Below are 144,179 nucleotides of genomic sequence, written 5' to 3'. Positions count from 1 at the left end.
TTGTTTTTTTTTAGAAAGGGTAGTACCCAAGCTTTTTTTTAGGTCGGATGGGACACAATTGCCTTTGAACGAGGCATTGATCAGATTGGTGATGAAAGGGCTGAGTTGGGTGCACATTCTTTGATGACTGAAGGTGGGCATGAGTCACCTTGGCATCTAGATGGTTTTAGGCTAAGGATGATTTTCAGAACTTCTGGGATGGAGACCTCTGTGAATTCAAATCGGGGCCGCTCATTAGGGAGACTGGCGTTGGCAGAGGGTGGTGGAGGTTTGTGAAGTTTGTCTAGGCTGTTTTTATGGCTTCAATTGTAGATTGGAGGTGACTGATTTTGTTTTGTAGAGCATTTTTAATGTTCTCACACCAGTTTGCAACTTTGTTGCAGCTTTCAGGGGGAGTGTAGGTCTTTCCAGCTATATGAGGATTAGGAATAGTTCCTTGGTGTTGGAGCTGGCTTTAGCAATTCTGTTGTTGTAGAGTTCCCCTTTGGTGAGAAGTACTTTTTGTTTAAAATCCCTGGAGGTTGTATCGAAGCATTTTTTTTCCACAGTGCTTCTGCTTTTCTTTTAGTTAATCTTAAATCTTTTAGCTCGGGGGTGAACCAGGTATTAAGGTGGGCTGGTTGATAGAGGCTGCTCTGAATCCGGCAGGGACTGATAACCGATGCTACGCCACTCACAACGCAGCAGTTTGGGATTCTGGACTTGTTATAGACCAATCAAGAGTTTTTGTACAATAAGGCACACTGTCCAAGACAGTGCGAGCTTTATTTTTCATCGGTACGCGATACCTCGCCTGTCAAGACACGGGTCAGAAGGTCGCGTTCTATCTAAGGGGTCTCTTTCCAACACGCTTGTGGAATTGGAACGAGCTGTTTAGCTGACGTTCTATATGAGTGAACGGTGCTCCTTTACCCTGGTTTGAGCCCTTTGGGAAGCCATATGCAGAGAGCCGGTGGATAACCTCCTAAAAGTTGCACCCTATATAACAATGGAAGGCGAATATCCCTGAGCTTATCAAGGAGCAGCCATCAGATACTCTGGAGAAGATATTGCTTGAAGTCCTCTACCTAGATTGTCCAGAATACAAAGATCGGAATATCTATGAAACAAAGTATTTAAACTTTAAAGTGAATAATTAAACACTGGGAGCATAAGACTCTGGTCACTGCTACCATGCAATTATTCCACTTTTTCCACCCCTGATGAATTTCTATGGAATCACCCGCTTAAGGAAGAAACATGTGGCTTGTTTTTTATGATTGTTTAAATGTATTGATTGTGTATGAATGAATAATGATTCATGAATCAGTGTGTATGGTACTTATGATGATGAGTGGGTAAGCAAGGAAATTAATTTGATCATGTATTATCACAGTGTATAAGCCACTTAACCATCTAGGCCCCTACTTTTTTGACATGTGTGGAATTTTGCTGCATCAGTAGTGCACTTTAATGCTCTGTGTTCAATCTCTCTTTGTGGATTAGGAATATGCGTGTGTTGTCCATGAGAGGATGTCTATGCCATTTTTTGTATTTAATATGCCTATTGTATTTATATGAAATAATAATTAAAATATGCAATTGTTTTAGATCTGTTGACATTATTGTCTTTCATCCGTGATGAGTTTGATGTTTAATGAGGACATGTGTTAACATTTTCTGACTCTCCAAGAAAGTGGTAGTTTTTGAGTCACAAGTTCTTTTGTTGTTGCCAAGGGTTCTACCCTTAATGTGAGGGTCTGCTTGTGATTCCAATCTCTCCCTCAACCTCCTGGTGTTTTCTTGTGGGGCTGGTTTTTTAGCCTTGCGTGCCATGAGTGGAGCTATTTTGTTTATAGCTGACAGGATGGTGTCGTTATAGATTCTGGTCATAATGGTGGGGTCAGTGGAGTCAGCCGAGGGAGAGGCCAGGACAGGTTGCAAAAGTGGGAGCAGGTTATAGGCTGTTTTGTTTTGTATTTCTAGAGAGAGCTTCTGGGCCTATGTTAGTGGGGAGATTGTGGCTGATCAAGTTATTGGTGTTGAAAGTGATATGGTGATGATCTGTTCAGAGGCGGGGGGAATTCGATGTGATGATGGTGGTGCATTTGATGTCTGCCAGCCAGTTGAGCATGCAACCTTTCGCGTGAGTAGGATCCTGGATCCTGTGAGTAAAACCGAGTGATGATAGAGTATTGGCCAGGGATAGAGCATTGGTGTCCAGAGGGTCATTCAGCCTTAGGTTGAAGTCCCCAAGTAGGATGGTTTGTGATTTTGGTGTAGAATTGGACAATAAGAATTGTGAGAACTCATTCTCAAATGCGTGAATTGGCCCAGGGGGACGGTAGATGAGATGGATGTTTAGAATCACTGTCGCTGAGAGTGACAATTTCACAGAAAGGAGTTTACATGAGGTGAGGGGAGTGGAAGACACCTCTCTCATGTTAAGGTAGGATCGGGCGATGATGACCACTCCTCCTCCTTTAGAGTTGGGTCTGTCCCTAATACTATATAACACTGGGCATACACTAAGGACCCTACGGGGCCCATTGCCCTGCCCGAGTGGTCAGTTTCAAGACTTTCATATTGATTTTGCAGACATGGGGGAACGGTCCAACACCTTTCGGTAGCTCATTGTTGTCATGTGCCCCTTCTCCGGTTGGATTGAGGCTGGTCTGTGTGCACAGCCTGATGCTAAATCAGCAGCTACATCTTTGGTAGGAGAGGTGTGTCCCCAAAGGGGAGTGTGCTAGACTCTTAAAAGTGATAACAGCACCCGCTTCTTTAATGAGCTGTTCAAGGAGATGGCGACTCTTTTAGGGATTAAACACAAGATGTGCACCATTTACCACCCTCAGGCCAATGACATTGTCAAAACGATGAACTGCCTTTTGAAGGTTAAGCTATAAAAATGATTTGTTGCTCTTAAAAAGAATTGGGTCCTTTGCTTGTCTTTGTCCCTTTTCGGTTTGCGGACTCAGCCCTGCAAGGACATCACCTTTCCCCTCATGAGATAGTGATGGGGAGGCGCATGTACATGCCACTGTCACCCGTACGGAGTGGTTCTGATGCTCAAATTGCTGTGTCAATTCTAGGAGATGAGTTCAAATTATACTTGACTGAATTAACAAAATATAAAAAAATGCCTTTCTTGACAGATAGTGCCATGATGAGAGGAAGACGAAAACAATGCTGCACCGGATTCTGTGAGCTTGCCACTGCTTCAGCTACAATTGTGTTTGTGTACAAAATGTTATCCGCAGTTGGAGTGAATCCCGCTATAACGGACCTTACATGGTAGTGTATGCCACTCCCATTTGCGGTCAAGGTGAAGGAACTGCGGTATTGGGTGCATCTCTCTGATGTCAGGAAGGCACCCCATACATCACCTCCTTCTATAAGTATATTGTCTCAATGTTTATTGTAAATTACTAGCAGGTGTACCTGTGCTTCGCACAGTAATTCTTACTTCAGTCCTAGTTTGTAAATTATTTAATGAACTAAAGCACTGCTTCTGTGTAGACAATATTGCTAGTGTTTCCTGTAGGAGCTAGTGTGAACAAATTGTCTTTGTTTCCAACTCTGGAGCAAGCCACATAAAGTTGACCATGAGAAAAGCATGAATCCCATAACTCGATTCCAGCTACTTTGAAGCATTGAGATTGCCCAGCAACATTATTTGTGTCCCGTTCTACAGCTAAGGCATTAGCAACTTCATCATAAGTGCCATATGTTTAGGGCTGAAGCGTCTACGCTTGAAGTGCCGTACCCATACATGTACGGCTGAAGCATGTAATCTACATACTGTTGAGATGGCATACATCCATCAACTTCTGTGGGAAATGAAGTTCCTGTAATTATCTTGAGAGATTTGCCACAATGTAGTGGACAACGCAATTGCAGACACGATTGAAGAGACATGCACCATTTCCTGTCACCCGCATTACTACAAAACCACAATTTTGTGTCACCCGCATGACTTCAGAAGTGAGTGCCGCTAATGTCAGCTAGAATGCTGACAGTGTGGTAAGTCCGGAATAATGAACTACAGCAGAACTATGGCTCTGAGAACCTTTTGGCAGGGGGCCCATTGCAGACTGCTTAAAAAATTAAAATTGGAAACATTTATATTTTATATGTTTTATATTGTCTACATCATGCAACCTACCCACATGCCAAATTGCAGGTTCGTAGCATGTTGGGAAGTATGCTCAGCATTTCAAACGGACACACACACATATCCAAGCATTGCAGACAACTTTAAAAAACGATTGGAAAAATGTATATATTATACATTGTCTACACCATGGAACCTACCAAATTGCAGGTTTGTAGCATGTTGGGAAGTATGCTGAACATTTCAAACAGACACACACACACACATCCAAGCATTGCAGACCTCTTATAAAATGCTTAAAAAGAAATTAGAAAAATTTAGATTTCTACTTTTTACATTGTCTATTCCATGATACCTACCCACATGCCAAATATCAGGTGTGTATCATGTTGGGAAGCATGCTGAACATTTCGAACAGACACACACATATCCACAAATATCCCCTTTATATATAGAGAGATTATATTATATGACAAAGTAAATAACATTTGTGGTCCATTGTTGATCGTTGCAGTAGGTTGGTCACACCTGCGTTATCAAGTTATTGATTCAATATATGCACATACCTGTCTGTTGTGATTTCGATTTGCTGCTATTTTTGTGTTATCATTTTCATCCTTACAAAAATGACTTTTCCCATTGATATTACACGGTTTATCCTTCCTTTTTCTAGCACAGTTAAAGTGCTCTATAAGTATTGCTGTACCGGGTTAATTTTTATATTTGCTGTGGGGTTTTCTTTGGTTTATTTTTGTATGTGTCAAGCGAATTTATATGGTTAGGACATATAAAGGGGGGAATAGTATAGGGGGATGTGGAAATAGAGTATTATTTTATGCCACAACACCTACTGATTATTTTATGATTACTGTAGTAAGTTTCAAGAGAACACTGTTCTGGCTTAAAAGATGATGAAAATGAATATTCTCAGTACAAAGGAGCTCGTTTTGATAAGATGTCTGATGTGCACCATCCAGGATTTAGTAATGTGTGGTACAGCCACATGCGTTCAGTGGGAAAATAGAGGTATAACGGGAGCTGTTATATCTGGCCCCTCATCCCCCTCATGTCAGGGACACCCAAAATGTTAGTAGCCCAGGAAATATTGTCCTTGGAAGCCCAGTGTTTGGTTCATCTGGCACTGTGGCTGGTTCGCAGTCTACTCCAGGGGCACAAGGCCCAAGTTGTACTAATGGACAAGGACGAAGAAAAATGTGCCAAAGAAAATAGTGCTCCTCAACGCAAGCCATGACCCATGTTGAAATTGGAGGGAGTGCTGTTTGTGTCAAACAGATGGGACAAGGCGGTGGTAAGCTGTGGGACATGGGGGTTGGCAGGATTCGGAGAACAAATAATATGGTATGTCAATAAGAACTGTTTCACAATAAGGGTCAAACATGTGCCAAAACTAACGTGGATTGAGACACGAGAAGTCCCAGTGAAAATTCAAACAGCTGAATATTACACATTTTGCTTACAAGGACATGGGACATTTCCCATTGGGAATAACATCAAATGCAATAAATCATTGTTCTTTCCAGACCTTGCTTAAAGCGCAGCGGCTCTTATAGATCTCTATTGGGTATGCAGTCATTGCACTAAGCCATTCTTGTGGTGCCCCAATCACACCTAACCATTGCCCCATGCCAGCCATAAGGCAACAGAACCAGGCACTGACCCAGCCCCCACAGGCGAAAAAGAAGAAGCGCGCACTTAAGATTTGGAAGAAGAGATTGAACTATTTGTCTGAAGATTCGTCCAAGTTGCTTAAAGCCATTCCAGACAAATACCATCTGTGTACCAAAAAAGAAGTGGGGTTTGCCCCTCTTCTGGTGCCAGGGGTTCTAGCTGCAGCAAATGCCAAGTGGTTGCAGATCATGAGGTGGTAGATGATCCAGCTGGCAAATGATATTGAACAAGGCCAGAATGCTATCAAGTGTGAATTGCGGATGATCCGGTTGATGACACTACAGACTCGATACTTTCTGGACCTTCTAACGGCGATGGAGGGGTGTGTGTGTGTACAAAAATAGAACTCTCTTGTTATACAAACGCCCACCCAAATGATTCAGAAAATGGTTCCCTGACACATATTATAGGGGCCCTCCACAAATTGAAGACTAACATGGAAAGTGAAGCAGGGGTACAGGCTGAAGATTGATTTGACATGTTGTTCTCCGGGGTGTAGACCTGGCTCGGAGCAGTGGTGAAGATATTGGTCCCCATTGTAGTGCTCCTCTTGTTGATGTTCTGCACGTGTCAGATGATCCTGAAATGTTGCGTCAAAACGGTGCCAAACAGTGCAATCATGATGGTTACAATTGGGGCAGAAATAGCTCTCTCGGATACGAAAAATAGGCACGTTCAAATGGAAGACCCAAATAAGCCACGTATGGTGTAGATTCAATGGCCTATAGATCCCCAGGGGACCCTGACCTTGAGTCTTGATTCCTGCCCCTCATGTCCCCTGTCCCCAGCCCTCCAAGATGTCAGGCTGGAGCCAGGCCACGATCACCTACATGGCCCTCAAGGGCCTCTCCATCCCTCCAAAGACCCACTTGGAGTCAGACTTGGCGCTTGTGGCACCAGACTCACTCACTCCCATAGGATAACATTGGGGATTAGACTTGTAGTGCATTGATGGGGACAAGATGGATGCCCCCACATATTTCGGTTCCCAGAACTGCATGTGCATTCTAGTCTTTTGGGTGTGGTTCAGCCCAGAGACACCTGGGATACCCAGAGGCTATTTAAGCCACGCCCAGGCTGAGAAACATGCTTTGTTTTTTCTGCACCTGCAGCGTGACACTCACTGTGTTCGGATCGGTCTCCAGTAGGTCTGCATCTTTCTTCTGTGCTCAGCTCCTGCAAGAACAAGAACACTGTTAGGAACAGCCTTACCTTGCGGCGCTTCTGCCCATCATTCATCGCTTCTTCTGTTCTGTGGGCATCTTCGGCGGTGTCATTCCCATCCCGGCACGCCGCTTCCTAAGGAAAAGGGAAAAGAACAGAAAAAAGGCATTGGTAAGCATTCAGCAAATCTTCGCTTATTTTTAAAGACTGTACGAGCTTCAAATGCTTACCTGAATCCCAGCCGCTCTAGGGGAACTCTGTTTCCGGAACTTCTCATCCATCTGCAAGAGGGAAAAGACACTCCAGGTTAGCGTGGAAACATCTAGAGGCGGCGCATACCGCGCTTACTCACCGCATTTCTTCTTCATAACGGCATCCACGCTGAAAACGTTGCACCACCTAAAAGACACAGAAAAAGAACTCAGTTCAATACAAATACGAATGGGTTGCATCGCGCATCGCGCTCTCACTCACATCCAGCGCTACTCATCTCAGCAGCACGCCGCCATCCCCGGACGCCGGTCATCATCTAAGGAAGGAAAGGAACGAAGTTAGAGAACTGTTCAAAAGACTCATTATACTTACCTGTCGGACTCTTGCCAGTGAAGTAACTAGGCAGCAAAGAGCCTGCATCAATCAACGCGCCCCTGCACTGAAAGCAGGACGGAGAGCATGCTTTCCAAGAAAACAAGGTGAGCTGTGGATCAAAGGGAAGGGTTGGACCCCAGGGAAGAAGGGGTTCAAGCACACAGAGACAATAGGGAGTTAAACTCTACCAATCCTGTGTTTCAGGCCCAGTCTCCAGTCGAGTAGACTCCAGGGAAGGGTTTGAGGCCGTAAGAGGTCAGAACAGGCTGAGTGACGTCCCCGTGGATACCAGGTGAGCGTTACACCTCGCCCCCCACCAGACCCAGAAAATTACACAGAGCATTGTGTTGATTTGGCGGGTGATGTGGGGTGTATTTATCTCACATGTACACCAGGGAAGTATGTTCAAGATGGGGAAAGCTTACGTCATGTGTGTAGGGTATGGGTCCCAAAGGATTAAGTGGACAGGAGGTGAGAGAAGGAAGGATTTGGTAATGAAGGATTAACTAAAGGGGGGAATGTTGGGATGCACGTTCATGTCCCAGGCCCTCCCAAATGATTGAGGCTGCAGAAAATATACTAATATGTGGGAAATGCACATGAACGGGTATAGGGGGAGTCCTGCAGGAATAGATGTTTCAATGATGAGAAAAAGGTAGGCCTGAATCCTTGCAGGCCGTGTTGAAAACACAGAACAATGATCCCACATGCCTGAATATCTCTCTCTCTCTCTCTCTCTCTCTCTCTCTCTCTCTCTCTCTCTCTCTCTCTCTCTCTCAGAGTTCTTGAGCTGCCAAAACACAAGTTGAGATTTGGGACACCAGCAACCCCCAGGATACTGGCCATCCCATTTGAACTACCAGATGCCCATGAGCAAAACTCCTAAATCCTTTAGAAATTAGACTGATTAGTCGGATCTGCAGGAAAACTTGGCCTGACCCTCAGGAGGAGCGGCTGATGAGGGGGGAACACAGGACAACGAGGTGATTGATTTGTACCAGGGAGAGCAAAGGGTGATGCCCACTCATGTAAGATTGTGACAGGGAGGTATGGGGACGCCTTTGTGTCTGGGATGAGAAAAGAGTTACTTTGTTCGCAAGGACCAGACTGACCTTGAAGTTATCCACTGAGCTCATGTTGACGGCCAGGTACACATCACATGGTTAGGCTTCAGGGCAGGGCAGTGTTTTTAGTAACCTAATTTATCATCCAATAGCATCCCAAGGTGAAGAACTCAAAGAGAAGTTGGTGGAGAAGAGGACGTGACCCATACACTTAATTATTAGCATGTATGTAGGCGGCAGCCAATGAGGGAGGGGGATGAACACTGTATACCGTGTGCATCACAGGTGATGATTTCTGTAGTTATAATGTGCTGTTTGCTTTGAGGAAGAGAGAGGGCTCTGTGGCAGTGGGCTTATAATATCCTGTCACCATTTCCTTTTTTTACACAAATAATGCTCTTGTTCTTCTCACAAAAGGTTGCACCAAGCCTTTTCCCCCAGAGGCTTATTTTTTCTTGGTCTGGTTGTTGCAGGTGTAACCTACACCAGAACAAACAACAGCTATTTGTGGTGTGGAAAGGGGGATTACAATTGAGCATTTCACAGCACACCTTCTGTTAATAATCTCTTCTACAGGATAACACATGAAAAAATACCATAGGTGTCAGGTCACTAGCAATACCGAGAAGCATTTACCAAAGACATCCACTCAATTAAGGGAACATACAAATAATTACCAGGGGCAGTTTAGATGAGTAAATATAAAGGTTGCACATGTATAGCATACATTATTCATATTTATAGGAATGTAGAGTTGCTGTGCTATCGCCCCAGGAATGTTGTCCATTCACTAGAGATCAGGCATTGAATCCTTACTCACCCATTTACTGGAAAGGGAGTTACCCAGATGAAAGCTGGACCAAAAGCGGGTTTTGGGAATACCATACTTTGAGAGCTATGGATGAAAAAATCCGATAAGCGACTTGATGTGGAAGCGCCGCATTTAAGAAATTGAGAGAAATAACACTCATCCTCAAGAAAAGAGGGACCACCCTCTGAGACCTAGGTATAGGAACCGGAATTGTAAAGGAATGAAAGAAAAGGAAAACCTACAGAATGCACAAGACAAATATCTGCCCCTGAAGAATGTCCAGTTATTTACAACAATAAGGACAGACACTTATATAAGTTGGGCTATGTTTACACAGTCGGAAGCAAGAGGAAATTAAGTTGCTACTGTGTTTTTGGTGTTTCAAACATTGATTAACTTGACTGTGTGTGGTGGAAAACTACTTTTTACATTGTATACTTTTATGTGGTGTATATGTGTTTTTTAATGTTTTTTGATACTTGTGCTATGAATTATTAACTGAATTAAAATTTGACTTTTTAGAAAATGTGTTGCATATGTTATTAATTAGGTCATACACAGCTCATATTTGTTAAGTGGCTGGTGGATTGTGGTTTTGAGTTCTGAGGGTAACATTGTATGTCTATTGAATATGTATATGTCCCTTCTTTTTGTTAAATAGATATATTATATCCTCACTAGGTAGGAGGGATTTTCACCAGTGTGTGGGGCAACCCCTCAATGAAATAATGTAGCATACATTATTGGCACTTGAATCATCAGCAGAGATGTCATTAATAAATTCAATCTCAATGAATTAACTACTGCCACCCTTGCACATTTTAGGCTTTCCAACCTAAACACTGTGGAGAGCCACGTACCCCAACCCACACACAAATACTTTTTTTTGTGGACATTGCCCTCCCTATGCAAGCACAACATGGGCAGCTAATGGTGGGGACTGAAGTCCGGGCACCCACTGGGGAATTTCAAATTTGGCATCCCTGAATGATATAATTTTAAGAATTCATTTTAATTTTCAATTGAATAAGAATGTCAGTGCCTGCATGTATAAAATAATAATATTAATGGTATTTATGAGTAAACACCTACTCTATGGAGACATGGTTCACAGACAGCTCTGTCACAAGCTTTGAAACTCTCCTCCCGGATGGCTACAAGATCCTCTCCGCTCCCAGATCCAACTGCTGAGGAAGGACTGTAGCCCTGATCTTCCATGAGTGGCTTCCTGCCTCTGTCATTCATACGCAGGCCTACTCCTCTTTCGAATGCCTCGTCTGCAGGCTCTATCTCTCTCCTGGTCATTCCCTTACTGCGGTTACCATCTGTCGTCCACCTGGTCAGATCTCCGCCTTCCTCTCTGAATGGGCAGACCTCTCCTCTTCCCTCCTGGTCTCAACCAGTCAACTCCTCCTTCTTGGAGACTTCAACATCCACCTGGATGCTTCCTGTCCTTCCACTGGACTCTTTCTTAACCTCTGCGACTCTCTCTCTCTCTCTCTCTATTCTCCCCTCTGGCCCCACTCACTTTTCAGGGCACACCCTGGATGCACTGATCTCCTCAGACCTCCCACTTTCTTTCCCCCTCACCACTCCTCTCTCCTGGAGTGATCACTCTCTCTTTCCCCCAATCTCACCCTCTCTACCCCTCAGGCTAAGCCACCTACCTTCTCGGTTATCCGGCTTTTGCCGCCACTTTCTCCCTCCCTCCACCTGACACAGCCCTTTCCATGCTCCACTCTGCTATATCTGACACTTTGGATGAACTAGCCCCTGCATGAGGATCTGCTTGAAGCCCAAAGCCAAGTGCAACTCGTGGTATGACTCAGACCTCGTCACCCTTAAACGCAAGTGCAGGGTGGCTGAGAGGTAATGGCATGCTTCCTGCACATCCTCTGACAAACTGGCCTGCCGCCTGCTCCAAAGGCAATACCGCCTCTCTGCCCGCACCAAGAAGAGAGCACACATCCAAGCTCATGGCTCCGCGGCATCTAACAACTCGGACACACTTTTTGAAATTTGCAAGGAGCTGGCCCATCCTGCTGCAGTCTCTACCTCTCCTGTCCCCTCCCAGGCCCTCTGCACGGCCCTGGCTTCTCATTTCATCTCTACAACTCAGGACATTCTGCCCTCTCTCTCTTCCTTTCCCCCCTCTACTCTCTGCTCTCCCTCTGGCCCTTCTGCAGCCACCTCTCCTCCCTCCTTCTCTGCCTTTCCCCTGTTCTCCCCTGACAAGGTTTCTAGACAAGTCGGATCTATGAAAGTCCCATCAAAACAGGTTCACCCCTGTTCCTCCAAAACCATCAAGTACCACATTGACACCCTGGCTCCTGCTCAGGCTGATTTCTGCAACCACTCCTTTGCCACTGGAGTCTTCCCCTCCCCCCTGAAGCACTCCCTTGTGCACCATGTTCTCAAGAAACCCTATGCCAACCCTTCCTGTCCGGCTAACTATCGTCCAATCTCCATCACTCCCTTCCTTGGGAAACTCCTGGAAAAGCTGGCCATCTCCCAGCTTAATCTACATGGTGAATCTGTTGGTTGTCTCCTTGACCATAAGTCTGGCTTCAAAGCTGCCAGAAACGCGGAAACTGCTCTTTTGAACATCCGTGAAGACCTGCTCTCCAACCTCGACTCCAACACCCCCTGTGTCCTTACCCTACGTGATCTCTCTTCTGCCTTTGACACAGTCAACCATGCCATCCTGCTCAACCGTCTCCATGATAACCTGGGTATCACCAAGCAGGCCCTAGTTTGGCTGATCTCCCTCCTACCTCACCGGTCCAACTTGGGTTCTTCCTCTCCTATATCTCTGTCTCTACCTGTGGTATTCCCCAGGGGCCTAACCTCTCTCCCTGGCTGTTCAACCAATACCTGGCACTTCTTGCCCACCGCACTGCCGCTCACTGCCCCAACTTTCAGTGCTATGCAGATGACACCCAACTCATTTTCAGGCTCCCTTCTGCCACCTCTTCTCCTTTTCTCATCTCTGACTGTCTGTCTGCTATCCAGGAGTGGTGTGCCACCAATGATCTCTGCCTTAATGCGAGTAAGACAGAGATTCTCCTCATCTGCACTCCTACTCCCTCCTTTCCTGTCACTCTCTGGCTAACCTCCCTTGGCCCTCTTCCCACTCCCACATGTGAGGCTAAAACCTCGGGATCATCTTCAACTCCACACTGTTCTTCTCTCCTCACATCTCTGACGTATCTAAGAAGTCACACTACCAGCTGCACCTCCTCAGAGGTATTCTTCCTTTCCTCACCTTCCCCAGAAGCTCACTGTCTCCAGACCTCTGTTTCTCTCTAGGCTGGACTACTGCAACAGCCTCTTACTCAATCTTCCTGCCTCTGCTCTCCGCCCTCTGCAACTCATCCAAAACAGGACTGTGAGACTTGTCCGTGGCCTCAAGCCCAGGGATCGTATCTCTCCAGGACTGAAATCTCTGCATTGGCTCCGAGTGGCAGCGAGAATTAACTTCAAAACCCTCTCCATTGTCCACAAGGCCTTCTGGGGTCTGGGACCTCAATACCTTCAACTTGCTCTTCCTAAATATCTTCCCTCTTGAGCTCTTCGCTCATCGACCTCCAACTACCTCAGGGTCAGGCGCTTCTCCAAGCGAGTTGGCAGTAGATCTCTTTCTTTGGCTGGGCCTCCCTCTGGAACAGCCTCCCGGCCCCTCTGAAGGCTGAGGAGAACCATCTCTGGAAGCACCACAAGACCTTCCTCTCTGCTTCTGCTTTCTCTCCTCCTCTCCCCTGCTGATCTCCTGACTGAATCTGAAACTGCACTTGTTACCTGGCTACCCTCTGATCTTGGGCCCAAGTCCCCTCCCCGCCAGTCGCACACCTGCACTGCCCCTCTGGAACCCCTTCCACTCGGGGACTGTACTGTATCCTACAGCCCGGACTAGCACTTGACACCTAGTGGCTGCACCTACCCTTGCCACCTGCCAGCCGCACTTACATTATTTATTTATTGTCTTTACTATTTATTGTCTTTATTTATTTGACTGTTATCCTATGTACTGCACTATCCCCTCTCCTTTCCCTCTGAACTTTTCCCCTTCCCTCTTCCCCTACACTTGTGCAAGCTCAGTGTCACCTGGTCTAGTAGGATCGTTGCCTTTGCCTCCCTCTGTTTCCCCTCCCATGCCTCGTTGCACCTTGAAACACTTGTATATAGGCGCGTTACAAATGCCATATCATATCATGGGTAAATAACTCAAAAATCAGTACAAAATATGACTGTCAGGATGGCTGGCGGCCTGGATAGATGGGTGATAGGATGGATAGGCTGAAGGAGAGACCGACAAACAGAAAGCCAGACAGATAGCTAGATAGAAATATTGATAGACCAACAGAAAGATAGTGGATAGGTATATTGATACATTCCTAGCTGCCAGCTATTAACATATGATAGCAGGAAATGCCATTAGAGGTCTCCCACATACTCTTTCACATGCATGCCTCATTGCATTGTGTAAACTGATGTTTCCCTCTCAGTAACCACTGGCCAAGCCATGTCTTGTTGATCAACCCTGTAGAATGCTGGAAAGCATACTACCAGCTACACAAGGATCACACACAATGCAGGGCTACATGAAAGCAAGAGAAAGCCTTCCAGGGCAATCACTTCATAAACCCTTTGTAATGGTTTGCTTGCTGGGTCTCAGCAGAAGTGGGTGTGGAAAGATAACTTCCATCCAGACATACTCCAGGTAGAGTATATTATATGCACACACCCAATCCCCTATTTACACATGGAGAAGAGCGGCACACTCACTTCTTTGGTTAATTGTCAATGCTACTGCCATGAGGATATTCTCGGGGGGCATAACAATACATTCTCCCCGACAGCATCACTGGAGATAACGCCCATTTGCAAGTAGTGGCTGCCCTTCTTCATGCATTAGGGTCCACCCTTTGGGTTTTAATTTCTTTGGCACTAAGGGATTGTATCTATGTTTTTCCTGCTCACATGTTCTGCCTTTGTCCTTTACAAAGCCAGTCACTCAAACAGCTTTTATTCTTTATTGACCTTCAAGCGTGAATGAAAATGCATAAAATAGCTAAAACCTTATATTACAAAGAACAAGAAATATAATACATTCATCAGGTAATAAAAAGCTTTTAAAAACAAACAGTTGAATAAAAGCAGTGAAAACAATGAGTTCACAGTCACACAATCAATAGCCACAGGGGTATTTGAGGATTGTTTTAGGGCACTATTGCGCAACACCCACACCCTATGAATGTAGCGGGCAGTGACATAAGTCATGTTGGGACGTAAACTGTACTTTAAATATACCATGGCAGGCACCACATAACCAATGCCAGCGTCATTTAAAGCAGGCCTCAAATACATGCGTCTCAAACGGGATGTTTTTACCACAGATTAACAAATCTGCAACCCAGTTTCATTTGAGGTCTTTCATAAAGGGTATATAGCGGAATCAGAATTCCTCCATGATGACGTAAAGGAGGCTACAGGCAGATTGCTAAGTCTAAACCACAAGTATAACGACTTCTCGAAAGGGGGAAACAGTGTGTCCAAATAATCTTTAAAACCTTGCTCCATGCTGACTACCAAATAGACAGTCCGTACCCAACTTTAGTTTAGCAGCATCAGTGACCAAAGTCTCATAAACTCTCATTTTTACAATAGGTTTGAGACACTTTTTCCCTTGGGTCCTAAGATCTTGTGGGTTGTCCCACAAATGAATCCTGTCCAGGTTAGCATGCGAGGACTTTACATGTGTGAATCGGCATAAACTCTTGCCTCCATCTCGGCTCATAATATGGGCAATGGCATCACAATGTTTTTCTAGTCTCTTAGTATTCTAGGCTTTTATCCAATAGGAGGCTGGTTTTACAGATAGCTGGATCTCTACTGGCACGCACTCAAGTTCGGGGTAAAGCAAAGCCTATGGGGTGCTAGCTGGAAGAAGTAACAGTTGTTTTAGAAATGTGTTCTCACATATATTCAACCTGCGAATATTAGAATATTAGCTCTAACCCCATAACTCAGAACCATAAAATGATACAGGCAGTGCTTGTTTGTGGAGCAAATCCAACACATGTGAGATGCCCCCACTACCATGCTGGCAATAAAAGGACAGAATATCACTGCTTAACTTCTCAAATGCGATAATAGATTTTGCCAGCTTTGCCCCCACCCTCCAGATTCCAGAAAACGCACCCCAAGATAATCGAAGTGAGTAACCTGCTCAATGATCAAGTCACACACATTTAACAACAGTGACTTACATTTTGCAAACAGAGGTTTAAATACCATTACTTTGGACTATGCGAATTCAAATTAAGGCCCAGATTATTACATTTGGTCTTTCTTAATCCCCCTGGGGCATCATCCGCAAAAAATAAAGTGGGATATTTATCTGAAGCCAGCCTCGGACAGTCCTGGCACGCCTCCGTTAGAGCTTCAATGATATCCTGGATGTAAATATTGAATAGGAGTGGTGCCAGAATGCAGCCTTGTCCAACACCAATATTCACAACGTCAAAGGCTTTGGTCAACTCGCCTCCAGGCCCAAAGCGAACTCTGGCTTTATTTGCAGTGTACAGAGAACATATTTTGAAGATGAATTCCGCAGGGGCATTGCGGGCCAATAGTATCCGCCACACAATTTCCCTAGAAAAAGAATCAAGGGCAATTTTCAAACCTAAAAGGACCACATATAAATGCATTTTCATTAAAACTGTGTACTTTTGGATAATCATATAGAGCATGAAACATTGATCCATAGTGCCCCTACTAAACCTAAAACTGCCCTGAAGGTGACTGGTGATATTGTCAGGGTCAACCCACTCCTGCAAGTGGGTGAGGATTAGTTTCCCAAACAATTTGCCAGCACTATCCAAAAGGGAGATAGGTCGATCATTAGCTGCAAGACCCTTACCTCCCTTTTTATAGACTGGTAGAATTGTGGCCATACGCCACGACTCGGGAATCTCACCGCTACACAGAATGGCATTGAAGATCTTACAAATCACTGGAGCCCAGATTTCCACCTCATCTTTAAAATGTCCGCTCGGGAATCTCACCGCTACACAGAATGGCATTGAAGATCTTACAAATCACTGGAGCCCAGATTTCCACCTCATCTTTAAAATGTCCGGTAGCTTTGCCATTTCTCAAGCAACTAAGAATATCTGTCACTTCAACAATTGAAAAAAACACATTTGTAGAAGAGGAGGACTATGGGCAACCAGGCTGGGCGTAGAACAAGGCCAACCATGATATAAGCTAGAAAAATGAGACCAGCAGACATTCCCACTAATTAAACAATGGATATCATTGTCCCTGTTCAGATTTTTGTCTGAGAACCAGTTGCTAAAATACACACACATCTCCCGTTTGCAGCACCCTATATAGTGAGAGCCATTTTTCCCTGACAAATTCTTTTTTCTTAAGGGTAATACGACCTTTATATTTAGATCTGAGAAGCTGAAGTGTGTTTTTATCTACACCTGAAGGACAGTTTACACAGAGTTCAATGCCCCTTTTCGCTTTAAGGCAGGCACCATCAAAGCTCTCAGCCTTAACCAGGGATTTATTTCTATCGTAACCCGTAGGGGCAGAGACAAATGGGATTACGTTACTGTTAAGATTCTTGTACTCCTCTACAATAGACTGGGTGCTGGAATTCTCATCAGTTATAACAGCAAGATTATCTAAGATGAAAGCATACATATCTGGTTTATCGTCACATTCTAACAGTTTAATCCATTTTACAGACTTGCGAGCATGCCCCACAAGCTCCACAGGCTGATAGGAGTGTGAACACTGCTTCTACCCGAAATAAGCAGGCAAGACAAAACCTCACTTGATAAGGGGAAATGGTCGTGTTCCATTCTTTCATGGATCAGAAAGTCTCTAACCTTCATCCAATCTTTCCCAGAAATCAACACATACTCGATCAATGAGCTAGCATTGTGACCATGAAAGGTTTTTTTGCGAGATGGTCATTTATAAATCGCCCATTACAGGCCCTTAAATTCAAGTTAAAAAGAATGCAAGCTAAGTCTACGCAGCACAATGCCTTCGTAAAGGGTTAACATAATGTATAGGTGGGGTATCCCAAACTTGATCCTGATCGTCCCACAATCCCAGCAATGTGTTGAGGAGTTCAAGCTGAAGTTTAAAATTGCCAACCACAAGATTATGATGGCCAAAGGGGGGTGAAGGAATATATGATTGATTAGGTTTTGTAAACAGACAAGTGTCCCTGATACATGTGAAGGTCTATTATATAAATTATAAAGGCACAACAAATCATCCTTGGTCAGCCAGATTAGAAGTGATTGCATGTCTGGAGAGTCTGTATTCACAACTTCTACCTTCCATCCCAAAGTGATGTACACCTACACCAAAAGGCCACCACTTGGCCTGCCCCGACATCCTTTTGTAGCTGCCACATGGAAGGACTAATAACCCTGAAGGGGGACAGACTCAGGATACCTGCAGGCCACTAAACCGATCCCACGTTATAAGCAAAAGTAACAGATTCCTGCCACTGGCTAATAGTCAAAGGAGCTCCAAAGTGGGAGAACAAACTCCTAGAAGAATGGAATCCCACCTTTGTCTCTAAGTAGGCAAGGAGAACCTCTCGTACATCGAGGTGTGCCATGACAGCAGCTTATGTTCAGATAATTCACCTGGGAAGGAAGGCATGATGGTCTTCTGAGACGGGTGAAATAAGGAAACCACCTTCGGTCTAAAGACGGGGGTTGCATCTTAAAATGATGGCACTAGGTGAAATGATCAAATAGGCTGCCAAGCCGAGAAGGGCTCCCGGTTTCCCCAATTTCTCTCGCCAAAGCGATGGCAACAAGGGAGGCCATTTTTTTAAAGTGCGGAATTTCAAATCTACATTAGTCAATAGCTTGAATGGGCGGCCCTACAACACCAGTAAGACAGTAAGGAGGTCCAAAGGCAGAGCTACAAATCTCATTCTGGCATGAATGAGAGCAAAACTCTTTAATAATAATGATGTATTTCTTATATAGTGCTACACACACATGGGTCTCAGAGTGCTTAAATAACAGAAGACATTATTATCACACACAGTGGTACTCAATTTGGAAGGGTGAAAGGCTGAGTTGACCCTGCCGGGATTCGACCTGCTACAGCAAGCTGCGCACAGATATCAGGGGTGCTGTGCTATCTGACCAGCTATATTAAGATTCCACCTCCTCAACCCCCCACGTGTTTATTTATTTATTTATTTGTAAAATGCGATAGCCCGCAGGCATCAGGGCACCGGAACATAAATACACAGACGATAAGCAGTACAGGATGGCAGGTGGAGTCATCAAGGAAACTTAATTGAAGAGAGTGGTCTTTGTTTTCCGACGAAACATATTGAATTCCTTGAAAAAGTTTGAGGTCTAAGGGAAGAGAGTTCCAGACTTTGGCAGCCATAACAAGGATCGATTTACCTTAGCTGTTACTAAGGTTGAATTTATGGATGTTAACCCACACTAAGGCCGAGGAGCGTCGTTTTTTCTTGGGGGGGTCATCAGGAGAAACACGCCCTTTGATGTATGATGGGAGCGTGCCATGTAAAGCCATGTGGACAAGGGAGGCCGCTTTAAATACGAGGCCGGCAGCAAGGGGAAGCCAGTGCAGATCTCTTTGGCTGTCTGAGGTGTAACTAACTACCTTGATCACAGCCCAGTGCGCTTAGAAAGAGGCTTGTGCTAGTCCTATGGCTAAACCATTTTGGAGGAACTGGGAAATCTCTGCCACCCTGCATTACCGGGGCAGCACCATTTGTCAAAATAGTTCCAATGATGGGCACAAGAATTAAGGGTTGTCGGCTTCTAAGAACCTTGCATGGAGACAGAAACTCCATCTTGAATGCAAGGACACCTTAACTGACAGAACCAACTGCTGATCAGCTGAAAGTCACCCCGAAGCAACTGCTGGTCAGCAGAAAGCCACCAAGAACCAGAAGCAGTGGGGGGATCTGGTGCAAATGTAACCGGGGACGGTCCACTACCTGAACCAGATTCGGAAACCAGGCCCTACTGGGTCAGAATGGTGCTACTAATATTACCTGTAATATCGGTAGAATCGGGGGAAAGACATGCATTAAAGTTTCTGCCCACGTAATGGACAGGGCAGCTGTCCTCCTGACTCCCACAATCTTGAACAAACTGTTCGGAGAAGGGCATTCCTGATTAAGGCAAACATTTCCACCCACCGGCAGGCCAAAGGTCTGAGTGAACCGTCTGAGCCCAGTTTTTCACAGACACCACTCAGAAGAACGGGAAAAATCCTGCACAAGGTGTTTTCCACTTTGTGTATATGGTCTTCCCTGAGAAACAGGAGACCAGATTTCGCCCACAACCATAAGCCCCTGTCGATCTTTTCCAGTGCCCTGGTTCTTGAGCCCCTGGTGATTGACATAAGTCAGGGCTAAGGTGTTGTCTTTCCTTATCACTACACGGCCCTCCTCAATCACTGGGTTGAAAACTGTAATGCCTGATGAATTGCCTCCCACTCCCTGCAAATCAATGGCATAGTATCCTCTCCTTGAGTGCAATGACTCTGAGTAGACTACTGCTCCATGAAGGCACCCCAACCCACGAAGCTGGCATCCGTTGTGATCAATACCGCAGGTGGGGAATTGAGGCGGAATGCGCTCAACAGGTTTGCCACCACTATAGCTGAGCTAAACAGTGCTCTGGCATGAGTATTGAAGCTTCGAAATTCTGAGAACTGGGGTGACACCATCTGTGTAGGTGTGATAACTGGGGTCGGAGATAAGGATGATCCCACGTGGTCACAAAGATGGTAGTAGCCATGAGCCGCTGTCACCAAAGCCAAGACCAGGCATGAGCCTGACCAAGTTTACTCACTGTTTCACCAATTGAGATGGCTGTGTTATGCGAGAGGTGCACCATGCCTATGTCTGTGCAGAAGACGGTGTCAATGAAGTTAGATCTCTGTATCTGAACCTATCCTGACTTCTTGTGGTTGATTGGAAAACAATGCTCTGATAACACTTAAACTGCCTAAACTCCTCCCACCTCCTCACGAGATGACCCATGCACAGACAATCATCCACTTAAGGATCGATTAAGATCCCCCTCCTGTGAAAACAACCCACCAAGGAAGCCAGGAACTTAGTAAAACTTCTTTGGGATGTGCGGAGGCTGCAGGGCAACACTGGAAACTGGAAGGGGTCTAACTCCACTGCAAACATCAGAAATTGGAAAGAAGAGGGCTGAACAGGGGCACCGAGATGGGCATCAAGGAGGTCCAGAAAAGCCAACCAGTCACCCTGGGGTACAAGTGGAATGATCCTCTAGAGGGTCTCATCTCGAACAAGATCATCCAGATAAACGCTTTGGGCACCAATAATAGGAAGGAGGAATAGCCCAGGCCCTCTTGGCACAGAGGAAACTTCATGATTGTGTCCTTAACCAAAAACGTCTGAACCTCTGCTAGAAAGGCCTTCTCCTTCAGTGCATTCCTTAATATAGGTGTATGATCAGGACGCTCATCTTCAGTGGAAGCTCAGCAAATTCTAGTGTGTATCCCAGCCAAATTATATCTGCATCCCATGTCTGAGATCTTGGATTTCCACCATTGGTCAGATAGTAGAAGCCTGGCTCCCACCTGATGGGTCTCAGCATAGTCAGGAGCACTGAGATTTCAAGATGGAAGGCTCCTGTCTAGTCTGGGGAGGCCCTCAACACTTCCCTTTAAGGATAGGTTAGCCCCCACCTGCGCTGGCTGTATACTGTCGGTGGACAAGCACCTACTGCTTGGCTTTCTGCAGACGGTGACCAGCGTTTCGCTGCAGAGTACATGTGAGCCTGTCCTGCTTATCCACGTGGTGCAACTTTTGAGCATTGTCTGTTTTCTAGTCTCGGACATCCAAAAGGTTGCTGTGGAGGTTCCTAGTTTTATGGCAGCTGTCCTGATTCCATTATAGTACAGGACAGATAGCACTTTAGCTTGTAGCTGCATGCCCTTGATTAGGCGAGATAAATCTGTCACATCACCATTTTGTCATACAGAGCTTGGAAGTCCTTCGCAGCAAAAACAGAGGCCCCAGAAAGATCTTGCACAGCTGCCACCTTTCCATGGTCTTCTAATAAGGCTGGGCTAGTGCGAGTTCACCTCCACTGAATTTGGCAGCTTGGCTTCCTCCCCCAATGTGTGCAATGTATTTATAAACTGAGGATCTCTGGATCTTTTCATTATTTCAAGACCTTCTTTTTTATCGCTGATATTAAGGGGAGACCTTTTCTTGAGTCCCCCACAAATGGTTGGACAGTGGTGTCTCTCTATTTCAACAGCGGTGAAGGGTTTTTGAACTTCATGTACTTAGCAACATGCCTCTTCACCTTCCCCACAGCCTTTTTTATTCGAGTAGCTTCCCCCTTGGCTTGCCTTCTTGCCCTGAAGACTGAGAAGAGTAAGACATTGTAGAGGCAGAAGTTGTCCTTTCTGCCTCTTGCAAGGCCTCTTTTATAGTTTAAAAATAATGTGTATTATTAGTTTTTATTGGCATTTCAAAATTAAATTACAAACTGAGCCCCCCACCTTTAACCCCAACACAATTCCCAACCCTTACCCCCTCTCCCACCTGCATACCGCAAAATTAAGACAGAACAACCGGTGATGCCACTTTACTACATTGTCCTAATCCAAAATATCAAGCAAGACCCAACAGGTGCAGTCCTTCAGGACAGTGTTGAATATTAAAGCCTTTATATACACATTTTAGCACAAGATCCCAGTCCACAGCGAACTTGGGGAGATCCCCCTGCAAAGAATATGCCATCCATTCTAATGATAGGAAGTACCATACTTTAGAAAAACATTCAGAGATTTGAGGTAGATCTTTTCGCTTCCAATTCTGAGCAATTACAAGGAGAGCGGCTAATTGCAGCATCACAAATGCTTTCTGAGTAGCTTTCGACCGTCGTCTAAAGTCATCATCTATCATGACTAGCAAATACAGGTACGTAGCGAGAGAGGGATGTGTATAGAAAAAATTCAGATAGCGATGCATTCACTTCTCCCCAATACTTGGCCAACTTTGAACAGCTCAACCAGGCATGTTCACAATTCCCCACATGATCACATTCCATCCAACATTTATCGGATATGGTTGGTTTCATTTGATCGAGGCGGGCTGGCGTGTAGTGCCATTGCCCATGAGTTTGAGCCAGAATTCTTTAATTTGAATTAATCTAGTGAGTCTGTGGATTGTTCTCCAAAGTGTCTCCTAGTCCTGATCGGTGACCTCTTCCCCCAATGTAGCCTACCAACGTTTTTTATAGCTAACCTCCATTTTCGATATTCCTTCCCCCCAATATTTTGTATATGTTAGAGATAAGGGCTGTATTCCCTGGGCTCAATATCATATATTGTTCAAAAGATGTTAGTTCCCTGGTAGCCACCTCCTTATTCAGGGAAGCGAGAATCCAGTGTCCTGCTTGGAAATATTGAAACCTCGATTTTTCATGTAGCCCCAGCTCCTGTCTGCATTGTGTAAAAGATTTTTCTGTTTCCCCCGAAAACATATTTCTCAGCTTCTTGCACCCAGCAGCCTTCCATTCCCTAAATGCATTTGGTTGTAGGCACGGAGGAAATTGGGGATTGAAAAATAGGGGAGTGAAAAGAGAGTGGAAGGTTGTTATACTGTGTTTTTTCACTGCATCATCCAGGTGTTTTCTACTGTGCGCATTATTTCACTCAGGTATATGTTGTTTGTGGGATCAGGTTTCAGTAACCATAGAGCGTCCTTTAGTCTAGTTCCCCCCACAGCTAATTCCATCTGTACCCAACTTTTCTCTTCTGAACCTGCTGACCATTCCTTTATCATACTCTTTGTGCCACTCGATAATATGTCAGGAAGTTCAGAAGACCCATCCCTCCCTGGTCTGGTGGTAGCATTAATGTAGTTAGGGCTATCCGCTGGGTCTTATTTTGCCAAACAAAAGTAGAGACCGCTCTGTGTATTTTACGGAAAAAGGAAAGCGGTACCTTAATAGGTAATGCTTGAAATAAATAGAGTGCTCCAGGGAGAGTGACCATCTTCACTGAGTTGATTCTACCCAGCCAAGAGATCGTGAGTGGATGCCATTTTTTAAGTTGCAATTCAATATCTTTAAGTAGGGGGGGATAGCTGGCTGCATATATTGCTTTAAGGGATGGGGTGATCCTTACTTACGTCTAATAATGTGATTCCCTCCTTAGCCCACCTGAAACATCGTGCAAGTCTACGGTTTCCGCTAAGGATATTTATAGGTTTAAGATTTCCAATTTATGCACGTGTATTTTCAAATCCTGTGCACCAAATCTTTCAAGTGTGTGTGTAGCTTCCTGTATCGTGTTTAACGGTTCTGTTGCCATAAGCAGCATATCATCAGCATAAGCCATTACTATATGCTGTACGCCGCTGAACTTTACACCTTTTATTTCCTTGGTTTGTATGATTGTGGCCAATAGATGTTCCAAGTGCAAAGCATATAACATTGGGGAGAGCGGGCATCCCTGCTTAGTACCGCGATGAAGGGAAATTAGGGAAGATAGTTGGCCATTTATTGATAGCCTAGCGGATGGATTCCGATAGTTTGCCCTAATCCATTTTGTATAGTTTGGTTCTGAATCCCATTTTCTCTAGTGTCCAGAAAAAGAAAAGGCCATTCTATGTGGTCAAATGACTTCTCAGCACCTTCAGAAACTAGCACTGCAGGGATCTGTTTTTTCTCAACCTTCTCCAACATATGACATACTCTCCATACATTGTAGTGTTTTTGTCTTGATTTGATAAAGCCGGTTTGGTCTGCAAGTATTAATGATGGTAAGAGAGAGAAGATTCAGTTGGCCAGCACCTTGGTGCAGATTTTGGTGCCTAAATTGATGAGTGCGATAGGACGGTAGGACCCACAAATTGTTGGGTCTTTACCAAGTTTTGGAACCTGAATTATTTTTCTCTTGTTCCATGGTGGTTGATATTTGTCCCGTGTGCAAGAAAGAATTGAACAGCTTAGTTAGAACGGGAGCAAAAATATGTGCATATGTTTTGTAAAAGCTAGCAGGAAAGCTGTCTGGACCAGGAAATTTGTTCAGCAGTAGTTCTCGGATGACCCGTAGTACCTCGTCCGTTGTGATAGATTATCTAGGGTTTGACCGTCGGCTGTCGTAAGTTTGGGAGTATAACCAAATATATTATTTGTGTGAGAGGATCCGGCATATAGGATTTATATAAATTAGAATAAAATGTGTGAGAATACTGGTAGTTTCAGTGGTCATCTCCCCAGAGGGTAATGTACTTGTTGTATAGTCTGGGAGGCCAGTTTAGCTGCCAGAAGGTGATCCATTTTGTTAACTTTTCTCGAGTACCTCTGTTTGAGTGATAACAGGGCTTTTTCTGCTTTCTTTGTCAGATGGAGGTTTAACCTACCATGCGCTGCCCAGGCCAGTGTCGGTTTCCATCTTTTTCATGATATGTGATAATTCGGCTTCTAATTTCGATTCGAGGGCCATAATGTTACGCTCACCTGGTATTCACGGGGATGCAACGCAGCCCTGGTTGGATGATTTGCACTCTCAAACCCTCTCCCGGTCCCTTGGTAAGGCCTCTGGTTAAAGATGGGTCTGCAATATAGGAGAGCTGGATTCAATACCAGATTGTCTTTGTTTTCCCACCTCCCTTGGCATCAACTCCTTCCTCCCCTCGGGCCTTCTCCTCACCTTAATATTGTAAAAGGTGGATTCTCTGTCCTGCTCCTCGTGGCAGGGGCGTGTGGATGTGGGGGGGGCGAGCAGCGACCAAGTTACTTCACTGGTCCAAGCCTCCCTGTGGGAATCCAGGCCTGCTGCGACTCCGTAGGTTTGCTGCTTTACAGTCTTTATATGCAGTTTGTCTGTTCCTCTTAGTTCGAATAATAATGTCTTGCTTCTTTCCTTTTAGGTATGGAAAGGTATTTTGGTGTTGTCATACAGTTTGAAGATGAGCATGGGCCGGTAGGCGAAAGCGCTGTGTGCGCGATGCTGTCCGGTGAGTAATGCGCGATGCGCTGCGCTGTTTCACCTTTTATATTGCTAACCTGTGTCTTTTCTCTCCTTGCAGGTTGCGATGTTCCTCGCCGAGCGCTGTAATTTTCCAGCAATGATACTGACCAGGAGATGACTACCCAGGTAAGAATTGTGTGGCTTTCTTCTTTCGGAGGGAAACGTGAGTAAACGCTTACTAATGCTGTCTTTCTTTCTCTTCTTTCCAGGTTATGGTATTCCAGGATGCATGCGGTGCCGGATGATGGAGTTCGTACCTTCAGGTGAGTAGAACTGAAGTCAGCGATGGATTGAAGACAGGATACTGTTCCAGGTAAGTTTCGTAGTGTTCTTTCTCACTCTGCAGGTCCTTGGTTTCAGGTAAGCTGGCATCAAAAAACTGGACTGGTGAGCGTTACGCTGCCCACAGCAGAATAAATCAAAGCATGTTTTGCTGTTTGGGTGTGGTTTAAATAGTCTCAGGTAAAGTAGTCCAGATAAAATAGTCCCAGGCCTGCCACACCCAAAGTAGTCCAGGTAAAGTAGTCCCAGGCCTGCCACACCCAAAAGACTAGACCGCATTTCTCAGTTCCTTGTAACTGAGCTATGTGTGTGCCTCCATGTGTGTGCCTCCATGTTGGCTGAAACCCCCCCCCCAAGTTAAACAGTCCCAAGTAAACAGTCCCATTCTAATGTTGGTCTTCATGATGTTTATGAGCCTGGCCAAAGGCGCCAGGACTGACTCCAAGAGAGTCTTGGATGACGTTTTAAGGCCTTTGACCTGGCCCTAACTGGAAGGCTGCTTTGCCAGTGAGGGCCAGGGGGCAACGGTCATTACAGCACTCCCCCCTAAGGCCCCTCTCACGGTGGTACTTCTCCCGGGTCCTGGTTTGGGTGGGTAATTCTTATGGAACTTTTTAATTAAGCGAGGTGAATGGATGTATTCACTAGGTTCCCATGATCTGTCTTGAGGGCCATATCCCTTCCAATCAACTAAGTAGTATAGTTTGGATCTGGTGTATTTTGAGTCTAGGATATCCTTTACTTCAAACTCTGGTTCTCTATCAACTAATACTGGTTTTGGTGGTGTTGTAACCCGAGTACCGGGTTGTACCGGTTTCAGGAGTGATACGTGAAACACAGGATGAATCTGCATAGTGGGTGGTAGGGCAAATGTAACTGCCACTGGATTTATTATGGATTCAATAGAATAAGGTCCCAGATATCGGGCACATATTTTGATGCTAACCAGACCTTGTCTCCAATTTGATAGTCGGGGGCTTTACTAAAATGTTGGTCAGCGAATTTCTTTTGTCTGTTCTTGGCTTGGAGAAAATGTTCTGCTGCTTCTTTGAAGGCCTGGGAAATAGTCTTATGTAGGGTTTTAACCGCTGGCATTTCCAAAGGGGTTGGGAGATCCAATTGTGAAGTACGTGGATTTCTACCATATATAGTGTAGAAAGGGGTTTGTCCAGTGCTGGTTGTAATGAATTATTATAGGCATATCCAGCTATCCATAACAAGTCCTTCCAATTTCTTTCCACTTGATGTAACATGCAACATAAGTATTGCTCTAGGGTTTGGTTAGTGAGGATGGTGACTTGTGGATAGTCGAATGTCAATATTGGCCATTGAACAGCATTTCCTCCAGAAGTTGGATACAAACTGACTACCTCGATCTGAGATCAAGACCGATGGAAAGCCATGTAGCTGTATGATTTCCTCCAGGAATACCTTTGCTAAATTGGATGCATTTAGAAGACCCTTAAAAGGAATAAAGTGTGCCATTTTAGAGAACAACTCTACATCTACTAAAATGGTGTTGAATCCTTGACTGGGAGGTAGATCTGTAATGAAATCAAGGGACAGTGTGTGCCATAGTGCGGGAAGAATTTCCAATGGTTGAAGAAGACCAGCTGGTTTCTGCTTTTGGGACTTATTTTGTGCACACACATCGCAGGATTGGATAAATTGGATGATGTCTTTATGCCATGTGGGCCACCAATAGTTTTGTTTTACTTTAGCTAGAGTTTTGGCAATTCAAGGATGACCTTCAATCAGGGAGTCGTGATAACCCGAAATAACCTGCTCTTGTAAATCTTTACCTGGCTGGTATAGACGGTTCCTAAAATATGGTAACTGGTCTTTAATGGTGTAATGTTCTCCTTGAGTACACCACTCTTGTGAGAAAGTGGGATCGATTAAGAGTTGGATCTTGTTTTGGAGTTCACCCTGTGTCAATGTTGTCGTGAGACCCAGGAGTTTGTCTTCTGGAATGATGGCTACTGGATCTGGAGTTATGTATACCTTTTCATCAACACCCATGCGGAACAAGGCGTCAGCCTTTCCGTTTCGGACTCCTGGCCGGTAGGTGATCACATAGTCATATTCAGCGAAGAAAAGAGCCCACCGCAGTTGACGGGATGATTGAGCCTTTGCTGTTTTTAGGTATTTCGGGTTTCGATGATCAGTTATGACCGTGACAGTATGTCTAGCACCAAGGAGATAGTGACGCCATGCCTTGAAAGCTAATTTTATAGCCAAGAGTTCTTTGTCTGTGATAGCATAGTTGAGTTCGGGAGGTGAGAATTTTCGTGACCAGAAGGTCACAGGGTGTAACTGGCCAATTCCTGGGTCACTTTGTGAGAGAACAGCTCCCATAGCCATTCTAGAGGCATCTGTTTCAACTATATAAGGGAGGTCAGGGCAAGAATGCCGTAGAACTGGAGCAGAAGTGAATTTTTTCTTAAGTTCTTGAAGGGCCTTCTCTGCTTCTTTGGTCCAATGGAACTTTTTATTGTTTTTTCTCAATCGTGATGTAATAGGATGCACTATTTGGGAAACATTATTGATGAATCGGCGGTAAAAGTTTGCAAAGCCCAACATACTCTGGATTCCTTTAAATGAAGTTGGTGACGGCCAGTTAAGAATGGCATCTACCTTGTGCCTATCCATTCTGATACCTTTTGGTGTGAAGATAAAACCAAGGAACTTCACTTCGGTGACATGAAAAGAGCATTTTTCGAGTTTAGCATACAGTTTATGTTGGCGGAGTTTAGTAAGGACGGGGCGGACATGCCTGACATGGTCTTCTTTTGTAGCAGGATACACTAAGATGTCATCAATGTAAACCAGGGCGCAAAAGTCGATTAACTCCTGCAAAACATCATTCATAAAGTACTGGAATGCAGCAGGAGCGTTGCAAAGTCCAAAAGGCATTACCTGGTATTCATACAAGCTGTATTTGATACGAAAGGCGGTTTTCCATTCATCTCCTTACTTCACTCGAACAAGATGGTACGCCCCCCTCGGGTCCAGTTTGGTATAGATTTGGGCATCTTTGACTTGATCCTATAATTCAGGAATAAGGGGCAGTGGATAACGTTTTTTACTGTGATATGGTTTAATGCGCAATAGTCGATGCAAGTCCTCAAATCTCCTTCCTTCTTTGGTACGATGAATAAGGGACTGGCTGCTAGTGATTTAGATGGGCGGATAAATCCATTTGCCAGGTACTGATCAAGATAAGATTTCTAATGGAGGTTTTCTGGTTCAGTAAGTGCATAGATTCGACCACAAGGAATTTGCGCAACAGGTATGAGGTCGATCTGACAATCGTAGGGCCTATGCGGTGGTAGAGTATTGGCTTGTTCTTTCTGGAACACGTCTTGAAAATCTTGGTATTCATGTGGTAGATTACTAGTCACACCTAGTACAATCGCCGCCGTACTGGAAGTAGCAGATGTAAATAAGTCTGTTTTGCCCTTTTCTTGGTAATAACAGGTGCAAGCACAATCATTGGAAAAGGCCAAGTTCTTGGCACACCAATCTTTTAGAGGGTTGTGAGCTACCAACCATGGCATCCCTAAGATTAGTCGAAACTGAGGAGCTTTGATGAGATCGAATGTAATAGATTCTCGGTGTCCATCCTGGCACAGTAGGGTTAGTGCTGCTGTACATTGGGTTACTCGTCCGGAAGCTATTTCTGTCCCATCAACAGTAGTAACTTTTTCAGTAATCGACTTAGAGCATAAGGGAATCCCCATCTCTGCTGCCAGATCTTGGTCTACATAATTCCCAACTGCTCCGCTGTATATGTATGCTTCGACAGCATGCATCCGAGACGGTTGTTGGTGATTGATCAAAATTACTGGTAATGCAAAGTGTGAGGTCTGTGGTTCATCCTTCTCGCTCGACAAGCGGACCTCTACGCTTGCCGGGCTTGGTAGTTTTCCGACTCCTTGTTATTATCTTCCTTCTCTGTGGCTCCAACAGTTCTCCTTAGTAGTTTCACTGGACATTCTTTGAGGAAGTGGCCTGATTTTCCGCAATATAAGCATAATTGCTGTTGCCTTCTCTTGTCTCTTTCAGTTTTAGTTAAAGGGGGCCGTACACCTCCGATTTGTATGGGTTCTACTGTGTTTTCCAATGTACGTGGAACATTATCCTTTGACCGGACATACACAGCTCGAGTGTGTAACCTTATCCGGTCCACTTTTCGGTCTTGTAATCTGTGATCTAATTGCACCACAAGGTTGATGAATTCTACACAGTCTTTAGGTGGATTAACCACTTGAGCAAGGACATCCTTTAGTTCCCCTTGTAGACCCCGATGAAATAGTGTGGTCCTTTTTTCCTCAGGCCACCCAGCTTCAACGACTATTCCGTTAAATGTTGCTATATATGTAAGCAAGTCTTGACTTCCTTGACGGAATGACAAAAGTTTGTTGTCTAATGCTTGGCCTTGGGTATGACGAGCAAAGAGTTTTTCCATTTCCATCTGGAAATCCCCAAAGTCATGTAACAACGGGTTATCCTGACTTACCAATGGTACCGACCAATCCGCAGCACTGCCACTCAGATATGACAAGACAAAGCAAACCGCACTTGGTTGACAGGAAAAGCTCCAGGTCTGCAAAGGAAATGAAGACGACACTGGTTCATGAACATTGCATACTTCTTGAGGTCCCCTGTAAATCATTCAGGTGGGGCTAAAGGAACTACCCCAGGAAGGGTTATTTGTACTGGATTGGTGGAAGAAGTTGGTACAGGTGCTGGCGGAATGTTACCAGGCAATGGAGTCTGCCCTGCCTGTGATTGGAGCAATTGTCTACTTATTTTGTCAGTACGATCCTTAGTAACAATCAAATCCCTCCTAAGAGCATTGGTTTCTTGCCTGGCTGAATGTACTTCAGTGCGTAATTGTCCCAACAACTGAACTAACTGGTCAGTCTCTGAAGTCTCCATGACGCCCAGATGGATAATATTATTGTTCTGTTACGCTCACCTGGTATCCACGGGGACGCCACCCAGCCCTGGTTGGATGATTTGCACTCTCGAACCCACTCCCGGTCCCTTGGTAAGGCCTCTGGTTAAAGATGGATCTGCAATATAGGAGAGCTGGATTCAATACCAGATTGTCTTTGTTTTCCCACCTCCCTTGACCTCAACTCCTTCCTCCCCCTTGGGCCTTCTCCTCACCTTAATATTGTAAAAGGTGGATTCTCCGTCCTGCTCCTCGTGGCAGGGGCATGTAGATGTGGAGGAGCGAGCAGCGACCAAGTTACTTCACTGGTGCAAGCCGCCCTGTGGGAATCCAGGCCTGCTGCGACTCCGTAGGTTTGCTGCTTTACAGTCTTTATATGCAGTTCTTATGTTCCTCTTAGTTCGAATAATAATGTCTTGCTTCTTTCCTTTTAGGTATGGAAAGGTATTTTGGTGTTGTCATACAGTTTGAAGATGAGCATGGGCCGGTAGGCGAAAGCGCTGTGTGCGCGATGCTGTCCGGTGAGTAATGCACGATGCGCTGCGCTGTTTCGCCTTTTATATTGCTAACCTGTGTCTTTTCTCTTCTTGCAGGTTGCGATGTTCCTTGCCGAGCGCCGTAATGTTCCAGCAATGTTACTGACCAGGAGATGACTACCCAGGTAAGAATTGTGTGGCTTTCTTCATTCGGGAGGAAACGTGAGTAAATGCTTACTAATGCTGTCTTTCTTTCTCCTCTTTCCAGGTTATGGTATTCCAGGATGCATGCGGTGCCGGATGATGGAGTTCGTACCTTCAGGTGAGTGGAACTGAAGTCAGCGAAGGATTGAAGACAGGATACTGTTCCAGGTAAGTTTCGTAGTGTTCTTTCTCTCTCTGCAGGTCCTTGGTTTCAGGTAAACTGGCTTCAAAGAACTGGACACGGTGAGCGTAACGCTGCCCACAGCAGAATAACGCAAAGCATGTTCTGCTGTTTGGGTGCAGTTTAAATAGTCTCAGGTAAAGTAGTCCAGATAAAATAGTCTCAGGCCTGCCACACCCAAAAGACTGGACCACATTTCTCAGTTCCTTGAAACTGAGCTATGTGTGTGCCTCCATGTTGGCTGAACCCCCTGCCCCTAAGTTAAATAGTCCCAAGTAAACAGTCCCATTCTAATGTTGGTCTTCATGATGGTTATGAGCCTGGCGCCAAAGGACTGACTGCAAGAGAGTCTTGGATGAGGTTTTAAGGCCTTTGACCTGGCCCTAACTGGAAGGCTGACTTGCCAGTGAGGGCCAGGGGCAAGGGTCATGACACATAAGCTGTTTGTGTCTTTTGGCATCTGCAGCTATGAGGACGCCACTCGTGGTAACTTTAAATGCATCCCAGATAATATTGAATGAGATCTCCCCTAGCAGATTTAGGTCAAAACATTTAGTGATCTGTATGGCAACTTCATTTCTAATGACATGGTCTTGAAGCAGGGCATGCAGGAATTACCAGGACCAAAGCTGTGGACTGGTGGTTGTGATATCTAATGTTAATGTAATTGGGGCATGATCTGAGAGGGTGATTGGATGTGTGATAATTTGTGATATAATACTCAACAGTGGGGTGGAGGACCAAGCCTAATCTATACGGGAGAATGGCCTATGAGCGTGTAAATAAAAGGAATAACCTTTCTCCTCCCCCCTTCAGGGCGAGCCAAATATCAACTAGGGATAGAGCTACGAATATACATTGCAGCCCGCTCGAGGGGGAGGGTGAGGCCCAGTGGGTCACCCTGCGCCTGTCTCGCACCGGGTCCCATGTCAGGTTGCAGTCCCCCAGTAACAATAAGTCTCCCTCCCTAAAAAGCTCCAACAAGTTCATCACTTGTTTCAAAAAACCATACTGGCCTGAGATAGGGGCATATATTGTCACCACTGTTAATTTGATGGAGAATATGCTGAGGACCCGAAAAACATATTCGTCCTCCCTGTGTGTTTTAGTGCAGATTATTTGAAGGCCGTGACTTTCTTTAACTGCAATCAATATCTCTGCGGTTTTACTCACGCCACATGCCTATGTTATTGTAGGGTAATAGCATAGGTGAAGTTGGTTTCTGTCTGTTTTACAGGTATGGGTTTCTTGCAGCACTACTAAATCCGGTTGGTGCCGCCTCAAGAAGAACTCCACATTCTTGATTTCTGAATGCTTATAAAGTATTGCAAAGGACTAGAGGATATTGGCACATTGCTAACATTATACAGTAATAAGCATGCTACATTTGCTCTGCAGTTGAGATTCCCCCCCAAAAAGATAGCTTCCTTTCCCCCCAACTTTAGAATTACCCACTACCCCAACTAACCCCAACCCACTTCCATGGACTACTTGAACCCACCCCCTGCCCTATAAACAAACAGCCCCCCCAAAGAGTTCCCCGGTGTGAATCGCTGTCCCTAAAGGTTCCGGGGAGCAACTCACCCGGCTGCGGTTCATCTCTTGACCCAGGGTAAAGTGGAGGAAGTCCTAGCTCCCCTATCTGTTCGAAAGGAACAGAAAGCTTCCTAGATGTCGCATTCCATTCCGTCTGCTTCCTGTTGAAGTTTGCTTACTGCTATAAATTCCATCCTGAGCTAAATTTTGATTTTACTTACCCCACTAGTTTTAAAGTGTTAAGGATTTCAATCAGCCGAAACACACCTTGGTCTCGGTCTAGTATGCAGCGCACGACTGAAATGCTTATCTTTTTATGTTATAGATTCAATATTGAGGTGGTACACCACTCATATCACACCCCCTTTTTCAAATATCCCGGGTCACAATAGACCATGAACCAGGCTGGTTGGTAAAATACAATATTTATTTATTTATTTTAAAAATCAAATGAAATCATACACTTTTTAGTATGGGGCAGCAATCACCAATGGGGTGATAATTACAATAAGAATGTGAGCAATGCACTGGGTTTAACCTTCTAGTGAAACATATACACAGCACAGCGAAATAGGAACACTTTTTGATTTAGGAAAGCTAGCACCCAAGTTAGGATTTCCCCCTGCAATGCTCCCTCAACCCACAAATAATCAAGAGTGGATAAAAAGAAGCAGCAGGTAATCAGAAATGAAAAATAGGAAACAGAATCCAAATCTGATCTTCCCTCCCCAATTAAGGAAGAAAAACGGATTTTAAACCCCTTGCAATGTTATGGAATGACACTCGGAAATGGACAAATAAATAATGAATGTGTGTTAAAAACCTTGAAGTAAACATAATTCCTCACTAAAGCAACAATCCAAAGACACTAATAATCACCAAGAATGGTTTTCCAAGAGCATACAGTTCGGAAATGAGTGGAAAGTTTAAAATAGATTGCAGCAAAATGACAAGTTGGAAACTTTGCACATTTTTCAATTCCCGCATGAAATTACCCAAACGGTTTTTAATAAAAACGTGTGAAATACATTGAATTGGAATGCGGTTGGGGATAGAGGTATATCATAGGAACGATATGGTTGTGAAATTAAGTCTCTAGCTGGTAAATTGGATGAGTTATGCAAGATATAAAAAGGTGCACTTTGAGTAAAATGGAGCTGTGAAATAGGAAAGGAAATCAGTTGTGACAAGAACAGTTTTACTTTACACTAGAGTATTTAGGCTAGCCCACCAAAGATGGACACAGTAAGAGCCAGGGTTGATTCATGACATCAACCCCGTTACCCTAGCGCCCAACCCTGGCGGAAACCAGTCTGATCACTCGAAATAGGACTAATGGTTTAGGATTACACAAGACAAAATTACTAAAGAGATGGGGCTAGCACTAGAAATCAAGGGTAAGGTTGCAAGAATGAGTCTGACAATTTCAACAAGTCATCAGGATAAGGATAGGATGACTTAGAGAGTGGGATAAGGACAAAGACAAGATAGGCTATGGTTTCTATGGGGTGGCGATTATACTCACAGTCCACTTTTTAGTTTTGAGATTTTTGGACCGACAATGATTCTGGTCACTACATGGCAGCGCGCCTGGCAAACAGCTGGGCAGTTCTGGTCACCAGATGGCACTTCTGGACTGGCAATTCTGGTCACTGGCTACTAAAGATCAGCTGGATGGTGGGATTGTCAGGATGGCATGCAGTTAGGGGGCAGCAAGCCAGGCTGGTTCAGGATGCAAAAAGGTACCACCGCTTTCCCCTTTTTAATGGGAGATTAGTGGATTTTCAGATTTGAGGCCTTGCTGGAAATAGGATCAGCACTGCTTGGGTTTTTCAGTGGGCCCTGGAGTATGGTCAGCAATGCTTTGTCCTTGTAGTTGGGATCTGGAATCCGGATGAATGGAACAGGCCGGCGGCGCTGGAAAATCAGGAAGAGTGTGTGTCTAGAGTCTTGTCAGGGACTCTTATTTATAATGCATAGCGATATCATAGATTATACTGCTGGGCCGGGCTTAGCTAAACCTGCCTCTAAACAACTGGATTGGACAATCAATGTTGGTTGCCTCCCCTGGGATGTGACTCAGTTCAGGAGGTTGCATTTTATGATGTAACAAGACTTCCCACAGACCTTTTTTGCCAAAAATCTGTCATACCAGAATTTACACATTTGTACAGTTGTGGCACCTTAATAAATGACATAATCAAGCTACATATTTTCTGTAGAGCACAGCCATCACATCCTGCAATATGTGAGACATTGTTTGTCCTTTTATACATTTCTTAGTCATTTTCAGTGTGAAATATTCGGCCTAAAATTCCATAACTTTATACATGGGTCTGGATCCTCATAAGGGATGTATGTGCACAAATTCGCATTTGCAACATGGATGCTTTTCTTGTAATTCACAATACTTTGCCATTTCTGTCCCCAAAGTGTCAGTGAATTCTATCATGTCTTCAATGAAAGCCCATAAAACTATATTTAAAACTGCAAACATTTTACATTTTTACTAATTCTTGCTGCAGAGATAAAAAGTCTTTAAAGTGAAGCAAATGGCAGTCCTTTGTCCTGCACTGGACCATTTTTTTCTTTTTCAGCTGCCACCAGCTGTCACTTAAGCCCTGTGTGGGGTGGGGGTTCCCAGTTTGATTGAAGGTTTTATGCCCCCCTCCACTTGACAGGTTAGTGTCCCAGGACTTCTATTGTCCCAGCCTGGAGCACAGACGAATGTCTGACGAGCGTGTGAACTTTCTTTGTCCTGACCCATTCAAAGTTTTTCAAGCTGGCAATTATCACTTTCGTGTCCTGGAAGTTTATGGTGTGGCTCACTTCCTAGGGGGAAGCTTTAACTCTGCCAACTGGAATAACCTGTTTTTGACTAAACTCACCAGTCCTCACTACCCTTTTGTTTGGACCCCGTTGCAACAGGAAGCATTCCTTGCTCTCAAAACAGCCTTTACCTCGGCTCCTATGCTTCAACACCCAAATCCTGAACTCCCCTATGTAATCGAGGCTGACGCCTCCTCCTATGCTTTAGGCATGGTCTTGTCCCAAATATGTACCAACACGGGTCTGTTGCATCCGGTGGCCTACCACTCCCGCAAATTCTCCTCTGGTGAAAGTCACTACACGGTGACTGAGAAGGAACTGTTGGCAGTAAAGGACGCCCTTCAGGTGTGGAGGCACCATCTCCTGGGTGCTAAATATCAAGTCACTGTGTATACACTGACCACCGCAACCTTCAAGACCTATCGTCTTTCCGATGGAACAACAGCCGCCAGGTATGCTGGCATCTATTTTTCTCTGCCTATGATTTCGTTATATGACATCGACCCCGTGTTACACATGGTAAGGCAGATGCCTTGTCTCGTATCCCTGGGGGGTCTTCCCTGCCGGTGTTCCCTGATACTCTACTTGACTTTAAGCATGTGATCTGCCCTTTGCACCCTGTCCACTGACTTATTGTCTTCAGTCCATCACTGGACTACCAGTCATCCAGAACAAACTAACGATTGGGATATAGTTATACACAATGGGCCTCATTACGAGTCCGGCAGTAACCAAGGTGGTAAAACCACCTGGTTACCGCCGGACTCGTATTACCATTCCGACTCCCTGAATTACCGGGGCATTACAACCCCGGTGTCCCGGGAATTCCGGAGGCGGAATGGTGTTAATCCCCATTCCCATTGAGTCCCATGGGACTCAATGGGGATGGGGATCATGGAAACACCGGCACCATCTCGTGATGGTGCCGGTGTTTCCTTGTCCGCCTGCAGGCGGGCGGTGTTAAACCCGCCAGGTCAGACCTGGCGGGTTTGACGCCTCCGCCTGCAGGAGTTGTGATCGCCCGGCATGGAAACAACAGTGGCGGCGGGTTTACCGCCACCGTTGTTTCCATACCTGGCGAGTTATAATGAGGCCCAATGGGTTGCCTTTCATGAATAACAAACTGTTTCTACCCACCCCTGACACCCGTGCCCAAGCGTTAGAATGGTCCCATGATGCTGTTATTAACGGATATCTGGGACAAAACATACCCTGTCTCTGCTCCAACGCTGGTGCTGGTGGCCCTGTATGCACAGGGACACCAATGCTTATGTTAGTTCTTGTTCAGTATGCGCACAATGCAAAAATCGAAAGGGACGTCCCCTTGGTTTGCTACAACCCTTGCCACTACCACCCAGACCATGGCAAACCGTAACTATTGATTTCGTCACAGACTTGCCCAGGGTGAAGGGTTTTGACACAGTATGGGTGGTAGTGGACTCATTCACCAAAATGGCCCATTTTGTACCCTGTACCAGCATTCCTATGGCAGCTGTCCTTGCTGGTTTGTTTTTCCGTCATGTATTCTGCCTTTTCGGTTTGCCCTCAGTCCTTGTATCAGACCGGTGTTCCCAGTTCACCTCATGTTTCTGGCGTTCCCTTACAAATCTACTGGGGATAGACACACGCTTTTCTTTAGCCTACCACCCAGAAACGGATTGGCAAACCGAACGGGTTAATCAAACGATTGAGCAGTACCTACGTTGTCTATCATTACAGCATCAACACTCCTGGTATCAAGTCCTACACATAGCGGAATTCGCATATAATAATGCCCCCCATTCCTCTACTGGTTTTCCCCATTCTTCTCCCTCTATGGTCAGCATCCCTGAGTCCTGTCCTTCCCTGAGATATCCCCATCTCCTGTTCAGACTCCTGCTGTCTTGTCTAAGGGAACTCAGGCTCGTCCATAGTCAGACACTGGGTCATCTTAGGGAAGCACCGGAGACGATGTGTCTGGCAGCAGACATGAAACGCGTATCGGCCCCTGCATATGATGTTGGCAACCGTGTTTGGCTTTCTACCAGACATTTGCCGATTCCTGGCTGTCGGAAGTTGCTTCCTCGCTTTGCTGGACCCTACCGCATCCTCAAAGTTATCAATCATGTGTCTTATCGCATTCATTGTGTTTTATGGCCTGGCGTATCCATCCCATGTTCCACACCTCCCTCTTGAAACCCTGTCCCCCTGCAACGCGCATTGGCATACCTTCTTCCCTTCTTATGCAAGGTTCTACTGATGAATACAAAGTCAACAGTATACTTGGCTCTCGTATCCGCAGGGGTCATCTTTATTACTTGGTGGACTGGGTAGATTTTGGTCCGGAGGAAAGATCCTGGGAACCCGCAAGTCAGGTGAAGGCCCCACTCCTGGTCTCCCGCTTTCATAGGGACAATCCTTCTTGCCCACGGGGTCGTGGGCCATTGGGTGGGGGCTCTGTCATGCGTCCCTCTTGTCCTGTGCCCAGTCAGGCCATACGCCCCTCATCACTTTCCAGCACTAGGGCACACTCACATGATGGGCCCATCCCGAGACTCCCACTGAAACCCCAACTGACCATAAAACCCCATATCCTTCGGAGGATGACGTCCTGGGTTCCGTGGTCCCGTGCTGGCGTCGCTGGCAATGCTGGCAATGGCAACTGCCATGGCGTTTACGGACGTTCCTGCAGCCGGCTCCCCGGGCTCCCTTTGCATGATCTACGCGGGCAGAGTGATCACGGGGCAGGGCTGAAGTTTTTCCCGATCACGTGGGCCTTCCTGCACGTCGATCACACGCACACGTGACAAACAACCGCCAGCATAAAACGACACCAAGCACGCTGCTTAAACACTTCTCAGCTGTTGTTCTTCCCCAGCGTTTGGAGTTTTGTTCTTGTTTCTTGTTACCTGGATTTCGGACCTGGCAACGTTTCTTGGATTTGCTACCTGGTCTTCCCATTTGGATTTGGCACCTATTTAAGGCAGTATACCACAAACTGTTCTGACCTTGGCTCTTGGATTTTTGAATTGCTCTAGATCTTGTCTTTGGAATTGACACTTTGAGCATTAACCCTTGTTTTGCCCTACCTCTGTAAAATCCATTCCCCCATCGGGATCCCTTCCATCCTCTGCACCGTACGGTGGCACCTCATTGCTGTCTTGGTAAAGCAACTATCCTGTTGTTTTAATAGTTGTCTCCACCACGTCTTCTCACAGGCACAAGGAAGGGATCAGTGTCATCTATTCTTCCACCATTCTCCATATTGGTAGGTGCCCTTATAGTTCCTACATTAGGACACATAACGAACCAAGATTGTTTGTTTAGGTGTAACTTGCCTGTTTTTTCCTTACAGTCACCTGGGACCCGGAGTTTACTGTTCCTGCCACCTGTGGCCTCAATAACCGGTCAGCGAGTCCATTTACTCTCTCTCTGACTGGTGGTTGGGGATGGAGGTATTCTAAATCTATGTGGACCTCAGTTCTTGACACCACCATCAACCAATATTAAAGGAGCCCTTATCAATGCTAGCTCTCTTGTTGCCCATGCCTCAGCGATTGCTGATCTCATGATCTCAAATAGCCTAGACTTCCTGGCTATTACAGAAACCTGGCTACACCAGGCAGCAGGCCCAGCACTCTCACTAGCCCTACCTGATGGTTACACCATTATCAGGGCTGATAGAAACTGTGGCAAAGGTGGAAGGCTGGCCATCATTGCCAAAACCCACCTAGCCCTCAGAGCCATAGTCCCTTCCAGCTTCCCCTCTTCATAGCTCGTATCAGTGAAACTAGCACTCTGACCTACCCAAACAATACTCCTGCATCTTGTCTACCGGCCCCCCGGTCCCTCTCCCTCCTTCGAGGATGACATCACGAACCTCCTATCCACCAACACCAAACTTGGATCCCAAACTATCCCCTTAGGGGACCTGAACCTTGGCCTCCAGGACCCTAACAACCCGCATGCTTTAGCTGTGGATATCGCTATCACAAACCTGGGGTTCATACGCAGAATCACAACACCAACCCATTCCAAAGGCCGAACGCTGGATTGGGTATCAGATCTCAACTGCTTCATCTGTCACGATCCACTCCTTGAAACCCCCCCGGCAGGTCCATGGGCCAGGAGGGGTCTCGGCTCGGGCCCCCAACAAGCTTAGGCATCCTTTGCCTAGGCCCTCTTGGGGCAAGTCCTCGCGCCTTTGGCGCCAAGCTCATACTTAATGAAGACTTGTGCTTGGGAACTACTTTATTTCAGTGCCAGTCAACATGGAGGCATCCACATAGCTTGGCTCCTTGGAACCAAGCTATGCGGTATAGTGTTTTGGGTGTGGTAGCCTAGAGACTATTTTACCTGGACTACTTTCTTGATGCTATTTAAACCACACCCGACTTGGATACCACGCTTCGCGTTACTTTGCAATCCTGCAACGTGACGCTCATCGTGTTCAGCTGCATCTGCGAACCTTGGAAGAACAGCATCTGAAAAACAAAGGACATTGTTAATAGCAGCAGTTTACCTGTTATTCCACCGCTAGCTGCCCTTCACTCCTGCAAACATCATCCAAGGAACAGCAAGCCCCCCGGACCGTTGGATCTGCAAAAAGGAGAGAAAAAGGACATTAGACATTTTACAATTGTGCCGACAGCTTACCTCACGAGTTGGCCATCGACCAGCATCGCCTTGGGACTTCTTGCTCCGAGTGAGCACTGCAACCTACGGGAACAAAAGACAACAGGTTAGCAAAGGCGAGGCATCATAGCGTTGCGCATAGCGCCTACTTACCGTATCAAGGCGCTCTCGAAGCACCATCACCTGCCGGCGAGTCCCAATTCAGCCAACGTTCCACGGTGAACTTCCGCACACCTAAGCAGAGAGAAAAGACATTATTGAAATCCAAGAAAGGCATACGGTATAACAGTAATAAGATCTACCTGAAAGACTCTAAAGGGCCTGCATCAGTGAAGTAACTAGATCGCACTTGCCCACAAAGGACAACGTGCCCCTGCCACGAAGGCAGGACGGAGAGCTCGCCAAAACCCATAACAAGGTGAGGAAAGGTCCGGGGAGGGGCTGCGGGCATACGGGGTGTTGGGAGGCTCTTACCCCAGTTGCACAGTCTTGAACATTGCCCACCTGTTTTCAAGGCAGAACTTCTCCGCTGATTATACCTGGGAGCGGCTGAGAAGGGTACCAGAGTCCCCACAGCTGGGTGGCGTCCCCGTGGACACCAGGTGAGCATAACATCATCTCCATTCTCCAAAATGGACCAGTAGCCTGGTCAGATCATCACCTCATCCTGTTTTCCATCCCTGGATCCTCCCCTTCCAAAGCCACATCAGCCCCCCCACTTCGTTACCTAGAAACTGTTGCAACATCACCATAGACAGCCTCCAGCCCCTCATTAGCAACATCCTCAATGAGACCAAATTCAGCAGCCTCGACCCTCTCAAATTGGTAGACCTTTACAACAACACTCTTAAATCAGCATTAGATATTGCGGCTCCTCCGAAACTCAGTAAAGCCAAACCCATCGCACACCTCAACAAATGTTTCACCCCCGAACTAAAAAGCCTCAGAAACACCAAAAGATCAGCGGAATCCACCTGGTGTAAATCACCCTCCATCACCAATAAAACTGCATTTATGTCAGCCTCCGCTACTTACAAAGCGGCTATCCTTTCTGCAAAAAAAGAAGCCCATAATTCCAGAATCCACAATGCCAAATCCAATACTAAGGAGCTCTTCAGCATCCTAAAAGAGCTTGAATCCCCTGCTCCGCCCTCACAAGATTGCATCAAAAATGCAGAATGGTGCACAAAAATCCAGCAAGTCCTTGCAGATGAAATCACTCTATTCCAAAATAAGATTGAAGCTAAAAAGGCAAGCCTCATTAACGGTTCCCAGTCTGCTCCTGTCCCAGAGAAAACTCCACAATCTTGCACACCCTTCACCTTCTCAAAAGTTACATCAAAGGAAGTTGAAGACATCATAAAAAGCCTAAAACCTTCCCACTGCCAAGGGGATATCAGTCCAGCCACCATAATTAAAGAGGGAGTGAAAAACCTAGCCCCCTTCATCACCACTTTGATATATTCTTCCTTCTCTTCCAACCAGGTACCCAAAAATCTCAAGGAAGCCTGGGTTATGCCTCTCTTAAAAGAAAAAACAACCTTGATCCAAATATCCCCACAAAATATAGGCCCATCACCACCGTCCCGTTCCTTTTAAAAATCCTGGATCGGGTGGCTTACCTGAAAATTCAGAAGCACCTAGAGGAGAATGAACTCCTAGGTCTTAGACAATCGGGCTTCAGACCCAGACATGGAACTGAGGCAGCCCTCCTAGACCTCAAGATCCAAATGCACAAGGCGAAGGACAAAGGTAAGCTAGCAATCCTCCTACTCCTTGACTTATCTGCAGGCTTCGACCTTGTCGACCACCAAATTCTCACCAGGCACCTTAACACAGCTGCAGCATTTTCCACTAACGCATCTGACTGGGTTAAATCCTTCCTCTCTAATCGGACCACCAGAGTCTTCTCCCCTTCAGCCTCAGGCAGACCCCACACCCATACTCTGTGGAGTCCCTCAGGGGTTATGTGTGTCACCCACACTATACAATATATTTATGAAGCTACTATTCGACTGGCGGCACAAATTGGGTGTCATCTACACTAACTATACAGATGACACTCAAGTCCTCATCCCCCTCACTGGCCGTTACGACCATGACTCCAAACTGCTGAACGATATTTATCTCGAAATCCAAGCATGGATGGCCACCAACAGTTTATGCCTCAATGATGATAAGACTGAGTTAATGATCGTGGGTTCTCAGGCACGATTGAATAAACTTGACACCAGGTACTCATCTTTCGTCATTGATGGTAACATAATCAATGGGGGTCATTACGAGGTTGGAGGTAAGGGATTACTGGCACCGGTAAGGCTGCTGATGCCGGTAATCCCTTACCTCCGTATTCGGAGTTCCCTTTGTGGGTCCTTCCTTACCTCCTGCTTTTAGCAGGAGTTAAGTACGGACCCGCAAAGGTACCTCAGAGGTAATTACGGTACTGTAATTTACGGTGCCGTAATTACCTCCTTCCCCATTCCCATTGAGCCCTATGGGGCAGAAATGGGAATGGGGAAGGGCAAAAGGTGAATGGGGAATTACTGGTCTCTCCAACCCTGGAATGGACCGGTAATTACTCCATTCACCATGCCGGATTTGGGACGGTTTCGGAGGCAACCATGGAGCTAATTACTCCATGGTTAGCTCCAAACCCAGAATGAGGTCCAATGTCTCTAAAGAGGTAAAAACATTGGGGGTCTACCTCTATTCAGCACTCCCTCTCAAAAAACAAGCCAGCAGTGTGGCGTCTTCCACGGCCTACACACATAAACTGATCTACAGCTGTAAATCGTGCTTATTTACAAGTAGTTGCCTAGCGTTAGCTAGAACACTTGCACTGTCTAAACTAAACTATTGCAACACACTATTCCTAGGCTCTTCTGAAGACAACCTAAATAGACTCCAGGTACTCCAGAACAACTCACTGAGAGCAGCACTTAGTCTTCCCAGATCTTGGTGTATATCCATTCACAGACATAATATCAACTGGTTGCTCATCCGTGACAGAATCACCCTACGCACCTTGGCCATTACGCACAAATGCCTCACAAATGTAGCCCCGAAATACCTGTCCGACAACATTTGTAAACACCAACCTGCACATACCACCAGATCGTCTCACTCCCAAAACCTGGGTGTACCAAGATTCAACCTAAAAACAGCCGGTGGAGCCAGCTTCACAGTCCAATCTGCCAAACGATGGAACTCTATTCCCATCCCTCTCAGGCAAGAAACCTCCTTCCTCACATTCAAAGCCAGAATAAAAAACTGGCTGAGCAATAAGCCTCTTCACTAAGATGTTACCATTATGTTTATCTGACTACTGCTTATTATGCGATTGTTCATTGCCTTCTGCTTATTTATGCTATTGTACATTATCTCCTGCTGTCGGACCCACCTGTAACTAGGGTCCCACTCGTTGTCTTCACACTTGACTGCAATGTACTTCTCTTCACCGTGTATGTAACCTCTAAGCTTTTGAAGCACCCAGTTATCTCAGGGTTTGGTGCGTGATATAAATAATAAACAAATACAGATACAGAGACTTCAGACTATGAATTATTCAATCGAACTGCTGGGAGACGATCACTGTTACTAAATGGTAAGTTCACGTAGAAGGGACAAGCCCTATGCGACCCGAACAAGAGCAGGCGTGAGATAATACTGCCCGCACACGGATAACAAATGCCCCAGTGCACAGACAAAACAATAGCACACTTGCAGGCACCCTGTGCACTGCACAAGAAGGGTCACGTTTCCATGGACACATAGAACAGCATTATACATGCGAGCGCCAGGTGTGCATCGCACAGCACTACACATGGAGGGCTAATACCTACGTGTAGTGACAGAGTAGGAAAGACATATGTCATGTTCCCTAAATTGATCGCTAGCACATGCACACTGACCCTGGCTTCTGTGTATTTTTCATTAGAAAAAGAATGAAACTGGCGAATAAAGGACAGCCAAGACACGGTCCATAGAACTACTGAAGAGTGACAGCTGCACACACTGGTAAGCTGTGAAGAAATGTTCTGCTGGAGTGGGGCGGTTTACACTTTTGTACTCTAACCTAGAGTCCCCGCCACGCAGGCCCGTGGAGAACTTCCTTGAGTCCTGAGCACATCCGAAATCAGTGGAAGCAAGACGGAGATGATCAGGTCTGACCCGGCATGTGCAGTAAGTTGACCTTACAAAGAGGAAAAGCATGTCCAGTATGTGGACATGTCCACATACAGAGAAACAGAGAATAGAACCGTGACTGTTGCCCTTTCTACGCCTTGTTGTCTATAGATGGACTCACCTATCTGATACAGACATCAGAAGAGAAATATTAATTTTGCGAGAACCCTTGGCCTGCTACCACAGTCACCACTGGAGGTAGGCCAAGGCTGTTTTTTGGAATTGAAAGCAATATGAATAGATTAATTCAAAATGGAATCGACAAGCGGGGACAGATTGTTTGGTAATATGAGTGTTTGTTTTATTTGTAGACAAGCAGCCAAAACACCAAGGCGTAGAAAGTGGAGCACTTGAAACACCCACCATTGTCCTGAAGAAGGCTGGAGTCATCTGAGAGCCACATCAAAAAGGTCCAGCCCAAACACGTGTAGATCAGGTAACTGTTGTTGAGCAAGAGCTACACCATTAGACTAACGGTGTGCACAAGAAGTAGCTTAAACATTTTGCTGCATGAAGCCTGCATTATTTTAAAAGGCTATTAGTGAATAGGTGCACCTCTGCAGGGGAGTGTGAATGTTGATGAATGAAGATACGCTTGCACAAATAGGTCGAATGGAGTTGGGGTTAACCGAACTACATATGGGGTTATGAAATGAAATATATTGACTTTAGGTTTGATATATATTTTTTTATTTTTTATTTTTATTTAAAATGATATAGTTTGTTGCAAACTTTTCACTTATAGATCAAGTCTTTAAATAAAACTTATTTTCAGTTTTGTTAAAATGATTAAGTTGTTGATTCAGAGGGTCCATTCGTCAGCTCCAATATGTTTTGTAAGAATTGCACTATTGTGAAGATGAGGTTCTTTTCTTGTCCATTCATTATTCGTTCCCATCTTGTTTCTGTGTCCATTTCGAATGATGAGATCTTAAAGAAGGCTCCGAACATCTGTCTCGTTTCATTTAGCTCAGGGCACCTCATTGTAAGGTGGTAAATTGTTTCCCCTTCATCAGTTTTGCAGAAGTGGCAGTTTGCCTACGATGGTGCAAGTTGTTTTGTTGCAGCCACGTAGTCTCTAGTCGGCAGAATGTTCAGTCTGATTCTCATGTATGTTTCTCATATTGTTGCATCTGGAAAAGTTGTAAGATACATCAGTGTTTTGTTAATTGCTCGTATGTCCCTCGGCATTTGATGTGTGTTAAGTATTTTGTGACGCTGCTGCAAGCCCTTATCCAATCCTTTGTTTCTTTGTGTGTTGTGGTCTTTTTATGAGCATTTCAGTTGAGATTTCTTCGGATTCCAATAGTTGAAATAGTTTTTCTTTCCATGTCTTTCGTATTGAGTTGTTCATTGACGATTTGTGTTCTCTTAAAATATCGATTGCAGCTATACTGTCATTTGATAATAGTTTACGTAGGATGTCAAGTTGTTTCCATTTCACAATGGAGGCCACAGATTGGGTGGCAATTTCATGGCGTATTCTGACCATGGGGTACGAGGGTGATAATTTCAAGATTTTTCACCAAAATGCTCCTTCTAATCTCAGCCAGGTGGTGTCTTGTATCTGCACCATTGACTTGCTTCCGTATGTAATTGCTGGTATAACCTTTTGTTTGTAACACGCCAGTATTGGTTTCAATGAGAAGTTTTGTATTACACGTCCCTGTCTTGCTAGTGATTGTATCTTTGCCTCCAGTTTAAGAATCCATTGTTTCTCAGTTGACGACTGATTTATGATTATACCTAGATATTTGTATGTTATTACTTCATCAAGTCTGGTTTTGTTGATTGTTAGTTTTAGAGGTTTGGCTGTCTGGAATGGTTGTTTTGTCAAGGACATCACTTTCGTCTTTTCGATGTTTATTATCAATTTGTTCTTTTCCATGTACACACTAATTAGATGTAAGCTTTCCTGTAGTCCAACTATAACTGTAGGTTTGATTTTACCAAGTGCTAACAATGAGATGTGTAGAATAATACATTTCTATTTTTTGTATGAAAGATGGTTACAAGTCAATGTAATCTTTTCTGTCCATCGCTCATGGTCCTGATCAATTCTATTACCCTATAGGCCGGTCCGAGCCTGGCATGCAGTCATTGTGGTTTGGGATTGTGCCAAATTGTATGAAAACTATGGCCATTATTTGTCCTATTTTCCCCCTTGCATCAATGCTTCCACCATGGAACTCAGCCACAGTGTCAATGAGCAAAGTTGTATGTGGCTGGCCATCTCTCAATGCAACTATGTGCAGTCAGAACTGGATGCTTCCGTGGAGGCTGTCAGCTTACAACGTACTGTAGATGTATGTATAGTGCCATTCAGGAGCCAGTGGCAATATGTGCCCATGATAACAGTACACGGATGCACTTCTGGTTGATTGTTCATTTAATGTATTTGTGTAGCACAGATTATAGCAACAGTGGAGCACTTTACAAATAACAGTCCACTATAACAAGAGATTCTTCAATACATCAACAGCTGTGTAGCTCATAATTAACAAAACAAGCATCATTTTAATGTATTGATGTGTGTTTGCTAACCGTGTCATGCTGCCTTTTGGCTGGCTGAGAGCATTATTGAGGATTTAAAAGGAAATATCAGAGTTGTCAAAATGTTACAACAATCAAATGCCATCCTGCCTCCCTGCCTTAAGAGGAGTGAAAGCGTGGATCAGGTCTGAGAGATTCAATCATGGAAAATGAATTTGTCAAGCTCAGATGAGAGATTAGATCTGCAGAGTAGGTTGTCCCCTCATTACACACCTCAAAAATGGAGCCGAAAGATATGCAGTGTCTCAGGTCAAGCTTCATTGGCAGGGATAGGACCAGTACTAGGCTTCTGATCAGCAGTTAGGACAGACAGAGAGTCTGTAGGCTACTTTTAAAGAGCAGGGTTGCATGCCTCAAAGGTATGCAATGTCACAGCCCATGTCTTGGTTGGCAGGGATGGAGTTAGTGTTCGGTTTGTGATTGGCAGGAAGGACAGACAAAAAGTCTGTAAACCACTTTTTAAGATTGGGGTTATGTGCTATAAAGTATGCATTGTCTTAGCCCATGTCTTGGTTGGCGGGGATTGGGCAAGTATTGGGCAAGTAACTCTGATTGGCAGGAAGGGCAGATGTAGAGCTTGCAGGCTACGTTTTAAGAGTGAGGTTATATGCCTCAAAAGTATGCCATGCCTTGACACATGTCTTGTTTGGCAGGGAAAGTGTCAGTGTTAGGACTCTGGTCAGGAGAAAGGGAAGATGGTGAGTCTGCATGCTACTCTTTAAGATTGGTGTGATATGCTTCAATGATGGTAAATACCTTGGAATGGGAAGATATGCAATGCCTCAGCCCATGTCTTCATGGGTAGAGATGGGGCAAGTGTTAGGACTCTGATCGGCAGTAAGGACGATGGACAGTCTGTTGGATTCTCTTAAAGAGGGAGGTTTGTGGTTCAATGATGGTAAAAGCTGGGGAATGGAAAGGTACACCCTGACTCGTCCCATGTCTTGGATGGGGAGGATGGGGTCTGTGTTAGGCTTCCGATCCTTAGGAAGGAAAGATAGAGAGGCTGTACTATTTAAGAGCAGGATTTTAGGCTGCATTGATGCTGAAGCCGTGCAGTGGAATGGCAGGGGTTTGCCATCCCATAGGGATATGACTAGATTATGGGGCGGATGGTCTACAGAGTAGTCTGATAATTGAAGTGGTCTTAAAATAGATGTCTCTTTTGTGCATTATGCAGGGGAAGGAGATCAGGAGTTTGATGAATGGCATCGAGTAGATATTTCTATATACTTGGGCTGAAGTAGAAGGCCTGCTTTAAAATGGCACTTAAAAAACATGAGAAAGGAGTTCAAAAGCAAAGAAAACAAAATGTAGCAGAGCAGCTATTTGAGAAAGTGCTATGTTGACATTGTTGCAGTGAATAAATAGCAGACATTAAAGGGATCTCAAGCGCAATATAATATTCACATGTTACAGCTGGTGCAACAGGAAACCAGTAAAGGTTGTGTCATCATCACTGTCCACATAAAGACCACTTGAGCTTTCAGTGTCTTCCAACCAAATGGTGTCATCCTTCTCTAGCTTCAACAGGGACGAACCAGATGCTTGGGTTGTACTAGACACAACTTGATATGTATACTGTATAACCACGTCATTTTTTTTAAGCCTTAGGTGTGCATTTTTAGAATACACAGTCAATTGGTATGTGAAAAAGTAAATTCCTTTGACCGGCGCCTTGAATTTCCCTGTGTCTGTGTTGTACACATTCTGATCATTATAGAACACTTTCTTAAACTGAATGGGCTTATTTGAGGGTGGATAGGGTGTTGTAAGTCCAACATGAAAGGCATAAAGTTCAGCACGGCTTCCCGCTGCAGGAGCAGGTGAACCAGGAGGTCCTTGGTCTCCTCGAGGTCCATGAGGCCCATGATGTCCTGGAAGTCCGGGAGGTCCCTGAGGCCCCAGAGGGCCCTGAGGACCTTGCAGTCCTGAGGGACCGGCTTTTCCCTGTGGGCCTACTCCACCATTCTCTCCAGTCAGACCTTGAACGGAGGAAGAAGAAATCAGCATATTAGCATCTTCAGAATGAAAACCTGGCATTGGAAGGTAACACCATCGTTAGATATGTTGACAGTGGATAAGCAGAGCTTGTCAGTTTGTACTTTTCCATAACTAGGCACAAAGAAGTGACATAGGAGAGCAGTTAGGGGTGCAGACAGAGTCACATTAAGCGCGAGGTCAGTACCCACATCTTACATCACATAAAATCACATCAGAAATGACTGATTGATAATGGAGAGAACACAACACATTGGGGGTAATTATGCATGATCCATAGATCGCACGAAGAGGACAGTGAGCTCTAACACATGTGTGTCTGTTGTCTCCTCGGCTCCATGTCACTTTCATTGTTTTAGTGATGGAGTGTAAATCAAGCACGGAAATCAGGTCAGTTCTGATTTTCTGTGCCTAAAACTGCTGTTAATGTTGATTCCATGTATGTGCATGCCAGTTTGCAATAACACGACTCCCTATGTATTCCACCTGTTATTCACAGAAATATCGACCAACAAGCAGTGAACCTTTTGCACCGATATTAGACACTTTACCTCAATGAGTAAACGCTGGTGAATTTACTATTTATTTACCATCACCAATAAGCATAAGGAGATTTTAAAAGTGCCACCCAAGGTCGGACTGGGACAAAGAAAAGTGGCCCACGCCTCGCCTCAAAAAAGTGGCTCACCCCTCGCATCACGACCCTTGACCTCTGATGACATCAACGGAAGTGATGTCATTTGACCCCACCCCAAAGTGACATCCCGGGAAGCGATGAAACACGACCTTCCACACCTTGACAAAACAGGAAGTGGCATCAAATAGCATTGTTCCTAAGGACACTACGAAAAATATGGAAAAATATGGTTTTGCAAAAAAAGAGGAAAAAAACGTTCACATGGGCAGAAACCGGCCCCCACTCCCTAGGGACGATTTTGGCCTGGCCACAGCCGAAAAACCGAGGGGCCAATCCAACCCTGGTACCACCCCATTCTCTCCACTGTATTGTCGTAGATGGACCCCACACTGCCCAAGCTCAAGATTATGGCTTGAGAGAAGAGGAGTGCATGATGCCATATGATGATGTGTTAAAGCTTAATCACCTGTGAAGTAGTTTGGATGCTTTTGAAAAGGACAAACTGTGGGAGATGGTTTCGAATTGAACCAACTCCATTGATTTTTTAACTTGCCCCCTTTTAAAAAAGTTATTTTATTTTATGTTGTTGCTTTTGCTTACCCTTTGTGAAATAGTACGACAATATAGACAGACAAGCCTCATTACGACCCAGGCGCTAATGGGTTAACGGCGCCGTAAAAGGCTGCGGCGCCGTTAACCTATTAGCGCCTAATTACGAGGTCCCTTTGCGGGACCCGACCTTAACGGCTGGTGTAGACCAGCCGTTAAAGTAGGGACCCGCAAAGGGACCTTGGTGCTAATTACGGTGCTGCAATTTGAGGCACCGCACTTAGCGCCTTTCCCATTCCCATTGAGCCCTATGGGTCAAAAATGGGAATGGGGAAGGGCCATGGAGGAAGGGGGAATTATCGCGCCGCCAACCTTGTAATGGGGTAGTAATGCCCCCTTTCTCCGTGGTGGAGTCGGTAACTTACCGGCATGGACCATGGTGCTAATAGCACCATGGTCTTCCGCCAGAGTTGTAATGAGGCCCAATATGTGGTTGAAGCTTATGCACACTTGTGCAGTAATTTGTCTCATGGCTCGATGACAGAGAGCATCTGCAGCAGCTTGTGCGTTGAACTGGACATGTTTAGATAATTAGTGCATGGATCAACGTGCACAGGTTCAGAACCCCTTGACAACCAATGCTGTTTTTGAGTTCCCTCTGCACAACCATTCTCTATTTTAATTGCTACAGAATTGAAAACTGTTTGGATTACAGTTTACAGCAGCTCCCTTACAACTTGCTTAGCATATTACAATGCCATTGTTACTTTGTGTGTTAAGGCTCGGTTTGTGTAAGAAGAACTCTGCATACTCTAACAAATGTACATCTTATGAAGTGACAGCTGGTGAATGGTTTCATTCGGGGAAGCGTGAATATTTACCTGTGTTTAGTGAGAGTGAGCAAAACATTGAATAATGTTTTGGAATGCGAGTGTCTCTAAGGATTGGGCTCAACTCCACCCAGTTGACATATAACACTATTGGGATTATCAAAATGCTTGAGTGGTGTGTAGCCGCAACAGTCCTTGGAAGTGACTAGAGCCCCCAGTCACCAAAACGAAAACAGAACAGTTTGGTGTCCTTGACCGTTTGAGCATACACCCAGTTTTATATTGTCCATTTGTTTAAACTGGACAATATAAAACTGGGTGTATGCGCAAATGGTCAAGGACACCGACCTGTAATGTTTTGGAATGGTGCATCTTCAGGACACCTTTTGGAAAACTGGATAAAACGCTACACATTTTACAATATGTTCTGTATTTTAGCACATGCCAAATAATCTAGTAGATGCCAAGGCAGACACAGTACACAGGAGCATGTTCATGATTCCAGTGCTCACAATATATGCTAGCATTTCCACTGCAAGAAAAACACACCATGCCCAATATGCCCAATAAGCCTAGTACTGATCGCCAATGTAAGAATGCACTTGTCTTTGCTTTGCTCAATTGCCAGTACTGCAGTACTGTACCTTTAATGTCGCTCCTCTTGGCTCTGCACAATAAGGCCAATACTGTCACCTACTGCAAGAACACACTTGATTTTGCCCAATAATTCCAGTATTCCAACTGTAAGAACACACCCATAAATGCTTTGCCCAATAAGACCAGTACTCTCAAACATAATACGAGCACATTTGCCTTGGCTTTGCCTATTGGTGCCAGTACTGTAACTCTAAGAACAAACCCACAATGGCTTTACCCAATGAGGCTTTTTCTGCTAGACTAGCAGTACCAGCCACTGTACACCTCACATCCTGCTGTACGACTCCCTGCTGTATGCACCTCTTGTCTCTGCACAAATGCTTGCTTGTCTTTCTTTACATGCCATGTTGTGTTAATATTACTCGCTCTCAGGCCCTACTGCATGGAAGTATCTATCCTCTCCCAGCTGTGCAAATGTCTCTTTTTTCTTCACTCCCAGCTGTATGGCTGTATCTTTTCTCTGTGTTTCCTGCATTATGACTGTCTCTTGTCTCTGTGCTATCATCCATATATCACTATATTCCACATCCCTGCTGTGTTAATGTCTCTCTCTCTCTCTCTCTCTCTCTCTCTCCACTCTCTCTCTCGCTCTCTCTCCCTGTCTCCCTCTCTCTCTCTCTCTCTGGTCTCAGCACTTCTTGTTGCACGTATCATGAACTCCCTGACAAATGATTGTGTTTTTTACTTTCCTGCTTCATTGATGTCTCTTGTCCCTGGACCCTCAGTCCTTGTGGAAGGTATGTTAATGTTTCCACTCTCCTATTTCTTGTCTCCGCACTCTCTTCTGTTTCAAAACCTCTGGTCTGTGCACTCTCTTCTTATTGGGGCTCTCTACAGTGGGCCATCCTTTGTCTCTGTACTGTCTGTCTTATGCGTGTAAGTGCAATACCTGCTGTACGACTGCCTGCAGACCCTTGTAGACGGGCAGCTGAATGCCTCTCCAGGAAGTCCCGCCCCCCTACTACCTGTATGTTGGAAGCCTGAAACTGCTCCATGTCTGACATCAGTAGTTGTGACCATGCCTTGATGAGTGTTCGAGAAAAGGTACCCATTAAGAAAGCCATACCAGATGTATGCCGATAGAGATGATCATTTCTTGGAAGAGGTCCCCGAAGGAATATGAAAATGAGAGAAAGAGAAGCTGGTGACGACACAAAAAGTGAGAGTGACGCACTAATAAGATAATAATAAGAACATTAATGAGCCTTCTAGAAATTATGACAAAATAAGGAATTGGGTGAACGTTTCTATGCATAAAAGAAGATTGCATGTGTGTGTGACGCACTGCAGAAAATGCACACAGTTCAATGAATGTGAAGATGCAGCAACACAAGTAGACTAAGTGATCATAGAAGCTGGCTGTATGCAGTGAATAGACTGCAGGCAAACCCGCCATTGTATAGTGTCTGGACATCAGTGTTACACATTTTAGTAAGTTCTAACCCACGGAGAAAGAAGGATCGAAAACTGTGTTGCAGCAAAGAATCAACTGGGACTGTGGATGAATTGAGAAGGACTGTCTGGCCTAATGTAAAGGCTGAAGGCAGCCAAGAACTGGTTATCTATTCTCAAAGGCAGAAACATTTGAGAAGCTGGAGCATCCCTTACTAAGGTGCAGAGAAAGAACATCATGAGTGCCAAGTTATTAATTCAAGATAATTAAATGTTATAAAATGGGCTGAATTGCGGTCTCATGTGACATAAGCCAAGGATGGGAATAGGAGTTGGGCATGCAGACTAGAACTATGATAAACGTGTGCCCGTACTCCCTTATATTCCCAGAAATGAGAATACATTGCAAGGCGAAGTTCAAAGGCAATCTTCATGGCTGAAGGCATGGACAATGAGAGATGTTGGGCTAATTGGGTGGGAAAGCAAAATCATTTCCACCTCCTGGCACCTGGGTCTGAGCTCACATACTGCTAAGTGAACCGAATGTTCCAGACATGGCACAAGTGTGCCAACCAATTATAGAGCGCCATATAACAAAGAGCCTTATAGTTTGAGAGCCAATAGTATTTTTCGTATTTATTAAATAAGTGTTGAGGATGACTTGCACTAGAGGCAGGCTTAAGTTGTCCACCTGACAGTAGACGTCCCATCACAATCCCTGTTCCTATAGAAAGTATACTTAGATGTTCCACTTGAGCCAACCACAATCCCCAGTAGATTTTTCTTATTTGCCACGTAGTATGACGTGATTTATGATGACTTTTTAGTATATAAGTTTGTTTTTATGCAAAATGTATTTGAGAGCTTGAGTGAACGTCCTTCGATGTCCGTTGTAACTCCCTGTTTTAGACAATAGATATTAAAACAGTCGAATGGGACTTTGCCAAATTCCTGAGTTGGGCTGATTATTTGCTGTTAGATTTACTCTGCATCCCATCCTTTGCATGACATGTTTCTGATTAAGGACCTTATGTTCACTCTGACCTACAACTGTCTCAATGCTCTTTGTTGTATGATTGTCTCAAGTGCCTGCCCACAAGGCTGTATATGCCAGTCTTTTTTTGGTATCGTATTTTCTTGTTCACACTCCTGGTAATATGCTGTCTCTTATCTCGTTCTACGTATAATGACCTTCTCATGTCTATGGTTTGCCTCCATCACTGCATTTCTTGTTGTATGCCTTCCTCCTGCTTCAGCACTCCATGTTTCATCTCCCAATTGATATTAAAACAGTAAATGGGACTTTGCCAACTTCCAGAGTCGGTCTGATTATTTGGTGTAAGAGTTACTCTGCATCCCATCCTTTGCATGACATTTTACTGATTAAGGACCATATGTTCACGTGGTAGAAGCGGATGGTTCTGACCCATCCACCTGTTAACTTCAGATTTTCAGATGATTGGGCAACCTCTGCCACTTAGCTGGAAGATCGCAGGGTTACCTGTGGCGAGCGGCCGAATAGAAATCTTGCAAGATATTAGAGACGGTGTGCAAGATCCCTCTTTGACGAAATTCCGACCAGGTTTCCACAGGTGCTTGGCAGATGCAAGGCAAAAGTAGTCAGTTGGTAGAGGAGACGATACAGAGGGTCTTGAGGCAAACGACTGAATGGTGAGTAGATTGAGGGGAATGGCAAATTAAGCGGATGGGATTGTGGAAATTTTAAAGTAACAGGAAATATTGTGTGCAGAGATAGAGGTAGCGCCTAACGAGTCCTGGCTCAATGGAGTTTCAGAAAAAGTCATCACACACTCCAGTCGGATTCCTTTAGGCTACATGTAAACAGGTTTATATAAGGAGACAATTTAAACTCTGTGACAGAGTAATTGATTAGAGGCAAAGAGAAAAAATGGTGATCACGGGATATTTTCGGTAAATGTGTAAAGTCGACTAGTTTGTCTTGTTTGTTGAAGTAGAAATATTGGGGAGGCAGTAGAAGCTGAAGAGTGAGGAGACCAGCGTGAAGGGAAGGGTAGTCATACTTCTTGGCGACAAGACATGTCAGACGAAGAAAGAGAATCTTTCCTTGGGGGGGAGGAAAGAAGCACATGCGCCCCCGAAGGCAGCATGCAGACAGACAAGGAAGTAAAATGGTCAGATCTGGAACAATCTAAGGATAGGACTCCAGATCCCATACCATATCCAGAATGTTCCTGAGGATGATCGTATAGTGAAAAGGAAGAATCGCTGCCATGTGTGAGCAGGTTAAGATCGTTCCCAGCGAAGAAACGGTCAGGAATGATCATCCCTGCCATGGATAGACAGAATATGGGAGCTGACTGCAAGTTAGGGTTTACACAATTTCCCTTATTGGAAAAAGGGGGAGCAAGACCACAGTATAGTCATGGCCGCAGATGGACAACGATAATTTAAGGTGTAAGCTCCCCAGCTTGACATCGGGTGCTCGGAAATGGATATATGAGTTGACAGGAGGAAACACATTGGCCATAGGGGACATTAAAGGTCTCTTTGCATTTACTATAGGAGAGAGAGCTGATGGCATATGGAGGAGAGCAGGATATGCAGATGTGACAGCACAAAATACACCCCACGACGGGGCACTCTTTAATAATTGCAGAGCAGAAGTGTGGAGAGCTATCAGGGTGCAGTATCCTGACATATCAGATATAGGTGCAATTATGACACGTAAGATGAAAGAAGATGAAGACCCTATTGTTTATATTCAGGATATTCAAGAGCGGTGGCAACTTGAAACGAAGGAGCCATGGGATAAAAACGGTGGCATTATTTTACCACATTTTATGTCAAGGGTTGCTCGAGCCAGTACAGAGACAAATGAAGAAACAAGTGGGAATGGAAGCCAAACCGTGGGCTGAGATACAGTTGACAATAGTGCATCACTGTGGGCTATTGCAGGAGAAAAGCAAAAAGAAAGATGAGGCTAGGAAAGCTGAGGAAGTCAAATTAGTTCAGAAGAAATTGTCAAAATATGCCATAGAAGGGGCGGTATTGACAAGCAGAGAAGGATTGGGTATGTAGCAAACAGTGGGTGCATCGCAGGCGTATAATCAGCACCCGATGGACCAAGGAGGGAATGGGTTCATGCCACGGAGCAGAGGTATGGGATATAGAGGAAGAGGTGGATTTCCAAACAATCCAAGTGGGTTTCAAAATGCACAGATTGAGAATCAGAATGTGCAAGGAGGATTCAACGATGGGGGACTAGTCAGGCGGTTTCCTCCTGTATGTTGGACTTGTGGGATGATAGGACACATTGCGGGCTTGTGTGGGAGCCAAGGGAATGTACAGAATGGAAATTCACAACAGGGGGGGGGCAGCTTATCCTCCACCATATAGCACACAAACTAGGGAAGGGTTTGCCCAAGATCAGACAGGGTATCAGACATGAGCGCAGCAAATACAACAGACACCACAACCAGAGCAAATACACATGAATCCACCACAAGGGCAATTGCAATATGCCCCCATGCAGACACAGCAATAGCAAACACGGGACAATTATTGACACCTAGAATGGCAGGTGCTACTGTGGTGGGAGGGAATCCCTTTACAGGTACGGGGGCATGTATGTACCCACAATAGGACAGCTCACAGGGTGACTTGATGTGTTCAGTACTATCAGTGACACAAGACCTCCAAGAGGAACCGAGGGTCAATGTGACGATAGGAGGCAAATCTTTTTCTTTTTTAGTAGACACTAGGGCTACTCATTTGTGTATATGAGAGGGAAAGGAAATGCTCAAAGATTCTCTGGAGCTACAAGTCGAGTTCCTTTTACTGATGAATTACCAGTCTCTATAGGAGAATGTGACATGTCTGTTTCATTGTTGTATTCACGACAGACACCAGTTAACATTCCGGGAATAGAGTTGATAACAAAACTTAATATGATGATTTAATTTACTGACAAAGGAATAGTGTGTTTCACTCCTGGAATACACTACATGAATGTGGGCATATTTATACAGGTGTTCACAGGACAAGTGGCTCTGCAAGGCGTTTCAGTAGAGCCAGATATTTCTTTTATGGGGTGAGCATTCTATTAAGATGGTTACCAGGCATAGTGGGGATACCTGACAAAGTTTTGTTCAGACCACAAACACCTCTGGACAAAGCAGGGGGACGGACTATCCCTATAGAGTCAGAAGTATCCATAGTACAAAGGGAAGTGGCAATGCTCGAGGGAATGGATGATGAGGGTAGACAATGGAGGGCAGAGATAGCTATCGAAGAAGGGGACAGGTTGACAGATATTACTGATGATGACATGTTTAGAGATGACCCAACGGATGACAAAGTAGTGTTCTTTATGATCATCACATACTGGATAAGGATAGAGAAAGGGGAAGTCCCACAGCAAATGGCAATAATGCGACAGCATCCAGCCTTTTTTGAAGAAGACCTGGACAAGGTGGCAAGCATCCTTTGGACCACAGGCCCCTATGACGTAGATCTGTTAAAAGGGATAGGGGATGTCAAAATAAAGTTGAAGCCAAGGGTTATTTTACCTCAAGCAAGACAGTACCCCATGTCTCGAAAGGCTGATGAGGGTATATTTAAAACCATTTCAGCACTAATGAAACAAGGAATTTTGGTACCATCAGAATCATCATGTAACACTGCGGTGTATCCGAATAAGAAACCAAAGGGAGGGTCATGAGATTCATACAAGACATGAGACCGATTAACCAGATTGTAGAGGCAGAGTTTCCTTTAGTTCCTAACCCGGTGACAATACTATGTAGTATCCAAGTAGAAGCTCGATATGTCACAGTGATTCATTTGAAAAATGCATTTTTCTCAATCCCGTTGCACAAGGACTCACAAGACTTGAGTTCATTTACGTTGCGCCAAACTCATTTGAAACAGACTTGTTTGCCCCATTGGTACTGTGAGTCTCCATCAATGTTTAATAGAGTCCTAAAAATGTACTTAGGCAATTTTGATTTGAAAAGTAGAGTGATGCAGTACGTAGATGACATTTTGATTTCTAGCACTACAAAGATGAGTGCAGACAAGACTTGATTCAGCTGATGACTATCCTAGCAGATAACAAGGAAAACATGCAGTATTGCCAAGAAGAGGTGTTATACATAGGATAGTTGATTTCACATGAGGGAAAGAAGGTGACTTCTGAATAGGGTGAGGCAATTATGAAAACTGCAAAACCGCACGAAGTAAAACAGATGCAACAGTTTTTGGGATTATGTAATTATGTTAGAGCCTTGGTGTTTGATTACAGTTCATACACACCACTCCTTTTGCAGGCTTTAAAGAACGCACAAGTGGACAAAGTTACAATAGACTGGACTGAGGAGATGGAGGAAGGATTTGAGGAATTGAAAAAAGCTATTTGTACAGCTCCTGTTTCGGAAATTCCCAAATGGTACAGTCATGACAGCAGTGCTTACACAGAGGACCACATTGGGGTATAAACCTTTAGCGTATTACAGTGGGATTTTAGACCCAGTTATACAAGGACACTTTCCATGTGAACAGTCATTGGTAGCCACCACATTCGCAATTGACAACTCTACAAGCATTGTGATGGGCTGTTCTATGACCCTATTCGTGGAGCATACTCTGTTTGCCATTTTAGAGAAAACTAAGGGCACATTGACATCTCAAAGAGCTTCTGCCTATGAAGTAATGATTTCAAACCCAACAATCAAAATTGTCAGGTGTAAAATAGTGAATCCTGCCACAATTATAGCTGAGCCAGTGACAGAGGGTGACCATGTGCATGATTGTGCAAATTACATTGAACTTTATGATGATATATCTTGTATAAAAGAAAATGCTTTGCTTGGAGGGGACATTCTCTTTATTAATGGTTCTTCAAAAATCGATCAAACTAGTGGAGAAAGGCATTCTGGTGCAGCTGTAGTGAGGCATATCGCAAATGGCAAAATTGAAGTTGTAGCAAGTACAAGACTACCTTCTCACTTTTTGGTGCTAAGAGCAGAATTGGGAGCGCTCATTGCCGCATTTGAGAAACACGAAGGGCAGGAAGGGACGTGTACAGGGACTCTGCCTATGTGATGTCAACCATACACGCAGGGTTAGCGCATTGGAAAAGGAGGGGCTACCTCTGTGCGGACAGCACTCAAGTGCAGCACGCATCTTTATTGGACGGGCTTATTAAAGCACTACAAGTCCCAGTAGCCATAGCAGTCGTTAAGTGCACAGCGCATACGAAGCAAACAGATTGTATTTCTTGTGGGAACGAAGCAGCAGATGTAGAAGCCAAGAGGGTTGCATATTCCCCAGATATTTCAAGTTTTGATACACCAAATGTCAAAGAGAAAGTAGTCACAGTTATGGTGATACAAGAAGGGTTTAATAAATTACCAATGACCCAACTAATGGAGATTCAAGGGAGTGCACCACAGGAAGAGCAGAACTATGGAAGAGAAGGGGGTGTTTCTTATCTCCCACAGAAGCACTTTGGTGACAGGACAGCACTGGAAAGCCAATGTTGCCAGTAGCATTATTAAAGGTCATGCTTGAACAGCTGCATTACCCCATGCATGTAACTAGGCAAAGTCTTGCTGCAATCATTGCACAAGACTGGTTTATTCCAAATCTGTTAGAACACGTTGCATTTTATGTAGTAAACTGCATCGTAAGTCAAATGTTTACTGCTGGGCATAGACTGAGAACGATTAGATGAGTGATTCCTCGACTGAATGGTCCTTTTCAGCATTTACATATTGAATATGTTATATGCTGCAGGTGTGTAGTGGATACAGGTATCTGATAGTGGTGGTGTGTCCCTTCTCTAGGTGTATCGAGGCAGGTCCATGTACACACCCTGATGCCATTTGCGCAGCAAAGTTTCTAGCGCGCAAAGTCTTTCCAAGATGGGGAGTGTGTGAAGTGCTAAAATCTGATAATGGGCCATATTTTGTCAATTAAGTATTTGAACAGATAGGGCTTTTATTGAACATTAAGCATATGTTTTCTTCTGCTTATCACCTGCAAGAGAACAAGATATTTGAGAGACTCAATGGCCTCCTTAAGGAAAGGATAGCCAAGATAAAACTGACACTGAAAAAGGGATGGCTATATTGCCTGCCCAAAGCTTTATATGCCCTACGGAATAAGACTGGTTCGGACCAAGCTAGTGACAGGGAGGCGAATGAGAATGCCTCTTACACATCCATCGCGGAGTAGAAGTGATGCCCAGAGCACAGCAAAAATGCTAGGAAATGAATTAAATTAATATTTGACATGTATGACGTTTAGCATCTCTCTCATTGCAGTTCAACTCAAGCACCAAGGGGGTCGGTCTCAGAAAACAGATGAAAACCATTCAGCAACCAGATAACCTGAACTAATATCGTCACCTAAACTATTTATTGGTGATACTGTGTTAATTAGAAATTTTACGCCTAAGTGGCACAAGCCACTTTTCCATGGCCCTTTTATTGTTGAAAATATAACTGCTTCAGCAGTAAAAGTTCAAGGCCGGCGAGCTTGGCTTCATTTAAGTGACACTAAACCATAAGAGGCGAGAGCTTACCTCCCACCATTGCCGATCCAGAAGCAAGACAAGAAGAAGAATCTCAGTGTGTGCAGACTTGATCGATGGCGAAGAAGGATGATAAATCAACTAGCTGATAAATGCATTTGGACTGTGACTCACCTTGGACACCCCTTATAGATATTATACCAGGCATGCAATTCTTTGTTCAGAGTCACAGGAATTCTGAAAATGAATGTTAAGGAAAATATTGATGTATCACAAATATGCCTGATCTTGATTTCGAGTTTCAAGATTGGAAACAAGAGCAATACCCGACTCATTTTTCATGCAGTATCTATTTGGTTAGCCCTATGGTTCTAACCAACGGGGATGTGCATCGGCTTGTGCTTGCTGTTTTTATATTTATCCTTCAAGCTTATCCTGCTCTTGTCAGAAGAGACATTGATGTTTGCATTTTTTTACAGGATCATAAAAATGGGTCAGTGATTAGAAGATTGCTAATAGCAATTATTGAAGAAGTATTACAAATGCATGAGTAAAAGTGTTTCTTTTTTCCTTAATTGATTACAGTAGAAATGAGAAATGATGAGGTAAACACGATTTTAGGGAATTAACAAGCCCAACCAATCTCAAAAGGTGGATATTGGTATTCTGGTGTGTGATATATGCATGTTCAATTTCTATCTTTGTCTTTCTGTTTCTCCTGGTTCACACTCTTTATTTCATTGGTCCAAATAAGGCAGATGTCCCTTTGATCCTCCCCATTCCAGGTACTATTGTTGATTTGTCCATTACAGATGAGCCAAAACCCCTTGTGTTGTCTCCTCATAGCAGAGCTGCTTTAGAGTTGTTTCCATGGGCTGCAACAATTATGTTGGGGAGACACAGGGGAAGCGTGCAGGAAGATAATGAGGGGATAAATACAAACTTGGATAATGCTGCACATTTGGGTCACAACATCTGGTATCAACACATGAGAAGTGTAGGTGAAAGAATGTCTAAAGAGAGTTGTTACGTTTGCGCTCTCATACCCTCTGCCATGAATACTGCCCAAACTTTCATTTCCAGAGAAGTTCCAGAACAGAATGCCAGATGTCTTATTCACCTCGCAGCATGCATGACTAGAGGACAGTTCCAAGGAAATTGGGCCACTCTGCGATGGAGATCGAAATGGTAATTTCCTTTCCAGGATGATTATATCAAGACTACACAGATAGAAAAGGAGCCTGCATGGAAGAGCAAGATGCTCACGTATCTTAGGGCAGGACAGAATGAACTGGTCATAGAAGAAATCAAGAGAATGGACTGTCCATATAGAGCAGAGATAGCTTTGACGCCTAGATGTTCAGAACAATCTCAGCTGTTAGTCTATGGATGAGTGAAGTCCAAGAAAGGATGGGAAGCAGGATTAATGTCCTGTACAGCTCACCTATTGAAGCCAGAATACGTGCGAGAAGTGCAAAGAGTAAATTATGTTTGCTTTAAGTCATGGGCCCAACATGCCAAGTTGCTGCCATGGGTAGAATATGAATCAGGTCCAATGGTTGTGATTCCACTGGCAAATGCGACACTGTGCTTTCGAAGAGAAGGAAAGAAGCATGTTGGCGATAACATAGGTTGCAAGACTACAGTTGGTGTCTCCAGGATGGGAGCAGGGACAGCCTCCTGATGGATCGATATTGGGCGTGTGGGTCCAGAGCCTACAGGAAGCTGCCCAAGGATTGGGGAGGAACGTGTTCCTTAGTGCTTGTCCATGTTCCAACATTAGTGATTCCTCAGAGTGACCTGACATTGGAGAATTTCCAAAAGCAGATGCCCATTTGAGAAGGAGAAGATCACTCAATTTTCTCAATTGAACCAAGAGAGAGAATTACTTATTAGCAAAATCAATAGATGCATATGAGGCTATCCCATATGAGCAAAGGCTGTTCACAAAACTGCTTCAAGCTTCCCAAATTTCTTTATGCCTGGGATCCAGACGATGGCGAATGCGAAGTGGTTACAAATCACTCGCTGGGAGCTTCTGCAGAAAATTAACACTACCATAAAAGGATTCAATGCTATCAAGGAAGAATTGAGGGCCATACGACTAATGACCCCCCAGACCAGATTTGATCACAGCGATGCAAGGTGGAGTTTGCGCCAAAATTGGACCATCATGTTGCACATTCACACCTTCTCCTGATTACGAGAATGGGACCTTGACCAAGGCCATAACATTGCTGATGAACCTGCATAACAAGATGGAAGATGAGACAGAAGATGTTGCAGACGACTGTGGTTTGGCTCTATCTTCTCATGGGTTCCACAGTGGATGGCAAATATCTTCAAGATTCTTGGAGCAATATTGGTGATGGTGATGTTTGGATTCTGTGTGATCAGGATAATAATTGCGCAGTGCAAGAAGACAGCCAAGAAAGCAGTGGGAATGAGGATCATGATTGACTTTGAATCAGGATTTGTACCCAAGGAATTGACTGATGAAAAAATCAGAGGATACATAAAGGCCATCATCCTAGCACCTGAGGGAACAAAGTTCCTGTATCCAAGAAATCACAAGAGGTACATGGGATGATGGGGCTATTGTAATCCAAATGGACAGTGCAGTTACATGACCTGGAGTGTGGATGAACATGTCAAATCAGCTGGTTCGCTGAAGGGAGTGATGACGATCTGGACTCCGAAGAAGCACTTCTTCAAGAGAATGTATCAAGATGCAGAGACCGGTGAAGGTGTGGTCGATGACTCGTCCAGAGGGGGAGTGTAGAGGAGCAGCCGAATACCTCTGCAGGAAGTCCCGCCCCCCCTACTACCTGTATTTTGAAAGCCTGAAACTGCACCATGCTTGACACCAGTAGTTGTGACCATACCGCGACGAGTGTTTGAGAAAGGGTACCCGTTAAGAAAGCCATATCAGATGTATGCCCGAAGAGATGATAATCTCTTGCAAAAGGTCCCCGAATGAATATGAAAATGAGAGAAAGCGAAGCTGATGACGTCACAAAAAGTGAGAGCGATGCACTAAGAAGATAATAATGAGAAAATGTATGGACCTTATAGAAACTGATGTCGAAATAAGGAATTGAGTAAACGTTCCTATGCAGAAAAGAAGATTACATGGTTTGTGACACACTGCAGAAAATACCAACCATTCAATGAATGTACAGATGGAGCAACACAAGAAGACTAAGTGATCATAGAAGCTGGCTATACGTAGTGAACAGACTGCAGGCAAAGATGCCATTGTATAGTGTCTGGCCATCAGTGTTACACACTTTTGTAAGTTCTAACCTATGGAGAAAGAAGGATCGGATGTCATGGCCACCAACTCTGGGCCAACACTTTCATCCTCCAAAAGGTCCAAATGGACCCTGTCCTGGCACCTTTGGCGCTAGGCTCATAAGAAAGTGTACTCTGCACACTTTGAATGCAAGGCACGTGCACCCATGCCGGGCGTGGCCATTAGAAGACATTGGAGGGCACATGCAGGGGTCTATGGGAGTGGTGAGGTGGGGCCACAAGGCGGGGCTAAAGGTGAGTGGCTGGAGCCAGGCTATTTAAACCAGCCCCACCCGCATGTAGAGGCTTCGTATTAACCTGCCCTGTGCAGCGTAACGCTCACCGCCGTCTGCAGCTCTTACCTGCTTCCAGCTCTGCACTCTGCGCCTGGACATCATCTTTAACGCATTATCTTATCTGATTCCAGCCATATCATCACTTACAGCACCGCATGCACCTTGCCTGAACCCAGCCATACCACCGCTCACAGCACCGCATGCATCTCATCTGAATCCAGCCATACCCTCTCTCTCAACGCAGTGTGCACCTTACCTGTATCTGCAAATCCATTGCCTGCAGCTCGTCTTGTCCTCACCGGTCTAATCGCGCCTACGCGGGAGTCTTCTTCTTGTCCTGAATCTTCATCTACCAGCTGCTGACAGGTTTTTGGACCGCCGCTCTCCACCATTCGATGCTGACTATCCCCACAAGAGAAAAGGAACGAACAAGGTTAGACACTGCATAAACACTTAACGCTTGGCAGCGCATTACCTAAGCCTTGCGTTTACCTAGAAACCCAATTTACCCGCCAGTGGGGCTGCTCCATCACCCTTCTGGCTCCGGGCAGGCTCGTTCCCAACACCGCGACTCTACGGGGCCATCCTCACATCTATTGAGAAAAGGAAAGAAAGACATTATTAAAATTATGAGCCAGAATCGTTGGAAAAGACATTGCAAAACCTACGAACAATAATCAATATTACGAACACTTACCTCAAAAGGAGATTGGTCGCAGCTGGTCTGGGCCATCACGCATACGGACCAGTGAAGCAACTAGGTCTATCGACAGCACCCCTGCTGAAGAGAAGCAGGACGGAGAGCTCATCTTTACTAAACAACAGGTGAGAGTTTATGGGGAAACGCATGCTTCTCTCATTCTGGCAAGAGGAGTTCGAGGGGGATCGCAATCCAACTGCCACATTTTCCCTGTCTCTCACCTTTTCCAAAGGACTTTGCCAACAACCAGAGCAGTCCACCCTACAGCAGCTGAGAGTAGAACCGGATCCAGGGTGGCCAACTCCAGGGAGGGACCCAACCGTGCCCCAACGCCCCTGCAGAGATCAGGTGAGCATAAGAGAACGCGAAGCCTCTCCGAACCTCTGCCTGGGCGTTATGGAAACCTCAGAGACTGACCAGTTGGCCCTTTTACTGGGGGAATTACGGGCTGAACTGCATGCCTCCAGACAAGAGACTAATGCCTTAAGGAGGGATCTTATTGTTGCTCGAGAACAAACTGACAATCTGGCACGTCAGGTGCTTCAAACTCACGCAGGGCAAGTTCCATTACCTGGAATCACACCAACACCCTTGCCACAGCCATCACCACCAGTTCAAGTGGTACTTCCGGTGGCAGTACCTTTCGCCCCACCTGAACGATTCACTGGTGATCCCAACAAATATGCAATATTTATGAACCAGTGTCGTCTTCACTTTTTGTGCCGCCCTAGGGCATTCGCTAATGATGTTTATATTGTGGCAAGGCACGACATTTTCTTCGGGATTGCTCAATAAAACCACCCAAGAGAGTAGTAGGTGCAACGGATAATAGCAATGATGAAAAAGATCAGACCTCGGAAAACTCCAGCACCCGGCAAGCGTAGGGGTCCACTTGTCGAGCGAAATGAAGAAAGTCGTTCAGTCCTCACACCTGGTCTTTCCGGTACTTGTAGTCCATCACCTGCAACCATCAAAGGTACATGCTTTGGAAGCATATATTGACAGTGGAGCTGTGGCTAACTACATCGATCAGAATCTGGCAGCACTAATAGGCCTTCCTCTTCAGGAGAAACTAATATCGGAAAACGTCACCGCAGTGGATGGCTCCCAGTTGTCATCCGGCCCAGAAACGCAACATACTGACAAAGTTCAGCTGATATGCCAGGACGGCCATCGAGAAGACATTTCTTTTGATCTTATCAGGACACCCCAGTTCCAGATGGTCCTAGGAATGCTGTGGCTAGAAACATATAATCCCCGGGATTGAGTGGTGAACACGAGTGCTGACCTTTCCTCCAGAGTGCACCAAAGCTGCTACCACAAGAGCATGAAGAATCCAAAAGTCAATACTAAACCCATCCTGGGACTCTATGGTGCCTTGCCCCCTGAGTACTTGGACTATCAGGACGTGTTCAAAAAAGAACAGGCAAATACTCTACCACCACACAGGCCTTACGACTGCCAGATCGACCTGGTCCCTGGAGCACAAATACCTTGCAGTCGAATCTACGCTTTAACTGAGCAAGAGAACCAACATCTACGGACATATCTAGATCAGTTCCTAGCTAACGGTTTCATCCACCCGTCTAAGTCTCCAGCCTCCTCAGCTCTCTTCTTCGTGCCCAAGAAGGAGGGCGACCCCAGAACGTGCATAGATTATAGGGCATTAAACCAAATCACCGTTAAGATACCCTCTGCCACTCATCCCCGAATTACTCGATCAGGTGAAGAATGCTCGCATCTACACGAAACTAGGCCTACGAGGAGCCTATCACCTCGTGAGAGTTAAGAAGGGGGACGAATGGAAGACAGCCTTCCGAACTAAGTATGGGCTTTTCGAATATCAGGTGATGCCCTTTAGACTATGCAACGCTAGAGCGGCGCTTCATGAACGACGTGCTTCACGACTGTTAGACGTCTGCGTCCTAGTTTACATCAACGATATCCTGATTTACTCAGCATCTAAGGAAGATCATGTAGGCCATGTAAGGGCAGTTCTGGAACAACTTCGTCAGCATCGGCTGTTTGCCAAATTAGAAAAATGCTTTTTCCATGTCACAGAAGTTGAGTTTTTGGGCTTCATGATTACTCCACGAGGAGTTCATATGGACACACGCAAAGTAGATGTAATTCTTCAGTGGCCTTCCCTGACCACTACCAAAGGAGTGCAAAGTGTGCTCGGGTTTGCTAACTTCTACCGACGGTTTATCTCCGACTTCTCACAAATCGTCCATCCTATCACTTCTCTCCTAAAAAAGAATCAAAAATTCTTCTGGTCCTCCGAAGCAGAGAACGGGTTCCAATAATTAAAACAGGCCTTCACTTCAGCACCTGTCATCAGACATCCTCGACCTGAGTTACCTTATGTGGTGGAGACTGACGCCTCCAGTATAGCCATAGGAGCAGTACTATCACAAAGGAATCCTGAGACGGGACAATTACATCCCATAGCATTTTGGTCCCGCAAATTTTCCGCACCAGAAAACAATTACGCAATAACTGACAAGGAATTGTTAGCAATTAAAGGAGCCCTCAAAACCTGGAGACACTACCTTCTAGGAGCCCGACACACGTCACGGTTATCACAGATCACCGTAATCTGCAATATTTGAAAACGGCTAAGGCTCAATCATCGCGTCAGCTTCGCTGGGCTCTTTTCTTCGCCGAATACGATTTCATCAAACCTTACAGACCTGGAGAGCGTAATGGTAAAGCAGGTGCCTTATCTCGCATGGGGGAAGACAAAGATGCCTTCAGTCCATCTGAACCAGTGGTAATTATTCCCGAAGAACGGATTCAACATCAGATTGCAGTAACAGCCGGTTGGGAAGACCTGAAGGCCGATCTACAATCCCAAATGGATCAATTAGCTCAACAAGATTGGTTGCGTAAGGGAGATCAGTATTCCATCAAAGACAACTTACCTTACTTTGATGGAAGACTATATATCCAAGACTAGGAAATACAAAACAAAATAAAATCCAATTACCATGAGTTGTTAGTGGAGGGACATCCTGGAATTGTCAAGACTCAAGCCAAAATCCAAAAGAACTATTTGTGGCCCACCTGGAGAAAGGATGTTACCCATTTTGTTACGACTTGCAGTGTTTGTGCCCAACCCAAATCAAAGAAGTCACTGCCTGCAGGGTTGTTGCACCCATTAACAGTGCCACCGGCACCATGGCACACACTGTCTATGGACTTCATAACCGATCTACCACCCTGCGAGAGGTTTAACACAATCTTAGTCGTAGTGGACCTATTTTCTAAAATGGGACATTTTATTCCACTAAAAGGACTTCCCACTGCTGCTACTCTAGCCACAGTATTCTTAGAGAAAATCGTCCAACTGCATGGTTTTCCATCTGTACTGGTTTCTGACCGCGGAACGCAATTCGTCTCAGCCTTCTGGAAAAGGTGTTGTAAGATAGCTCAAATCGACCTGCGGTTATTCATGAGTCATCACCCCCAAACCGATGGTCAAACGGAAAGAACCAACCAGACTCTCGAACAATACCTGAGATGTATGTTGCAGCAGACGGAAGGTTCCTGGAAAATCATTCTCTGGTTAACTGAATTTGCTTACAATAACTCTATCCATACCAGTATCGGACATACACCATTCTACACGATGAATGGCCGACATCCTAGAACATCCTCCTTCGTTACGCTTGACGAATTGGAAATGCCAGCAATCACCTCTTTGCATAAAACCATCACTCAGTCCCTTAAAGAAGCTACCAAAAACTTGAACCGAGCCAAGGAACAACAAAAGAGTTTTGCAGATAGACATAGAAAAGAGGCCCCACAGTATCAAGTCGGGGATAAAGTTTGGTTGGCGTCCAAAAACATTCCATCGATGGTTCCTTGGGCCTTCCGTCCAAGACGGAAGGCCCGAGGACCTTATCCCATCAAAGCCATCATTAACCCGGCTGCCATGAAATTGCAATTACCAGTCAACATGTGAATCCATCCGGTGTTCCATGTATCCCTTCTAAAACCAATGAAACCTGAAACTCGCATCTCAACCCCACCTGAGCCCGAAATCATAGAAGGTGAACCAGAATATGAAGTCAAGAACATTCTGGATTCCAAAATAGTGCAATCAAAGCTATACTACTTGATTGATTGGCAAGGTTATGGACCTCAGGATCGTACATGGGAACTCGTCGAGTTTGTCCATGCTCCACGACTAATCTCGCGATTCCATCGAGACAATCCCACTAAGCCAGGACCAGGAGGAGGAACACCCGTGAAAGGGGCCTTGAGGTGGAGTGCTGTCATGGCCACCAACCCTGGGCCAACACTTTCATCCTCTAAAAGGTCCAAATGGACCCTGCCCTGGTGCCTTTGGCGCCAGGCTCATAAGAAAGTGTGCTCTGCACACTTTGAATCCAAGGAACGTGCACCGAGGCCGGGTGTGGCCATTAGAAGACATTGGAGGGCACGTGCAGGAGTCTATGGGAGTAGTGAGGTGGGGCCACAAGGCAGGGCTAAAGGGGAGTGGCTGGAGCCAGGCTATTTAAGCCAGTCCCACCCGCATGTAGAGGCTTTGCGTTAATCTGCCCTGTGCAGTGTAACGCTCACCGCCGTCTGCAGCTCTTACCTGTTTCCAGCTCTGCACGCTGGGCCTGGACATCATCTTTAACGCGCTCATCCTACCTGAATCCAGCCATATTGTCACTCACAGTGCAGCGCGCACCATGCCTGAATCCAGCCATACCACCACTCACAGCACAGCATGCATCCATCAGAATCCAGCCATACCATCGCTCTCAACGCCGCGGGCACCTTACTTGAATCCAGCCATACCATCACTCACAGCACCAAACGCATCTCATCTGAATCCAGCCATACCATCGCTCTCAATGCAGTGCGCACCTTACCTGTATCTGCAAATCCATTGCATGCAGCTCGTCTCGTCCTCACCGGTCCGAGCGCGCTTAGGCGGGAGTCTTCTTCTCGTCCTGAATCTTCAGAGATCTTCCATCTACCAGCCGCTGACAGGTTTTCGGACTGCCGCTCTCCACCATTCGACGCCGACTATCCCTGCAAGAGAAAAGGAACAAACAAAGTTAGACACTGCATAAACACTTAACGCTTGGCCGCGCATTACCTAAGCCTTGCGTTTACCTAGAAACCCAACTTACCCGCCAGTGGGGCCACTCCATCACCCTTCTGGCTCCGGGGAGGCTCGTTCCCAACACTGTGACTCTCCAGGGCCATCCTCACATCTATTGGGAAAAGGAAAGACATTATTAAAATTACGAGCCAGAATCGTTGGAAAAGACATTGCAAAACCTACGAACAATAATCATTATTACGAACACTTACCTCAAAAGGAGATAGGTCGCAGCCAGTCTGGGCCATCACGCATATGGACCAGTGAAGTAACTAGGTCTATCAACAGCACCCCTGCTGAAGAGAAGCAGAACGGAGAGCTCATCTTTACTAAACAACAGGTGAGAGTTTATGGGGAAATGCATGCTTCTCTCATTGTGGCAAGAGGAGTTCGAGGGGGATCGCAATCCAACCACTGCATTTTCACTGCCTCTCACCTTTTCCCAAGGGCTTTGCCAACACCCAGAGTAGTCCACCCTGCAGCAGCTGAGAGTAGAACCGGATCCAGGGGAGCCAACTCCAGGGAGGGCCCCAACCGTGCCCCAACACCCCCTCAGAGATCAGGTGAGCGTAACATCGGAAACTGTGTTGCAGCAAAGAATCAGCTGGGAGCATGGAGGAATCGAGTAGGACTGTCTGGCCTGATGTCAAGGCCGAAGGAAGCCAAGTTAATCTATTCCTAAAGGCAGAAAAACGTGAGAAGCTGGATCATCCCTTATTAAAGTGCAGAGAAAGAACATTATGAGTGCCAAGTTTATAAATTGAAGACAATTAAGTGCTATAAAATGGCCCGAATTTCGGTCTCATGTCACATGAGCCAAGGATGGAAATAGGAGTTGGGCATGCAGACCAGAACTGTGATAAGCATGTGCCAGTACTCCTTTGTATTCCCAGAGACGAGAATACATTGCAAGGCCAAGTTGAAAGGCAATCTTCATGGCAGAAGGCATGGACAATGAGAGATGTTGGGCTAATTGGGTGGGAAAGCAAAATCATGTCCACCTTCCGGGACCTGGGTCTGAGCTCACATACTGCTAAGTGAACCGAATGTTCCAGACATGGCACAAGTGCGCCAACCAATTATAGAGGGCCATATAACAAAGAGCCTTATAGTTTGAAAGAGAATAGTATTTTTTTTTACTTAATAAATAAGTGTTGAGGATGACTTGCACTAGAGGCAGGCTTAAGTTGTCTACCTGTCAGTAGATGTCCCATCACAATCCCTGTCCCAATAGAAAGTATACTTAGATGTTCCACTTGAGCCAATCACAATTCCCCATAGGTTTTTCTTATTATTTGCCACGTAGTATGACGTGACATATGATGAATTTTTAGTGTATAGGTTGTTTTTATGCAAAATGTATTTGAGAGCTTGAGCGAACGTCCTTTGATGTCCATTGTAACTCCCTGTTTTAGACAATTGATATTAAAACAGTTGAATGGGACTTTGCCAACTTCCTGCGTTGGGCGGATTATTTGCTGTAAGATTTACTTTGCATCCCATCCTTTGTATGACATGTTACTGATTACGGACCTTATGTTCACCCTGCCCTAGAACTGTCTCAATGCTCTTTGTTGTATGACTGCCTCAAGTACCTGCCCACAAGGCTGTATGTGCCAGTCTTTTTTTGGTATCGTATTTTCTTGTTCACACTCCTGGTAATATGCTGTCTCGTATCTCGTTCTACATATAATGACCTTCTCATGTCTATGGTCTGCCTCTATTACTGCATTTCTTGTAGTATGCTTCCTCCTTCTTCAGCACTCCATGTTTCATCTGCGTTCCTGGCTGTCCTTTGATTCCATGTCGACGGCCTGATCACTTCAGAATATTCAAACCATTCAAACCTTTTACAATTTCAGAAGCCATGCTATCACTTGGATACTAAATAAAGCATAAAACAACAGCTCTTGATACCACTAACCTTTAGTTGATCGGCACATACTACTGCTATGACCCAATGTATAATATGTATAATGTTTAATATGTATATGTACCATTGTAACTTTACCTTGAATGTTCAAACTGTATTCATGCATATAACTGTCTATTCTATGCCTTGTAACCACTACTATCCTATAGCGCCCAATTACCCCCGGATCAGGTGCGCAATATAAATAAAATAAACAAAAAAAACAAACAAACAAACTTCCATTTTACTGTGTTTTCATTCCCTCTAAGGCCATCTTCTTTTTGCTCATCCTCCTGCATGATTTTCTCAGATGCAGACTCTGGTGTCAGTGGTGGATGGTGCATTTGGAACTAGAGTGGTGTAAATGTATGCAGCTAATATGCGGGAGTGACAGAGCATAGCGCGGAAGCACGAACGAACAAAGTGGGGTTCTAAGGGTGTTCTGCCCCTTGAGAACATTCTTTAAATAATTGGTTAAAATGGTGCATTTTACAGCACTTTCTGTGAAACATTGGATAACAAGCCACACAGTTTGCAATCAATTGTGTATGGTGGCACATGAGAAACCCCAAAATATGCAAGTTGCCAACAGTGCATAGGACCATTTTCCAATGCTTTTTAATTATGCCTTTGCCCACAACATATGCTAGGATATAAAACATGTTCATGCTGGCTGTGCCCATACATGTCCATGGATGCTGCACCAGTATATGCCAGTATTACCATATAAGTACTCCCAGACAGTAAAAATGCCATGCCACAGAAATAAAGTATATCCAGACTGGCTATGTCAAGATAGGCCAGTGTATAAAGTAATAACACTTATCATGTTTGCTTTACCCTTGATGCAGAGTCAATGTGCATCAAGGGTAAACAAAACATAATCCATGTTAATTTTACCTGGATAGACTGGTCTACATTGGATGTAGGTCACTAACAATGCACATTATGCTTGCTTTACCCTTGATGCAGAGTAACTGTGCAACATGGGAAAAGTAAAGAGAAGTGTTATTATGCGGCTATACTGGACAGGTTTCAATGTTGGACCCAGGTAATAACACTTGCCATGTTTGCTTTTCCCTTGAAGCACAGTAACTGTGCATTAAGTGTAAAGCAAAGACATATGTTATTACGTGGATAGACTCGCCTACAATAAATGTAGGTCAGTCTAGAAGAATCATGTTTGCTTTACCCTTGATGCACAATAAATGAGAATAATGTGTAAAGCAAAGATAAGTGTTATTACGTGGACAGACTGGTCTACATTCAATGTAATAGCACTTCACTTACAATTTTTTCTTTATCCTTGATGCACAGTTCTGTGTGCATCCAGGGTAAAGCAAAAACGAATGCTCTGCTCAAAGCAGACTCCACCCCTAAATGAGTGGGGTCCCTACATTTAGGGGTGAAGGCTGACACACACATGCAATGCACACAAACACTTTCACCAGCACATTCACATACCATTCACACGCAACAAACTCCAACATACAAATAGAGACCTCCTCTCCTGTCAGGCAGCGTGTCTATGCGGCTGGCATAATAATGAGAGCTGTTAGGCTCTCATTATTCACCACTACTTTTGTTGTGAAGCCTTTGGCTCTGCAAAAAAAATAGCATTGCCCGGGGACGTGCCCCTGCTGAGATGCAGACAGCACAGTCACCTGTGCAAATAGAGTACACAGGACTGTGCTGCCTGTTACTCAAGCGATGTGGCGCCCTCCCGTTTGGGTGAGGGAGTGGTGCCCCCGCCTACAGTGGACGACCACCACTGTCTGGTATCTGCATGCCTTGTTATGTGGTTGAGTTGAGCGGTTTTCTCGCATGTCTCTGCTATATGGCTATCTCTTGTCTCTGCAGACCCTGCTTTGTGATTGATCGTTGCCGGCAAGCAGGGGAGTTGCTGGGTCTGGAAAAGACCCGGGGCTAAGCTGATGTCGGAACTGTTGGGACTGGGGGCTATCTAGCTTTTTGGGTGTAGCTCCTGAGATTCTATCCGGGGCTACAACCAAATGATCAGGGGATATAACCCCCTTAGCCCCCCACTAGCAACGCCCCTGCCGGCAAGATTCATGCGCTGCCTCTCTTTTCTTTACATGAAGCCATAGCCGCGTTTCATGATTTCACTGTTTTTTCTAGGAGAAAAACTCTTCCCAAAAAGGTTGAAGCCAAATATGGACTTTACTTTCCTATGCACGGATCTACTTATAAAACATAATCTAGACCATTATTGCCTTAGCCTCTCCCAGTAATGCCAGTACTGTCATTGTAAGAACATACCAATGATGGATTTGCCCAAAAATGTCAGTGCTAGTGTCGCTCCAAAAACACACTTGTGTTGCCTGTCCCCAGTAATGCTAGCGTCTGCCACTGTAGAACACTTGTGCTTGTTATACCCACTACCCAGAAATCCCCTATAGAAGACATATCCATGGTACGCGGTGGGCTCTGTCTCTGCTGCCAAATATGGGGGATAGGGGACCTTGCATTGCACTGTGGATAGTACAAACACACACACACACACACACACACACACGCACACACTCAGGCACATTCACTCGTGCAGATGCACTTTCAAACAAACTCTAAAACACCCACATTCACACACACAAGCACACAGATAAGTATACACATTTCCGCTCCAACGCTTTTTACATTAAAAGCCATATTTTTGTCACCAACTTGCATTGTCATTACAACTCGATGATTATAATTCCTAGAGTCAACATTATGGGAATCTGAAATGTGGCAACGCTGCGCATTGTGCAGTAGATGAAGTTTGCACTGTAATGTAATATTGTCTATTGGGGAAAATAATTGTGGATAGCTGCATGTTTCGGGTAGCATGCAGTCATGATGGTTTGGGATTTTGCCAAATTGTATGAAAACTATAACCATTATTTGTCCTAGCCATCCCCCCGACCCCCTCCCATCAATGCTTCCACCATGGAACTCAGCCACAGTGTCAATGAGCAAAGTTACATGTGGCTGACCATCTCTTAATGCAACTATGTGCAGTCAGAACTGAATGCTTCCGTGGAGGCTGTCATCTTATAACTTACTGTAAATGTATGCATAGTGCCATTCAGGAGCCAGTGGCAATATGAGTCCAGGATAACAGTACACGGATGCACTTCTGGTTGATTGTTCATTTAATGTATTTGTGTATCACAGATCTCATTACAGCAACAGTGGAGCACTTTACAAATAACAGTGCACTATACCAAGAGATTCTTGAATACATCAACAGCTGTGTAGCTCATAATTAATAAAACAAGCATCATTTTAATGTGTTTATGTGTATGTTTGCTAACCATGTCATGCTGCCTTTTGGCTATTTGAGAGCATTTTTGAGGATTTAAAAGGAAATATCAGAGGTGCCAAAATGTTACAACAATCAAACGCCACCCTGCCTCCCTGCCTTAAGAGGAGTGAAAGCGTGGTCAGGTTTGAGAGATTCAATCATGGAATATTAATTTGTCAAGTACAGATGAGAGATTAGATTTGCTGAGTAGGGTGTTACCTCATTACACACCTCAAAAATGGAGGCGCAAGATATGCTGTGTCTCAGCCCCAGCTTGGTTGGCAGGGATGGGGACAGTACTAGGCTTCCTATCAGCAGTAAGGACAGATGGAGAGTCTGTAGGCTACTTTTAAAGAGCGGGGTTGCATGCCTCAAAGGTATGCAGTGTCACAGCCATGTCTTGGTTGGCAGGGATGGAGTCAGTGTTCTGTTTGTGATTGGCAGGGAGGATAGATAAAGAGTCTGTAAGCCACATTTCAAGATTGGGGTTATGTTCTTCAAAGTGTGCATTGTCTTAGTCCATGTCTGGTGGTGCAAGTATTATGACTCTGATTGGCAGGAATGGCAGATGTAGAGCTTGCAGGCTACGTTTAAAGAGGAATGTTATGTGCCTCAAAAGTATGCCATGTCTTGACCCATATCTTGTTTGACAGAGAGTGTGTCAGTGTTAGGACTCTGGTCAGGAGAAAGGGGAGATGGTGAGTCTGCATGCTACTCTTTAAGATTGGTGGATATGCTTCAATGATGGTAAATACCCTTGGAATGGAAAGGTATGCAGTGCCTCAGCCCATGTCTTCATGGGTAGAGATGGGGCACGTGTTAGGACTCTGATCGGCAGTAAGGACAGATGGACAGTCTGTTAGATACTCTTAAAGAGGGAGGTTTGTGCTTCAATGATGGTAAAAGCTGTGGAATGGAAAGGTACACCCTGACTCGTCCCATGTCTTGGATGGGGAGGATGGGGTCTGTGTTAAGCTTCTGATCCTTAGGAAGGAAAGATGGAGAGGCTGTACTATTTAAGAGCAGGATTTCAGGCTGCTTTGATGCTGAAGCCTTGAAGTGGAACGGCAATTGCCTTCCCGTAGGGATATGACTAGATTATGGGGTGCGTGGTTTACAGAGTATTCTGATAATTGAAGGGGCCTTAAAATAGATGTCTCTTTTGTTTATTATGCAAGGGAAAGAAGTTAGAAGTTTGATGAATGGCATTGAGTAGATATTTCTATATCTTTGTGGTGAAGTAGAAAGCTTGCTATAAAATGGGACTTAAAAAACATGAGAAAGGAGTTTAAATACAAAGAAAAGAAAATGTAGCAGAGCAGCTATTTCAGAAAGCGCTATGTTGACATGTAGGGTGGTCTAGAGTTTAGAGGAAGGGTAGAGCCCTGCACTATCACTTCATTTGGTTGAGTGATTGGTTGTTTCCTGCAGCCTGACACATGGTTTGCTTGGGTAAAAACTCTGATGTTCCCAACTGTAATTGTATGCTGGTGGGTAGACAAACCTTGTTAGTATTGTCACTGGATAATGGTGATGACCATGATTGCGATTGCTTGTTGAAGGACGTCAAAAACACCTTGTTTGTTTTAAACACAATCAGGTTTTATTTGTTGATTTTTGTAACCCTTATCCTGACACAGAGTGTGCTAGGTGCATTTGAGAAAAGACAACAAGGGCCCTCAATACGAGTTTGGAGGCAGCCATGGTGCTAATAGCACCATGGCTGCCTCCAAACCGGGCTCCATTACTGGGTTCCTGCAATGGGGACTTACCGAGTCATTCCGACAAATGAGGACCCGGTAAGTCCTCCTTGCAGGAACCATTCCCCATTCCCATTTGAGCCCCCATAGGGCTCAATGGGAATGGGGAGGGGGTAACAATGGGCACATTACAAGTGTCCCGTTGTTACCTCCCTCTTCCCTTCGCGGGACCCGGAAAAGACGTCTGGTTTTACCAGACGTCTAATCCGGGTCCCGCAAAGGGAAGCTCGTAATCGGCACTCACGGAATGAAGGGGGCCGGTCCCTTACCGGCCCCCTTCATTCCGTGAGCGGCAGGGTCGTAATGAGGCCCAAGGTGTTTTTGACGTCCATCATCAAGCAGTTGCAACCATGGTCATCACCATAATCCAGCGCCACTACTAACAAAGTTTGCCTACACACCAGGATGTTGACATGTGTTGCAGTGAAAAAATAGCAGACATTAAAGGGATCTCAAGCCGTAATATAATATTCACATGTTACAGCTGGTGCAACAGGAAACCAGTAAAGGTTGTGTCATCATCACTGTCCGCATAAAGACCACTTGAGCTTTCAGTGTCTTCCAACCAAATGGTGTCATCCTTCTCTAGCTTCAACAGGGACGAACCAGATGCTTGGCTTGTACTAGAAACAACTTGATATGTATACTGTATAACCACGTCATTTTTCATAAGCCTTAGGTGTGCATTTTTAGAAAACACAGTCAATTGGTACGTGAAAAAGTAAATTCCTTTGACCGGAGCCTTGAATTTCCCTGTGTCTGTGTTGTACACATTCTGATCATTATAAAACACTTTCTTAAACTGAATGGGTTTATTTGAGGGTGGATAGGATGTTGTAAGTCCAACATGAAAGGCATAAAGCTCAGCACGGCTTCCCGCTGCAGGAGCAGGTGAACCAGGAGGTCCTGGATCTCCTCGAGGTCCCTGAGGCCCATGATGTCCTGGAATTCCTGGAGGTCCGGGAGGTCCTAGAGGCCCCAGAGGGCCCTGAGGACCTTGCAGTCCTGAGGGACCGGCTTTTCCCTGTGGACCTACTCCGCCATTCTCTCCAGTCAGACCTTGAACGGAGGAAGAAGAAATCAGCATATTAGCATCTTCAGAATGAAAACCTGGTATTTGAAGGCAACACCATCTTTAGATGTTTTGATAGTGGATAAGAAGAGCTTGTCAGTTTGTACTTTTCCATAACTAGGCACAAAGAAGTGGAATAGGAGAGTAGTTGGAGATGCAGAGAGAGTTACATTAAACTCCAAGTCACATCTTACTTCACATAATATCACACCAGAAAGGTCTCATTGTAAATGCAGAGCACGCAGCACTTTTGGGGTAATTATGCATGATCCATAGAAGAGGACATTGAGCTCTAACACATGTGTGTCTGTTGTCTCCTCAGCTCCATGCTACTTTCATTGTTTTAGTGATGGGGTGTAAATCAAGTACGGACATCAGGGCAGTTCTGGTTTTCTGTGCCTTTTAACACCCTTTCACTAAAACAGATGTTAATGGAGACTGCATGCATGTGCATGCCATTTGGCAACGACTCCCTATGTATTCCTCCTGGTTTTCACAGAAATATCGTCCGACAAGCAGTGAACCTTTTACCCAGACATGAGACACTTTGCCTCAATGAGTAACCGCTGGTGAATGTACTATTTATTTACCATCAGGAATAAGCGTAAGGAGATATTAACAGTGCCACCCCATTCTCTCCACTCTATTCTCGTAGATGGACATCACACTGCCCACGCTCAAGGTTGTGGCTGAGAGGAGTGCATGATGCCATATGATGATGTGTTAAAGCTTAATCACCTGTGAAGTAGTTTGGATGCTTTTGAAAAGGACACACTGGGAGCTCGTTTCGAATTGAACCAACTCCAATGACTTTTTAACTTGCCCCCTTTTAAAAAAGTTATTTTCTTTTCTTTTCTTGCTTTTGCTTACCCTTTGTGAAGAGATACAACAATCTAGACAGACTATACGTGGTTGAAGTTCATACAAATTTGTGCAGTAATTTGTCTCACGGCTCGGTGACAGAGGCATCTGCTGCAGTTGTGCATTGACACTGGACACGTTTAGATAATTCGTCCATTGATCAACGTGCACAGGTTCAGGACCCCTGGACAACCAATGCTGTTTTTGAGTTCCCTCCGCACAACCGTTCTCTATTTTAATTGCTACAGAATTGAAAACCGTTTGGATTACATTTTACAGAAGCTCCCTTAGAACTTGCTTAGCATATTACAATGTCATTATTACTTTGGGCCTCATTACGAGTTTGGAGGTAGCCATGGAGCTATTAGCTCCATGCCTGCCTCCAAACCGGGTTCCATTACCGGGTTCCTGCAATGGGGACTTACCGGTCATTCCGACATAGGAGGACCCGGTAACAACTCCTTGCAGGAACCATTTCCCATTCCCATTTGAGCACCCATAGGGCTCAATGGGAATGGGGAGGGAGGTAACAATTGAGCACATTACAAGTGTCCCGTTGTTACCTCCCTCTTCCTCTCGCGGGACCCGGAAAAGTCGTCTGGTTTTACCAGACGTCTGATCTGGGTCCTTTAAAGGGAACCTCGTAATCAGCCCTGACGGAATGAAGAGGGCCGGTCCCATACCGGCCCCCTTCATTCCGTCAGCGCAAGGGTCGTAATGAGGCCCTTTGTGTGTCAAAGCTCGGTTTGAGTAAGAAGAGCTCTGCATACTCTAACAAATGTACCCCTTATGTATCTGGCAAATTTTTTCATTCGGGGAAGCGTGAATATTTACCTGTGTTTAGTGAGAGTGAGCGAAACATTGAATAATGTTTTGGAATGCAAGTGTGTCTAAGGATTGGGCTCAACCCCACCGAGTTGACACCTAACACTATTGAGATTCTCAAAATGCATGAGTGCCGTGTAGCCGCAACAGTCCTTGGAAGTGACTAGAGCCCCAGTCACCAAAACGAAAACAGACCAGGTCGGTGTCCTTGACCGTTTGCACATACACCCAGTTTTATATTGCCCATTTGTTTAAAGTGTCAACTGGACAATATAAAACTGGGTGTATGCGCAAACGGTCAAGGACACCGACCTGTAATGTTTTGGAATGGTGCATCTTCAGGACACCTTTTGGAAAACTGGGTAAAACGCTACACAATTTACAATAGGTTCTGTAGTTTAGCACATGCCAAATAATCCAGTAGATGCCAAGGCAGACACAGTACACAGGAGCATGTTCATGATTCCAGTGCTCACAATATATGCTAGCATTTCCACTGCAAGAAAAACACACCATGCCCAATATGCCCAATAAGCCTAGTACTGATCGCCAATGTAAGAATGCACTTGTCTTTGCTTTGCTCAATTGCCAGTACTGCAGTACTGTACCTTTAATGTCGCTCCTCTTGGCTCTGCACAATAAGGCCAATACTGTCACCCACTGCAAGAACACACTTGACTTTGCCCAATAATTCCAGTATTGCAACTGTAAGAACACACCCAAAATGTTTTGCCCAATAAGGCCAGTAATCCCAAACACAATAAGAGCACACTTGCCTTGGCTTTGCCTAATGGTGCCAGTACTGTAACTCTAAGAACAAACGCACAATGGCTTTGCCCAATGCGGACATTGCTGCTAGACTGGCACATCCTGCTGTATGACTCCCTGCTGTATGCACCTCTTGTCTCTGCACTAATGTTGGCATGCCTTTCTTAACACACCCTGTTGTGTTAATATCACTCGCTCTCATGCCCTACTGCATGGAAGTATTTATCCTCTCCCTGCTGCATGAATGTCTCTTTTTTTCTTCGCTCCCAGCTGTATGGCTGTCTCTTTTCTTTGTGGTTCCTGCATTATGACTGTCGCTTGTCTCTATGCTATCATCCATATGTCTCTATGTTCCCACTTCCAGATTGTGTTAATCTCTCTCTCTCTCTCTCTCTCTCTCTCTCTCTCTCTCTCTCTCTCTCTCTCTCTTTATCTCTATCTTTCTCTCTCTTTCTCTCTCTCTTTATCTCACTCTGGTCTCAGAACTTCTTGTTGCATGTATCATGCACTCCCTGATGAATGGCTGTCTTTTCTACTTTCCTGCTTCATAGATTTCTCTTGCCCCTGGACCCTCAGTCCTTGTGTAACATCGGTTAATGTTTCTATTCTCCTCTATTGATTGTCTCCGCACTCTCTTCTGTTTGGAAACCTCTCGCCTGTGCACTCTCTTCCTATTGGTGCTCTCTACAGTGGGCCATCCTTTGTCTCTGTACTTTATGCTTTATGCGTGTAAGTGCACTCCCTGCTGTACGACCATCTGCAGACCCTGACCTACAACTTCCTCAATGCTCTTCGTTGTATGGCTGTCACAAGCCCCTGCCCACAATGCTGTTTATGCCAGTCTTTTTATGGTATGGTATTTTCTTGTTCACACTCCTGGTAATATGCTGTCTCTTGTCTCGTTCTACCTATAATGGCCGTCTCATGTCTATGGTCTGGCTCTATCTCTGCATTTCTTGTTGTATGCCCCCCTCCTGCTTCAGCACTCCATGTTTCCTCTGTGACCTCTGGCGTGTGGCTGTCGTTTGATTCCATGTTGATGGCCTGCTCACTTCTGTTTTACTGCGTTTTCATTCCCATTAAGGCTGTCTCCTTTTTGCCCATCCTCCTGCATGATTGTCTCAGATGCAGGCCCTGGTGTCAGTGGTGGATGGTGAATTTTGTAACTATAGTTGGGTAAATGTATGCGCCTAATATGCGGGAGTTCCGAGCATAGCGAGGAAGCATGAACCAACAATGTGTGGTTCTAAGGGTGTGCTCCCCCTGAGATTTTTTTTAAAATCATTGGTTAAAATGATGCATTTTACAGCACTTTCTGTGAAACATTGGCTAACAAGCCACACAGTTTGCAATCAATTGTGTATGGTTGCACATGAAAAAACCCAAACGATGCGAGTTGCCAACAGTGCACAGGACCATTTTCCAATGCTTTTTAATTATGCCTTTGCCCACAACATATGCTAGGATATAAAACATGTTCATGCTGGCTGTGCCCATACATGTCCATGGATGCTGCACCAATATATGCTATTATTAACATAAAAGCACTCCCAGACAGTAAAAATGCCATGCCACCTACATAAAGTATATCCAGGCTGGCTATGTCAAGATAGACCAGTGTAACAAGTAATAACACTTATCATGTTTGCTTTCTCCTTGATGCACAGTGGATGTGCATCGAAGGTAAAGATACCATAACAAGTGTTAATATTACCTGGATAGACTGGCCTACATTGGATGTAGGCCAGTAACAACACACATAATGTTTGCTTTACACCTGATGCAGAGTAACTGTTCAACATGGAAAAGTAAAGAGAAGTGTTATTATGTGGCTAGACTGGCCTACTTTCAGTGTCGGCCAGTTAACCTAGTTGATAACACTTGTCATGTTTGCTTTTGCCTTGAAGCACAGTAACTGGCTGTGCATTAATTGTACAGCAAAGACAAGTGTTATTACGTGGATAGACTGGCCTACAATAAATGTAGGCAAGTGTAGCAAAATCATTATTTTTTTACCCTTGATGCACAATAACTGGGAATCATGTGTAAAGCAAAGATAAGTGTTATTACGTGGACAGACTGGTCTGCATTCACTGTAATAACACTTCACTTACCATTTTTCTTTATCCTTGATACACGGTTCCTTGTGCATGAATGGTAAAGCAAACAAGAATGCTGTGCTCAAAGCAGCCTCTACGTCTAAATGAGCGTGGCCTCTACATTTAGGAGTGGAGGCAGACACACACATGCAATGCACACAGACACTTTCACCAGCACATTCATATACCATTCACACTTAAGAAACACCAACAAACAAATATACATGCAGATGATCAATACATGCATGCATACAAACACATTAGACGAAAACAAAACACTTACCTTGGGTGAATGGATTCACACATATGCCTGCGCAGCTGACTGGCCCCTTTCCCATCTCTTTAGACGCAGAAGCCTCACCTGTCACGCTGACTGGCAGGAGAGGCCTCCTCTCCTGTCAGGTAGCGTCTCTACCCTGCTGGCATAATAATGAGAGCCCGTGGGTTCGCATTATTCACCACTATGTTTGTTGCAGAGACCCTTGTCTCTGCAAACAAAATAGCACAGCCGGGAACACGCCCCTACTGAGATGCAGATAGCACAGTCCCCTGTGCAAATAAAGTACACAGCGACTGTGCTGCCTGTCACTCAAGCGATGTGGCGCCCTCCCGTTTGGGTGAGGGAGTGGTGCCCCCGCCTACAGTGGACGACCACCACTGTCTGGTATCTGCATGCCTTGTTATGTGGTTGAGTTGAGCGGTTTTCTCGCATGTCTCTGCTATATGGCTGCCTCTTGTCTCTGCAGGCCCTGCTTTGTGGCTGATCGTTGCCGGCAAGACGCATGCGCTGCCTCTCTCTTCTTTACATGAAGCCATAGTTGAGTTTCATGATTCAGTGTTTTTTCAACTATTGGGTGGAAAAACTCTTTCCAAATGTACTGAAGCCAAATATGGACTTTCCTTTCCTATGCACGGATCTACTTATAACACAAAATCTAGACCATAGTTGCCTTAGCTTCTCCCAGTAACGCTAGTACTGTCCCTGTTACAACATAACAATGATGGCTTTGCCCAAAAATGTCAGTGCTAGTGTCACTGTATAAACACACGCGTGTTGCCTGTCCCCAGTAATGCTAGCGTTTGCCGCTGTAGAACACTTGTGCTGACTGTACTCACTATCCAGAAATCCCCTATAGACGACGTATCCATGGTGCGAGGTGGGCTCTGCCTCTGCTGGCAAATATGGGGAATAGGGGATCCTAACTTAAGCCAAGCAGGGAGAGGAAGGGAAGAGGTCTTTGTTCCCCTCCATGGGCCAGATGCGAATAAAGGTTGTGGTGTCAGGAAGGTTTCCTAATGCCCTTCATAGCAGCTGTGTATGAGTCAGGGCATGGGTGCAGATATCCTGCAGCATTGGCCCGTGCTTCCGTTCTGCGCTGGAGATATAAATTCAGCATCTTGTAACACTGTTAATTCAAATCCGTCTCCAATCACAGGTGATTATGAGAAACCTGAGGCATTTCTCCCAGGCTATTTCCAGGGATCCTTTGTTCAGGTGGCCAGGGGAGGGACATCATTCTTGGATCTCAAACCTGGGGGCGGACGAGCAAGGGAGGATCACCTGGACAAGGGGTGCTTGGGGACTATGGGAGACACGCCCTCATGTGAGACATGGTATTCCTCCCGTTCCAATAAACTCCTACCCGACATCCCCTCGGTTGTCATGGTATATTGTCAGCGGAGTCCCATCATACATTCAGCGAAAACAAAGACCACCCCTAAATTCCAACATGAGTTTTAGCCCTTTTTTCTCGAAAGCCTTTTTTCAACAATCCTACTTTCAAACCTCTTTTCCTGACAAAAATCTACAACATCTTTAGCCCTTTTTTGTAGAACACCACAATTCCCATAAGCCCATTCCCCTAATGAAATACCCAAGGACTGAGACAAAGAAGAGAGGGACTAAGAGTATAAGGATTAACAAGGGAAAATCCAAGGAAACAGAAAACAAACTATGACACCTTGACAGCAAGCACTGGGAGAAAGCAGTGGACCAGACCCAACACTGGTACAGTGAGGCTACATGGCTGAGACCAGCAGAGGATCCCTAAGTGTTGGCAGTCTGCGAGTCTGTAGAAGAAGGCGAGAAAAAAAGCAGAGCCACAGAGCAGAGAGCAGAAACACAGATCCCTTTTAGCCCAGGACTGACTGATGGAGGGATGGATGTCGAGCAGAGCAGGAGCTCCCGGCAAAGTCTGCTAGCAAGAAGAGGTGGAGGTGGAGAGTGAAGGCTTCCAAACCCTTCTCCCCTACATTGAACTGTGTGTGTTCTCCTGTCATGGGTGCCTGGAGGCTCCCCAGTTCCGTCCTGGGTGAACGACGAGTTGAGGAGGAGCAAGGCCGGCACCGGATGCCCTGACCTAATTCAAAGGCAGAGATTGATAAGAAGGAAGGCCATGACAACCAGTGAGTTCTCATGTACAATGGGAGAGAGCCCGGTTTGTGACATTTCAAATAATTATCGTAACAAGTGACTGTTGTATTGTGGAACCTGTAGTTCTAGAAAACAGCGACAGAGAAAGGGGAATTGTGATGGAAGGTGTCTAAAATGAACCTGTTGAAACTAAGACAGACTCGAGTCCGACTGAGGGAAGCCTGAGTAAAGTTGAACTGATGATGAGTGATTGAACATTTAAAGCAAGATACACTACCTGACAGAGTGGTCTGGCACCACGTGGATGCTCAGTTGAAAGTCTCTGTAAGGTATTCAGCTGAGAACTGGCAATGTAAAAGGGAGAAAGAGATTATATCAAGAAGACAGCGAGTAATTGTGAATCAACGTGGTCCTGTGACGGCAAAATCCTGCGCAAAATCCTTCGATTTTTGAAGTAAAGAAAGCTTGGAAAAGTAGATGAAGTTGGCCCGAGCCCAGCAGACGTAGATCAATTGAAAAGCTTTGTGTTAAAGTGGGTCTCAGGCCGGCAGACCCATATCCACAGTCTGATTGGTATCTGTGTCTTGATTCGGGAAAGATTGTTACATGTTTGTTCTGTTTTGATTGTTTGTTCGTTTGTTTATTGTTTTTACATGGCGCACCAAACCCGAGGGTAACTTGGCACAAGCAGTACAAGGAGACTTTAGGCTTGATGATGCATAGAGTTGCAGTCATAGAATTACAGTCATAGAATTGCCGGTCACAGGTTACCGGTGAGCAGTTAAGAATATATACAATACATTACAATATATACAGTTACATTACGGAAGGCAATATGAGGTGAAGTTTCAGTTGCCAACTGATATGGTGGCAGGTACTAGCTTTATCTGTTTGACACTAAATTGTTGGGTGAGCATCATTGGTTCTAATCCATTTCTGTATGCTTCGTCTGAAACTCGGGTAGGTTTGATCAGCCCGGAGTGAGTAGGGGAGTGAGTTCCATGTTTGGGCTGCCATAACTGGGAAGCTTCTGCTGCCAGATTTGGCTAGGTAGAAATGCAGTATACTAAGGTAGCAAGAGTTGGAGGATTTGGTCAGGCGATTAGTAGTTTTCTTGGCTATCCGGTCGGAGAGGTACTGTGGTGCGGCATTGTTGAGGCATTTGTGGGTCAGGGAAGTTGTTCTTAGCATAATTCTGTCTTTAATTGGTTGTTGTGTCGGTAGTTTTGGAGTGAGCATCATGTTTGGTGAGGGAGGATTTCTTGTTCACAATCTTTCCTTTAAGGATTGAGAATTTTTTTACACAATTCTGTGACATTGGTGTGTGAATACCCCCTTCCTCGAAATCTTTACATTATCGAATCACATTCTGTAATAAATTGCATTTCTTCACTGCAGTTTCTGCTGCTTTGTTAAATTCCCCTCCTAGTATATTTCTGATAGTGGTTGTAGTACGGAGTTGACTTCTGTGGGTTTTCTAAATGTAGTGTTGTTAATATAAATGTGCAGGTCCAAAAAATGAATACTGGTTGGATCACAGTGCCCAGTAAGACTAATGTCAAAGTTGTTGTTATTAAGGTAATCAGTATATTGTTCAAAGAGATCAGATGATACCTTGTGAGAGTTGTGAGTAATGTTAAACATGAACTAAGTAGGTAACAATTGAAAAATTCCCAGACACTTGTGTTAGTAGAATAAATACATATAAAAACCCACAAAGCATGCAAATTAGAGGCACATACAGGGAAACTAAAGTAAGGAAGAGAGAAAAACAGCACTAAACAAAGACAATGGGCCTCATTACAACCTTGGTGCTAAGTGCACCAACTTTACCACCATGGTGTAAACTCCGTTTACACCATGGTGGATGGCGGATTTACCGCCCCATTCCAAGGTGAGTGGGGCGGTAAATCCCCATTTCCCATTTTCCCTTCCCCATTCCCATTTTTGCCCCATAGGGCATAATGGGAGTGGGGAAGGCGCTAATTACGCCGCCGTAAATTTCGGCGGCGTAATTAGCACCATGGTAGGTTAGCGCCATGGATTTTAACGCCTGCTAAAAGCAGGCGTTAAAATCAGAATCAGGCGTTAAGGGTTAACGGTGGCGTTAACCCTTAACGCCTGAGTTGTAATGAGGCCCAATAACATTAGAGTTAATCATCATGTACACAAATTAATTGTGTGTTTGAGGCCTGCTTATTGCCCCGTGTATGTGCACAATGAGCTCAGATTAAACTCTAAAGAAAGTACTTTAAGAACATACAAAAAGGTTCATGTTTAGATATATAACACCTTTCAAAAGTAGCTCCGCTATATGATGTCATCAGTGATGTAATCAATCACATTTGTGATGTCATCTTTTATGTCCTTAGCAGTGCACAGTGGTGGTGTGAGTTATGGTTCCTCAACTTACCATAACTGGTGAATTTCTGGGGGTTTTCGGTTTTACTTGTGACCATAACATCCCTTCAACAAAGTTTTTTCATGGAATTTCATAGGTTTTTATTAGTGCAATTTAACCATAACGTCCCTTTCACAAAGTTTTTTCACTGAATTTCATAGGTTTTTATTATTGCAACCTAACCATAACATCCCTTTAACAAGGTTTTTTCAGTGAATTTCATGGGTTTTTACCAGTGCACCCTAATTTCCAACAATTTTCTAATATCATACTTAACCCAATATAGCAACATTTCTTTAACAATTTAGACATTTTCAACTTGAAACCCTGTCATTCCCCACATTCTAGCATCATTTCTAACACTTTTATACACTTTTTGCAATTTTTTTCACTGTTTGTGTTCATTGACATACATGAATATCTGACGTAATCACAGACTTTCCGGACAGTGTCACGTGAGCATGCACGCTCTCCTTATGAGGTCGTGTTCGCGAAAGCGTCCGCACTTTGCGAACTGGTCCGTGCTTCGCGAACAGTCCAGAACTGCATTTTTAAGCTCATCTAGGAACTTTGCAGATCAAAATGTACCCTTGCTCCTACACCTATTCAAACTGCTATTTATCTTAAAAATGTCATCAGCTATTGCCATCCCTCCTCCCCAAGAGCCACCAGCACCAGCACCAGCTGGAGGACCTACACAATGAAAGAAGTGCAATATTTCAAAAGACAATGAAGAGAACCAGGAAGATGAGGTAGAGGAAGTGCCACCCACCAGCACCCAGAGAGACTCATGGGTGTGGCAGTCCTTTACCACTGTTCCGATTGTACCAAAGGCTAAAGCTACTAAAGTTAAATGCACTGAGTACAAGTCGCAGACTACCTGGGCAGTACTCCTAAGGGACCACCTCCATGCGCCGCCGCACTAAATCCAACCACTGCAATGCTCTCAGAAAGGCTGTTCCTTTCTTAGGATGTAGTAGGCTGTGTTCCTCTAACTCATCTTCCTCAACCAATACTGTACCCACACAGCCCACTTCTGTGGGACACAAAATCCCACCAGCTACCTTGCAAGCGATAAAAGAGGCTGTTGATCTATATCTTTCGAATTCAACTGTACTCTGTATATACTGCAACACACCACTCTGTAGGGGGGAGCAATTCTAAAGTGCTTTTGAAGCTGTAATCAAGGAGCATGAGAAACAATGCCCCCTACCTTAGATGAACAAACATGCAACATATTCCCCTGCCCACCTGCCCCTGCATATTTGTGGTTGGTGTCCCTTCCCTCATTTCCATCCCCACCTTACTTTCTGGCCTCTCCTGCAAAACAATAATAATAAAAAACACATTGAAAAAGGTTCCTTTAGGAGGCACATTTCACAGTTAAAATAGAACTAAAAAAATAAGCTTATTGTCAATATCACTGTTGCTCTCAGCACTTAGCCCCCACTCCTCACCTGTTCTGGGGTCTTGCTGTAGGGAGCTCTTCTTTCTTCCTTTGGTCTTGAGAAGAGACTTCTTTTTATGAAGATATGGCTTGCCGTGGGGCAACACCACTCTGGTCGGTCAAAGAACCAGAAGACCAGTTGCCCCGGTTCCGCAGCAGCCAAGCAAGGGGAAAAAAACTGTGAATGGCAAAAAAAACCTGAGGTGGTCGTCGGAGGCTAAGATGTCTTTTCGCCGGTATGCTGACGGCGTGTGATTCTCTTGATGGGATGGCACTGGAATAAGGCTTCCAGGTGCTTATAGCATACAGTAAGTAAAGCACTGTGGGAATGGTTCCAAGGAAAGAGATCCGGAAGCAGGGACCCAAGTCCGTCAGGAGAGAAGACCACAGAAGAGGGAAGGACAATGAGGTGGAGCCAGCAGACCCATTAGGTAAGGGACCGCAGGAGAGAAAGGGAGGGAGAGGGAAGAAGAGCGAGGAAGCCGAGCCGGGAAGAGGCACCGCAGGCAGAGCCCAAAAAAGTGAGGCCGGAGGCTCGTGGGAGCAGAGGAAGAGAGGAGAGAGGGCAAGGGAAAGAGGAAACAGAAGGAAATAGACTGGGCCAGAACTAGAGGCACAAAGGGTCAGAAGGACCAAGGAAAGAGGGCTTACCAAAGCCAAGGAAAACACAAAAGCACAGCAACGAAGGAGAAATTCCAGGGCAGTTGCAACGCGAGCCGCGGCGAGTGAAAGCTGGTTTTGAAGCTGGCCTTCTCCATATTGAAAACAACTAGACCGCAGCTGACAGACAGGAGAGGAACGTGATGGCACTCCTTAATGGTGGACATGTCTCCACCTGTCCCATAGGCGATGATGGAGCCGGCGTATGACACTTATAGACTCCATCTACTTTACATTTTTCAGTTTAGTATTTACATTGAATAAGATTCTCCAACATTCCGATTAGCATTTTCTACTATGCTAATGAAAATAATGGACAATTGTATACTAGATAAAAAGAAAAAAGCACAGAAACAATTTTCTGTCCGAAATTATTCTCTCTAGTATTCAATAAACACCATAATCCATTGCCCATTATGACTATTCACAGTCTCTGCATTCCCTGTCTAGCCCATGCCTTATTAGATAACTCGGATTGCACAAGACAGTCCTTCTACTCTTTTTACTGTTAAGTTTGTAACACTACCTCATTGCTTACTTTAAACCATTCACACATATATCAACCAATCACTTACAACATTCTACATATAGCCTATCAATATATTAAACTTCCACCCACCAACTGCCACTTAACAATGTTCTACAAATCTTTTGCATCTATATTTCCCATACTTATACCAAAAAAGTGTACATAGTGTTCCTATAAATGCACATATGCATTGTGCAGTGAGAGAACTCCATAATTAAAAGGGGCAGTATGGATGACAAGTGTTCATGGGAGCCCAGGAGGAAAGTGCGAAGGGATGCCAAGATGGGAGGCCACTAGCTAACTGCTGGGGCAGAGCAGTCCCAAGGGTGGGGTACATCTTAACCATAAGGTCCCTTTAACAACGTTTTTTTCTGTCAATTAAATGGGTTTTTATAAGTGAAAATGTTTCATAACGTTACATCTCTATCTATGAGTTATTAATAATTGCTCTTTTTTGTCAGGCCTATTACGATAGTCGCTTGTTTTGTTCCTCCCCTCCCTTTCTGCACCCCTCTCCCTCACCTTTTGTTTTTCTCCGGCTCTACCAGAAATGTCGTCAGGCCTAGTACGGTAGTTGCCTGTCTGTTTCCATTTCCTTCCCACTCCCCCCCCCTTTCCTTATCTATGTTTTAGCTCTTGCACTATCTGAAATGTCGTCAGGTCGAGTACGATAGTTAATTTCATATCCTTACTGTTCAGGGCCTGTAAGAATGTTGTTGTATTTTCCCTTGTTCCCTCCCGTGCCTAGAAGCACTTTGAAACACATTGTGTATAGGCGCTATATAAATAAACAATCATATCATATCATATATTAAACAACCATAAACCTTCTTTAACAAGCATGTTTTTGCAACGCATACTTATGTGTGTCGTTATCGGAAGCGCATGCTGGGGATGCAAGTCATTGTATGATTAACTAAGGTATGAGGCTCGGCCATCACCCCAGCCCCACCAAACCACCCCCGATCTCCACTGCACCTACCCAGCATCCTAGTTCAGTGTCCACTATACCCTCATAATGTACCCAATGGCCACTGTTCATGGCTTGCATCGCCAGTCTCCACAATCCATGGGGCATGGTCTTCAGCCATGCCACACATCCTCATAGGCAACTCAGAGTAGATATTAGTCTTGCCGAGGGCTAGGCCCAATGCCAACAGCAGAAAAGTTATATCACTATTTTTGTAAATGCGTTTGGACACTTTCATAAAAGTAGAACACAGGACAGATTCAGGTCCATGCTGATGCTCCTCGGGCAAGTTTGCTGCAATATGGTCCAACACTCAGGGCTACAGCTGCAAGCAGAATTTTGTTTCCCATTTAAACCTAGAGCTTCCTTCATGCTGCATGCCCCAATAAGTAAATCAGAGTATGCATTCACCCTTGCCAAGGGCTAGGCTCATTGTCCACGCACCAAACTTATATCACTATTTTGTGTGCTTACATTTGGACACTTTAGAAAAATAAAACACAAAACAGATCTGCAAAAGCATGCTTTTAGGTCCTTACTGATGCTGCTCGTGCAGGTTTGTTGTAATTCAGTACAGCACTTCGGCCTGTAGCCGCAAGCAAAATATTTTTTCCCATTCAAACCTAGGGCTTTTACCATGCTGCATGCCCCGATAATCGAATCATAGTACACGATTATCAAGTAAATGCAGGGCGGTATAATGGGTTGGTCACTACGCTTCATCTAGTACTTTTAACGGATTACCCTGCTGCTAGTGATGGGGTTCTTTTGTGAAGGTGCACCTCTTTCAAGTGTTCGGTTTCGAATAGGAGAATAAGCCCTGTTCACCTTAGCATTGGGTTATTCAATAAGTAACTATTGTCGTAATAAAGTTGCCTTGAAAACCATTGTTATGCTATATTTATTGTTAGAAGTCAACCAACACGTGTTTCGACTCTCTATGGTCTTTCTCAATTAATGTGGATTAGGGGCTAGTCATTGCGGAGAGGTTGTGGAAATGAGTCCGGCACGCAATCCCAATATCCTGTGCCGGTATGTTTGCAAATAAAGGTCGTTAATTATTTGAAGGGGTGGCCTAGTGACCACATGTGCACCTGGTTCGGTGTCCTCTGTAATTATCTGCTGATTAGCATTGTCTCGGAGTGTATGCAGCGGTAGTCATGGCGGTCTGCTGATGCAATCCTGTGCAGCACTTTGAGATGTAGCCATGGGCAGAATTTTAGCCACAGGCAAAAAGTCTTTCCCATTCAAACCTATGCCGATTTTTAAAAGCTTTACCACATAGCCATTCCCTGGTGGCCATGTCCACTTTAACCCCATTGCTATTCTCTCATGGTCATGGCCAGTAGCCAGATGACTCAGACAATCTGGCCACTGCCCATGGCCACAGTCCATGACTCGTACAATCTGGCCACTGCACATGGCCCCAGGCTATACTTCAGTCATGAAAAGTATATCACTATTTTTGTGCCTACATTATGACACTTTTAAAAAAATAAAACACTGACACATTTGCAAAACCATGCTTTCAGGTCCTTGCCAATGCTCCTTGCATGACTTTGCTACAAATCCATCCATGTTTTATTTTTTGAAAAGTGTCAAATTGTACGTACATAAAATGGGCATATAATTTAGCTCCCACTTAACAAAATCCATTCAGACTTTGCACAAACATTCAAGGTTAGGTTTATAATTGTTCGAAAATCTTTTCTACACATTTGTCAAACATCAACAAAGTTATAAGCCATTTAAACATGTTCAATCCCCCTCTAATCTTGCCCCTCTTCACAAAATCCCACCAAACCCTGCAAAAATATTCAAATCTGGGTCTTGAATTTATTTGCAAACTGTTGTACAGATTAGTTAAACTGCACCAATGTATGCCTTTCAAATAGTTTGGGACCCTCCCTCTAATTTTGTTCCCTCTTGGCAAAACAGAACCAAACTTTGCAGAACCATTCAAGGTCAGATCTAGAATAATATCACGCAATTTCATTCAGGGGCGCCAAAGTTATAAGAGATCGAAAAACTGCTTCTCACCAACCCTGTAATGCAAAAATATGTATGGATGCCCCTGAGCATCTAAAATGTTCGTGAACATTACAGGGCTGTCCCGAACTGTTTGCGAACTTCGACAGTGGAAAACCACCCGTTTTGGGCTTTTTATGGCCATATCCCATCCCATTGTCAGCACCCCTCGCATCGCCAGAGATGGTTTCATTAGTTCGACAAGTGCAATGTTGTGTTTTTGAATATGTTTTTACCGCGATGTCCGCAGACAACGGCAGTTTTCTACAAATCCAACATTGTGACAGTTACAAAATATCTGACGGAGCTCATGTTTTTCATCATCCAATCAGTGGGCGTGTCCGATGCCCTGATTGGTCAATGATGGTGTCTGCGGACCGAATAGGGAAGTGAGTCCGCAGAACGAACCCAGATATCACACATTTTTTTTACTTACTTTTTGGCCGTTTTTTTTTAAACTACTGGACGGATTTACACCAAATTTACAAAAGTACGCTTTTGGGACCAAGTGGCCGCTCCTACCGCACATTTGGCAACAATCGGCCAGCAGTTTGGGCTATAGGCGTGAGCAACATTATTTTTCCATTGTGTCTATGAGAAAAACCACACATTTTGGGATACCCTATAACTTTGCCCCCCTGGACTCAACCTCACCAAGATTCATCAAGGGGAGCCAAAGTTATAAGCCACCCTAAAAGTTCTCTTCCTATGGGTTGAGTAACTTAGCCATAACTACACTGCTGCTAACACAGAGCAATATATATATATTATTTTGACAAGGTTACTTATTGGGACCTAGAGGGTCTAATTCCTTCGTTTTTTTTCTCAAATTATAGTATTTTTACATTTTCTCTAGCATGCTAATCCCTTTTATCTTACATTACTCTTCTTCAAGGGTTACTATTAACCGGTTTTCAAGGTTATATGTTTCTTTTCAGTTCTGGTGTCTTTGCAACTACCATCTGGGTTAGTATCCCAACAGGTTTACTCTCTTTCTCCTCCTCTTCAATATTTTGTTTGCCAGCTTCTCATTTATGGTTCCCAGCATGCTCCTTGGTCTACTTAAAACTACAAGCCTAACTCTTTCTCATTGGTGGTGTAACAAAGTCCCATGGTTTAGGTTAGAGTTATGAGTCTGGGGAAGCTCTTGGCGATAGGTATCATCACCTGCTACGTGAAGTTAACTCTGCAGGAGGCAAATGGGGGCTCCCCCACATTCCCCAGTCAATCCCTAAACTTTTATGTTTAACCAGACCCTCCACTCTAGATAACGTGTGTGGGTCTAACAGAAATTAGCATATTTTGCAAAGCTGTAATAATATCGTCTCTAACGTTTTAGAGTGGGAAGGGTTTGCTCCATGACCTCTGTCATTGGTAGCCACTGTAACCCAGGAGATACAGTCTAGCACAAAAAGGGACCTTGTAAGAGAATTTTGTTTTGACAGGACCAGTTCCTGGAGCACCACGTGCGGCCTCCCTTGAACTTGCAAAATCTGATATTCATGGTGCAATTGTCGGGTGCAGAGGCCATTCCCATACATGTCTGCAAGCCTGGAGCTTTGGCACTCGCTGACACCAGTGGCAACCATGTCAGCACAACCTCTACAATAGACCTTTATTATTTCTCGTGTTTTCCTGAAATGGGGGGTTCTTTGCGAAATAAGCATTGTATTCATTTTTGACAAAGGCCACTTTTAATAAACTAAAAATCTATGCAATGGACAACAGAATGTACCTTTTTGTTTAAAGGTGGATGCTGTTTTGGCTATTAATTACAGGATCATTTACTTAGCCACCTTGTGCAAGCCTATGCTGAAAAAAAGCATTGAATCATGCAAGACCAATCTTCCCATGTCAAGCCATGAGGAAAGGGACAGATCAGCACTAGGGGACCCATTTTGACCATTTCTAAGGCAATTGACAGACTTCTTATCGTGTCTCTACATAAAGGTGATATTAAACAACTTTAACTTTAAAAACGTTTAATACAATTTCGCAGTCAATAGACCTTGCTACTAATCGGTCAAACTACACTATATGGGGTTAAGAAAATGGCATTACTTATAGCTGATTCCTATTCCATCTCTTTTAACCCCTTAAGTGCCAAGGACGAGTATGCTCGTCCATGCTTAAAGACTAAAATGGACAAAAAGAGCAGGAGAATATACCCCTTTAAAGATGGCCGTCCATTTGGGCTAGTCATAGGACCATTTGACAGCCATGCTCTGCAGCAACAATGTGGAAAAACCTGGACACTGCTTAATGACGTGAAATGAAACCTGCCGCACAAAGTAGCGGGTCTGTTGGACAACGTGCTAGTAGCATGGGCGTAATTTTAGTGGGGGACAGGGGTGTTTGTCTCCCCCAACTTTCATGGCACACCATTCTGTCCCCATTCATTTGGCTGGGGCACCTTTTCTTCAGATGTCATGTCCCCGCCCAACATTTTCAGCAAAGTTACTCCACTAGCTAGTAGGGACAAACAACTCATACGGCACGAATTTCGATCATTTTGAAGGTAGCCCTGAGTTTTTTCCTGTTTTCACATAAATGTCACATTGATTCAATCAATTTCCGGCAGTTAATATATTCGTGCATGACTTACTGTGGTTATACCATCCATGGCAGAAACAATGAATTATGTCCACATTACACTTAATACACAGTGACATGCTTCTTGTAATACATACTGCCGTAATACACACAATTGCGTGTTCTTCAAATTATTATGATATAGCAGTTTTTTAACTAGTCCAGTAAAATAATTTCTTACACAGAAGGTACTGAAAAATTAGCATTATCAATACTAAAATTAGCAAAGAGATGCAGCCCCATGTATTTTGGAAAGAAATACAGCAAGTACTGATTCATCAGCAAGCATATGTTAAATGGTGAGGAATTTACTTTCTGTTGCTCACTGACTGTTTAACAGACATTAAGAGATGAGGCCGATGTTATACATTCTATTCATTATTGTGTACCATACCTTTATCTCCAGGTGACTGTCCTTTTACTCTGGAGAAATGGAAAAGATGCTGCACATTAAAGATCTACAGTGCAGAGTAACATGAGATGGTATTGCTGACCCTACTAATAATGATTATTAATCGTTCCCCAAATATTGTCGCTCTTTGCCCATTACTTTTTAAAATTATGGCATATTGTGGCTTATTGTAGTTCAGGCATGAATCTTGATCCTGCAGAAGACGTAGATCCACATTGTTAGGATTGTATGTTAACAGATCTTGCAAACATTTCTAGGCCTTTTGGTCTAAACTAGTTGATCCGAATGATTACACTGTTGGCTGACATGTTTAAAAATTGTTTTTATATTCTGCTTTTATTTTTTTCCTTCCCCTTCTTTATTGGATTTACTGTTGGTATTACTTCTGTTGATCTTATTTGTGATTTGATATGATGTCTTGTACACATTTCATAATTTGGTAATTATATGTATTTTTATACACAAGCTTCTTGAAGGTTTTCCACACTGTTATTATTATAAAACATATTATATATTTTTGCATAATTTGATTCCATGTATTTTCTTTCGGAAGAGGTGTCCATACAAAAAAAAAGGGTGCAATACATGTCTGCTCCAGGTGATAAAAGATCTTTACTCTGGAACTTCGATCCAAGTGAGGTTAGACAAAGAAGGAAATCTAACAAGACCGATACCGACCGAGAGGGGTGTCAAACAAGGATGCCCACTAGGAGCGACACTTTTCAATTTTTACATTGCTGATGTAGGACCTGCACTAGCATCAGTGGTGTCGTTTACACCATCAATAAATGGATTTGAGATAAATCACATTCTATACGCAGATGACATGGTAATTTTGGACCGCACCCCAATTGGTCTACAACGAAAACTAACGGCTCTTAGAACATTTATTGAAGATCTGGAGCTAGAGATCAATGCTGCAAAATCTGAAATTCTGGTGCTGGAAAACTTAAGAGGATGGAAATCCAAAAATCAGAAGTTATCATGGCATGTAGAACCAAAAAAGATATACAAGGTACCCGACACGAGATATCTAGGAACCATCGTTAATTCCAGCATAAACGACGAGCTGATGTTGAGAAAGCTATTAAATAGTTGCAAACAGCTTACAACGCAAGGTAACATCATACAGAAAAAATACGGGAAATTTACGTATGATCCCGCAAGAAGATTCTATCAAGGAAAAGTGACTCCAATCCTCACGTATGGAGCTGAAAATATGTTCGGGGTGGATCATAAGGTATGGTCACGATGTGAAGGAGTCTTTTGGAAGAAAATATTGCAAATTCCTCAAGGAACACCAACGGCCTGTGTGCTGTATGAAGTAGGGGTTTCATCACTGAATGCATGGATTGCCTTGAACAAGTTGGCCTGTTTAGAAAAACGAACGCAGAAGCAAATTTACCACCTGTTAAAATTTTAGGTCAAAAGAACAGTATAAGGCAATCTGCATTAGACAAATGGAAGAGCCAGTGCAAAGAGATTCTTGCACAGGTGGGGTCAGATGAACAAACATTATGGCAGAACCCTGACTTGGTGAAAAAGAAATTATTAGATCTAGACTGGATCCAAGTATGTGCGAAAAGAGCGGCACAAAAATGTATGAACAATGCACCATCAGAAGCCAAAAAACGCACCACACTTGCAAACTACTTAATGTTATCACCGTGTAAACGATTAAGAAAATTATACTTGAAGTTCAGATTAAATATCTTCGAAACAAAAGAAGTTTTAATTTGGAGAAGGTCAATTGAAACAAGTAACTCCAAGTGCAGGTTGTGTGGTAGAGAAGATGAAAACTTAAAGCATTTGATATTGTTTTGTGTTGAATTGAAATATCAACGCGAAAAATGTTTAAGGCTTGAGAGGAACCGAGTTCTGACATACAATGCAGAAGAATGGTGGAGGCATCTACACACTGGCGAGAGCAAAACCCTAAGGATCGCCACAATGAGATTCCTAGACCAAATCCAAATATGTTTAGAGACTAATTCAATAGAATCAGCTGATGTGGAGCCGCCATAAAGAGAGATGATGTCATCGATCGATAGAAGAAAGTGAAGGAATGCAAAAACACAAGAGCGAATAGAATATTAAATAAGTAGAGCCATGGACTATCTTGAATAGCTGAAAACGAATGTGTAGAACAAACATGCTGAGTTTCAGTAGTAGTCTAACTGTGGAATTGGAAATGTTGCTATTCTTTCTTTTTTATATAGTTTCCATGTCTTATTAAGATTTTACTTTTTTTGTATCCTAAGTTTTTTTTTTTCCTTTTTGTCTCTCACATGCAATGTGTTCTTATAGTTATAAATTTCGAAAAGTTTGTAAAAACTAAATGAAATAAAAAAAAAAAAAATAGGAAGACAGTGGGCCTCATTACGACCCTGGCGGTAATTTGCGGACATTACCGGCATGGCGCAATTAACATGTCCGTACTGGTCAGATACCGCTAAATGCAGCACATTATGACCTCTCGGGCACGAGCTTTGCGCCATGCCGGTAATGTAACAACCACCATGGCGCAAAAGTACCAAAAACGCCACTTACCGGTACCATATGCCGTGCAAATAGCGCGTCAGCCATCGATATTAACGATCACCGCCATTAGCGGTGGCCTGTGCGGGACGGTGCGTCAACGCACAGGAACGGGAAAGAGCACGGCGGCCATCTTCAAAAACACAATCCATTGCAATCTGCCTCAACCAGTGGACACCTGACCCCCACAACCTCTGCAAAGCTTCATCTACATTAATCCATCCTCACAATGCCAAAAGTTGTGAAAAAAACTGGAGACCGGCTGCGGCAGGAGCGCTTCTCTAAGGAGGAGCTTAACATGTTGACAGACACACTACAGGAACATGCCGACGTGGTGTTTTCGAACGAGATGACAAGACCGGCGACAGCCAGTAAGAAGGCCATATGGGCCCTGGTCGCACAGAGGGCCAGTGCAGTTGGCACTACACCCCGCAATGCACGACAGTGCAGGAAGAGGTGGGATGACCTACGGCTCCGCGTAAGGAGTATTCTTTCTGCCAACAGAAACCTGCCCATGGAAACTGGTGGAGGAGCAGAGTCACCAATAAAATTGCAGCCGTGTGAGGAGACATGTGCCGCACTCATTGGCACCGAAAGCATCGAGGGGGTCGGAGACATGGAGAGAGGAGCCCCGACTTCATGTGACGCAGGAGGTGCCTCTAATCCAGCCATGCCAAAGTCACTGAAGTCCAGATTGATGGGAATTGCAATGATGCCTGACAGGGTTAACACAACAAATCTGCATAATACTGCCTACAGGCAGTTCTGACCTCCACCTTATACACATGCAGTATGCACACCCTTTCCGTAGCCACCCACATGCCTCCATGCTTCTACCACCTAAAAGTATGTCACTGCCTCCAATGTGCAACATGTACCAATCAAAATGAATGCAGCCATCACAATGCCTGCTCAATGTCCACAGAGGCATCACTAACCCTTTCCCCCCTTTGCTCCACCATAGGCTCTCATTCGGACAGTGACGAGGAAGACACTGCCACCACACCTGCAAAGAAGGCCAGGCCCGATGTCCCCACACAACAACCCTCCACCTCTGCTGGAAAAACCAAAATCCCTCTGCAGCCAGAATCAACGACCACAACACAGGCCAGGGCACAGATGTGCACCAGGCCAAGCACCATGGTAGCACCAGCATCACACACCCAGGAAGTGTTGCCCACTGAAAGCACTGGGTCTGCCGGAAGCAGCACAATAGGCGAGGCTGCTGCCACCGCAGGTTGCTCGGACAATGATGCAGGGAATGCAGATGTAGTTGTAGGTTCCCCCATTGGCTACCTTCTTTCCCCCTACCTGTCCCCATGCAGCCAGCATGTTGAAGGCATACAGGGGCAATTCCCTGATAACTCTTGGCCAGCCACTCCATCCCCAGTTGAAAATGTGCAGGAGGGGAGCCGCACATTCAACACGCCACTGGCATCATCGTCAGCCCCGAAAAACCAGGAGTCAATGGAACAAATAATCCAGGGCCAACAACAACTGTCCTCACTAATGAACCAGCATGTGGCCTAATGTGGGAGTGCTAGGGCAGAAATGCAACAATGTGCAGAGACAGTGAAGGCAGCAATAGTATCCCCATCCAAGGACATATGTACAGAATTAGCTGCGGTGCGGCACGTGCTCGCAGACCTTGTTCAGGTTTTGAGGGACATGCGTCCTTGTGAGGGGCCAAGTACCTCCTCGGCTGCCAGTTCGGCCCCATCCAGCCCTGTCCGCAGATCGGCCAGGAACCTGCGGAGTACAGGCAGGGGTGCCCTGGGTGCAGGGAGAGGGGGGGCAATAGAGTCCGCCCAGTGGGACAATCCCACATGATGCACTACACCACAGGCATCCACACACTTTTGTGGGAAGTTGAGGGGGGAGGGGGATGGGGTGTGTTGGGAAGTTGAGGGGGGAGGGGGATGGGGTGTGTTGGGGAGTTGAGGGGGGTGGGGGGATGGGGTGTGTTGGGAAGTTGAGGGGGGAGGTGGGATGGGGTGTGTTGAGGAGTTGAGGGGGGAGTCGGGAGGGGGTGTGTTGGGGAGTTGAGGGGGGAGGGGGAATGGGGTGTGTTGGGAAGTTGAGGGGGGAGGTGGGATGGGGTGTGTTGGGGAGTTGAGGGGGAGGCAGGAGGGTGTGTGTTCAGTCAAATCACCTGATCAATACAGTTTATGGTTATGCACAAATCACATGTGTGGACATTGATCATTGTGTACGTGTGCTTTATTTGTGAACGGTCCACAGTGTGCATGTGCCAGACACACACAGTGCCCCAAGTGCCATCTCCACGTGACACCCACCGTCCATGTGTGCTAGAAGCATTGGTTAATTAGAGTCTGACGCATGGCACGTCCTTCCTGTGCATTGCTTTCGCCCCGAGGTGCTGCCCCATCCCCAACCTCCTCATCCTCATCGTCAGGTGGTTGCAGTACAGCGTCAGGGGGCAGGGGCACATTCCGTCTGATGCACATATTGTGTAGCATTACACATGCCATGACGATCTTTGCCACCTTCTCATGGCGGTACAGGAGTGCCCCACCAGACCTGCTGAGGCAGCAAAACCATGCCTTCAAGAGGCCAAATGTTTGCTCAATCACCACACGGGTACGGGTATGTGCACGATTAAATTCCTCCTCGTGCCGGTTCTGTGGGTTCCGGACTGGGGTAAGGCGCCACCTCTTCAAGGGATAGCCTGCATCACCTGTATGTGGGCAACAATGCGTGTCAATCATGACATCAGATTTCAAATCATGACGTAAGACCATGGCATGCATTCATCTCTTCCTTTGAACCCCATTTCGACGCACGAATGCAGTCACACGATGTGACCGCTATATGTGTATTCCTCTTATGGACAATTTTGCATGCCTTCAACCACTGTATGCAGGGGGGTCCAGTACCTTATGAGTGCTCATTCACTGTGTTAGTACATAGCGGTTGTTTTGGTGATCTGGCCGATGTCCATGTGTTATCAATGCTCTCATCATGGCACCATTGCTGTCAGCCTCATGATGACCTCACTGAGCACTAAAAATGTTGTCATGCAATTCATTTGGGCCTCTATGTCCATGTATTGGTGTTTTGATGTTCATGTCCGTCATGTGGCTCCTTTGTGCGCAGTTATGGTGGACTGGCCTTTCAGTTCATGGTGTTTGGTGCCGTGTATTGGCTGAAGTCATTGCATGTAGGTGCATTTCTTTGAGCTGGATGCGGTCTGATTTTGTACAGTGCACATGCTTTTGGTTGGGTCATGGTTGGGACACATCTTCATTCACATGGTAGGGCTGCATACATCTGGCATTATGTGGTCAGGTGTCAGTTAAAGTCTGCACTGCTTTAGGGTATGAGCTGGCTCCATTACCTCTGCTACTCGCAGTCAGATGAAGTATGCATCCTCCACCACCCCCCTGTCAGCCAGATGAAGTATGCATCCCCCCCCTGTCAGCCAGATGAAGTATGCATCCTTCCCCCCATCAGCCAGATGAAGTATGCATCCTCCCCCCACCCCCCTGTCAGCCAGATGAAGTATGCATCCTTCCCCCCCTGTCAGCCAGATGAAGTATGCATCCTCCCCCCTCTGTCAGCCAGATGAAGTATGCATCCTCCCCCCACCCCCCGTCAGCCAGATGAAGTATGCATCCTCCCCCCGACCCCCCCCCTGTCAGCCAGGTAAAGTGTGCATTGGTACGTCAATCACCTATCTACTTCACAATTCCATGGCCACGACATGAGACTCACCAAGTAGCCAGGATCTCGGCCCTGCATGTCGCTCCATGTAGCGTGGTATTGTGGAGTTCCGCAGGTCCATTGAATCATGGGTTGATCCGGGGTATCGGGCACAACAATGTGTGATGATCTTGTTTGAGTCACATACCATTTGTAAGTTGATTGAGTGGTATTGCTTACGGTTGCGGTACGCTACCTCCATGGCATGTGGCACCACCAATTCCACATGGGTGCAGTCGATGGCACCAATGCAACCAGGTATGCCGGCCAGTGCATGGAAACCCACTTTGGTGTTTGCGATCTCCTGGGCAGACCGTGGTAAGGAAATGTAGTCGTCTGTGTGCTTGAGGAGGGCATTGAGCACTTGGTTCAGCGTACGTGAGAAGAATGGTTGTGAAATGCCATGCAAGTGCCCCACTGTGTGCTGGTAGGTGCCTGTGGCCAGGAAGTGGAGCACGGACACTACCTTCAGTACGGGGGGGTGGCGGTGGGTGTTTCAATCATGCTGACGATGTCGTTGTGTATCATGTCCACGATGGTGGTGATGGTGTCCCGGTCCAAATGGTACAGGGTGTGGATCTGCTCAGCGGTGAGGTTGAATGGACTGGCTCTGATGCGTGGGATTGGGGGCTGCCTGCGTGGTAGCAGTGGCTGTGTTGGTGGGGCTTGCTGGCCCTGCCTTGCCCTCCTTCTCCTCCTGCGTCTCCTCTGTGCTGCCTGTTGTTGTAGTAGTTGTTGTTGCTGTAGCGCTTCCACTGCAATCAGGTCCTCCAGCCCCAACATTGCTAGTCGTATTGGAATCATTGTGGAGTGTGACTGGGTGTGGGAAGGGGTGGGGTGTGCACCTGTGACAGCTGGGAACACTGCACATGGCCATTTACGGTTGGTCTGCGATGGCGGTATTAGCACCATGGCGGTAAGGTACTTTACGGCCTTCGCAAGGGCGTTAAGAGCATGTCCGCTCGACTCGTCATGTTCCCCAATGTGCGCCATGCCGCTATTTCCGGCATGGGGGGGTCGCGTGCCCGCGCCCTTGGTGCTGTTAGCGGCACCGTTAACTACGGTGCCGCTAATTGCAGTTACTCGGATCATAATAGGACCTAGCGGTAAGCAATGCCGATAATCCTTTACCGGCATCGTTTTTCACTTACCGCCAGGGTCGTAATGAGGGCCAATGTATTTTCCTTTAAAATTAATGCAATAATTTGAGCTAGGCTTTTTGATTTTTCCCATTGGACACCGATTCTAATTTGGTGTTTGTAGACTTGATCCCAATTTCCATGGGTAAGGGGTTTCCTACATCAGACAAACAGCACAGAATGAAGAACCAGGATGGCAGATGGCCCTAATGAGGGTACCTTCTGTGGCTCCACTTGCAACCCAGCAAACAATGCAGAGGCAGTGGAAGCAGCTTGCATACGTATAAGAACCCCCAAGGTGAAACAGTGATTGTGGGAGTTAGAGGTTGGAGCTTGAGTCAGAAAGTGGTGACAGGTAGTGGAGCCGAGCAAAGAGGATGGAGAGCAGAGAGAAAGAAAGAGCAGAGGATGTTGGTAAAACATCAAGAGGTGGCCGATCAGAACAAGAAGAAGGAGGGGCAGAGAGAGAGAATAATGGAGGAAGTTGGGAAACATGAGGACATGCTGGAGAAGAAGGAGAAAGTGGTGGAGGGGGAGCAAGAGAAGAGAAAGCTAGCAGAGGAGGTTGGAGGAGACCAAGCATGGCGAAACAACTCAAGGAAGAGGAGTGGGAGTTGAAGGAGAAGGAGGGTGTGGGGGATTTGGAAAGTACCCTGTTGGGAAAGGAGGAGGAGAGTGGTTGTTTGAATTGTCGGTTGGAAGCAATAATAATGGAAGAGGCTACAAGTAGGTGGTGGTGAAGTACACCAATGGAGGGATGAAGAGGGCTCAGAGTTCTGTGAGTTTTGAGGAGGAAAATGAAGGGACGAAAACAGTGATGGAATGGAGAAGAATGGGGGAGGTCAGTAGAAGAAGGGGTTTCCAAGAAAAGTGCTGTCCGACTAATAGGATGCCTTCCACCTGAGTGCATGCAAATGCCATGGCAAAGTTTACCAAAAGCACCAGGGGACCTGGGCTTTGCCATTGCCAGGTACAGAGGTCTGGCCCAGAATTGTCAAAGCCTGGAGACTTGACCCATGACTCAGGGGTCCCACAAACCCAACTCGGTGGAACTTGCTGTCAAGGAGAGTGACACAAAGGAGTGAACAACCAACCCAACACTGGGGCTGGGGCGCTTAAAACCCAAAACACAGTGATGGAATTTACTTGACTGCCATCTGGTGGAGCCAAAGGGAAAAGAGGTATGAAGGGATGGACTGTGATCCTTAAGCAAGCTGGAATTGCACACCATTGTTTTATTTAAGTATCCTATAAGCTTTGCTACAATCTACCGTAAACCTTTTCCACATTTACTCTGTAAAATACATTTAAATGAAAATTTTACTCTGGGCTACAGATTATCTGTTGATCCATTCATCCCATTGCAAAAACATCAACTCTGCGGATCGCTGTCTCATCTCCACCCTGCTAATGCTCTTCTGCCTCTTTTATACTGTAGTCCCTGACTTAAGGGGTCCAATGATGGCAGGGTTTGGCTGGCCACTTCTCTCATTAACTCAAGACCTGGGTGTCGGTTGGCATCCCATGGGCCCACTTCCCTGTCAGGTAAAGCCCATCTGTACATTATTATGTTCCTGCAGCGAGCAGATTGGTTGTGGTCTAAATTTGTCTAAACTTGTTTGACTGACTGTTGCCATGTGAACTGAGAGGTCTAGAGAAAGCTGTCATCTTGGAATCAGGCAAAGACAACATGGCATTGGATGAGCCTGCAGCCTTGGGATTCATGGCAGTTTACGTGTACCTCTCCACGTTCTTTCTCGCCTTTCTCTGTCCACCTGTGATCTACTTGCTCCCATGAGTTCACAAGTCTCAATTTCTCCCTAAGCTCTGGCACACTTGTCCACTCTGGCTTCCTGGGCCTGAAGTGTGCATGTTGCAGGGTTTTGACCGATGAACAACCTTGTGAGGCTCCTGAAAAACTGTGAATAGATTATTTGGGGACCACATTACACATAGAGAGGGCACCCATTAAAATGTGCAACATCCCGGGTCCTTCCGTATAATGGTAGCCCATGTGAGGGGTAGGCTGGTGGCTGATGTAATTTAGCTTTGCCTATAGCATGGTGTAGCCCTTTTTACTCCATTGATAGGTGTATGCACCTATACGGTTGCCATTGGGGCAATATTATATTTTTGTATGTCCTGCACTTTCCATTTTGATTTGTGGCCTTTCTCTGTCTGTGTGGACCATGATGCACAGCAGGATGGCTATTTGTGGGACCCCTGAATCATGGGTCAAGTCTCCAGGCTTTGACAATTCTGGGCCAGACCTCTGTACCATAATGGCTGTGCCCTTGATCCTTGGTCAATGCATGCCTGCTTTCATGGGCTGGTGGAGTGCCTTGCTGGGCTCTTCCTTTGCTTATTACAGTTTGTCTTGCTGGTTGGACTGGCTGAACTTGCTAAACTCTTCCTCGCCTGCAATTGCTCTACCCCTGGTAACATCCTTCAGTGCCAAATTCCTTAAAGTTTGGTGGTCTTTCCTTGTTATTCTGCCATGGAAACCTGAATAGCTGCTAGCTGTTCTGCCTCAGCTCCATTGTGGTACATCGTGTTTTGCGTCTGTTCTTTGTCCTTTCTTTGGTACCATTTCTGTTATGCTCACCTGGTCTCTGCGGAGGTGTTGGGGCACGGTTGTAGCCCATCCGGGGTGAGATTGTTCGGGTCCGAATTCACCCTCTGTGCTTATGTAGTGACTGGTGGTAATAGGTGATGCTGCTCGGGACTGCTCCTGCGTGGAGAATAGGGGGCATGAGTAGGCCAGCTTGTGCGCCTGATCCCCTTCCGGACCCCTTCTCCCAAACCATGGTACCCATGGGATGCGCTGTCCCTGGAAAGCTCACCCGTTGATTAGTTTTGGCGAGCACTCCATTCTGCTGCTTCTGGCAGGGGCGCTTGTATGATCTGGACCGAGTTCCTTCACTCGTCCCTTGCACGTGGTAGTCCAGTCCTGCTGCGACTAAGCCACTATACCTCAGGTAAGTGTTCTTATTTTCCTTTGTCTTTCCTCGTCTGTTCTTGTATTGTAAAGTCTGTTGTCTTGTATTGCTGTCCGTTCCATTTTTAATGTTTGCTCTTTTGCTTTCTTCCCTTGCAGGTGATGTTGGCGGCCCGGCAGAAGCTGCAGAGCTCGAGGCGACAGCCGGAGGGAATGAGGAACGAAGCTGCAGCGCTACAGTAGCTGGTAAGTTGTTAACTAGGGGGCGCACAGGGTTCAAATGCGTCACGGCCCTAGGATGGATGTTCTAACCTTGTCTTTCTTCTTCTTCACAGGGTCCGAGTTCGTGGATGCGGAGTGCGGTGCTGCGGGATCGGGATCAAGATCACTGGATGTCAGGAGATGAGTCTGCAGATGAAGCGATGAAGCACAGGTTTCCTGGAGTTGAGTATGCAGGAGAATGCCTGGTTTCCAAAGGTAAGTAAACTGGTCCAAGCGGTGGTGAGCGTCATGTTGCACGCGAGTGCACAGTAACGCGAAGCACCGGCCTTAAGGATGGAGCAGCTTATATAGCTGAGCTTCTGAAGCCACGCCCACCAGGTTCAGCCTGCCTACCACACCCGATGAGTCAGCACATGAGGATGTTCTCTGGAATAAATGCTTTTCGCTTCTGGAATGTTCTTGTAAAATAAAGCACTCCTGCACTGAAATTAAGTGTTCCTGCTCACATCTCTATATGAGCCTGGCGTCAAAGGCGCCAGGACTGAGTCCAGCCATGGCCCATGTGTTTATAGGTCCCAAAGGGACATAAGTGAGTCAAGTGACCCATTGCCTCCATCACTAGATGGTGTGGTTTTTGTGTTCTGGGGCCTGTGGCCATGACAGCACTCCCCCTCGAGGCCCCTCTCATGGGTGGTTTCCCCCCTGGCCCTGGTTTAGTGGGGTTACTGTGGTGGAACTGCCTGATCAATCGTGGAGTGTGGACATGCTCACTGGGTTCCCAGGTCCGATCTTGGGGTCCATAACCTTTCCAGTCTATAAGTAGTATAACTTGGACCGGAACATTTTAGAGTCTAGGATCCTTTTAACTTCATATTCTGGTTCTCCTTCAACTATTTTGGGATCCGGTGGAGTATCGATCCGCGTACCTGGTCTCAATGGTTTTAGGAGGGAGATATGAAACACTGGGTGGATCCGCATGTGGGCCGGTAATTCTAATTTCATGGCCGCAGGGTTGATCACAGCCTTGATAGCGTAGGGTCCAAGATATCTGAGACGGTACACCCGTGGTCCGTTCAGGAGGATGTTTTTGGATGCTAACCAAACCTTGTCTCCGACTTGGTATTGGGAGCTTCCCTTCAGTGTCGATCCACAAACTGCTACTGTTTCTCTCTGGCTCTGGCAAGATGCTCTGCTGCTTCCTTCAAAACCTGGGTGATGGTTTTGTGTAAGGTCGTTACAGCAGCCATTTCTAATGATTTGAGTGGGTCGAAAACAGATGTCCGTGGATGTCGAACGTACACTATGTAAAATGGGCTTTGTACCGTACTGGTGTGAATGGAGTTATATGCGTATTCTGCTAACCAAAGTATGTCCTTCCAGGTATCCTCAGTTTGTTGCAGCATACACCTTATGTATTACTCGAGGGTCTGGTTAGTCCGTTCGGTCTGGCTGTCGGTTTGGGGGTTATGGCTTATAGATAACGGGAGGTCGAGTTTGGCAATTTTACAACACCTTTTCCAGAATGCAGAGACCAACTGAGTTCCTCGGTCTGATATCAATAGTGATGGGAACCCGTGTAGCCAGACAATCTGTTCCAAAAACACGGTAGCCAGAGTAGAAGCAGTTGGGAGAACTTACAGGGGAATGAAGTGGGCCATTTTGGAAAACAGAACTACGACGACTAAGATGGTATTGTATCCGTTACAGGCGGGAAGGTCTGTAATAAAATCCATTGATAGTGTATGCCAGGGTGCTGGGGGTTATTCTAAAGGATGTAGCAGACCTGCAGGACTTTGTTTTTGGGACTTGTGTTGTGCACAGGTGCCACAGGTTGCGATGAACTGGACAATGTCCTTTCCCCAAGTTGGCCACTAGTAATTTTTCTTTATTTTAGCTTGGGTTTTGGCTATTCCCGGATGCCCTTCCACTAATAAATTGTGATAGCTTGCGATGATTTGATTCTCTAATTTCTTATCCGGGATGTACAATCATCCTTGGTAGTATGGCAGGTTGTCCACGATCGTATACCATTCTCCCTTCCCTAGCCATTCCTGTTGTGCTGATGGACTCATCAAGTGTTGCAGGTCAGATTTTAAGTTGTATAGAGTGGTGGTTGCAGCAATTATGCCTTGGATTCGTCCTTCAGGGATGATGGCCACGGGGTCTGCTGTAGTAAACGCCTCTTCTCCCTCACTCATGCAAGATAGGGTGTGCGCTTTTCTATTGCGTACTCCGGGTCTATAGGTGATGACGAAGTCGTATTCCACAAAGAAGAGAGCCCAGCGGAGTTGGTGTGATGATTGCGCTTTAGCAGTCTTCAGATATTGTACATTGCGATGATCCGTGACGATGGGGACTGTATGTCTAGCTCCAAGAAGATAATGGCCTCATTACGAGAATCGCGGTAAGTCAAAAATGATGCCAGAACGGTAATACCGGCATTGTGTACCGGTCCAGTCTATTACGAGTCGACATCCCGGCATTACTGCCACCGCTTGGACCGTGCATGTCCGTACCGGCATGCGCAGGTACACGTGCCCTTCGTGGCAGCAATACCGGGACGCTGCGAACAGGAGGACATCACAAGTTACGCGGGCATGCACCTACTGGCATCCTGAAGGCGTTAATTAGGGTCACCACGATGCTGGAATTACCAGCATCGTGGATCACCCGTATATAGCAATCTGCTGTGTTCCCAACTGCCACAGGTGCGCACAATCAGCACAGGTGGAGGCAATGGAGTCTGTCCCAGCACAATAGGAGCATACCCCCACACCACACCCCTTCCCACATCAAAATGATCCCACTTGCTGTTGCGATTTTGGGGCTGGAGGACATGCCTGCATTGCTACTCCATGAGCAACAACAACAACAGGCACTACAGAGGAGACGCAGGAGGAGAAGGAGGATGAGACAGGCCCAGCATATCCCACCAGTGCAGCCAGTGGTACCACGTAGGCAGCCACCAATCCCTCACATTAGAGCCAGTTCTTTCAACCTAATACACGATGACATTGTCAGCCTGATTGAAACCCGCACCGCCATCCCCCCTCTACTGAAGGTAGTATCTGTGCTCTACTTCCTGGCCACAGGAACCTCCCAGCACCCAGTGGGGCAGCTGCATGGCATATCACCTTTCTTTTCATGCATGCTGAACCAAGTGCTGGATGCCTTCCTGAAGCACGCAAGTGACTACATATCCCTACCACGTACTGCACAGTAGCTTTTTGACACTAAAGTTGGCTTCCATGCACTGGCAGGCATGCCCAATTGTATCGGTGCCCTTGACTGCACCCATGTGGAATTGGTGGTCCCTCATGCCATGGAGGTGGTGTACCACAATCGTAAGCTATACCACTACATCAATGTCCAGATGGTATGTGACTCCAGCAAGATGATCACACATTGTTGTGCCCGATTTCCCAGATCAACCCATGATGCAATGGTGCTGCGGAAATCCTCGCTCCCCCGCTACATGGAGCGACATGCTGGATGATGTGACTGGCTGCTCGATAAGTCGCCTGACAGGCCCATGGCAGTGTAATGGGGGTGGGGGAATGCATGAGATTGACGGGGAAATGCATACTCCACCTGGGTGAGATTGGGGGGGACGCATACTCCACCTCGGTGAGATTGGGGGATATGCATACTCCACCTGGGTGAGATTGGGGGGGTGCATACTCCACCTGGGTGAGATTGGGGGAGATGCATACTCCACCTGAGTGAGATTGGGGGGGGGAGATGCATACTCCACCTGGGTGAGATTGGGGGGGAGATGCATACTCCAACTGGAGATTTGGGGTGGTGACAGGACAATGCCCATATAGCAAAACACTGTGCCCCAAAACATCCCAACCTGAACATGACACATAAATGCCATACAAATAATCAATGCTGCACACCAATGCCAATATGCCAGACTTGCAAGCAGCCCACATTCCTCAACACGTCCACTGCACATCATCTGACCATACCCTCTGTAACAGAAATCAGCAACATGCAGTGAGTATGCGTAATGTACATGACCGCAGCAAAGCACAACACAGGACATGTATCCATGAGTGCGCACAAATAAATCCCACCAAGGGATTACACTGATTGTCACTGGCCCTCCACCACAGTAGCGCTGCATGTCACCATGGGAATAACAACCGATGAAGGACAAATCATGATAAAACTTGTGCCAATGCTGCTAGTAAAAATACATACGAAGTACTGTACACCACCTATATGAGTGCAAATACAGTGGTAGGCATCCACAGTACATGTGCACCGGCATGCAACTGGACACCCTGCATCATCTGGATAACGCAACCCACACCTGCAGACCATAGAACAGTACACATTGTGGCAAATACACGTGGGTGCAGACATCCAGGGACATGTGCATGTCAACACCAAATAGCTGCAGGCATGAGAGTGATAAGTTTAGGTGTCATGGTAGAAATTGACTCACACATACCTCAATGTGCTCCCATGCAGGTGATGCTGGCTATCCCTTGAAGCTGTTGCTCCCCGCCCCTGTCTGGAACCCACAGAACAGGCACAAGGAGGACTACAATCGGGCTCATACCCTTACCCGTGTTGTGATCAAGCAGACCTTTGGCCTGTTGAAGGCACGGTTCCGCTGTTTTAGCAGGTCTGGTGGCGCACTCCTTTACGGGCCTGAGAAGGTGGGAAGATCACCATGTGCATCCGGAGAAACGTACCACTGCCACCTGACGTTGACCAGCATGCACCGGGTGAGGATGATGATGATGAGGGAGGGGAAGTAGCACCTCTTCCAGGTCGCAATGCACAAGATGCATGTGCTGTGCGCCAATCAGTGATTGGCGATTTCTTCTGAAACACTGGGATGCTGAGGATTCTGTGTTAGTTGTACACTGGCCACTGGGATCGTGTGCATATGGACACAGGGTGTGTGGGGAGTTGGGCACTGTGCACTGTAATGAATTGAATACACACACCAAATAAGCAATGTCAAATCATGAAATTCTTTTGGACACAACAGGTGTATTGAACAGTCTACATCATTGTGAATGAACCCTCCACCTCACACACACACCCTCCCCCCTACCCACAACACCCCCAACACCCCAAACCCTTTCCCCCAACACCCCCAACACATCAAACCCCCTTCCCCCTAAACCCCATTCCACCTCCCCCATTCTCCCTCCCTCTTAACATCCCACACATGATGTGCAATAAATGTTTTGGCATTAAACTGCAGTCAGCACATGCAGGGTGGCCCTGCTAGTGGTGGCCTCTCTTGGGTTCTGGGGGCTGCATATCAGTGAGCCGTGTGCTGCACCTGGTCAACCTCACAGGGCTGGTTTGTGGCGAGCAGGCAGGTGTGCCGGATGATGTTCACGTGCCTGCTTGTGCGTCTGTTGGTGCAGAACCCTGGTGCTGTAAGTGATCTGCAATCCTGCCCAGGTCCTGGGTCACTGCTGCTAAACCCTCATGTATTAGCTGTGTGTTGTTGTTCATGGCCACAATGAGTGCAGCATTGGTTTCACAGAATTCGCGGCGGGTCAATTCTCCCTCTGCAACGTTCTGCTTGACCAGCTCCGTCATCTGGTCCTGGCAGCCCTCCATTCTTGGCATGCGGCCCTCCATGTCACAGATGGCTGTGGAGGTGAACTGGGCACTTGCAGGGGGGCCCAATGCAGGGCTGTGTTCTGATGGGGGCCAAAGATGTGGATTCCCCTGTCCTCCACACTGGTGCTGATGGGTGCCTTCTGGGGTGCCCTGTGTAGTGTGCTGGGGGTGGGCTGGGGGCTTGATATATGTGCGCCATCCCCATAGGGATTGGCGTCCCCGTCAGAGTGGTCATCACCGTGGCCCTCTCCCTCGGCATTGCTATGGGGGGCTGACGCAACTGCCTCCCCAATGGAGCTGGTGGCAGCAGACTGTGTCCCGTCTGGCTCTGCTTCCACCACAGTGGACAAGTCCTGTATAGCAGTTTCATCAGCTGGTATCTCGGATGGTGTTTGGCTGTCCTGTGGCCTGCCCTGTGTTGGTGCTGCTGCTCTGTGTGGCAGTCTGGGCATCGATATTGCCCTAGATGTTGATGCCCTGGTGCCATCATCGCTGGGCCTGGATTCCTTGACGGGTGTTGTGGCCTGTGCGGCAGCAACCTGGCCGTCCCTGTCAGCATCAGTGACTGTGGGGGACCAAGAGAGGCAGGGCATCAGTGATGGTGGTACGTGCGTGATGCATACATTGGTGTTAGTGCAGTTGTTCCCATTTGATGCATTGCATTCTTGTAGTTGTGGCGGACAGGGTGCTTGCAATAGGGGGGGGCATATTGGCATACGTCGGGTACTCACATTTTAGCACTGGTGTTTGCTGTGTTGCCTACCATTGTATTGCAGTTTGCATGATGTGTGACACATGCTGTTTTGCTGTGTGCTGGGTGTCTATTGGTTATGGAATTGGCATGCAGCATGCATATCAATGTGAGAGTGTTTGGCCCACCATCTGGACCTGGATATGTAAATGTGTGTATGATGGGGCATGCATTGCCTTACTTCACTATCACATTACTTGGCCTACATCATGCTCTGGTTATCTGTGGGTTGTGGGGACACTCACCTCCATCTGCCGATGACGGTACTCCCAACTCCACGTCTCCAAATTCCTCGATTGCCTCCATGCTTATGGTGCTGCTGCATGTTTCCTCCCACCTTGTGAGTTTTGTGGGAGAGTGGTCCCCGCCGCCTGTTACCAGACCCTGCCTGTGGTTGGCCGACATAATATTTCTGATGCGGGGACGTAGATCAACCCACCTCTTCTTCACGTCTTTGACTGTGCAGGTGGTGGTCCCGACCGCAGTGACCTTCCTGGCCACTTCCTCCCAAATGTCTTTCTTGCGCAGTTGGGCTGGACTCCTTAAGTCTGCAGCGAACACTTCGTCAGCGTGGCCAACCAATGTGTCGGCCAACATGTTCAGCTCATCATCGGAAAATCTCTTCTTGCGCAGCCGGGCAGTGCCTTTCCTGGTTGCTTTTGCCATTCTGAGGTGATTCGGGGTGCTCTCTAGTCGGTACAAGTACTGTGTTTGGAGGTGGTCAGTCAAAATATTGAAAACAAAATGTCGAAAGACAATAATGTCGAAAACAAAACGTTGAAAATTAAAAAAAGTCGAATTATTTTTTTTTTTATTTATGTTTATTTTTTGGCTCTAGAATATAAAAAAAAGGTAAAAACAAAAAATAAATAAAAAAGGGAGGTTGGGGGGGAACCCCCTCATTTCGAATAAAAAATGTATTAAAAAAGAAATTCGACTTTTTTTTTTTCAATGTTTTTTTTCCTCGAAATTATGACTTTCGACTTTTTTGTTTTCAATGTTATCACTATGAACCGTCTTTGGAGGATTGCGATGGATTGTGTTTTTAAAGATGGCCACCGGTGCATTTCCCGTTCCGGCGCAATGATGTTACTTCCGGGTCCGGTATTACGGGCCTGGTATTACCATTACGATATTACTGGGTCCGTTATTTAGGGGGTGCTAATGGGTGGAGGTGGTATCAGTAGGGTTTTGTGATGCCACTATCATGCTATCAGGGGTTTGGGGGTCTTTAACGGCATGACGGTGCAGCCATTACCAGCATGGAGGTACGCGCATGCACGCGCTCTCGTAATCAGCCGTTATTTGCGGTGTCGAGGCAACTCGGATGCATTAGTACCTCCATGACGGTAATGGCAGTTTTTTACTGCGAATCTCGTAATGAGGCCCAATGTGTCCAGGCTTTGAACCATGCCTTATTAACTGGCAGTTCTTTATCAGTGATTGCATAATTCAATTCAAGGGCTGAAAACATGCGAGATCAGAATGCCACTGGATGCAACTGACCTGTTTCGGGTCTCGTTGTGACACGACTGCTCCCATTGCTATGTTGGAAGCATCAGTTTCGACCACGTATGGTGGTTCTGGTCGAGGATGCCGTAGAATTGATGCTGTAGTAAATGCTTGTTTTAGCTCCTGAAAGGCTTTCTCTGCCTCTGCAGACCAATTAAATTGTTCATTTTTCTGTAGTAAAAAAGGTGATTGGGTGGACGATCTGGGAGAACCCGGGAATGAACCGGCGATAAAAGTTGGCAAACCCGAGTACAGTCTGTACTCCCTTTATGGATGTCGGTGAGGGCCAGTTAAGGATAGCGTCTACCTTGCGCGTGTCCATGCGTACGCCCTGTGGTATGAGAATAAAGCCGAGGAATTCTACCTCTGTCACATGAAAGAAACATTTCTCCAATTTGGCATATAGCCGGTGTTGCCACAGTTTCTCCAGAAGTGCCTGGACATGGTTTACGTGGTCCTCCTTGGTGGTCGAATAGATAAAAATGTCATCATTATAGACAAGAGAGCAGATGTCCAACAGTTCGCAGAGCAGGTCATTCATGAAAAATTAGAACGCTGCCGGGGCATTACATAGTCCAAAGGGCATAACCTGATATTCATATTCATTAAAGGCCATATTTTGTGCGAAAGGCCATCTTCCACTTGTCTTCCTTTTTGACTCTTACTAGATGGTAGGCCCCTTGTAAGTCTAGTTTTGTATATATCTGAGCGTTTTTGACTTGATCCAAGAGCTCGGGGATAAGCGGTTACGGGTTCTGTTTTTTTACCGTGCCTGGTTAAGTGCTCTGTAGTCAATGCAAGTTCTCAGGTCTCCCTCCTTTTTAGACACAAAAAAGAGGGACGAGGATGCAGGGGACTTGGACGGACGAATGAAGCTATTTGCCAGATACTGATTGGGGTAGGTTTTTAGATGCTGGTTTTCCTGTTCTGTTAGTGTATAAATCCGGCTGTAGGGAACTTGAGCTCCAGGTACCAGATCAATTTGGCAGTCATATGGTCTGTGCAGAGGTAGGGTGTTTGCTTGCTCTTTTTGAAAGACATCTTGTTAATCCAGGTATTCAGGTGCTAGTGAACTGGTGAGGCCCAGTGTGGTTTCTTTCTTCGACGAACCTGGGTTGGTAAGACCTTTTAATGATCTGGAAGCTGTCGTGTCCCCCAAGGACTGATCCAAAGAGGACCTGCAAAGGAGACCTTTCCCTAAGCTACAAGGGACCAACGTGTAAGACTGATGCTCTTCATCAAAGTATCCTGGAAGTCAGTCCTGTGTGCCTACCATCCGGAGAAGGGGTCTTCAAAAACCAGAAGAGGATGCCAGACATCTCGAGCCAGAGAAGTCCATTGGTGTAACCCAGGGTCTGGAGGATTGTTTCGTGACAGCTGGAAGTCATTGCTGCCTACCGCCCAGAAGAGGGGGGTTCCCTGGCATAGTGCTGCTAGACACCTGGAGCTGAAAAAGTTCCAAAGTGCCTGCTGACCACATTTTCCCACCGTAGAGAGTCCAGAGTTGCTGGAAGCAGAGGAGGGTCCGTCAGTGGGTTTCCCACCACTAGAAGTTAACAAAGACGTCCCGAGTGTCCAGACTTAGTGAGGGTCTGAGGTCCACTCCACTGGTCAAGTCCAGGTCGCCAGAAGCCGTCCAGAAGTCTGTGTTGAGACTGCAGCACTGAAGAACCGAATGTTGGAAAACTGCGATATTCTGAAAACTGACACCAAAAGTGACCTATGCACCTGTCACCACCAGAAGTCATCAAAGGCTCCCAGGGGTCTTACTTTCCTTTGTCAAGCCTTTAAGGAGCCCACAGCAAGGTTCCTCCTTCTACAGTCTGAGAAATCGTCAACCAAAGGAGAGCACTGCGAAGAGCCAAACTGCGGCACTTCAGAAAGACTTTGGTTCCTTTTTATTCTTGGACTCAGCATCACAGTTGCTCCTTCTTGTAAAGGGGGTCCATCCTCGGAGGGAATCATAGAGTAAAGCAGAGAACCTCTGCCACTTCACCTGCCAATGCACCAAAGGTACTGTGACGAGGAAGAGCATCTTCTAGCCTCAGCAGTCATCTAGGAGTCCCAGATTTGTCTTGGATCCTGCTCTCCTGTGGCCTCTCGGGTACTTTGGGGGTGGTAGAACCTTTTTAAAAGAAAGCACAAGGTTATTGAACATTATCAGACTGGGCTGTAAAAGACAACATAGGTTATTCCCTAACTTTTCCCTTACAGGTTGCCCATGTTGGGGATCCTCACTCAGAATTGCTTGTCTAGTCTAAATAATGCATTCTGCCACTGTTCATAACTAAGCTGCCTTTCGCCGCTGTTCTGTGCTGTTGTACCTAACATAAGCATCCACCTGCCTATTTAAAACTGTCTGCAGTTAGTGCATCTATTACTGGACTTAAGTCATGCATTGTAACACATAGATTGCATATATTTACCATTTTTTTTAAATAAGTTTTCCAAGTACAAAGTGTTATTATTTATATGTATATATATATTCCTGAACCCTTATTTTATATAAAGAAGCTGTGTTTTCACCTAACTTAGTGTGTGGACATTCCTTTCTGGGGGCTTTGGGGAAACACTGTACTGAAGAACCTGCCTGCATCACCTCCTGAAAGCTTAAGGCTGGCTGCTCGTCCATTGCTACCAAATTGAGAGCCTTGCTGGGGTGTTCTGTGCTTTTACCCTACCATATAGAGGGCAGAAGTACAGATACCCCCCTTCCAGTCTTTGCACACACCATTTGATGAGCACACAGTTGTGTAGTAAGCTCACAACATGTCCTTGATCACAGCACAAGGGTCCAAGCCAGCTTGCTAGCTCGAGAGTTCTTTTGACCACTCTATGAAATCGCTCTACAAGCCCATATTTTCTGGCACAGTAGAGGGCAATGGTCTCGTAGTTCACTCTTGCCTGACAAGAAAGGCAAAGACTAGACTGGATTTAAATTGCACTCCGTTTGTTAACAAGGTCACCGGAAAGCCCTCATCCTGAAAGATCCTCACCACACTAAGGGCATCATATTTGCTAGCTTACACCACCACAGGCCAATTGAACGGTATTCCATTAATATAAACAAGAATTTGTGATCATAACCTAAACCAGAGATTGGCGCAACCATTTCTAGAGCACGTTTTACACAGGGCACGTCGAGGTTTATAACTAGTTTGACTGATCCGAAGGCTTCATCCCTTTTTCCCTGGGGGAAGCAACCTCCTTTGCGGCAAGAGAGGTTTTGGGAAAGCAATACCTCACTGGGAGTGAAAAGGACTCCCTTTCAATATGGGGCATTCCCTACAACTAAAGAAGTTAAGTATCTGCATACATAGGAATCATAGAAACTGATATTACATTCAGTTGTGGAACTCATATTAATTCTGAAAGTGCTGGTCTCTTTGGGGGCTTGACAGCTGAACATAAACAACATGCCCCTTTTTGGTCACAGAGTGAGAATTAAGGCACAATCACCCTTGAATGGAAAAGAACAAGCAATACACAGAGATGAGCCTACAATGTGAGCATGCCACTGAGAGGCGAAGCTGCGCTGCACAGTGGAGCCAGTTGTGTGTGGACAAGCACGTGAAAGAGAGAGACCCCACCGACCCGGCAGAGAGCCGTACAGAGTCGGCAAGGTCAAGGCCAAGCAGAGCCGGCCTTATCTGGAGGCGCAACCATGCAGAGGACGTGGTGGGTCCGGGGGCCTCAGAATAGGCGCTGAATCCAGAACGCGAGAGAGGAGAGATTTCTCTGCTCAAATTGAGGAAGCCGAGGAGCAGAGAAATGCTGAGATGAGCGGACCACAAAACTCACTTGTGTTCGGATGGGAAAGCCGTGGAGAACGCCACTGCTATCGAGCAAACGTCACCTTGCTGGAGCAGACCCTGCGACACTGAAGGTACCCGGGTTGCTCTTTGTGGATGGGGCAGAGAGACCAGAGAGTGGAAGGGGAAGAAGGAATAATTACCATAACCCCATACCAGAGGCAGAAAAGCCCAGAGAGAGAGCCAAATAACAATAAGAGTTACGGGAGCACGAGAAACCAAAATATTGTAATCAGCCAAATGGCTCACAGAAACTCCTGTGATGCACGAGATGCATATGGACAGAGGTGTTACCAATATCTCTGATAGATAAGTGAGACATTGGGACAGAGAAACCCAAGGCAGCCAGAGGGGCCCACTAAGACAATTGTAGAACAGATTTGAGAGGAGCACAGAGGCAACATGGACATTTGACCTTTTCAGGAACTTGAGACTTCATTTTATAAACTTAAGAAACATTTGGAACTTTGACAGATGGTCAAGAACTGATAAACCAGGCAGAATTGTTCTCTACGCTAAGGTTTGAATCTGAAACCAGGAGGGATTCCTGTAAACCTTGAAAGAGACCAGGGTGAGCAACTATGAAGGCAGGACACTCTGCCTAGTTGTTCTTTTATAATTTTTCTACGTGGTAGGGTCAGTTTAGAGGACAGCTTTGGACAGAGGACCATTTGTGTTGTTTTGACAAATCTTGAGCACCATAGTGTAGTTTCTTAGGAAGAGAACTCCCCTTTCAGCAATAGGGAAAGACAGGCATTTTTTTAGGTTAGATAAAACCTTTTGATAGCATGCCTTCAGGTACTGGTTCTTCTTCTGTCTTGTCACACTGGACACAGGTGCGGTTCCTCGGTCAAGTGAGATTTAATACTCTGAGTGCATGCAATGCAATTCCTCAACCCTGCCTTGACCTCATTGTCCATAAAAGATCACCAATATAATTCATGAACCCTCGGTGGTCATGCTCCTACCCAAGTGTTCACTGTGAGCCATGTTTATGATCATGTGTAGCCCTCCCTGGGAAGCAGTACCTTTTTTCCTCTGAGCAATAACTCCCCGGCCAAGCTGAACTCATCCAGGATGATACAAAACTGGTCACTAATGTCTTGAGCATTCTTGGGCCAACCACTGCCCCATTCTCTCTTTAAACCTTTGCCGTTCAAGGTCTGTAGTGCCTTTGTGGTGCCACACTTCTTCGCTCATGACATTGACCGTAGCTAAAAGGGCAATTTCAGCACTTGCATCTTCCTTTGCCTCCTCGTTAGGGCCTGTCGGGGCAGGCAGAATAAGCAGGATGCTACAATATTCTTTGGTCCATAAGTGTACAATATCCTAAAATTTTACTCCTGGAAAACTAGAGAACATCTGATGATCTTGCTCAATATGGTGGGAGACCCTCTGATAGACAAGGCGTGGATTAAGGGTTTTTGGTCAGTCTTAACCATAAAATGTCCCATACAAAAACTTGAAGTCATCCACCAACCCGCGGCAGGCAACAGTTTCTTTCTAAAATATTTTGATAATTGTCCTCTGCACCCTGAAGACTGTGAAAGAGATGACAAGCTCCTGCTCCTCGTGGCAATGTATCAAGAACTCCCCAAGCCCTAAGAGATTGGCATCTGTGGCCAAAAAGGTTTGATCAATCTGGACATTTCGCCATTGGGAGTCTGAACTATACTCTGTTTGATGGCAGAGAAAGAAGACTTGTACTCAGATGACTGTATATATTTTTCACATTAGTTCAGTAGCTCCCTCATGGGAGCACAAATGGATGCAAAAGCTTTCATAACTACTTAGCTAATCTCCACAGTGCCTGCAAGGCATGCTTGTCCTTGGGCAATGGGGTATTTTACGCAGCTTCCTCCAGGTTTTTCTTGGGGGGGATCGCAGATGCACTTACCATGTGACCTATATGTGATAATTTGGGCCCCTGAAGAGACATTTCTGATGATTAATGTTCCACCCAGGATATCTAGAACACACACTAACTTTGCATCATGCGTGAGAAAGTCCTCAAGGAAGATCAGGATGTCATAATTTAAACATCTGACATGGCTCTGACCTCTGAATAATGCTTCCATGATGTGCTGGAAGATGGCCGCATCAGGCGCCAGCCCAAAGGGTTCGCGCTTGGAGCGAAAGGCTACTAGCAGTGCTATAAAAGTAGGGGTCTTGACTCAGGGCAGAGTTCAATCTGATGGTAGGTGCTGAATAGATCAAGAGTGTAAAAACATGTTGTGTTTGCGAGTAAACCAGCATCTCAGTCACATGCGGCAAGTTGGGGCATGTAGGAGTAAGCATTGTAACTTAAACTCGTCTCCTCATTAGCACAAAAGGGCAAATGCCTGTACCTGAATGGAGATCCTGCCTCTATGCTGTTATGTCTGCCTGACACCAGTCCAACAGAAACTGCTTGATCACATCTCTTCTGCATGAGACCACAAGCATCCCCAGACATGTTTCAGCTTCAGTGGGCGTCATCAGTGAGGAGTAGCTTGGGTCTCTAGGCCCAGCAGGCCCGGGACCCAGGACTGGGCATATACGTCCCACTTGGGGTGACAATATGAAAACAAAAGAAGTGATAGCTGGAAGGTTTAGAATACATCTTAACCCCTGACATTGCTCTAGGCAACCCTCCAGACCATTATTCTTTACCTTTTGGGGTTGGGTCCAATACTGATTTGCATATGATCTTTCCCCATTTGTAACGGTTTGGCAGGCAAAGAACGATGTCCTGGAGCAGGGGTGCACAAATGATTTTGGCAGAGGGCCGAAAGTACCTTACATGATGCCTCTAGTGGGCCGAAAAGTAAATGTGGGTGGGGCGATAGGCGCGGCAGGAAGTGGCAGGAGGCCTTTTCAACCCCCTTTTCATTAAACACATGGAAAAAGAATACGTTTTTGAGGTGTAACAGTGTTTATTTGTATTTCAAACTTACATTTGGTAATACACATTTTCCATTGTTATCATTTATTTTTATTTAGTTATTGCATATCGTCTGTTTAACTAACGTATATATATTTTATTGACCACTGATTGGACATTCTGTCATTTTGGACTGTTATACTTTGCTGTTTCGGTTGGCCAAGAGGAGTATGGCCTTCGTTGAGTCGGGTATCCATAAAAAGCAAAGGAGGTACATCTCCTAATGGTGCCTGTTTTAGCTTTATTATTGGGTTCACTCTTGGAGTGTGACACTATGCCCTATGGCCCCACCCCCCAACCAAACACTATGCCCCACAGCCCCCAGCCCTCAACCAAACACTATGCCCCATGGCCCGACCCCCCCCAACCAAACACTAAGCCCCATGGCCCCCAACCCCAACCAAACACTATGCCTCATGGCCCCACCCCCCAACCAAACACTATGCCCCATGGCCCCCAGCCCTCAACCAAACACTATGCCCCATGGCCCGACCTGCCCCCAACCAAACACTAAGCCCCATGGCCCCCAGTCCTCAACCAAACACTATACCTCATGGCCCCCAACCAAACACTATGTCCCATGGCCCCCACCCCCCAACCAAACACTATGCCCCATGGCCCCCACCCTTAACCAAACACTATGCCCCATGGCCCCCAACCAAACACTATGCCTCATGGCCCCCACCCTCAACCAAACACTATGCCCCATGGCCCCCAACCCCCACCCAAACACTATGCCCATGGCCCCCAACCCTCAACCAAACACTATGCCCCATGGCCCCTAACCCCCAACCAAACACGATGCCTCATAAACCCACCCTCAACCAAACATCTCAACATACACACAAAAACAATCATACAGGCAGACCCGACGCAGACCCGACACAACCCCCCACCCCAGCATCTCAACATACACAAAGTGACATACATGCAGGCAAACCCGACGCATCCCCCCACCCCGCATCTCAACATGCACGCAAAAACAAAAATACAGGCAGACCTGACACATCCCCCCACCACTGCATCTCAAGATACGCACACAGACATACATGCAAGCAAGCAGACCCGACACATACCCCCACCCCTGCTTCTCAACATACACACACACACAGAAACAGGTAGGACATTTATTCCCCCCTCTCCTGCCCCTCCCTCCCTGGCCAAGTGCTATAAAATGTGTTTGACCACGGGATTTGTTGGGTTGGCAGCTTGCTTATATTCAGGGCGAGGGTGAGGGAATTTTGCCCACATAGTGAAAATCAAAAGTTGCCACCCATGTGAGCACAATAGAAGCATTTATTTGTGATTAAGCAGTTTGACAAGCATATGACAGCTTTAGAAATATAATTTGTGAAAGAACATAAAGGAAGGGACACAAAAATCACAAGGTATTTCTGTGGCAGACAAAAAAAGAAACTGATTTCAAAGAAAACCAAATGAAAGTTCAAGAAGCATGTTTAAGTTTGAAAAATGTGTTTTTGTTCTAAACAATTATAAGCTGCACAGTTGGAAAACAATAGTGTGTCCACCATGGAGGTAGCCTTCTTTTATCACTGATGGCCTCCACTGCCGTGATGTTCATGGCCCATTGCTTCCAGCATTATCCCTTTCCGGCCAGAAGAAAGAACACAGGCTGTGCAAATTTGCCTGCTAATGCGCGTGAATGACGGCTGGACAAAGGAGCACCTTTGATGCTCCTGGAAAGAATTATTTGCCAGAGGGAGATTTGATGGGGGGGGGCAAGCCATCAATTAGCGGGGCAATTAGAGCCCTCTAGAGACGCTTTTGGAGAAAGACTAATTCTAAAGTAATGAAGTGCGGCCCGCTTTGTTTTTTTGCATGGCTTGAAGTGGGCCGCCCTTCATTATGAAAGTTCTTCCCACTGGGGGGCCGCAAAGCACAAGAGGGCAGGACGCATATGGCCCACAGGCCATATGTTGTGCACCCCAGACCTGGAGGGTTGGCCAGAGCAATGCCAGAGGTTAAGATGGATTCTACACCTTCCAGCCATCAACTCTTTTGTTCTGCTATAGTGAAAAGTGTAAATTGAATTTAGTACTATACCCTTTAGTGCCCCGAAGAAGATCACATGCTGTGGAATTTCAAGGTTGCTGTTTTCAGCCCCTATTTGGTGGTTATAAGGATGTAAACCCACATTTTCTATCAACAGTGGGCCCAAAATCATTGCACAAAAAAGGATTAATTCAACCTTGCCTATCATGTATTTTCTTTCCATAGAAACCATGTCACTTCACAACTGAGTACACTCTACCCAGTTGAACACTTTCTTGGCAGCTCTTCGCTCATCCGCCTCCAACTACCTCAGGGTCAGCCGCTTTTCCGAGCAACGAGCTGGGGGTAGATCTCTCTCCACAGCAGGGGCCTCCCTCTGGAACAGCCTTCCTGCCTCCCTGAAACTTGAGGAGAACCATCTCCGGTTCCAGAAGCACCTCAAAACCTTCCTCTTTGCCTCCGCTTTCTCTCCCTCTCTCCCCTGCTAAAACCACTGAACCTGCACTGAATCTGCAACTGGGAAACTCACCGATCTCGGTCCTTGGCTCAGCCACTCTTCCCTGCACTGCCTACCTACACTACGGGACTGTCTCTGTATCCTACAGCCCCTTCTCCCGGCACTTACCCTGCACTTGCCACCAGCTGGCCCTATTATGTATCTTGTATTCTACTAACCATGTACTGCACTTTCCTTGCACTTGCCACCAGCTGGCCCTATTACTTATTTTGTATTCTACTAACCATGTACCACACTTTCCCCTCTCCCCTTCCCCTTGCACTTTTCCCAGTCCCCTCTACCCTTGCTCTTGTGCGATCTGAATGACACCTGGCCTAGTAGGATCGTTGTCTGTCTCCCCTTGTTTCCCCCCCACCCCCTGCCTCGTCGCGCCTTGAAACACTTGTGCATAGGCGCGAACAAATGCCATATCATATCATATCATATCGATGCAGCGCTGATTCATCATGGGTCTCTACTTTGACTTAGCCCCAAAATGTACAAAAACAAACTTAAATTGGATGGCAAAAGGTTCCCATAAATCATATCTCGTAATATTTTATCAGGGGTGGGAAAAACCCCTCTTGCCTGGCTGCCAACATCAGATTACATATCTTACAAGTGATAGTGGTTACAGATATGGACCCGTCGTTTTTGTGTTCTAACATACTCATAGCAGGTTTCAGTATTAATATTTGTATAGCCTCACTAAAACGCTGCTTGATATTGCCCTGTCTTGGGCAGTGCATATTTATCTAATCTCCACTGACACCCCCATCATGACCTGGGAACTTTCCTTTTCTAAGTCCGTTAAGAGCAGACATGTCCTCCACATTCAAGTTTGGCTTAACTAGACTAGACATCTAAGTGTTCAAACAGGTGCTTTGTGGGGACTGACATGAAAAAGGTGTTCAAGATATCATGTGGCCTTAGATATTGTAATCCCCTCATTACTACGTTTTAATAAGCGAAAGGAGCAGCCAAGGGTTACTATCCCTTGTCTGCTCCTTTCGCTTATGATATGAGATCACACGTGTGCTTTCTGCTTAGAACTTTTACTTCATTCCAACTCTTTGGCGGGATCTGGGGCATCTTACTGTGTGTTTTCTTCCTCCCACAGTTTTCCTTGTCAAAGGCATTCATTTGCTGCCTTCTTTCCACATGTTTATTTTTCCACTGCACATGTTCTCGTTCCTTCTTGAGTTGTAAGTACATACAACTTTTATTCGCAGGGAGTTATACATTGTGTTTGCTATGGTTAATCTTTTGTTCTCCTTTCCCATTTAACAGAATATGTGCACTGGGGAGAACTTTAAGAAATGTTTTGTTATATATGACCTACCTATCATCCTTTCACTTCTTGCTGGAAAGCAGAACAGCGCCTCCCACTGTCATTGTTTCATGCTCCCTCTGAATGTCTGCAGATGGGCACCACACACCCTCTGCAAGGCATCGTGTACGCGGTTCAGTAAACGCATCAGAATTGTCAGAGACAGAATCAAGTTATGATATTTTAACCAACGTTTCTGCTACGCCCTTAGTGATATTACGGGGCCTGTACAGATTGGCGTATTGCGACCCACTTAGGGTGTTGCCATACCTTAGTATGTGGAAAGGGAAGAGAAGGGGTGGCGAAGAAGGTGATAGGAAGAAGGGAATAGATAATAAAACAAACAGATGCTGAGGGTGAAAACAGCAGGGAAGGGAGGATGGGATATTATTGTGGTAGTTGGGATGCATGTTATTGTGCATTGGGGAAGGTCTAAGGCATGTGGTGTTGGATATAGAGCAGACTTTAATGTGAGGAGAGTATCTAGACATGACAAAGCATGTTTCTGGAAATAGTTGGTGAGTGGTTGTATGATGGACTTCAGAGGTGCTCATAGCCAGTAGGGAGTAAGATGTCCCAGTAACATTTGGATAGCGAAGTAACTTGAAGGGACATTCTGATGCTACAACATCACAGAACAAACAGGGATAATAGATATGTGTAGCTAAGACTTTTTAAAATGTCACTACAATTGATGGATTCATGCAGAGTGAAAGTAAAGGTTCACAATACAGCGCATTCAATCTAGTTCCCCTTTGGATATAGTCCCTTTAGCAGTCACGAAAAAATTGCTGGAGACATTTCTATGGAACTGACTTCATCGGTTAACGTCTCCTGTCAAACAGGGGTTATTCCGGTCGAACTTAAAATCGCCACTGCGATTGCCCATTTGAAGAAACCTTTGCTTGACCCTGCTCTTCCTTCTAACTTCTGTGCTATTTCACTCCTTCCATTCCCTATGAAGTTGCTGGAATCCTTGGTCTCCCCTCTTCTTTCCTCTTTTCTCGAGTCATCTTCCTTGCTTGATTCTGCACAATTGCGCTTTAGACCAGGTCGGGGCACGGAAAGCATTCTTGTCTCAGTTCAGGATGACATGGAGAGGCTTGTTGATTCTGGTGGAGTTGGGGCACTGATTTTATTAGATCTGTCAGCTGCCTTTGACACTGTCGACCACCCCACCCTGCTGACCCGCCTGTCTCAGGTCGGGATTGAGGGCCAGGTCCTGGCTTGGTTTATCATCATTCCTGGCTGACCGTGCCCAGGTGCTCGCCCTTCCCCCCTATCTTTCACGTATCTTCCACCTTGCCTGTGGTGTCCCCCAGGGCTCTGCCTTGTCGTCCATTCTCTTCAACATATACATCTGGCCTCTTATCTGTCTCATCCGCTCACTCGGCGTCAGGTGCTATGCTTATGTCCACAAAACCCAGTTTCTGATTCGTCTCGATCTTGATCCTACTGAGGTGCCGTCACACCTTCATCAGGGCCTGACGGCTGTTGATGAGTGGATGGGCCAGTACTGGCTAAAGCTGAATGGGGACAAGACAGAGGTGATGGTGGTGGGTGCCCCCCTAATCCTTCACTCTGGGTGTCCTCCTTCTGGCCTTCTTTTCTTGGTCCTTTACCTGTCCCTGTGACAAAGGTCGAAGAATCTCGGCATCACCGTCTCTGCTTCACTGGCTATGAATGACCAAGTCTCAGCGGTGTGCAAAGTGGGTCACTATCATCATAAGATACTGAAGAAGGTCTTACCGCTTTTGCCTGACTCTTTCCACCCTCCAATTGTTGCGGCCATGGTGCTTGGCCGATTGGACTACTGAAACTCATTATATCTTGTACAGCCTAAAGGCTTAGTCCAACGACTCGAACGCCTCCAAAATCTTGCTGCTCGTACTGCTACTGGCTCTCCCTATGGGGCACACATCACTCCGGTTCTTCGTGGCTTACAATGGCTCCCTGTTGGTCAGAGAGTTGAGTTTAGATCACTATGTATTGTGCACCAAGCTATCAATGGACGGGGGAAGAATATCTCCAGTCCAAATTTACTCGCTATCTCCCCATCCGCTCACTGCGTTCTTCATCTGCCGGTCTGCTGTTGATTCCATCCTATCGGATCAGAGGTCATGCTTTCTCTGTGGCCCCAGCTAAATTGTGGAACAACCTGTCTCCCAAGATTAGGGCTATCTCTAGCCACTTAGCCTTCAGAAAATCGGTGAAGACCTTGCTATTCTAACTGTGCCTTGGCCTTATGGGTTCCTCCCTCTCTTTGTAGCGCCAAGATACCTTTGGTGATAGCGCACTTTAAAAGTTTGCATGACATAACAGTGCTCCATAAAGTTTCTCGCCCTTCACAAAAACCAATGTTGGAAACCCTATGTCTTGTAATCAGACACTAATACTTTGCCACACTGACAAAATGCCTAAAAAAATTAGCATCCATGGACTTTTGTTAAAGGCTGATCAAAGATCCTCAAATGTATTACAACTTTCATCCAGAAAGACATTGTTTTTAAAATTCTTGATTGAATCGTCATACTGTTCAATCATTTTTCCTTCCCTTTTCCACACTGCTAATATCTGCTCTTTAGGCATTATGTATGCTCTGTAGAGTCATAGGTATGAGCTCTCGGGGTCCACACTTTAGTATTTAATGACCTACTTGATCGCCCAGAAAAATGAACGTTTATCATTGAGATTGTATTTACTGTCATTGGTTAAAAAGTAATAACCTTTAACAAATGTCGTCATTAACAAAGAAACAAAAAAGAAATCCCAATTGCATCACACAATTTCAATTAACAAGGCACAAAAGAGAAAAAGAAACAAATCTACAATTCCATTTCACAATTTAAATATATATCAAAGTTTAAAGTCTTTCCGTGAAACTACAAAAATTAATTATGCACGTTCATAAATATGTTTCACTAAAATCAACAATCAATTAAAACAGGACAAACTTCAATTGACCTTTAACTCGTCTAGTTTCAGGCATTTGACAAAACCCACCACTGCCAGAACGGCTGAGGTGGTACGGCCACCCAGACAGAAACTAAATGTATCTGAGCAAAACTGCTGGTTAGTGCCCTATTGGTTAACATTAAACACGTGATTAATAAAGAGGAACGCCTACACACCTTGATCTCCTTTCTCTCCTTTCTGTCCCGGTGCTCCGTCTTTCCCATCCTTCCCAATGGGTCCATAAGGTCCGGGGATGCCGGGAATTCCTGGTATTCCCCCCTGGCAATATTTATGTCTATCATCTGTGATTTGGGGATCAGAACTCTGAACGTTTCCACAAAGAAAGCAGACGAACAGCACCAGTAGGGTCAAAATCACCATCTAAAATATAATTCATACCATAAAAACATTTTAGCATGGATATGTAGCTAGCAGTGACTCATGGGGCCTCATTCTGTGAGACATTGCACCGATAAGAATTGAACACATTACCTTGCCGTATTTTTACACTTACTAAGCAGCGAGGAAACCAAGCTTTTCTTACAAATTTGAATGTACAAATAAAGGAGCGCATTGGATGTTTACATCCACTGTTTTTAAGTTTTGCAGCAGGCAGGAACATGCCTCACCTCATTGATTTTCAATTGAAAATGGCACAACCATTTTGAACGTTATGGCTTGAAATGTAGCACAAACACAGGACTGGGGTAATACCTATTACATGCGGCACTCCACGCAAAACAGCAACACTTTTGCAATTATTGTGACAGCATAGAAACTGCAGTAACTCAGTGTTAAAAACACAGATCCTTCACAACGCTTCCAACCCCCCACTCCCCTGGTATGATCTAACACCCTACCAATAACGGAGTAGTGCTTCAAATCCACAGCGGCTCTTAAGGAATTCGGTCTAAGCAGGATTTTCAGGGTGGGAACTGTGCCACATGCCTGGACTATTTGCCCATCTAACAGTACCCCTCAGTGCTTCCCATGCTATGACCCTGGCAGTTATTCTTCCTCGAGAGTCTGCAAGCATTGAAGTTATATATCCCTAAATCGCATGTCTAAATCACATCGCACAAGTCGGCCTAACTGCTGTCAAACGAAAGACATTAATTAAAAAACACACCATTACTGACTTATCCCTTGTGTCACAAGTCAATGCTGGAACTGACATATCTCTTGAGTTGGATCCATCACCAACCACTCCACCCTTTCTATCACTTACGGGGGCATTTCGGAAATACTTGGATGTTGTAAATAAACCTAGTTCCTCTGGTGCACACCACCACACCATTAACAGTGATATTCTTCACCCACTGCCACTTTGAACCATTAGGTCCCCACTCACTGAAACACATGTGCATCCTACGCCATGTCAGTTGGCCATCACTTTCACATAAAGAATGTTCCCAAACATGTCTTCCTCACAATAGTCTTTCTTATTCCTTGTTTCTAGTTTCTTGAACTTCTTTGCCTGCATACCAGTCTCCTTGTTGCTAGCTTTTGCCACCAATCACAAGGCTCCTTTGTGTTCCAGCGGTTCCTTTGCTGTGCATATGATCGAGTCACGTGATTCAGGCCCTAAGATCTCTCAACATTGTGCTGACACTCCACCTTGCCCTTCTGCAATAAAGATCACTATCTGGAACCCCTTTGCAACTACCTCTGCTGCAGTCTCCATCCCTGTTTTTTTCTGTTCCTTTCTATCATTCCCTACAATAAAATTCAGTATCTCAGAATGACTCTAGATCCTCCTCCAACTCCTCCAACCTCCTTCAACCCTGTGGTCCCTACCTTGCAACACAACACGCCACATCAATATGGACTGATCAGCTTGCCAAGTTCTGCTGATCCCTCGTAACATATAACTACATAGAAGCGAGCTGGGGGTAGATCTGTCTTCGGCTGGGGCCTCCCTTTGGTACAGCCTCCCTGCCTCCCTGAAACATGAGGAGAACCATTTACGGTTCCGGATGCACCTCAAGAACTTCCTCTTTGCTTCTGCCTTCGTCCCCCTTCTCCCCTGCTGATCTGTTTCTCTCTCAGCACGTGCACCTGGCCACCCTCTGTCTTCCGGGCTCCCCTGCCAACCGCCTGCACTGCCTCCGGGCCACCCCTTGCACTGGGGTTTCTATCTGTACCCATACAGTCCCCACACCTTTTCTTTTCTTTCTGCACTTATCAGACATACCCTGTCTGCTGCCTTATTCCCAGCACTTGCCACTTGCTGGCTGCACTACCGCTGTTTATTGCCTTCATTATTTATTTATTATTATTTATCTGTTTCTCCTGTGCTCCGCACTTTCCCCTTCTCCCCCCTTCCATGCACTTTTCCCCTACCCCTCTCCCATGCACTTGCACGTTCTCAATTTCACTGGGCCTGGTAAGATCATTGTTTTGTTCTCCCCTGTTCCCCTCCCTTGCCTTGTCACGATGAGCGCAATATAAATAACATATCAATTGAATTCAATTCAATTCAATACTGAGCACACCGCAGCTCTTGCCACTCTACCTGGATTTCTCAGGTCCCAACACAGCTCTGACCGTTTTTTCCAACAGTTTAACTTTTAAATCACTGCTGCTTTAATGGATTCTTTGGAGGTCTGGCTACTTTACATCTTGATGGAATATGTTTCTGACATTAGGGGTTGGGGGTGCTTTCATGCCAGCTGTCCCCACTTCCTTCTCACTTTTTTGCTTACAGACAAGATCATGAGAAGTGACATTGGTGCTATGGAAAAACAACCCAAAGACACTCGAACACTAAGGGAACTTTGGAAACTTCCACCAGTTATAGGTTTTGCCCCCTATGGAGGCTATCTGGTATGCAAATACACAGACAGATTCAATTTCATAGAGATAGGACTGAAGTATCCGTGGAAACAAACATTATTTTGTAATGGTAATACCACCATGTTTGTTTATTAAATATTCTGTCCATGGGCCTCATAACGACCCTGGCAGTAGGGGGTAAACGGCGCCGTAAAAGGTGCCGGTGCCGCTTACCCCGTACCGCCTCATTACGAGGTCCCCTCGCGGGACCCAGGAAGCAACGCCTGGTCAAACCAGGCGTCCTTACCAGGTCCCGCGAGGGGAAGAGGGAGCAAACAACGGGTCAACTCGTAATGGCCCGTTGTTTGCTCCCTCTCCCATTCCCATTCAGCCCTATGGGGGCAGAAATGGGAATGGGGAAGGATCGTGTCTGGGTCCTTGCAGGGAGGAATTACCGGGCCTTCCGAACTCGGAATGGCCCGGTAATTCTTCATTCCGAGGACCCGGACGCGATTCCGGCGGCAGCCATGCTGCCAATAGCGGCATGGCTACCGCCAAACTCGTAATGAGGGCCCATGTAATCTACTCTATGTTTGAAAAATAAAAATAAAGATAAAGACACGCATATGCGAACACAGAAGCTGTATAGCAATCATATCAGTAGGGCCTCCCTGGTAAGACACTGTGGATCACAACCATGCACAGGAAGATGTAAAATGGACTGTAATTAAGAAGATTATCCATAATGGCACTCACACAGCAGAAACAATTCTCAGTAATGAGGAACAGAGATTGTTTTTCCTGACTAAAAGCCACATCACAGGCTTGAATGATAAAGTAGATTGGTTATTGGACTAGTACTGTTACCTAAGCCTAAAGCCTACTCCTAAGCCTTAAGCCTACTTGTACTGCTTGCGCCCAGTTACCCTCAGGTTTGGTGCGCCATACAAATAAATAAACAAACAAACAAACAAACTTTTGTGAAAGATTGCCATGAGGTTATTTTCTTCATTTTCATGATACAAGAATGGACACATATGGATACTTAGAGTGTCAAATAGGCATCTCTATATGTGTATTTCTGTATAATTCGAAGTCATTGTAAACACTGTCAGTAGATGGAAGAAAATGATATCATTATCAATATTCTCTAACGTAATGTGTTGATTTACGCCACATATTGTGCATACATGATGATGTCACACATGCATGATGCCACGCTTGAATGCTATATGCATCCCACGTTATTTCAGTAAAAACTGATTACATGACTGCCAAACTGACCTACCGCAATGCTCCTGTTGGAATCCGTTACCATCTAAGCAAGGGTTAAGCCTGACTGGGCACAGAAACCATTATTACATACTTTGAATTAAGTTATTTTCAGGAACTAAAGGTGACTCATCCGATTGTCACTCTCTGCATTTATAGATGCTGTTGACCTTAGTGGCCTTCTAATTTGACCTCAACTATTCCACAAGGCTTCCACACAAGGTCAATTCACGCTCACATCCTTTACCTATTATAGCCATAAACTATAGACATACTAAGTATATGTTGCACATCCTTATTCCACAGGGCAACATTTTTGGGAAACTCATGCTAGGAGCCACTGAAAAGAAAAAAGAAAAGTTAACGCAGGATTTACACCCACATATGACTTAAGGGTCTCTGCGTCAGACCATTTAGCTAGGAATCCATTGATTGTTTTCCCAAGGTGATTAAGATGTATGAATCATGTATAGCCACTTGTAGAAGTAAACTAGTCATGCTTACCTGCCCTTTTTAAATGTTTTCATTTCCTGTAGTTACTTAGCTACACAGTACTCTTGCTTTTGAGAAAGTTCCCCCACAGCCAGAAGGGAACGAAGCTTGAACACATTTTGAATGTTACTGTTTATGAACTCTGACCTGAATTCTGATTCATTATATTGTTGACTGTTCTATGTAAAGCGCGTTGGACAATGGCACTATCTAACACACAATAAATACACATACAAATACAAATAATGCAAGATCGTTCACCCCCAAAAACAGTCACATGCAGGGATTTAAGAGATAACTGAAGTATTATACTTCGCATCAAGTTTTTTACATTTAGGGACATTTGCTTCGTTGCTATGCTACCAGTTGTAAAGATTGCTGAATATATACATAGATAGTATTTCAGGATTTGCACAATCATTTTTATATGTTTATCTCATTGATTGTTGGTGATGGATTAAGATGGAATGTATATATCAATATGTTATTCATACAGATGTTTAGGAATACACATCTGATCATTGTGTTTTATATGTATGATTAAACAAATGCACTATTTGTATGCCAAATATGGGTAGAACATATTATTTCTGAGAAGAATTTCTTTCTAGATTTGTAGGTGACTTTGTGTTGTCTACAGAGAGCACGGACACAGGGAGCGGCTCCATGTCTCACATCCTTTGATACAGTTATTAGACTACAAGGTCATACTTGGTAATGCAACAACTTCCCACAGCCGAGTCACGTATATTTACAACCCGTCGAGAGGACAGGACCCGTATAACTAATATGGCCGGTGGCAGACAACTTTAGATCAATTCAGTTCATCATTAATGAATACTACTCATGAGTGTTAGATGACTGCTTTGTGCTAATTTGCGGTACCCTGCACCACGAAGAAAGGTCCACAGCCCCTGAAGAAAATCCCCACACTCACTGTATGGGATTGAAACATGCAGGGCAGTCATACAGGGTTTAGTTCTTCTGTTAGTGGAATTTACAAAGAATTCTTAGTACCCGACAAAATAATATAACACATTTTTTTCCCATTGTCATGTAATATTTGTATCTCAAGAGTGGTGCTATTTGTAGTATTTGATGTATGCACTTTATATGTTTTATGTTGCACAGCACTATTGCACTTTTTTTTATATATGTTGGTACCTCTGTAGTCTAATGTGTTATAAATATGTATTATCAGTGAGTTTGTTGTCAAAACATTTAAAATCTAGTCTTCAATATACTCTAGGAAGAAAAGTGTGTCAGAAGAGGTCTATATATTATATAGGTAGAGTGCCAAGGCTCTTATTTTTTGGCTGACACTCCGCCTGACTTTGTGTTGTGTCACTATACTAAACCAGACATGTCTTATATTTACAGACTGACGTGCCACCCGACTGTCTAGATTATACAATAATTTCAATTTAGATCAGAGATGATTAAAATGCCTTCTCTGCCATGGAGGAACTTTGTGTCACAGCAGCTGTCAGGGATGCACAGGTGACCCAGCAAGGCACATGTGTGCACTATAATTTTGGCAAGGAGTGCCATGAAAAGGGGGTCTGATTAGTAGACCTCCCTTTCAGTGAGAGGATGAATTGTATCATTTTAACTATAAAAATCCAAAAAGCTAAGACTTTTACACCCTGGAAGATGGTATCTAGTCACTACAAGCGATGGCATAGTAAATGTCGTCTTATAGTGCACCAAAAACATAGATAGCAGGTGATGATATTATATACGCAGACATAATTGCAACAAAGTTATTCTCTACAAGGAAGGAAAATGCTTACAGAAACCAAACTAAGTAGAATGTAGTACCCGCCAGCGAAAGGTTGGTGTCCACATACGGCTTCCCATATGCATGATACTTGCCAGAGCTCATGTCCAGCAGTGTGAACTTTGCAGAATGAAGGTTGAAGAGATACACTTGCTGTTTGCCTTAATTTGATCACATGAACGCTTTTTCTGCAATAATATCAAATGTATCAAACTATTTTCGGACCAATTGCACATTTATAATAAATATTGTTTGTTTTTTATGTAGGTATACTTTTATGGGATATGATTTTATGAAATAAAGTTATATATTGAATTGCAAAGGAAATCAAATCAGTCTGGTTCTGAAGCAACACTGATTACATGCATGCGTAAGCCGGTGTTTTACATTCAAAGTACATCCTTCTAAATAAAGGAGACCTGTCATGTATGTGCGTTGTCTATATCTCAGAATAACCCTCACCTACCTCTTACCTTTGGCTATTCCTCGTAAAAATGTGAAAATAGATCTGTTCTTCTCATGGAAAGTGAAGCTAGTTCATGGCTGCAGTTTGTCATCCTAAGCATTTTATACGCTTTGCTTTACCAAACATTAACTTTCAAATGAACTTTTGAACTGCTTCAAGTCACTTCTGAACTAAGATAATATTTTTCGTTTTTTCATTTTAGGTTAATATAAACTGTGAGAAAGGTCACACCTGGGTGCAGACTGGCAGCCTCAAAACCATAACTTTCACATGTGCATAATGTGCACAGTTCCAAACAAAGCAATGTTGGAAAATGAAATGAGCAATAGAAATGAGGTTTGCACCCACAATGGAGGACATTTCACCGAGGAGTTTGCTGAATCCCAACACAGGAGCATCTTTATACCATGACCGCAAGTCGCAGATTCTCCAACCTGGTGTCAGTCATGCACTGAACTGCAGCCACAGAAAGATATGACTATGGATCTACAGCTATCATCTGCTAAATGCTAACCTCTTCTACCAAATGAATTCCATTAAACAAATGTGGGTACGTGATACAATAGTGAACCTGTCCTGAAAATATCTGGTGACAAGAGGGGCAATGTGCTGCAAATAACAGCTGAAGTTGCCTCTCAACAAACATGCTCCATGCACCGATGCAGAAATCAGAGCACATAAGTCACTGTACAAGCCGGACTGTGATGCATCAGCAGTCCCAACTCATATTAGTGCAGTTATTTTGTTTTAAATGGATATTTCGTGCACTGTGACCATGTCTCGTGTATATGATTCTGCAGTCAGTTTTAGTCGGTCGCAGGACGGACCTTACATCAGGCAATATAAGCAAGGCTTTTTGTATATTTAGAAGTCATTCTCTACTTCTGTAGTATTTGTGGCTGCTATCACCATGTGCTTGGTTCAGGGTGGGCTTTCTGGTGCTCATGCTCATGGGCTGGCTCTCGGAGTGCATTGAAGTCCAGCGCATTGTTCTGAAATTGATTGGGTGGCCCTGGAAATGAAGTTATCACTGACTGCATTAGGTCCATGCCCCGGTATTGTCAATGACCTGCACTGCAGGTGAAGGAGCTGGGAGCATTTGTGCAATTACCTCCACTGCAGGTGAAGGAGATGGGAGCATTTGTGCAGTCAATGATCTCCACTGCAGGTGAAAGAGCTGGAAGCATTGGTGCAGTCAATGACCTCCACTGCAGGTGAAAGAGCTGGAAGCATTTGTGCAGTCAATGACCTCCACTGCAGGTGAAGGAGCTTGACCATTTGGGCAGTCAATGATCTCCACTGCAGGTGAAGGAGCTGGAAGCATTTGTTCAGTCAATGATATCCACTGCAGGTGAAAGAGCTGGAAGCATTTGTGCAGTCAATGATCTCCACTGAAGGGGAAAGAGCTGGGAGCATTTGTGCAGTTAATGACCTCCACTGCATGGCAGGTAAAGGAGCTGGGAGCATGTTTCAGAGTCAATGACCTCCACTGCAGGGGAACGAGGTGGGAGCATTTGTGCAATTACCTCCACTGCAGGTGAAGGTGCTAGGAGCATTTGTGCAGACAATGACCTTCACTGCATGTGAAGGAGCTAGGAGCATTTGTGCAGTCAATGACCTCCACTGCAGGTGAAGGAGCTGGGAGCATTTGTGGAGTCAATGATCTCCACTGCAGGTAAAGGAGCTGGGAGCATTTCTGGTCGACAGAAGGAGGGTTAAAGAATGTTAACCTTAAGGTATGCACTTATTCTATCATCAACCTTTAACACACGCTACAGAGAACTACACAATAATATTTTTAAATGTTAGGTGTGCTACCTGAAGAGTAAACTGCAATTGATACCACCTGAAGCAGCCATTTAATTGACGACGATCACACTATTTTGGCCCCAAAATAGCCCAGATACAGGGCTTATATAGCAGTTGTTTGTTGTTTGGCTACTCCTTATCATCCGGAAGTGGGTAACCTGGATGCACATGTATGCCCTGTCCACAATATACCTGGGCCCACTGTTCTCAGGTGTAAAAGCATTCTGGCATGCATCATAGCCTGAGCGTGTGTGGACCAGAGTTTAAAATCCCTGTGATAGAATTGAGCAGCGCCAGGAGCTGTGCATTTGATCCTGCCCTAGTAATGATCTGCTATTATCAATTTTCCTTCCTATTATTAATTGTAATATTTATTCAGGTTATGAAAAATATATAAATTGAATAATATAAATGTATCATTACATAAACGAAGAAGACCTTATCAGTTCTAGTCTAGAAAGAGAAGCCTATGAAAAACAAATATGTATTTGTACAGAATGACTATGAAACATAATACAAAGTGATACTATTGTATTGGTTTTGGGAACATTCGGCAATAGCATAAATTACGCTATCTTCATTGCACGAACTTCATGAATTTATTCATAACCAACATGGTCTCTAGTATTTGAGAAACCAAAGGAAATAAGTGCTCCGAGAGTAGAGTTGTAAAGTGTAGGGAGGACCAAACCCAAGAAAGCATTGTGGAGCACCAACAGTTAGAGGAGTGAGTTGAGAGGTGACAGGAGACCGATAATTGGTGAGGTGCCTGGTAGAATTAAATCCAGGCAAAGGCTTGATCATGAATCCCATGAAGAAAGAGAGTATTAAGGAGATCAGAGTGATTGATATTGTCAAAGTATGCAGACAGTTCAAGGAGAATTGGGATAGCGGATAGGTTGGTGTGCTTAGCAGAGGTGTTGAAGTTGGACACATTCATGAGAGCAGTTTCTGTGGATTGGCAGAAGCGGAAACCTGCTTGTAGGGGGTCTTGAAGGTTGTGGATATCTAAGAAATTAGTAAGACGGTTGAGTAAAAGTCTTTTAAGCACTTTAGAGTAGTGTCGAAGAAGATACACAGGGTGAAAGTTAGCCCGTATTTTCAGATCAGTCCCTTGCTTTTTTTTAGGAGAGGGATGACCGTGGCTGTTTTGAAAATAGAGGGAAAGTAGGCGGAGTGAAATGACAGGTTGAAGAGTTCAGGAAGGTGAGAGTCCACACAAGGGGCAATAGGCTTGACTTGCTGAGGAACAAGAGAATCTGTGGGTGCGGGGGATTAGCCTTCATCAGTAGAGATATGACTTCTTTAGTATTAGTGTGACTAAAGTGGGAGATAGAGGTAGAGGATGATGGTCGAGTAGGTAGAGTGTATAATGTAGAGTGTGAGAAAGGTCAGGAGAGAGTCTGTCATTTTGGAAATTTTTGCAGCAAAGTATTCAGCTATGTCATTAGTTATGAGAGTGGAGGTGATAGTCATAGACTTCAGAGGAGTGAGTTTAGGGTGCCCTATAGCCGGCGAGGATGGTTTTAGTGAGAGTCAATGAGGGTTAGGTAGAATTTCCTTTTCGCTCTATCAAGAGAGGACCTAAGAGAGTTCAGAGCAGGGAGGTAGAGTTGTAGGTGCTCATGCGAGTGGGTACGCCTCCATTTGCCCAGAAGCCGACTCATGCCTGTGCAGAGAGAGTATATGAATGGGGTGATCCATGGTTGAGGATGCTGAGACTTAAGGGTTTAAGGAAGTAGTGGGAAGTTAGAAGAGAATGAGTCATATAGTAGGGATTGGAAGGCAGTGTTGGCGGAAGAGGCATCAGATGTGAAGGAGGAGAGTGAGAAATGTAGGTCAGAGAGAAAGGGAGGAATGGCAGAAGGTTTATATTTCCTTTTATTATTAGGTGATACAAGTGGTGAGGAGAGATCAGAGGGTGGAAAGGAGATGTTGGTGGAAACAATTGAGTGATCAGATATGGATGGTGTGACAGTATTAGTGGCTGAGAGAGAGATGGAGATGAATAAGAGATCCAAAGATGTACCCCCTGTGTTGGTAGGTAGGTTATGGATAGAGAGGAGAGTGTGGTTACTAAGAAAAGACTGAAGTCACCTAAAAGAATGAGATGATGAAGAGTGGAAAGATAATCAAGGAGTGGCCAAAGATCATCAAAGAATGGTCCAGTGGGACCAGGAATGCAAGAGATGGAGGTGATGTGAACTGAGTGAGGCAGTGCAATAGTAGAGATAGTGAATCCAAAAGAGGTAAGAGAGGACGTGGCATTGGACATTTGTGAGGCATTGCGGCAGGAAGAGAGTTGGTGTCTGATGCCTCCACCACTGCCAGTCAATCATGGAGAGTGAATGAAGGATAGTTTGGAGTCATGTAGGGCCATCAGAGTGACAGTGGCAAATGGGCAATTCCATGTTCCAGTGATAGCAAGAAAGTCTAGGGGAGGAGAGCTGGAGTCAAAGTAGCCAGTGATAAAAGGAGTTTTGTTGCATACAGATTGAGCATTCTAGAGTGCGATGTTCAGTTGATGCTACAACTAACCCAGTGTTCTTCGAACTATGGGCCTGATCCACTACAGGGTTGCATAATATGGTGAGTTGATGGGCACAGGGCTCATTAAAAAAAGGAGACCGGTGATTGCTTTTACTGAACCTGTGGTCTATGTACTGTGGCCCTGGCTCCGTAAGGGGATGCCAGTAGATATCCAGTGGGTAGGTGGGAAGTACTTTTAAAAATGGAGGAGCGTGACTATTTCAATAGAAAAATAAGCAAATCCAGCATTTGTTGGGAGCCCACCAACATTATTTTTACTCAAGGAGGCTCTGCATGCTAAGGTTTGGAACCCCCTGTACTAAATAGTGCTAGTAAAATAAACAGAACCAAATCTTCCTACGATAAAACATGAACTAAAGTTAGTATAATTACCGGACAACCTCATTAGTCGAATAAACAAATATTGAAATTGGTACAAGTAACAACAAATTCAATATGCCCAGCTATGACAGTAGTATATATGTATTCATAGCTTCAAGTTGTCATAGTAGCCATAACGAAAGGTGCCATGCCACCACATAAGAGAAACCATCAGCATCTGGACTACAGCATCGTAGACCTACAACCATAGAAGAGAAGGTGACAAAAACACTATCACAAGGCAACCTGAGGCAGAAGCTCAAGTTGCGATTTGTAGTAATTGAGTCCCTTGACAAAAACCAACCAATTTAGAACATTACACACAAGTGAATCTGTGAGTAGGAGAGACAGTCATTAAACATTACTATAGTCTGGCTAGAAGAAGGCATGAATATGTGAGAAAAGCATTGTACACTACTATAATATGGATAACAAACAAGACATTGGGGCTTATTATAAGTTTGGTGGTACAGGCACTTTTCCTGCACTGCCAAACGACAGGTTTGCAGGTGGGGGTTGGCTGATTTACCTCCAGCCAAGAGCTCCATGGAATGGGGATTTACATACCGTTCCAGGCACCTATAATATCCTGGAAATTCCGGGACATCAAGCGCCGGTAACGGTAGGTCAGTGTGCCGGTTTCCCACCGGAATTACCTGTGGGATACCGGAAAACTCCTAATGAGGCCCATTGTGCACTCATTATAGGGCTGCACCACCAAAGGATGCATCCAGAGCTGTCTTTTCTCTGAAATAAAATGAACCACCAACAACTGGCCGACCACCTAAGAGAACCACAACCCTGGGCCAAGACAAACACAATACTACTGGGAACCCTGTCTGGGAACCACAAGCTTTGATTTGAAGTAAGTAAGCCCATTGACAATGTACTAACCAATTCGGAATGTGACACAAAAGTAAAGTTGTGAGAAACACCTAATGTTTTTCGGTGAAGACATGAAAATATGAGAAAAATGTCATATATCACTATGATGTGGTTAAAAACAATACACTGGGCCTCATTACGAGGTTGGAGGTAAGGGGTTACCGGCACCGGTAAGGATGCCGGTAACCCCTTACCTCCGTATTCCGAGGTCCCTTAGCGGGTCCCGCTATGGGTGCCTGGTTTTACCAGGCGCCCTTAGCGGGAGCCGCTAAGGAACCAGGGAGCTAATAACGGGCCCGCTATTAGCGGGCCCGTTATTAGCTCCATCCCCATTCCCATTGAGCCCTATGGGGGCTCGAATGGGAATGGGGAATGGTTCTCAGAATGGGGTTTACCAGGTCCTCCAAGGTTGGAATGACCCGGTAAGTCCCTATTCCGAGAACCCGGACCGGGAATGCGGTAAAGGGGTAGCCATGGCGCTAATAGCACCCTGGCTACCTCCTACCTCGTAATGAGGCCCACTGTCTATTCTTTACAGAAACACAGCCAAATGATGCTCACTGTAAAATCCTCAGCCAGAAATCTTTTCCAGCACACAAATGAAGCTGTCAACAACTAGGCAGCAACACCCGAGATCAACAACCCTGGGACAAACAATGAGATGCAATGAACAAAACACATAGATAGAAAACCACAGAAATTCATTAACATCATTCAAGTACGTAAGAGATTTCTACTTATTAACCAATAATGGCTGACCTAAATAAGTATAAGACTATAAAAAGCTATTGTTATAAGAGAAAGCATTAAATGTGTTAGCAGAACATGTTCACTGTATTACTAGAAAACCTGAACTCTTTTAGTTAGAAATGTTAACTGTTTTAATGGGAAACATTAAGTGGGTCACTAAAATTGCATAACATTGCAAACAACTTACCTCAACAACACTAACGATTACATATATGTGCATCTATTTACAGGATCAGCAACCTTCACATAACATCACAGCCAAAACAATGTCTCACAATGCACCAAAACCTCAAATTAAGAAATGCCATGTAGGGATGATAAACATATAGCTGGTAAGTATGACTTAAAAACCAAAAGACCCTAACTAGTCAAAAGGAAGGAAGGAATCTGAGGATACAAATGTTAGTAAGTCAACGATTACAGTGAAGGAAATCTAAAACATTGGTAGCTCTACTAGGTTTAGTAAAACCTCAATGGTTAGATTTATAGATGCTGTCATGAGGGTGGCTTGGATTAGAAAGTAGACTAAGATTAGGGGCCTCATTCCGAGTTGGGCGGTAAGGGTTTACGGGCACCGGTAAAGAGACCGGTGCTGGTAAACCCTTACCGCCCAATTCCGAGTTCCCTTAGCGGGAACCGCAAAGGACGTGTGGTCTGACCACACGTCCTTTGCGGGTCCCGCTAAGGGGCTAGGGCGCTAATAACGGGCCTGCTATTTGCGGGCCCGTAATTAGCGCCTTCCCCATTTCCATTGAGCCCCATGTGGGCTCAATGGGAATGGGGAATGGTCTACAGAATGGGGACTTACCGTGTCCTCCAAGGTCGGAATGACCCGGTAAATCCCCATTCTGCCAGACCAGACCCGGACCTGGGCTTGGAGGCAGCCATGGCGCTAATAGCGCCATGGTTACCTCCAAACTTGGAATGAGGGCCTAGATCTATGACAACTGATACTCTTCACTAAGAGTTGTAACAGAAGATAATGACAATAACCAATGCATGGAAAATGTACGGAATAACCAACACAAATCTACCCAAAGCATTCTTGATGTAAGGTAAGAGGTGTGGGAATATGTTTGTCCTTTTTTTGTTTCTGGTTAGTGTGTGCTTTTGGACAATTTATTTTGGGTACCCCACACTCCTCATCTCGGATGTAAAGCTTCCAGGTTCCTTCACTGCTCTCTTTCTTAATCTTGGGTTTGCGGGTTTCCCACATCTTCCCCCCCCCCCCCCCATTACAGTGTTTCAGACTTGGGTAGCTGGTGCCCTTTTCTCCTCTCTGCTAGTCTCAGGGTTCAAGCTTTTCTGCAGCATTTTCTTCTCTCTACTTGATTTTGCATCAATTCCTGGTTCAGTCTTCAGTGTTCAAATATTTTCGCAGATAAGAAACCTCTGAGAAACCTTCTCTGCAATCATCTCCAAACGTTTATCAACAGCTCCTTCTCCAAACACCTGCATTGTCTGACTGAGAGTCTGGTTTTATATAACCCCTCAGCTGAACTCTCTTTGAAGGTCTGCATCTGTGATAGCAAACTGGTGAGTGACAGATATTAGCTGAGGCTAATAGGTTCACCTGGGCTCATTAATTAACTGGGGAGGCAGGCTAAGCTTTTAAATGGATGGAGAGCCATCCTGGATTTCATTTGTGTCACTGCAGGGGTCAGCCATGGGCCATGGTAGCCTTAGCATGTTGTTTGACTGAGATCTGCACTTAAGAGTTTTTGTAAACACAGAGTACATTGTTTAGATTCTCCCATTTCCATTGTTCTTGCTTTGCTTGTTAAGCAAGAGATTCTGGCACTGTTTGGGCAGTCAGTGATACTATGCAAACTTACTCTGTGCACTGCGCTGGAGGTTTGCGTGAATTCTTGATGCTTTCACAAGCCAACGAGTGATGGTGTGCAAGCAGGACAGTAATTTCTCACAAAATGTACCTTATTTTTCCCGGGACCCTCAGAGCTCCCATTTATTAAAGGTACAGTGTCACTATGGTGGTACTGCAGGAACAGGAGGGGCGTTTGGTACTAGGGTCATAGGACCTTTCTCTGTTCCTGTGACTGTACCCTACCCAATGGAGTGGACTAAATGCGGGTGACTAGGTGCTCCTCGCCATACTATCTCCAGGCACTCCCTCTTCTAGCTTCTGACATTTTGGAACCCCACACTAAAATTACCCATAATAAGGAAGAGGACTTTGCCACAATTGTTAGCTATCCAACTATGGGGGGTTTATTCTGATGAGGACCTCGGAGTGGACTCTAAAGAGAAGCACATTCCTTACCACAACCAACACCCAATGTCTGCGACAGAGCCACAGGGACTGAGGCACCCATGAGCGGGAGAAACAGGATGCCGTCAATCCAGTGTCCCACAGTAGCAGCAGGAAGAGGCTCAGAAAGGGAAAGTAGCATCAAAGGTGCCACACAAGCACACGCAAATTAGTGGCTCACTTTATCAACCAGGCTGGTGCTCCACCAGAGGCTTGTGTTCAATCCCAGACAACCAGGGACATGTTAGAGGGGCCAGACCCCTCCAGAGACTATACCTACGTGGGAAACGCACCCCCATAGAAACCCTGACACAGATTGGGACACTGAATTGGGAGACCTGTGGTGGCTCTGTGCAGAGAAAGTGGATGGGGCTTAGGCTCATTTTAAATCTTTTTCTTGCACACACATGTCCTGGGAGGGAAAAGAAGAAAGTAGATTGCCTAAGGAAGGCTGGCCAATGGCAGGAAGAGGGGAAGTATAAGAGAGAAGACAGGAAACAGGAAGCA

At 45.3% G+C, this 144,179-nt stretch overlaps 1 protein-coding gene across 3 annotated transcripts; it reads right to left on the bottom strand.

Moving 5' to 3' along the window:
• Positions 1-47,121: 47,121 nt before the first annotated feature.
• LOC138528338 (complement C1q and tumor necrosis factor-related protein 9-like) lies at positions 47,122-135,139 on the bottom strand. Of its 3 annotated transcripts, none has more exons than XM_069639868.1 (3): positions 135,057-135,139; positions 128,441-128,645; positions 47,122-49,288 (listed from the first exon to the last, which is right to left on the bottom strand). In XM_069639868.1, the coding sequence occupies exons 2-3, from the start codon at positions 128,643-128,645 to the stop codon at positions 48,717-48,719; spliced, it is 777 nt and encodes a 258-aa protein (XP_069495969.1). In that variant the 5' UTR covers positions 135,057-135,139; the 3' UTR covers positions 47,122-48,716. The 3 variants fall into 3 exon arrangements, with proteins under 3 accessions (XP_069495969.1, XP_069495966.1, XP_069495967.1); XM_069639865.1 differs by lacking the exon at positions 47,122-49,288 and adding an exon at positions 75,344-78,332; XM_069639866.1 differs by lacking the exon at positions 47,122-49,288 and adding an exon at positions 75,344-78,332 and having other exon boundaries at positions 135,050-135,123.
• Between the last annotated feature and the right edge of the window lie 9,040 nt (positions 135,140-144,179).

The sequence above is a fragment of the Ambystoma mexicanum genome, chromosome 7q, assembly GCF_040938575.1.
Source record: "Ambystoma mexicanum isolate Mex_15411 chromosome 7q, UKY_AmexF1_1, whole genome shotgun sequence".
NCBI lineage: Eukaryota > Metazoa > Chordata > Amphibia > Caudata > Ambystomatidae > Ambystoma > Ambystoma mexicanum.
This window is presented reverse-complemented; position numbering and strand designations above follow the sequence as displayed.

What these genes read in the sequence shown, in the direction of transcription:
- LOC138528338 (XM_069639865.1), bottom strand. Translation starts at nt 128,645, where the DNA reads ATGGTGATTTTGACCCTACTGGTGCTGTTCGTCTGCTTTCTTTGTGGA. An exon ending in AGGAGAGAAAGGAGATCAAG is followed by an intron (nt 78,333 to 128,440) that starts GTGTGTAGGCGT and finishes CCTCCGTTCAAG; the next exon opens with GTCTGACTGGAGAGAATGGC.